The sequence below is a fragment of the Nannobrachium achirus genome (genome assembly GCF_963921795.1).
Source record: "Nannobrachium achirus genome assembly, chromosome: 17".
Taxonomy (NCBI): domain Eukaryota; kingdom Metazoa; phylum Chordata; class Actinopteri; order Myctophiformes; family Myctophidae; genus Nannobrachium; species Nannobrachium achirus.
In genome coordinates this window covers 28083652-28227830 of record NC_137824.1, presented here as the reverse complement: position 1 = coordinate 28227830, position 144179 = coordinate 28083652, and the positions used below count along the sequence as shown (strand labels likewise).

General features: G+C 42.1%; 4 protein-coding genes across 9 annotated transcripts in view; 1 reads left to right on the top strand and 3 right to left on the bottom strand.

Annotated features, from left to right (window-relative positions):
- atp8a1 (ATPase phospholipid transporting 8A1) overlaps positions 1 to 2015 on the top strand; it is a 175379-nt gene extending 173364 nt beyond the window's left edge. For both annotated transcript variants that reach the window (XM_080745990.1, XM_080745989.1), the window contains one exon: positions 1 to 2015. This exon is cut by the window's left edge and continues 917 nt beyond it. The gene's annotated coding sequence lies outside the window, so the exon portion shown is untranslated.
- A 3473-nt stretch (positions 2016 to 5488) lies between these two features.
- Positions 5489 to 9742, bottom strand: shisa3 (shisa family member 3). The gene is made up of 2 exons (XM_080745705.1): positions 9070 to 9742; positions 5489 to 6315 (listed from the first exon to the last, which is right to left on the bottom strand). Exons 1-2 carry the CDS (start codon positions 9338 to 9340, stop codon positions 5717 to 5719), a joined length of 870 nt encoding a protein of 289 aa, XP_080601831.1. The 5' UTR covers positions 9341 to 9742; the 3' UTR covers positions 5489 to 5716.
- A 21746-nt stretch (positions 9743 to 31488) lies between these two features.
- Positions 31489 to 68037, bottom strand: tbc1d9b (TBC1 domain family member 9b). 2 transcript variants are annotated; one of them, XM_080746222.1, is made up of 23 exons: positions 67730 to 68037; positions 64524 to 64634; positions 63977 to 64095; positions 60774 to 61002; positions 59900 to 60158; positions 59087 to 59294; positions 58798 to 58995; positions 57503 to 57676; positions 56564 to 56714; positions 50808 to 51022; positions 50108 to 50225; positions 49304 to 49506; positions 45736 to 45818; positions 43150 to 43279; positions 42905 to 43003; positions 42451 to 42519; positions 41259 to 41499; positions 40539 to 40604; positions 38863 to 38931; positions 38059 to 38112; positions 36570 to 36623; positions 35921 to 36018; positions 31489 to 35252 (listed from the first exon to the last, which is right to left on the bottom strand). In XM_080746222.1, exons 1-23 carry the CDS (start codon positions 67845 to 67847, stop codon positions 34614 to 34616), a joined length of 3705 nt encoding a protein of 1234 aa, XP_080602348.1. In that variant the 5' UTR covers positions 67848 to 68037; the 3' UTR covers positions 31489 to 34613. The 2 variants fall into 2 exon arrangements, with proteins under 2 accessions (XP_080602348.1, XP_080602349.1); XM_080746223.1 differs by lacking the exon at positions 38059 to 38112.
- Positions 68038 to 70875: 2838 nt separating this feature from the next.
- On the bottom strand, positions 70876 to 141028 carry rnf130 (ring finger protein 130). 4 transcript variants are annotated; one of them, XM_080745991.1, is made up of 10 exons: positions 140881 to 141028; positions 139828 to 140297; positions 120505 to 120696; positions 97997 to 98247; positions 95478 to 95549; positions 87912 to 87994; positions 80572 to 80668; positions 78118 to 78325; positions 76524 to 76617; positions 75859 to 76062 (listed from the first exon to the last, which is right to left on the bottom strand). In XM_080745991.1, exons 2-10 carry the CDS (start codon positions 140081 to 140083, stop codon positions 76044 to 76046), a joined length of 1272 nt encoding a protein of 423 aa, XP_080602117.1. In that variant the 5' UTR covers positions 140084 to 140297; positions 140881 to 141028; the 3' UTR covers positions 75859 to 76043. The 4 variants fall into 4 exon arrangements, with proteins under 4 accessions (XP_080602118.1, XP_080602117.1, XP_080602119.1 ...); XM_080745992.1 differs by lacking the exons at positions 75859 to 76062; positions 76524 to 76617 and adding an exon at positions 70876 to 72708; XM_080745993.1 differs by lacking the exons at positions 75859 to 76062; positions 76524 to 76617 and adding an exon at positions 76638 to 77606.
- Positions 141029 to 144179: the final 3151 nt, after the last annotated feature.

Sequence of the window (144179 nt, the reverse complement as noted above, 5' to 3'; positions counted from 1 at the left end):
ACAAACAAACAACGTATGTAGATATCGTGCCTGATTTCGCTTCATGGTTTTCAACTCTTGCCTCGTAAAAAAAGAAACGTAGTCCAGCTTCCCTCCATTTTCTACAGCAGTTCAGTTCAATTGCTCTCCACAAATAATTGCATTCCACACATTGCTTGACTGCGACTATCACAATGGTGCCTATGTAGACCTTTTCCCTATTAGAAAACAGGTAGCCAGGAGTAGTTTAGCCAGCTAGCATAGAACAGTGCTCCTCACACCTATTGAGAAGACAAAACCATTGTCGTTCCCTGACCACCACCACATTATTGTACAATGTGAAACATACACAGTGTCTTATGGCACAGGTAAAAGCAAGGTCTCTTGGTTTTAGAGGGGGAGGAGCAGAGTGTCGACCAGCTTGTTTGAACGTCTGTATGCTTCAGAGTGGTGGCTTTTATTTCACAATACTTTGTTTCCCCTTATAAATGGAGATTTTAACTTTCTAACATAAGTGCCATTAGCTTAAGGGAGAGAGAAATATTAGCCAGGATGCTCCACAACTCTATCGAATCTACTTTGTCTCTATAGTTATTTTGTGAATTTGTATTTTTATATTGGAGATGTATGAATTTTGCATTGACCGGCTTTGTAATGAACTGTCGTCTGTAAGTTCTCTTTCTGTTTTCTTTTCTCTGATACACTGACAGAATGCTCAAAAGATAGAATGAGGAAACCGAGCTTTGTTAAATGTCCTGTTATTAGTATTAATATTAACATTGTTATGGCTTTGTTTATTTATAATTGATTGACTACTTGTGTCTGTGTGATTGCTTTTTTTCTCCCTATGGGAGATCTGTTTTCTGATTGTATGTGTGTGTCTGTGCGTGCGAGACTGTGAGCGTGTCTGTGTGCGAGAGCGAGCGTGCAAGTGATTTGTTGTCTGCATGTGCATGTGTGTGTATGTGTGCGTGTATGTGTGTAACCTGTGGATAACTTATATGTATGCATTGCATGTGTGTCCTATATGTGAGACTGAGAGCTCTCAGCCCTTTAGTTCTCTTGTCGCTTTCTTTTAGTGTGCGCGTGTGTGTGTGCGCGCGGCGTGTGTGTGTACAGTATGTATGGTAATACTTGCTCTAATTGTCTGTTTGCACGACTCCAGGTATAGCAAGCAACGGTGTACTACTGTGAGCTGATGCATGGCCCACTTCAGGGTGTTTGCGTATATTGTGTGAGTGTGGTTGTGTGTGTATGGGTCTAATTGTGTGTGTGTGTGTGTGTGTGTGTGTGTGTGTGTGTGTGTGTGTGTGTGTGTGTGTGTGTGTGTGTGTGTGTGTGTGTGTGTGTGTGTGTGTGTGTGTGTGTGTGTGTGTGTGTGTGTGTGTGTGTGTGTGTGTGCGTGCTCTGGAGGTTCTTTGCTCCTCCCATGCTCAGCTAGCTTTGACAGGTGCTGTTGCACTCAGTGTATCTCCTATAGTCTAGTTATTGGTTTTGGAATAAAACATTTCTGGGTGTATATGTTTTTACTTGTGTTCTTCATGCAGTGTACCTCTACTTGACATAAAAAAGTGTTTCTCTTTTGTGTTTATCTTCTTGGTTCGGTGAGGGTATATTGATTTATGCTATTTCAGTTTTTCTTTTCTTTTCTTTTTTTATAAATGTAATTGATCGGTTGTCATCTGCTGTCAAAACTTTCCAAAAATGCTGAATGTGGATCTTTCATTGTGGAAGGCTTGGACTGTTGCTTTTCCGGAAAATACAACACGTGGTCGTCTGTGAAAGTCGTGGGCTGCATGAATGGATAACTAAAACTGTTCTTTGGTTAAGTGTTCTAATCGTACTACTTTGATTCTCCTTCAAGTGTTGGTCACTTTACAGAAGAAAAATGCACTTTTAATCTTTTCTTTTCGAGTATGTGTTACTTTTCACGTCATTTTGTTCAAACGATTGTTCTGCATGTTGGGACTGCAAATTTTAAGTGTCGTCTTCTACTGCCATGAAGGACTACTGAAATAAACTTTACAAACAAATAAGATGCCATGTTGTCATCATTATACAAACCTCGCTACCTCAACTACTACTTCGGCTCCACTACATGTCAGAGACAAATATTTTACTTTTACTCTACTATTATTTGAAAATCTAATTTGTAGAGTTTGATTATAATTACTTAAACATACATTAACCACTTCAACCCTATACTACAGTATGTTGGATATTGCGATGCATTGTGAGCTTGTAGATCTGCTATTTTCAAAAGATGTGTATACAGTTTGACATGAAAACTTGAAATGGGACATTCTGCATAATGAGTACTTGCTACTTTTGTTATTTTAAGTATGTTTTATACCAATACTTTTGTACTTTTACTCAAGTTTTGAATTCTGGATTATTTCTACATTGCAGTATTGATACTTTTTGATACTAACGTGAGTACTTTTTCCACCACTACAAACTATCAAAGGAACGCCCTCACCCAGCCCTCATGTGCAGTACAAATCATTTACATCAAATGTTTTGACACCAGTTAATGTATAATTCGTAAGCGATGAAGATAAATCTCAAAACTGCGCTCATTATGCAGGGAGAAGAAAGCATTTACCCATGTAAACACTTAAACCCTCTATATTTAGTCATCTTGAACTGGGTTGGGTCTGTACTTTCTACTATTATAGACATACAAGGTTTCCACCCGACAGCATTTTGTTAATATGTTTGGGCATGGCTGACCCTCCACTTGGGTGGTTACAATAAAGTGTACCTGTAATTGAAGTTAATTACTTCGTATACATTTGACCCATATTAAGAGTCTTTGCTCTATGTCCATGGAGATACAATTATGTGACTCAGAGATCTGATTGTTGTTTTGTTTTGTTTTTATTAAGGATGTTTTAAACGTACAGCTCCCATCATACATTTCATATGGTAAAACTGCTAATTACTACTGCATCTTTACTGCCTTAACGGCAGAATAAAAAGAGCTAGATGTCGATACATTTAGATGATCACCCAGGCATTCTGTCCTTGCACAACCATATCCAGAGGGCAATGGGATCCTGTGTGAGAAAGTGTTGTCATATACAGTACTCATAGGCTTAATTGTTCAGAAACTACAAAACAGCCATTTGATCAACAAGTTCAATTAATAAATTAACATTTCTGTCAAGAGGAACTGCCGCAGCAAATGGAATGATATAATTCCACTTAGTGAGGGAAAGATGTTGGTTCAGAACACCTCACCTACCATCCTCTGCAACCGTGTTGTGGCAGAGTCTCATCCATGGTGAGTCCTTAAGCCATTGTTCTTCAAAGTGGGGTTCAGGGACCGCCAAGGGTCCTTGGGGGTGTTCCAGGGGGTCCCCAGATACATTTGTTAACACAGCATCACCATCTTAACCACATTATATGTTTATATGTTGGCTATGCAAAAATAGCAGTTCTACAAACTCTGCATGTACATCTGCTACTTTTGAAAAGCCTTGAAAATGTAGGAAAAAGGAAGATTTCGAACAAATATTCTCTTCTGGGGTCACTGGCACCACTTATTTTCAGATTGGTGGTCCGTGGCCAAATACATATCATTTTGGGGGTCCTTGACATGAAGAAGTTTGAGAACCACTGCCTTAAGCAGTTAGGTCCTTTGCATTAAGGGCTGGGTGATATGGACAAAATCAAATATCGCAATATCAAATATCTCAATATTGATATTATGGTATTTTATCAAACAACAGGTCTACAAGCTCACAAAACATCACACTGACATATGATGAGCTTGTTGATCTGGTTGATATTCATGACATTACAATATCCAAAATCTCAGCTGATGTGATATTGGCCTCCTTTTCTTACAGCTAACCAATCAATGCAAGCTGCTTGTGTATTTTCTGTTATGCATGTGCTTTTTTGAGTATCCAAAAGACAATCTGTTTATTCCTGTGGGGATAAAACCAATTTAGCGTAGTTGGGGAATAATGACCACTGACCAGTCTTCCAATGACAATGTAAATAGAAATTGCTCAATTCTAAAATAAACACAGTGTTGGAAAATTACTAGGTCAAAAGCCATATAAATGTATTCCAGATTTGTCAAAAAAGAATAGGAATATGTTCAATCTTTTCTCACAACCTAAAATGGTGTTGATAATAGAACTAGTTAACTCTGAAGAAATAATAATACCAAGTGACATTTCCACGAGTCCCAACTTGCTGTGGCCACTGGAAGATAATACTAGTACACACATAATCAAAGAAAAGGTGGCATTTGAACATAAGACACTCAACTATATTATAAGTTGCACTATACGACATGGTACAGCCATTGAGGATTGGTATCAAAGATCTCCATGCTACCTGAATGTGGCAGCGAGAGAGACAGACAAAACTATATGGGACATTCATGAGACAGTTACTGCCAAGTCTATTTCACACTCCGATAACCGGAGAACAGAGGGACTCTTTGTGAGGTTTTTGCTATACCTGTTGGTGCAACCCAAACCTCTATTTCTGGGGCGAGTTGTTTTTAACACTGTGACCATGCCATGCTCATTGAACACTGACAATGACAGACCTCAGCTCTGCATTCCTGCTGTGAAGTGTGGCGCGAGAATGAGCGACAGGTAGGGAACTGTTGTGCTATACACTCCGGTTTCCTGTTCTGAGATAACGATGGAGGCTTCCCTTCTTTTAACTTTTTGCTAAAACTGTAAGCACAATGTTATACTTGTATAATAGTGTCACCGTTGCAGAAATAGCGAAAATGGCAGATACTACTGTAAATGTCACGATGTGACACGAAAGCACAGGTCTGCTATTTTTGCTCTTTTTGAAGCTTTCATAACAGTCGTATGCCCAAAATAGGGACGCCATGTTGAAAGTGGTTAAAATTTCATTGAGCTGCATTTACTGAACATCATGGCAAACATTTAGTCATTCACAGTGTCGGGATGCTTTCTATCATTCATTTGTGTGGTGTGGGCGAGCACTTCTGTAGGAACTTGGCTCAGAGGCTAAGTTTCTGTAGCTTGAGAAAGAATAACATAATTATAACAGCCACAATCTGGCCTTGGTTGACCTGTTAACGTCCTGTATGGATCCTCCTGTAGCTCCACAAAGTACGCTTAATTTATTCTACCAGTTATTCTTTACCCTTCTTTTAGAGGGCTTGGCGATAGTCAAAATAACACATTTTAATCTCCTGGTGTCCAATGACCATCAAGATGATTTAAAACGGTCTGCACTGCTTCCAAAAAAGATGGCCCAGTCCACCTCAACTGTTGTGAGAAATATCCAACATACAGTAAAAAAGAAAAAAAAAACTCTTTGCACAAGGGTAGCTTATAATGCAAGCTGCCACTAGCAAAGGCATGTAAGAGCAATATAGCAGAGGACAGAGAACTTTGTCTACGATATGCATGAATATAAAAAGTGCATAAGACTCAAATCCATCGTGTCCCCTAATAGTAAAGGGTAATTTTTATTATTTCATTATTAAAAACGATGACCTGCGATGCATCTCAGTGGGACAGTACAACCAAGCATAGCGACCGATCAGGACAGCAATTTCACACTTCACTTCAAGTCACGTCTGCTTCTATGTCTCTGTTCGGAAGGCCCTTTGGTCTGGTCACAGCACTCTGCCCTTACTCCACAGAGAGTCGTCTAACACGTGAGTGTCTACATGACCACACCAAGCTTTCCATTAGGAGGATTCCCCCCCTGGATGAGTCCAACCCTATCAGCTCTGGCCAAAGTCTGCAAAGCTCTTGGTGGTCGTGAAGGCCTCCGGCTGCAGGGGGAAGAAGTACTGCTGAGGCAGGAGGAAGCCCGCGCTCTGGGAAGGATGGGAGTGCATGGAAGGAGGCAGCTGTGTGTGCGTGTGGGTATGACTGGAGGTGCTCGGGTGCGGGTGCGGGAAGCCTCCCTGCATTCCAGAGGCCGCCGGGGACATGTACGGAGGAGGAGGTGGTGGGGGGAGGGCCTGTGGGACGGGGGCCGAGGCCGCCGAGGAGATGGTGGCCGACACCAAGCAGCCGTGCTGCTGCGTCCCCTGGCCGCCCAGGGAGAAGCGGCGCACAGAGCCGCCGCCCCCCGCCGAGCTGGAACTGGTGGTGGCTGTGCTGGACTGCCGTGAGGGCGTGCGCAGGCTGGGGGGCGCCGTGGTGAGGATCATGGGGATGGTCTCGCCCTGGCAGCTGCGCAGCGAGAAGCGGATGGGCTGCTGCGTGGGCTGCTTGGGTCGAAGGCAGGTGCAGCAGTACACGGCCACCAGGGAGCCCACCACCACAAATGCTACGAAGATGCTCCCCACCATCAGGAAGGGCACGTAGATGGGCTCTGGGGGAAAGAGTTGGGTAAGTAACACATTGAGTAAGTAAGTTAATTATAGTGAATTTGTCTTGTAGTGCCCGCAGCCTTCTAACATTTTGTTTTCCATTGTTCTTCAGGCACTACAATTATGAAGTCAAGACAAGTTGAGAAGCAGCAGAGGACATCAACATTGTGATACTTGATCAATGCAGTGTGCTATCTCTATCCATGATGTGTAACAATCTTGTACCCTGAAGAAGGCAGCTGTGCTGCGAAACGTTGGTTTGTTACTATGTCCTGATAAAACTTTTGGCACTTGGCTATAGTGTGTGCGGCCACTTCTGTCTTTTTTAGACATCTCCTGAATGATTTCACTGTTGTGAGCCTGCACCACCACAAGGACGTGGTGTGCATAGTATTCCTGTGCTTAGTGTAACAATCTTGTAACACTCAACATTTTAGAGAAAATACTATGCACATACTACTGCCAGGCCTACAAATGTGTACCTCATGAGATTTCTACATTTATCCTGTAACACTAAGGCAATTCATATTAAACCCCTTTACACCAATAGGCCAACAAACTAACACAGAAGCTTGACTGCCTTAAGAAAATGTCCCCTATTTAGATAAAGAGCTCTGATTACGTGTTACAAAGGACGTTTTCATTGCAGAGGGAAATGAATTTAAGTTTATTTATTTTCATAGGTGAAACTGTTTTGACACTGCACAAGTCAATTTAAACGCTTATCCATTCAGGAAATTGAAAGAAAAACAATAAAAGCTAGAGGAGAAAATATGATTAACTATCTAAATATTAATATTATTTAAATGTATTTCAATTATTGACAGCTAATAAAAATGCATGGCACCAATGGGAATGAGTTTAATCTCTTATAGGGTTAGGGTTAGGGTTAGTTAAAAGCAATTAGCCTACTTACTATAACTCTAAACTTACTAAACTGGCTGTGCAGGGAATTCAGTAAGCCAGCTAGCCTACACAGAGAGAGAAAGAAAGAAGGAAAGTTAAGTGTACTTTCTTTCTTTCCCTCTTTCTTTCATTTTTTTTCTTCTATTGTTATAGCCTATACACTACATCTTTTCCAAGGGATAGAAAAATTAATTTGTGCAACCACAAATGAGTTTCTTGGGTGTGCGAACATATCCAATTGTTTTCGAATTTGTATCCCAGGGCCATTTCATTGTACATTTGTGCAGTACACTTGTGTACTACACAAATGTACAATGTCAGTGGAGGACATTCTCCAGGTGTCGTCTGTCGACCATCGGATCCACTTCGTTTCCTTTTTGTATGTTGATAACAATCCGTCTAACCTGGGGTCAAATAGACACAATAGCAACGCAAGGGCAGGTGCTATGCACACCTGCAATTAGATTGTGTTCTGTGTAAGATAAATAAATGTATGTGTGTGTGTGTGTGTGTGTGTGTGTGTGTGTGTGTGTGTGTGTGTGTCACTCACACACACACACACACACACACACACACACACACACACACACACACACACACACACACACACACACATATGCCTCGATATGTTAAATTAATGCAAATAAATAAATAAAACAGACATGTGAGCATCAGCATAGCCTATCATAATTTAGTGTAGCCTACATTTGTTTGACTATTAAATGCATATAAGCTACTCCTGCATTAACTTTTATGATACTTTTCTCCTTCCTCGTTGACTGAATAATGGACTCAAACTGCCTTGTAACCACTTAGTAAACCCACTATTCTTGTCAAATGGACCAGAGTTGCAACTGTTCTGTCTGCTGTTGTTTCCTAAATCATTGGTTCTCAAAGTTTGTTACGGGGACCCCCAGGGGTCTTTGAGGGAGTTCCAGGGGGTCCTCAGCTAAATAATAATTAGGAACCAAAGAGAGTAAGTCTTTAGAGATTATAAAGATAGATTTCTATCCATTTATTTTCAAAAGTCCAGACCACAAAGTCAGAATATGACTGTAGTTGTGTCCATTTCAATAAATTGTTTATCCAGTTGTTCTAATCTAAGAGATATCTGAGCACATTTTGACACTTGCTTTGGCAACATAAACATGTTTCCTCATGCCAATAAAGCTCCTTTGATTTGAATTAACCCAATTTTTTTTTTTACCTTTTTGATTCAAGATTGAATATTGATTGATTGATTGATTGAAGAATTTATTAAGGCCTCCTCACAGTAGATAGACAACAAATGGACCCAATTAACATTGATTTTACAATATAAATTGGGGACTCAAGAGGTAGAAATGCCATTAAATGGGGGTCCGTATCCAAGTAATAATGCATGTCAAACTGGGGGTCCTTGAAATTAAAATGGTTGAGAATCACTGGGATATAGAGGCGTATCGGTAACATGTCATTAGGTCGAAAATCTTCTCTTTTATGGGGGTCCCTGCATGGCTTATCTTTTCAAATGGGGGGTCCGCGGTCTAATAAGTGTCAAATTCGGGGTCCTTGCGTGAAAAAAGTTTGAGAACCACTGTCCTAAATAACAGATCTGCAAGCTCACAACAACTCAGTGATTCTCAAAGTGGATTGACAAGTCTGTAACTCTAACAGTATACAAATAGAAACTAACGGGTCCATTTGTTTCCACTTGTATAGGCCTACTGGCAGAGTTAAGGGGAGACCCTGACATTTTAAAGTTTGAGAAACACTGTCACAACTCATCACAATGCCACGCTGTGAGTGAGCTGACAGATCTGCTATTTTGGGTTGTTGTTCCCCAGCTCCCAAACTAGTGCTCAACTCACGCGCGGTGAACTCCGTGTTGTCCATCTCCCTGTCATTGGTACAGGTTCCCTGGTCCAGGCGTGCGTCCACGGCCGCGCAGCAGTAGCGCAGGGCGCAGGACCCGCAGCACACGGTGGCGTCCATGGTGTCAAAGTCCTCCGGACACTGGAAGCCCTCGTGGTAATTCCCATTACTGTCCAGCCACCCGTGGCAGTACTCGCCTTGTGCGTCTGATATCCGTAGATTCCAGGTCAGATACCCGAACAACAGGCAGTTCAACAGGCGCACCATCCCGGCGTGCAGCAGAAGCCCCCGGCCCCACTATTCACTCTGCCCCTAATACCGCCCCGGCGTGCGAGAAACACTCCTCATCCTTATTCATTTAGTGTGAAAGAACCCCCGCACAGCTTGATCCAATAGCTATGTTTCATGATTTATTTTAATTGCAGGCTGTGCGATTGCGTCCATTAGCCTTTGTATACCCATCCATTTAAACGACCTGTTGATGTTAAAAAGATGAGGAGAATCCTCACGTTGTCCGAAATGAACGAGGGGTTCGGGGTTCGGGCTCTCCTCAAAATAAGGCTCTGGGACCAAGATTGCTAAAATAATTCGGGGAGCATCACCAACGCAATACGCAATCAGTCCTGCCGAAATGAAAGTTCAGACTGTGGCTAATAATCCACTGGCGTGTAGCTGATCTCCGTGGAGAAGTTGTATGCGGACTGCCACGGTCCTCTCTCTGGTGTCTGCACCTCATTTGAAATCTGTTGCTTTTGTGAGTTGTGTGACTGGCTCCTCCGTAGGCGCGCACGCAGCCCATTGACCAGACGTGCGCATTCACGATACCATGCTGTTATTATATTATTAAGCAGACTTGTTTTCAGCGTGCCAATATCAGAATGCCACTTTCAGATATTCACTGTATTATGGAAGTTTGCATAATAGCCTCCAATGCATGTACATGTATTATGATATAGACCTATGGGGCTTTTAAGCCGTGACATCATTTTGTAGGCAGAGGAGAACTCTGCCCCCAGAGCATTTTCTGTCCCTCGCTATTTCAACAGATCCGAGACAAAAATAACGACTAAAGTATAATTCTAACACTTTCCTTTCAACAACAAAGAGAAGAAAAATGTGTAAATAGTAAAAATAGTAAAAAGATTCACGGAAACTGGGGGCAGAAATTCTCCTCTGCCTACAAAATGATGTCATACTTAACAGCCCCATAGACCTACATGTATAGGCCTATATACCTATATTCTTTGCACTGTTTTTTTATTTCCCTTTTTTTCCTGACTATATCTACTAGGGGTGTAACGATACATTTTAATAGCGATTCGATACATCACGATACATGGTTGCCGATACGATACATCATACATGGACGATATTGGTTAATTCATGGCGATACGATTCGATTCAATGATTTAAAATCGATATAGTAACTATTGAACAAAGAAATTAAATCTGTGTGAAAGGTGTGGATAGTGCAGGTTTTTAAGGGAAACATGTATTATTATGGATATAAATAACACTGTGATTATCTGACAAATACATGGACATTGTATTGATAAACCTGCACATTGACATGAACACAGAGATTACACAGATTCATCAATAGACCAGTGTAGCTATATGGAAAGGAAAAGTAATTAAACTCCTCCTTTTCATTTTCTTCTTAAAAATGCTAAATAGGCCTACAATGCACAAGTACCGGTAGGTAGTATCGATGCAATCGATTCTTTGCACTGCCGATTTGATACGATACAAAATCACACGATACGATTCGATTTTAGCTGTTTTCATTTCGATATAGGCCTACTTCGATTTTTCAAGTTAAAAACGATATTTCGATGCAGTTACAATATCGTTACACCCCTAATATCTACTGCATAGTAGACCTACTGTGTTCTATCCGTCTTTCATTCAATGTTATATGAGATACTTCAATGGTTTCCTGTGTAAATAAGCCAAGTGCGTTATAGGATCTCCTTTTAGTTGACCTTGTACCAGTGAACTGTACCGTCATGAAACTCTACCTTTTCATATGCAAACTTCTAATAAAGTCTTCAATCAATCAATTATGATCTCTTTAAACAAACTAAACAGTTACCCAATAAACAGATAGGCCTGCACAATTTGTGGATATCACTATTAAACTGGCCAATTGAAACACTTCAAAATTGTAATCATTTTAATTATTTGTGTAAATTGTGTAGTTACTGCACTTTGCTTTTGTACTGTTTAAGATGGGCAAGGAGTAGTTCACCCCCAAAATGACTTTTTTTCTATTGATTACTCAGGCCATGGAGAGTAAAGTTCAATAATATTTTTTGGTTTTTGTCACATTCCTAAGACAAAAATGTGATAACAATAAATTTCCCCCATTGATTCCGGATGGTGACCCGTTTCGAAACGGGTCACCATCCGGAATCAATGGGGGTAAATTTACTCGAATCAAAATGTTGTCTTAGGAATGTGACAAAAACCAAAAAATATTATTGAACTCTACTCTCCATGGCCTGAGTAATCAATAGAAAAAAAGTCATTTTGGGGGTGAACTACTCCTTTAAGAGTAATTCTCATTTCAGCCCCAGCCCTTTCCCAGATGCATGGTGAGGTGGTAGGACAGAACAGCAGTAGATTTAGAGAGCTAGTTTAAAGCTAAAGAAAATACCTTGTTATGGCCCCTTAAAAACATCAAATAAAACTTGACCAAATATGTTGCAGGAGAGATGCCAAAATCGAGACTCCAAAATTCAGCAACCTGTGTGCTCCCCAAGCTATGGTATGTTGCTATGTTAAAACATCAACAGGAAATCTATTTCAACACAATGTGCAGTATCTACAAGGAATACATAGGACCACAATGAAAACAAGTCCTCTGGGCTTTTTGTGTTATCCTTTTTAGCATTATTGTATAACCTCTGTACTTTTTGCAAACTGTTAATAGAGCTTTGCTGTCTTCTGACCCACATAACTGTAAGTGAACCCATTTCACATTGTTCTTGTGATCACCTAGCTGGCATCATGCATGCAACAGAAGACAACACTAAAGCCCTCACAACTTGCAAGGAATGGAATTGGTCACAATTACAAATATTTATAGCATGAGTCATGACCTGACCTGTGTGTACAATTTCTAGTATGTGTGAACTTGATCTGCATTGTACGGTTGTAGATCTGTTTACTGGCACCGATGGCAACTACCAGCAATCTCCACTTGAATGGAGTTCATAATGGTGAGTGGCCAAATATTTTTCAACAGTCACATAACATAATATCTTGTTTTAAACATTTGTTGTTGTGTCATGTGTTTTATCACATTATCTTTATGACATTTCTGATGTAAGTGAAAATTGACCCAGGGATAAAAGAAAGGGATGTATTAAACTAAATGCACTGCCCCAGCAATGCATTAAATCAAGGGACCCATTTGAATCTAGGGAGCAAGGATAGGATATTGTACATTTCCTCACATGGGAGGTTACAATAACATTTTACAGTATGCTAATAACATCACATTGTGCATTTCTTACTGTGTGTTTCAGCTGGGATGTCAGGATCTGGTAGTGCCAATTACCACCAGTTGCAGGCCCCTCAGCGAGCAAATACTGGTATGACTTTCAGCAACACCAACTTTTTGAGAGACAGGGACTCCTCAATGAACACCGTTTTACTATTAGATGACTTGCAATTCAGAACTTGTGTTCTGACATCCTGGGTGGTAAACTATACTATGCAAGATACATATCTACTCAGTGTGGTACATGTTGATAAAAAGCAGTGGAATAGTATAATATGGAATAATTGCGACCGTAGGTCGCATTTACTATCAAACCCTGCACAAAGTGTAAGTCCGTCCGTCAGTCCGTCAGTCAGTCTGTCTGTCACACCTCACACGTCACACTCTTGCCCTGCTCATATCTCCGCAACCGTTGCCCCGATCCATGCCAAATTTTGCACACACGTTCCTTACCTGCCAAACTACAACCTCCAAGGACCCCCGGAGCTCCAGGGACCCCCAGGTCCCTGGGGGACCCCCAGATGTAAAAAATGACCAAATGTGCTAAACTGACCAAATGACCACCCCAACGGGGCTGCTCACGGGGAATTCCCGGGGACCACCGACTCCTGGTGCTCCAGAACGGATGCAAAAGTGGTGGCGCCCCCAGTGGAGGACCCCCTACACTGCAGCTCACATAAAATGCCGTAACTCCGGCTAGGAGCGACCGGGACAGCCGGGGCCGGTACCTATTCGTCCGCCTTGCCGGCGCGGAGACCCCACCCCTCATTTCTCACATGGCCCTCTTCTAGCGCCACCATGAGGCCGATTCTTGCAAAACACATTTTTGGACACTGCTCCTACAATTTTTGCCCTAAAATCACGCAAATCGGTACACAGTATGTCTACACTCATCCCATCAACATGAATCTCTCCCATATAGCGCCACCTCCAGGCCGATTTTTAAAAACACATTTTTGGACACTGCTCCTACAGATTTTGCCCTAAAATCACCAAAATCACTACACAGTATGTCTACACTCATGTCATCAACATGGATCAGGAAGATTTTGGCAAAACACATTTTTGCCCTATTTGTGGAGATAAGTGACCTACGGTCGCTTATCTCCCGATTAGGGAGTCTTACTGGTCTTTATTGCGACCGGAGGTCGCATTTACTACCAAAACCTCCACAGGCTGTCTGTCCGTCCGTCCGTCTGTCTGTCAGTCACACTTTTGCCCTGCTCATATCTCCACAACCGTTGCCCCCATCCATGCCAAATTTTGCACACATACTCCTTACCTGCCAAACTACAACCTCCAAGGACCCCCAGAGCTCCAGGGACCCCCAGGTCCCTGGGGGACCCCCAGGTGTAAAAAAAATGTCCCTCCGTGAGTGACACGTCACACGTCACACTTTTGCCCTGCTCATATCTCCACAACCGTTGCCCCCATCCATGCCACATTTTGCACACACACTCCTTACCTGGCAAACTACAACCTCCAAGGACCCCTGGAGCTCCAGGGACCCCCAGGTCCCTGGGGGACCCCCAGGTGTAAAAAATGACCACATGTGCAAAAATGACCAAATGACCACCCCAACGGGGCTGCTCACGGGGAATTCCTGGGGACCACCCACTCCTGGTGCTCCAGAACGGATGCAAAAGTGGTGGCGCCCCCAGTGGAGGACCCCCTCCACTGCAGCTCACATAAAATGCCGTAACTCGGGCTAGGAGCGTCCGGGAGAGCCGGGGCCGGTACCTATTCGTCCGCCAAGGCAACGCGGAGACCCCACCCCTCATTTCTCACACGGCCCTCTTCTAGCGCCACCTGCAGGCCGATTTTTAAAACACATTTTTGGACACTGCTCCTACAGTTTTTGCCCTAAAATCACGCAAATCGCTACACAGTATGTCTACACTCATCCCATCAACATGAATCTGTCCCATATAGCGCCACCTTCAGGCCGATTTTTAAAAACACATTTTTGGACACTGCTCCTACAGATTTTGCCCTAAAATCACGGAAATCACTACACAGCATGTCTACACTCATGTCATCAACATGGATCGGGAAGATTTTGGAAAAAAACATTTTTGCCCTATTTGTGGAGATAAGTGACCTACGGTCGCTTATCTCCCGATTAGGGAGTCTTACTGGTATTACTGAAGTGAAAAGATGTTGAATGACGCAACACAGAGAAAATATCAATGGTTTATGAGTTTATTTTGGATCCCCATTAGCTGTTACCTGTTCTTCCTGGGGTCCACAGAAAATAATATACATACAAAAAAATCAAAAGAATATGTTTACAAAACAACGCCTATCCTTACCTCCCTCCTGACCTGTCTACTTTAAATACCATTCATTTTTAAGAAGAATATTATTGTATCAAAATGAATTAACTATACTATAAAAACTCGTCAAACATTGGCCAAATTGTCAAATAATATAAGAAAGAGGCAAACATTTTGAAAATAGACGATCTACAAGCTCACAACCCCTCGCAGCGTTATAATCTGCTATTTTTCACAATATTTAATATGATATCTGTGGAACCGAGTCAAACTAAATGTAATTCCTCAACTCCTACAATCCCAAGTGCTTGTCAGGGTGGGGGGTCCCCAGTTCAAATGTGATTATTTTGGGGCTTGCGGTTGAGAACGACTGGACTAACAAACTAGCCTGGAGGAGAAGAGAGCGTGTCCCTTCCACATTGTGCTCAATTGATGTTAGTGACTGACGTAGATATGACGATCATGCAGATGTACATGTATGCTGGTCATTCTTGTTTTTGTTACTTAAGGCCCTTTTCCACCGGCAGCGATAACGATAAAATATCACAGCGATAATTATGCCTTCACATTGATGTCCGATAAAGTTATCGGACATCAATGTGAAGAGGCGCCAATTAACAGCCGCTCGCGCAGAGCACATCGCGAGCTGTTTGTCAGAGACCCAGTTCCATATCACTGTGCTCTTAACCACATCGTAGTTGTCGGCTATCGTTGTCTTTATCGGTGTTGGGTGGATGCTGCCGATCCACTTCAATTGAAAACCCACTTTTTTAAATCGTTATCGCCATCGTTATCGCTGCCGGTGGAAAAGAGCCTTTAGGCTTGTTTTTCTTGACCACAATGTTAAACTTGTAATTGAGAAAGCATATATTTAGACTGATGCTAGGTTCCTTGTTTACCTGCTATCTCATAGTTTCAGTGTACAGATCAAACCTTCTGATGGATTTCATAGACTTGTTTGACAGCACTGTCATCGTTGTTGTGTAGGATTCATGTTAATATGTATTTTCAGACATTTAACATGACCTTTGGCTACTGACATTGGTTTTCCCCTCTTCACCAAAATGTTGTGAGCTTGTAAATCGGCTATTGTTGGCGAATGTTCTCACCAGAATAGGGATGCTATTGGGTTCAGGTGGTTAATGTAAAAACAAAAACAAAAAGAAGTTCCTATCACACAAAGATATTGTGGCTCCCTTAAGGTCCCGGACCCCCTGTTGAAGACCCATGGTTTAGCACTACACTGTCTCTACTGTATGTGATCCTACTTTACTGACACATGACTACAATGTCTCTATGTGATCCGAGTTTACTGAGACACTACACTTCTATGTGTGTATGTATGTGTTTACTTTGCTAAATGTAAGTCGCTCTGGATAATAGTATCCTGGAAGGAGCTAAGCTCCAACATCTGGCTTTGTCCGGGCTCTGAAGCGTGGCCTACATCTTGGCACAAATCGCTCAAAGTTTGTTGTACTCTCAGGGTCACATTGTTGGTCCAGCTTTGCGGGACGCTTGATGAACTTAACTACTGGATGGCACTGTGCGCGTGTGCAGCTCAAACTTTGCACGCACATTCCCAGTAGGTCAAGGAAGAACCTCTGCCCCAAATTGAGCATAATTTTGTTCTTATCAGACTATTTTACTAACACAAAGTAAAACCATGGCTGTGAGCAGGCCAGGAATTTCGCCGCGGCAGGTGCCGGTGCCGGAAAGTGTATTGGCTCTTTATGTGGCCGCCATTGTCCCTCAGTTTGGCCTTTTGTCCCTCAAACCAATGGGAGTGTGTAGAGTAGACAGTAGACACCGGTGTCTCTTTTTTTGTCATGAAGACACCAGCGTCTTTTGTTGAGATTCTGAAATCTTAACTCCCCCGAGTCCCCATCTTTAAACCAATCCAGTGACTTTGATTGGTGCAGGGCTGAGCATGGATCAGATTTTAAATATCATTTATCTATTTCATTGCAGATTAGGTTATCAAAAACAGGTTCTATACCCCCAGGTTATTTTAATTCAATGGTTAATTGGAAATGTTATTAATTAAATGAGCTATAGTCAACTTTTTCATTGTAGGGCCGACACTTTCTTTACATCCTAGTCTATAGACTAGAATGTAAACAAAGTGTTGATCTGACAATGGCCAAAATGATTGTTTTAACATTATTTTACGCTTTTTGTGGTCATTTTTGAATGACCACACATATATGAAGCTTATTTTTTTATAAAATATTTTCGAAACATTATTTTTATTTTAGCATCCGTTTTTCAAGAAAAAGTTGACTATAGCTCCTTTAATGTATTATTGATTTAGTTTTCCTGTAATAATTATATCTGTTCTCCTCCCAACAGATGCACACACACACACACACACACACACACACACACACACACACACACACACACACACACACACACACACACACACACACTTAATGGAAATCCTTTTGACAGGCGTTTATTAATATACATTTGTGTCAATAAATAAATTAAATCAAAACCCACTTTGTCGTGTTTTTTGACGACATAGGGTTAGTTAGGTTCATGTTTTTGACAGTATTATTGGTTCATGTTTTTGATAGTATATATAGTTTGTTGTCATAGGATATGTTGTGTTGTGTTGTGTGATATGTTGTGTGATATGAGTTATTTTACTATATGGAGGTTATGTGCGTGACATCATCATCATACCCGTAAGTTATGCGGGAACACCTATTGAGTGGCAAAAAACTACTTTATAGCCTTGACAGCCCATACATCCGAACAGAAAGGTCCTATCTGATTGCATTAAATGATGTTAAACTCACTTTGCCACTCAATTTGACATTTACTTTATGCATGTGCATAGCCTTTATTAATGTTTGTATTGAAAATGGTAGATTATGACTGAGATTTTTATGTTGTAACAAAGACATGGAATAGAAGTGGTTGGAATCTATTTTATGTAGGTTTCAAGTCAAGCAGGCAGAATGCTGTCTAGAATCAGTAAAAAAAAACAAGATGCTGTCTAAAATATGTTAAAAAACTGAATGCAGTTGATAACTATGTGGCTCAGCTCATAATTGTTCATTAATGTGATATGCTGCATGCCATGACTGATATTTCTTTCAGTTAAACATTTACGTTTTGGACGTAGTACGACACCGTCTGAAACCTTATAGCCATTAATTATTTTAATATAAAGACCAACATGTATGTAAAAACCCAAGAGCTAATCTGTTTGATTAGAAAATGTTTCTATTTTGCATTACTTATCCTACACTCATGTCATTAACATGGATCAGGAAGATTTTGGAAAAACACATTTTTGCCCTATTTGTGGAGATAAGCCACCTACGGTCGCTTATCTCCCGATTAGGGAGTCTTACTGGTCAAATTACTTATATATAAATGGTAAATGGTGCGTTTATATACAGCACCTTTCTCCAATGAGCTTTATGATGGAAAAAACAGAACACCTAATTAAATATGTGAATATTCAAATATTTTAACCCCTAACCCTCTCTTGCTTTAACTTTAAATATGACCTAAAATATTGTTTTAGTATTAAAGACCTGGTGGTGGAAAGGTAAAGCACAGGACTCATGAGCAGTAGGTTGGGGGTTTGAATCCAGGCTAAAGCAGTTTGAAATTTTTGTCCATAAGATGAGTTGGATGGATTCAGCCCGCCTCCCTCAGGTGGTAAAATTAAAAAAAATAAAATAAAATTGTTTTTGCTTTTCCCCTTCTTCTCTGCCTTCTCTCGTCTTCTTCCCTACCTTCTTTTGTCTCCTCCCATCTTGAGCAGTTTGCTTTTGGAATCTCGTTAGTGTCGTATAGCTTCCATTCTGATGTTTATCATCTTTTGGGGATTGTTAGCTTTTCATTTAGCATTTTTTCGGGTTTGTCCTTTGGACATTTACCATCTTTCGGGGTTTCACTTTGGACGATTGTCCCCTTTTGCCATCTTTTGGGTTTTTCGCTTGCACGAATATGCCTTCCACCATCTTTCAGTGTTTTGCCTTGAACCGCCTTTGGACTTTTCCTTCACCATTGGTGAGGTTTGAACTCTCTCTCTTTGAACTCTGAGGCAATGATCTTAACCACTGCACTACTGTGGTTCTTACTTAATCTGTTCTCTTGCAAGCTTTTAAGATATAGACTTTCAATGTAGAAAGTTCTAAGTTCAAGACTAGTGAAGAATATTCTCCAACTTTCACCTGGATCTTTTACATTTATCTAATCTTACACTGAAGAACACACAAGAGAACAATATAAGTACAAACTAGTTGGTGCAGTGGTAAAGACAGAATTTGCAAAACTTTAAAGTTCTTGGTTCAAACACAGCATAGATATCTGCCATCTTTTACATCACTTGTGCACCTTTATCTAATCTTTTTGTGAAAGACATGCAAGAGCAATGTATAGCATTAACCTTAATGGAGTAGTGGTTATGAAAAGGGCCTTGATACAAGGAGGTTGTTTGTTCAATCCCTGCAGGGGTCTTTCAATTAGATTTATCTTTGGGTTCAGCATAACCATTTGTAGTTGTTTTGCCTGGCTCTGGTAACTTAATCTTTCATTAAATACTGCAAAATTGAAAGGATCATTGTTAAATGGAACAGCCTGGTGGTTAAGCTGTTGCCCTTCTATGTAGAAGGTTATGGGATCAAAACCAGCATGACATTTTCTCCTTCTTTTATCAAGTTATTTTAGTGAAAAACATGCAAGAGCATTGTAAAGTGTAAACCTTGATGGGGTAGTGGTAATGAGATGGGCCTTGATACCGGGAAGTTGTGGGCTCAATCCCTGCAGGGGCCTTTAATTTAGTTATACCATTGGGTTCAGCATAACCATTTGTTGTTGTTTCTTTATTTCCTCTTTTTACCTGGATTTGAACAGTTCCCATGTTTTGCCTGGCTTGAGTAACTTAATCTTTAAATAAATACTGCAAAATTGAAAGGATCACTGTTAAATGGAACAGCCTAGTGGTTAAGCTGCTGCCCTTCTGTGTAGAAGGTTATGGGTTCGAAATCAGCATGGAATTCTCTCCTTCATTTATCAAGTTATTTAAGTGAAAAACATGGAAGAGGGTTGTAAAGTATACAGTAAACCTTGATGGGGTAGTGGTTATGAAATGGGCCTTAATACCAGGAGGTTGTTGGTTCAATCCTTGCAGTTTTACCTTTGGGTTCAGCATAACCATTTGTTGTTGTTTCTTTATTTCCTCTTATTACCTCAATTTGAACAGTTCCCATGATGGGGTAGTGGTTATGAAAAGGGTCTTAATACCAGGAGGTTCTTAGTTCAATCCCTGCAGGGATCTTTCATTTAGTTTTACCTTTGGGTTCAGCATAACCATTTGTTGTTGTTTCTTTATTTACTCTTTTTACCTGGATTTGAACAGTTCCCATGTTTTGCCTGGCTCTAGTAACTTAATCTTTTATTAAAAACTGCAAAATTGAAAAGACCACATGTTAAATACAGTAGACCAGTGGTTAAACTGCTGCCCTTATATGTAGAAGGTTATGAGTTCAAATCCAGCATAGAATTTTCTCCATCTTTTTTCTAGTTCTTTTACCTTAATGTAATCTTGAAAGAAAGGATATTATTAATTCCAGTGGTGCAGTGGTAAGATCCCTGACTGGTAACGCATAAGGTTCTGGTTCGACTCCAGCAAAGGATTCCTTTATCTCACTCGTGCACCAGCTAATCTTTTAGTGAAGATGTGCAAGAGGACAGAGCCAGAGCAAACCCTCATGGAGTAGTGGTTAAGGCGAGGACCTTATGGCCAGAAGGTTACTAGTTCAAGCCTAGCAAGGGTGATGCTCAAAGTTTTAACCTACACCTTTAACTAATCTTCACTTGAAATTGTGCAAGAGAACAACTTTTAAATGAGCCATGGTAGTGCAGTGGAACTGATGTAGTGCTAATGAGCAGAAGGTCCCTGGTTCAAACCCAGTATAGGGACTTTTCAAAGTTTTACCTGCCTCTTGTACCTTTACCTATGATCTTTCACTTAAAAGCTTGCAAGAGAACAGATTAAGTAAGAACCACAGTAGTACAGTGGTTAAGATCATCGCCTCAGAGTTCAAAGAGAGAGGTTCAAACCTCACCAATGGTGAAGGAAAAATCCAAAGGCGGTTCAAGGCAAAACACCGAAAGATGGTGGAAGGCACATTCGTGCAAGCGAAAACCCGAAAGATGGCAAAAGGGGACAATCGTCCAAAGTGAAACCCCGAAATATGGTAAACGTCCAAAGTACAAACCCAAAAAAATGTTAAATGAAAAACTAACAATCCCCCGAAAGATGATAAACATCAGAATGAAACCCCGAAAGATGGTAAACGTCCAAAGTACAAACCCCAAAGAAATGCTAAATGAAAAACTAACAATCCCCCGAAAGATGATAAACATCAGAATGGAAGATATACAACACTAACGAGATTCCGAAAGCAAACGGCTCAAGATGGGTGGAGACGAAAGAAGGCAGGGAAGAAGGCGAGCGGAGACAAGAGCAGGCGGGGAAAAGCAAACAAAACTAATATTTTTTTAATTTTATTTAAATTTTAAGCCCCTCCCCTCTACCCCTGAGGGAGGCGGGCTAAATCCATCCAACTCATCTTATGGACAAAAACTTGAAACTGCTATAGCCTGGATTCAAACCCCCAACCTTCTGCTTACGAGTCCTGTGCTTTACCTTTCCACCACCAGGACTTACACACTAAAGCAATATTTTAGGTCATATTTAAAGTCGAAGCAGGAGACGGCAGTCGAAACATACAAATATTTAAATATTCGCATATTTAATAAAGCTCATTGGAGAAAGGTGCTATATAAATGCACCATTTACCATTTATATATAAGTAATTTACCAAAAATAGAAAAGTTATTTTCTAATCAAACAGATTAGCTCTTGGGTTTTTACATACATTTTGGTCTTTACATTAAAATAATGAATGTCTAAGGTTTCAGACGGTGTCGTACTACACCCAAACGTAAATGTTTAACTGAAAAAAATATCAGTCATGGCATGCAGCATATCACATTAATGAACAATTATAAGCTGAGCCACATAGTTATCAACTGCATTCAGTTTTTTAACAGATTTTAGACAGCATCTTGTTTTTTTAACTGATTCTAGACAGCATTCTGCCTGTTAGACTTAAAACCTACATAAAATAGATTTCAACCACTTCCATTCCTTGTTTTTGTTACAACATAAAAACCTCACCTCAACCATTGATAAAGGCTATGCGCATGCATAAAGTGAATTTCAAATTGAGTGGCAAAGCAAGTGTCAATGTGAGTGGCAAAGTGAGTTTAACATTGTTTAACGTCGTTTAATGCAATCAGATAGGACCTTTCTGTTTGGATGTATGGGCTGTCAAGGCCAGAAAGTAGTTGTTTCCACTCAATAGGCGTTCCTGCATAAATTCCGGGTATGATGATGATGTCACGCACATACCCTCTATATCAGGGGTGTCGAACTCATTTTGGGGTGAGGGCCGCATTGGATGAAAGGCGACTTGATGAGGGCCGCAACCAGTCGCGGATCGGATGGCATGCACACTCGCGCACATGTTCGCTCTGTTTTTCTTCCTGTCGTCTCAGCCACTGCTATAGCTAGCAGTATAGCAGTATATAATTTTACAAATTTTGGTCATTATTAAGCTTTCATTATTGGTACTAGAAATTCGCGGCCGCTGACGCGGCCGCTCATATCTAGAAATCGCGCCCTAACGGGCGCTCACATTTGATCATAGTCATTGAAGACACAGAACTGTTTTATTCCAGCAGTAGTCGGTCGTCCCTTTTACTTTTGGCAGGGACTACACTGTCCCTGCCACCAGGGGACACAGTAGGCCTACTACGGCCTACTACACTCATAAGTACACTGCACCGTGGAACTATTTGTAAGACTGTGTTTCGGCCGGAAGGTTTATAATGGACGTACTATGATGTAATTCGCGTCATAGCATTAAATTATTGTTTTGTTTAATTGTACATCGTGCAAGTACAATACGTTCAGGGAAAGCAGCTAGGAATGTAGGGGGGAAATGCAGCGATGTATGTGTGAAAGGAGGAATCTGTAGAAGCAGTGGTGTGAGAGTCTATCAATGACATGCTTAAACAACACCAGGAGCTGGCCTGTCAATTAGTAGTAGAGATTACAGTTGCAGTTAGGTACGAGAGATGCTATTTGTTTAAAGGAGTAGTTCATCCCCAAAATGACTTTTTTTTTCTTTGATTACTCACGCCATGGAGACTTGAGTTCAATAATATATTTTTATTTTATTTGTCGCATTACTAAGACAAAAATGTGATAATAGTACACTTCCCCCCATTGATTCCAGATGGGGACCCAAATGCATTTGGGTCCCCATCCGGAATCAATAGGCATGCATTTATTGTAATCAAATTTCTGTTTTAGGAATCTCCATTGGCTCCATGGCATTTTGGGGGTGAACTACTCCTTTAAGAAGAGCCAATAAGAATAAACCATTTGATAATAGAATAATTCAATTCCTGATAGTCTCTGCTATAATTTGTAAATGGCAAAAAAAATATTATTGATGCAGGACAATAATTTTTTTTATTGTATTGTATTGTATTGTATTGTATTTTATAATAAAAAGAATAAAAGTAATGAACAATAATGGCATATTCAGAAAATATCTGAATAATAAAACTTTTACATTTTATTATTATTATATTTTTTAAATAAGAATTGAATCATCTCCGGCCCGCGGGCCGTATGTTTGACATCCCTGCTCTATATAGTAAAAAATAAATCATATCATACGACACAACACATCCTCTGACAATATACTGTAATAATACTGTCAAACACTGATGAACCTGTCAAAAACATGAACCTAACTAAACCTATGTCGTCAAAAAACACGACAAGGTGGGTTTTGATTTAATTTCTTTATTGACACAAATGTATATTAATAAACGCCTGTCAAAAGGATTTAGTAGTGTGTGTGTGTGTGTGTGTGTGTGTGTGTGTGTGTGTGTGTGTGTGTGTGTGTGTGTGTCTGTTGGGAGGAGAGCAGATATAATTATTACAGGAAAACAAAATCAATAATACATTAATTAATAACATTTCCAATTAACCATTCAATTAAAATAACATTAATAATATGGGTGTATAGAACCCATTTTCAATGTCCCAAATAGTGTTGTTTTGTGGTGTTAAGGGCAGTTCACACTGAGCACTATGAAATACAGTGAACCATATAGTCATATACCCGTAATTGCCGGACTATAAGCCGCAGCTTTTTTCCCATGTTTTGAACCCTGCTGCTTATACAAAGGTGCGGCTTATATAACGATTTTTACAGCTAACGGCCAGTTTGTTCGTTTTACAATGGTCTTTAACAAGGATTTATATATTGATTTATACAGCTAACGTCCACCAGGGGCGCTCTAGCAGGAAGCAAGAAGTACCCCTGCGGCTTATAGTCAGGTGCGGCTTATATATGTAAAGATTTGTTTTCTTTTCTAAATTTAGCTGGTGCGGCTTATATTCAGGTGCGGCTTATAGTCCAGCAATTACGGTAGTTATAGTGTGAATGGCCCTTTGATGTTAGGGTAAGTTATTGTGGTGTTAGGGTATATTTGTGTGGTGTGTGGGTTGAATTCATACCCTCTGGCAACACTCTAACATGGTGTGGTCTAGTAGAGAAGGTGGGCATCAGGATCCTGATCCACTCCCTCAACAGTGGATCCACCCTGAAGGTCAAACACAAAGGCCATAGGTCACAAACTGATGCACAGTGCAGTGATATGTCTTATCTATTCATTTCAACAGTAGAATAATGACCAGATCCTATGGCTATAGACAGTTATATCTATACTCCATCTGAGGACAAATGTTATATGGCCCGCGGCTTCATTCCTAAATTGTACTATAAACAGCCCATCAACACCGTCAAACAAAAATATTTTATAGTATAATTACTCAGGATTCCTTGTTCCCTGTTGTCTCAATCTGAAGGGGTAAAACAAAGGCTACTTTGTTGATTTTCTTTTACCTTGCACCTTGGGATAATAAAGGTATCTATCTATCTGGTTACATTTGGTAATGTGAGTTATTTGTGTTTTGGTCAGAGCACACACCTAACATGTGATATTGAATATTGAGGATGATAGTTAAATCAAATTAAGAAATTGACTTTGTTATGGTCCGACCAAAAGTACATTTTGTCAGGAGATATAGTCGGCTCTTGGGTGTTTTAATATTTTCTAATGTGGCCCCTTTGAAAACGGTTTGGACACCAGTGATTTAAGAGGTCTAAATCAGCTGCAAATCTTAATGGGGAGCGAGGAGGAGAACTTTGTGTTAGTAAAATAGTCTGATAACAACAAAAGTATGCTCAATTTGGGGCAGAGGTTCTTCCTTGACCTACTGGGAGTGTGCGTGCGAAGTTTGAGCTGCACGCACACACGCACACAGTGTGAAGTGAGCGGTGCCATTCACGAGTAAATTTCATCAAGCGTCCCACAAAGCTTGGCCAATGTGACCCTGGGCGTACAACAAACATTGAGCGCTCTGTGCCAAGATGTAGGCCAGATGTAGGCCACGCTTCAGAGCCCGGACAAAGCCAGATGTTGGAGCTTAGCTCCTTCCAGGAGCACTGCTCAAGAGCTACATCTGCCACATCTGCTACATCTGATAAATAACAACACAATCAAACAATAGATGAAAACCTGGACAGGCATTTAGCAGATACTCTTATCCAGAGCGACTTACATTAAGCAACGTAAACACATACACACATAGAAGTGTAGTGTCTCAGTAAACTCGGATCACATAGAGACAGCGTAGTCATGTGTCAGTAAACTAGGATCACATACAGTAGAGACAGTGTAGTGCTAAACCATGGGTCTTCAACAGGGGGTCCGGGACCGTAAGGGGGCCACAAAATCTCTTTGTGTGATTCTTTTTGTTTTTGTTTTTACATCAACCCCCTGAACCCAATAGCATAACCCTATTCTGGTGGGAACATTCGTCAAAGTGAAGAGGGGAAAACCAATGTCAGAACCAATACAAGTAGCCAAAGGTCATGTTAAATGTCTGAACATGAATACACATGAACATGAATCCTACACAACAACAATGACAGTGCTGTCAAACAAGTCTATGAAATCCATCAGAATGGATCCATGCCAGGATAGCAGGCAAACAATGAACCTACAGTAGCATCAGTCTAAATTAACATGCCTTCTAAATTACAGTGTTAACATTGTGGTCAAGAAAAACAAGCCTAAGTAACAAAAACACAAAAATGACCAGCATACATGTACATCTGCATGGTCGTCATATCTAGATAAGTCACTAACATCAATCGATCACAATGTGGAAGGGACACGCTCTCTTCTCCTCCCCCTTCAAAATCATGTGGGCACCCCCCCCCCCCCCCCCTGGGTGGTCCCGACCCACAGGTTGAGAACCACTGTGTTAGTGGAGCAGCCACAGCCCACTCTGTAGTCACTAATGTCAGCTGTTATGGTGGAAACACTGAGTGAAGGTTTACGGGGAGAGTGAAGTGTTAAGGGCTGAGGCTGGAGTCTGAAGAGGTGAGCCTGAAGATTACGATGGAAAGTCAGGAGTGAGTCTGCGGTTCTAACTGCAATGGGGAGTTACCGTAGTTCCACAGTTTGTGAGCAGGACAGGGAGAAGAGTCTGGGACTTGTGGAGCGTTGTCCCGGATGTTGTCCTAGAGTGAAAGCTTTGACTGGTTGAAGACCAGGCATGCTGCATTTGCTGGGGTTTCAGTGCACAAACATGCTGGGAGGGCCAGTGAGGAGAGAGTTACACTAGCAGTAGTTTTGATAAGACTGAGGTCTGGATAAGGAGCTGGTCAGCTGTAGCCTAGCACAGCCAGACAATCCACCCATGTTAAAACAAGGTGGGGATGTACTGTATATACTGCAGTTTGTTAGCTGCATTAGTATCTAGTCTGGCCAAGCCAGGCTAGGTCAGCTGGGCTGACTCCTGGGTGAGGAAGGGTCTGAATCTTACAATGTTACTGAGCAGTGTTTCCCAAACTGGCCGTCAGATTATTGGTTACACCCCGCCATTCCGAAACACCGCTATTCCGAACGTTGACTTCTAACCCTAACCCTACCCCTAACCCTAACCCTAACCCTTACCCTAACCCTAACCCCTAACCCTAACTAACCCTAACCCTACCCCTAACCCTACCCCTGCCCTAACCCTAACCCTAACCCTAAACCTAACCCTAACCCTGCTTCGGAATAGCGGTGTTTCGGAATGGCGGACTGTTGCCAGATTATTTTGGGGGGTGTCTTCAGATGATTAGCTTAATGTGAAACACTGTTTTCCCACTCAACAGTAAAACAAACCAACATACAGTATAGGTGTATACAGCACATTTCTCAAGTTACAATTCAATGACTTTTTAATGCCAAATTGGCCAAATATTACATGAGAAAGAGGCAAACATCTGAACACAACTGGCCTGTGTTCAGGGAAGAGAAGCCGGGCGGGGAGGAGGGTGATAATCGTCAATGCATGTACTCCTACGGGATGGGGGGGGGGGCTTGAATGACAGCTGACTGTCCAAGACAACACCAAGGATCTGAATGAATGAATGAGTGTCCAGGACAACACCACGGCTCTGAATGAATGAATGACTGTCCAGGACAACACCAAGGCTCTTGGCTGTTGGAACCAAAGTCACCAGAGATGGAAACAGTGAGATCCAGCATGGGGCAGGACTTACCTGGGAAGAAGAGAAGCTCAGTCTTGTCTGGGTTCAGCTTGAGGCGGCGAGAAGAAAACATCCACTGTGAGATGTCAGCCAGACATGCAGTGATGCCCGCTTCAACCTGAGTGGCAGAAGAGTGGAGAGAGAAATACTGTTGAGTTACAATCAACTAATTGCGAGGTCGCATTTAATTTGCAGCCGAAGGTCACAGTTTAGTTTACAATGAGAAATGTCACAGCTTGTCTCCGTGTCTGTCTGTCTGTGTGTGTCAGTGTGTGTGCACACATTTTTACAGTCTATGGGTTACAATGGCTACTGTCTATGATGACGGTAGTCCCATATGAAATGATGGACTGGACTATCTCCATATATAGTGTTCTCCAATCTCCACATCTCCATGTTTAGGCCCTATCGCTCACACCCTGGTGGGGTTGGCGATAGGGCCTTTCTGTGTGGAGTTTGCATGTTCTCTTCTCCCCGTGTCTCCTAGGGTTGATACCCTCACAAAAACATGAACAAACTAACCCCAGAATGACAACAACTAGAATCGTCAGAGAAACGCTGTGGTTGGCCAGATAGTCAAGAATTGGCGCGGCGAGGTCGCATGTCACCCTGAGGTCGCATTCCACCCTCAGGTGTCTTACTAGTTTAATGTATTCCATATAGGCCTACAGTATAAAGCCCTCCTGTGTTGGTGACATTGTGAAATGTAAGTGATATCATCACAGCCATTCTACGGCTGAATTATCAGATAGCGTCCATACTCACAGAAACCTGTTGAAATGTGTCCCACACTCTCTTCTCCTCCAGGCTAGTGTGTGTGTTAGTTGACCAGCCACAGTCCATCTAGTAGTTATTAATGTCAGCTGGTTATGGTAGAAATAAATACTGAGTGAAACCCAGCTCCAAACACACAGACATGCTGATATATCCAGTCTGGTTTATTATCCCTGGCCCGCTTCTTTTGGTGACAACATTTACCAGATTATTTAATGAATTCATAAACATCTGTTTTCAACACGTGGCTACACTGTCAGATTGTTTTCCTTCCTGCTTATTTTAGTCCCACCCCCTCTTGTAACTGTCTAGAGTTGATTGACACCTGAATACCCAATGACATTGCAGCGGGGAGGCGGGGCGGGGGGCAAATCTAACATATCTGACCAAGAAGATGCATGTCTGCCCCCTAGTGGACATAGTGCTTTAGTGCAGCTGTTGAAATGATGATCTCAAGGTTAAGAGATCAAACATCACTCTCTGACAACATTTAAAGTGTAATTAAAATGATGATGATGATGATGATGGTAATGATGATGATAATAATAGGGGTAACAATAAAACTGCTGTGAGTTTCTATAGAAAATCCTGTGGCCCGTTTATAATGAAGGCTGATCAACCGCTGGCAACTTCCACAGGGTGTCCAGTAAAAACATCACAAAACTGACGTCAATGTAGGGTGACCAGATCCAAACTGTTCATTTGAGGGACAGAAGTACCACTTGTGTGGGACAATGTGGGACGGGCGGGCGGGGGGGTTAATAGCAAATTATTAAGTTGCTAATAAATGCTTTTATGTCATATTCGACCATAGTCCTAATACTGCATATTAATTTGTTATTTACCACCATATAGGGGATATTTCTCATGTTATTTTATTAACAGGCTTAAAAACATATCTTGCAGGGAAAAGAGACAATGAGAGAGATTTACAATGGAATACTCTGCCATATAATGTATTCCAGTAGTCCAGTGTGGTCCAGTCTAGCTTGCTGTGAGCTCACGTTAAGAGCTTCAGCAACAATCAGCGCACCTATATCAACACCTGCCAGTCACAATGTGGGACAGAGTCTCAATTTGGGGGACACCTGAAAAGTCATGGAAATGTGGGACTGTCCCTCGCAAAGGGGGACATCTGGTCACCCTACGTCAATGAGATTTTCTTTTCTTGTTCACCAAACAAACATACCTGGGGTGCCCAGCCCAGTGCATTTTCAAATACATTTTGGGTTACTCATGCATATCTTTAAAGATGCATTTGTTATATTGTTGTTAATGTACTGACATATTATCTTATTATAGTGATGTGTATATTACTACCTGCTTATTGTAAATCGCTTTGGATTAAAAGCGTCTGCTAAATGCCTAAACTGTAAACTGTAAGAACATTCCAAAGTAGCCTACTCCATCATCAAACTACAGGTAGACTAGGGTTTGAATGGAACCGCTCTGCTGAAAGTCAGATCATTAGACCACTCAGGGACGGATTAACCTCAGCAATGGCCCCTGGTGGATAATTTAATTTTTTGGTTGCATCTCTGTGCAAAAGGCTGAAGTGGTCAGAGTGACCTTCTCATGATTCCCTCACCAACGGGCGTCAGTTGTGCCTAAATGGGTATCGGGTCACTTTGCCAAAAAATCCAATTTACCAAATTGTCCAACATTGGCAGGCTTGCCAATGCTCCTGGATTTGCCAGGATGATTGGCATTTCTCCTGGACTTGGTATCAAACTCCCAAAATTCACCAGAACACAGGATATTACATCTACTATGTTATTTTTTTTTTTTCTGGGGGAGGATCCCCAGACCCCCGCTTTAAGGGTGGGGGCAATGCATGCAAGATCATATCATAGATATTCACTTATAGTCCACTTGCCAGAATCTGAACCTGGACATATTGAGTACAGTAAGGTTTTATGTTAGAAATGTTGAGTATGGGTCCCCAGCATGTAGAAACTACCGGATGCTAACTTGCATATGTTGAGCAATTTTCATAATTTGCATAATTCGATTTATTTAGCATAATCCCCCATAATAATGGATAATATGTCAAAAACTGATTGGCCGATTTGAACAATATTAGAGTGGTTTTGGGGGTTATTGAGGATGCTGAATCCATTTTTGACATTTTCTAAATTCAAAATGGCCGTTTTAAACCGGAAATGGCCATATACCAACTGGAAAATCAACAAAAAAGTATCAAAATCACCCACTTTAAGTTGGTATAAGGCCATTTCCGGTTTAAAACGGCCATTTTGAATTTAGAAAATGGATTCAGCATCCTCAATAACCCCCAAAACCACTCTAATATTGTTCAAATCGGCCAATCAGTTTTTGACATATTATCCATTATTATGGGGGATTATGCTAAATAAATCGAATTATGCAAATTATGAAAATTGCTCAACATATGCAAGTTAGCATCCGGTAGTTTCTACATGCTGGGGACCCATACTCAACATTTCTAACATAAAACCTTACTGTACTCAATATGTCCAGGTTCACAATGGGGCTCTATGGGCTGGCAAGTAGACTATTAAGTAATGACTTAAAAGATGAGAAGTCATTATTAAGGATGTCTTGCTTTGCTTCAATCATCAAATCTGTACACCTACATTTGTCATTTTAAGGCTGAAATTGTACCCATGCTAGTAAAGCAAGCATGATAAAAGTATCAAACATGCACAACATTCACCAGAACACAGATGAAAAATAGTGGATTCAACCACAGACCTTGTGATGAAAAATGCTCTCATGCTATATAAAGTAGAGTGAAAAAGTTCCAAAAGACCGATTTGACCCAACCACGTGTTTATGAAACAGACAATAAAAAACATGGCTCTGATTTAGATATAGGTTATACATACTATACACACACATACTGTACATACAGAATTGTCAGTCTTCATGGGGTTCTTAACATGAAACCGTTTTTGTTTTGTTTAAAACAGGCAGTCATAGCTGAATGAGACTAAGAGACTGCATGTGAAGCAGGTCACTGGTTCGATTCCCAGACCTGACATTTGTATACATGTATACTTTGCATACTTGTATACAGGGTGGATTTTAGAGCATTATATAGCATGACCATTGCTTATGACCGTATAAAAAACAAATCTTAAGCAGATGCACATGTAACTTTCTTTAAGTATTTATTACACAATATAGTACAGTCCTGATAATAACAATTTAAAAAGCTGATTTGTGAATAAATAAATCTGTTACATGGATACAGTGTGGACAACATAGTTAGAGATGGAACATACTGTACGTATAAGTGTCATTGGCTAATGGAAGAAACAAAACAAAAGACAGCTTACATTCTTTTCACATTTAGTAAGCAGTCTGGAAGTAAACAAGTCATTTTCATGAGCATCCATGTTACATGACAGGTGCAAAGCAAATTGCATACAATGAGTGAGAAGGCTTAAATCCCATTACATTACAATCTACTACTGTATATAGAGACTTAAAGAGTTAGAGTGCTTTACCAAACAATACTGTGAAAATCTAACTTTGATATAAAACTAAATTAGACTCATTCTTTAAAGTAGGACATACTTGTTATAGCATTGATTGAATTCAAATGGTTTATGTAGCTATACTTTACTGTACAACAATACAAAGCGAAAGAGCAGTAACTCTAGCAGTGGGAGAAGAAAAAAAACATCAGTAGGGTGAATTTCCTGTTCTGTATCATTGGATGGTAAGTAACTTAGTTCTGCTAAAAATGTGGATGAAATGTAATCCTAGAACTTTGAATTGCACAAAAACGAGTTGATGCCATTTGCCTTTTTAAACCTTTGGTCACAATACTGTTGCATCTGATTTATACGTAGTTGTGCAAATCACAATGTGCAATAAATCAGGCTTCAGGCTGCTTACTAATGGACAAAGTACCAGTAGACCTGTAAGGAATAAACTAATAAGGTCAGAAATTAGATCAACAGACAACAGCGCCAGCACCTCATCTACTGATCCTCAGTCCTGTCTCACAACTCCTGTCGTTTCAGTCATAATGAGTTAAACCAGGGGTCTTCAATGTTTTCACGCAAGAGAGATGAAGCAGGGACCCCCACAACATGTTCAGATTCCATATAGTTTCATCGTTTGACAGCACAATCAGTGTATTTTGGATTCATGTCAATTTGTGTTTTCAGATATTTAACCACTTGAACCGTCAATACTTAATAAACTTGACCTTTCACTCCGTACCTAGTCTGCTCTTTTTCTCTCTACACTAAACCCCTTTGCCTAAAATAGCCGATCTACAAGCTCTTGTAGATCTGCTATTTTTGGCTAAAGTTCTCAGGGGGAAAAGTTTCTATCACACAAAGATTTGGAGGACCCTTTAGTAACTTTAAGTACCCCCTAGGGGTCCCGGACCCGCTGTTGAAGACCTTTGAGTTAAACTGTAAATTATCAGTTAAATCTACACATTGAGGTGGGCATAAGCTAAAGTTTTCTGGCTATAATAATTAAACAGTCACTGGGAGCGTTGGGTAATTCAGAGGAGGTGGTTGTGCAAAAACACTGTATTTACGAATATATTTAAAAGGAACAAAATGGCCATGTGTGTAAAACCTGACTCTGCATCACACTTCGTTACAGTTTTCAAATGCCGCCAGGTAAGTCTAGGCTATATAATCCACACTGCCCAAACAGTTAAAGTTTAAAACAGAATAAAAGAAAGTACAAAAGTATGATATGCCATAATAACAATAAACAGGTGTACATTGAACCAATGTCTCCAAATAGTTGTGAAATGGCAATGGAATGAGCCTGTGTAAAAAAATCAAACCTCGGTTCGAAGTGGAGCTGTGCATTTGAGCAGTTCCAGGTCTATGTTTTTGATTCTATGTTCAATAACTAAAGTAACTAAAATGACTCTTTTGAACGGTTCTTTGAAATGAACGGATCCCAGAGAACCGGCTCACTTCAAAGAGCCATAAATCCCATCCCAGAGAACCGGCTCACTTCAAAGAGCCATAAATCCCATACTGACTAAGACAATTTCTCACACTAGCCTGGACACACAAAGCCACTTAAAGGGAGCGTGCTAGCACAGCTCCAAAAACTCTGTCTTGTAGGATATTCCATTCACTACCAGGCAATGAAAAATGTAGGACACTTGTTGACACAGATTAACGGCCATTCACCATAGTATTTGTTATAGTTGTGGCCATTCACGTTATATGTTTTATAGTTGCAGTGCCCAGTGTGAATGCCCTAAACGGTGGTGACCACTGTCGAATGATATTTAATTTAGTATCTGGGAGAAGATGGCATATTTACCTCAGCCAGGGTGTGGCATCATTAGACCAGTTGGCGTGGCCTAGTGTAAGAATGCGTTAGAATATCATTATATACTGTATCATTAGAGCACAATTTATGCTTCTGTGAAAGTGCCATGTCTTCTAGCATAAATTGGGTGTAATCAGATTAAGTTCGGCTTAAACCAAATATACAAGTCATCTTTCATATTTAGTTCATCAAGCATTACTAAAACATCCTTATGTTAGAAAAAGAAAGAGAGACGAATCATGCTTATCCATTGGCTGTAGAATTGGTGACCGCTCAGCACGGTGAGGGCAACACTCACATTGAAGAGTTGTCTGCAAAAAACAGAGGCGGTTACATTGTTATACTGGCTAATGAGAGGTAGTGCCTGTAACAGAACTGGATTTTTTAAGGACTGGCCACAATTAAGATTACCTCCCTACAAAGCAAGCCAAAATGGATTCCCTCCCAAAACAAACACTGAGTTAGTCTACTTCTAAACTCTAGTATAAGGGCTGGGTGTTTTGTTCTTCTGAGAATGATGTTTATTATAATTATACACATAACCAGACTCATATCAATGGCTTTTTCCTCCCATTGTCTGAATTCTGGTCCGCAGAGTGCTGTAGACGCAAGAGAACAAGCAAGCTGACATAAAGATACATCAAAACATAAAACTCTCATCACATAGTGACAAGATGAGCAACTTTGAATCCATTTTATGGAGGTTTAAAAGGATGTCACAAAATTGCTGAAAGGCCAGTGTAGCTTTCTGCACGTGTATAATATAGATCTATATGTCCTATAGGAACATTGTGTTGGATAAAGCCAAGAGAACAGAGGGGCAGGTTCACAGCGCCCCATGAAATAGAGGGTGAAGCAAAGTTTGAAGGATTGATGCATGTGATGACAAGGGAAATGATGACAAGGTGCAGCCCACCTATCACACGTACACAGCTGAAAAGGTTACTGGGCATCTCTCAGACAGAATGTTGGGCGAGCTCATGGTCACTGGAGGAGCTGGTCTGCCTCTCCACGCCTCGCTGGGCCTTACAGGCGGCCATCTTAACTTGAATATCCCCCTTCTTCTCAAAGTATTCCACCAGGTCCGGTTCGGTCAGCAGCGAGGCCAGCACCTGCTCAAAGGTTATCGACCAGTCGCCGTCCATCACGCTTCCCCGCCTCTGCTCGCCACAGCCAATCAGCACCGTGTCGTCGGTAAGGTCTTCGCACTGCAGTGAGCCGGCGCTTACCATGGAGTAGGAGGAGACGGACGTGTCGTCCTTGGCGTCCTCGTCGGACGTCTGCTGGGGCGAGGTCTCCAGCTGAGCTTCTGCCAGGGCCTTACAGACCTGAGACTGTCCTGATGCTCCTTCCCCGGTCCAGCCCTCTTTTTCAGGCTCGGCGTCAGACGGGAGCGGGGCCGGAGCTGGGGCTTGGGTGGGAGCCTGACCGTTGGTGTCCGTTTTCTTGGAACCGTTGTTGGTAAACTTCTTGCCGACCTCTCCTATGCGGAGTAGCAGGCTGGCCACGGTTGCAATGGCGTGGTACAACTCCTGCTCCAGGGGGTCTTGGCTGAACATGTTGTACAGAGTTTTACACAACTCGATGAACTGCTCCTGGAAGGAGAGACCAATCAAATACATTATGTTAATGTATTTATTAATTGTACAAAAAAAGGGTGTTTTTTTGTTGTTGTTAGGCTTCTGGGCAGGTGATGATAGGTGAACATTGAGAAACAAATGGTTTGGTCAAAATATCTACACAAGCTCATACATGTCGCAGCACAAAGTTTGAGCTCGTAGATCACCTTCTGCAATTGGACATACAAAAAAGTAAAGAGTGCTTAAGAAAGACTAAAACCCCAGTCACACGTGTGCATCAGATGCATGAGCTTCCTGTTCATTCTATCATAAAGGAGAACCATTGAGGAGCATCCTGTTGCGGTGTGTTGTAGCGTGTGTTGTAATGCCAACTGTACAAAATAATATTGTCATTTTAATCACTTTCATTGAATAATAATACAAATACCATTGTAAGGCAAAGTAACCTAGCATTTGACTAGCAAAAGAAAAGAAAACAAATATTCACATTAAAATCGATTAATCACTTACTGTAAACCCTATATACTTCGACATACAACAAATAGCGAAAATGGCTGATCTACAAGCTCACGACACATTGCAACTCATTCCGAGTGTGTCAATCTGCTATTCAAACATAGATTTTTAGATTTTGTGCTGATAATGACATGCTCACAATACAGCTGTTTGACTCTGGTTTGTACCTGGTTCATCCTGGGAAGGTCTTTGATGGTTTCCTTCTTTGGTTCGTTCTCCTTGGCCCACATCCTCAGATAGTACTTGTAGTCTTTCACCTTTTCCTCTGAAAACCACACATGCACAGTGTGGTTGGAAGAAGGTGGTTTGCACAACCATACAAGGGATCTTGGGGGCAATGTTAAATTCATCCACCAGAGAGTGCAATTTGCCAATAAATCATTTACCAATAAATGCCAGCAGAAGCTATGGGCAAAGATTGGAGCCACTAGAGACAACATGGAAAACAAATCCTACAAATAGTCTCCTAAGTGGCAAAATATTGTGTGGCTTGTGACGATCGGGTCCAATATCCAGTGACCATGGGGCTAAAGAATCACTCAGAAGCTGTGTAAACATTCATTCTTCCATTAGAGAAAACACCAACCTGCTTCCAGTCTCCTAAAAATGTGGCCACCTACTTCACAGTGGTGGCCATTTTGTGGCAGTTTATATACAGTATACAGATGATTCACCAGGAGCCTGGATGGCTTTGTTTCTGGGCTTACAATAATGTATATAAATATGTATTCATTATTATTATTAATATAAGCTACATTAATTCCAGTTATATTAAGAATATACAACATGTGAGCATGCTGAGAAATCCTGTTTTACCTTTCTTGTCCTCCCCATCTCCATTGTCATCACCGGCATCTTTGTCCTCCTCTCCTGCAGATGAAAGAGGACATCACCTTCATCATCAAAAACATCACTGCTGCCACAGCAGATTACTGTACATGTTGAGAAAACAGCTCACATCTCCAAAGTCGAGAGAATTAACAATTTCATTATGAATTATGACTTGTGTATTAAATAGAATTGTGGTATATGAAATATAGCTTTAGTGTATGAAGTATGACTGTAATACAGTGGTTTATAAACAATCCAATGAACTGAAGTGAATGGAGAAGTGTAGATTATGTACTAGTCAAACTATTGTATAGCGGATGGATTTAATCATCTGTTCCCTTAAGAGTGTCTGCTGCTAAACTTCATGGAGTACCTCAAGTCTGCAAGATAAATACGAAAGGCTCAGAGTTTCTGAACAGAGAGACGTGACATGAAACAGAGACACGGAACCAGATCACACAGCAGAAAATAACAAGGTATGAAACGAGAGGTGTGTCCACTGCACTGAAACCACAGTGTCATACCACAATGCATCAGAGAGGAAATGAGAGGGTGACTTCAAAGAATAATTTGATCAAGCTCTTTCAGTGCTCTGCGTGTAGGATATTAGCCAAAGAGGTCTTAGTAGGAAGTTGGTTATTTAACTCAGTTGTAGCCCCTTCTTATTTATTTCAGTTGTAGCCTTTTCAGCACCTGAGGGTTACTACCAATGAATGCCCTATTCAAATGTTGATCAAGACAAGGTAAATAACTATATGCCTCAAGTGAAAAATGAAAATGTCATGTCAATGTCCGTAATGGACTTTTAATCATCGTCATTCAAACATTAACCCATTCAGAACGGGTACACTATATTGTGTATCATTATTTTATGCTTTAACTATTGAAAAATAGCAGATATACAAGCTCACAGCGCGGCACCGAGTGCCACACTGCAAGCTTGTAGATCTGCTATTTTTGAAAAATCGTGAAAATTAGAATTTTGACACAAATCTATAAGTGTCTTTTGAATCCTTCTAAGATTTTTTTTAAAAACCTGTGTTTCTATGTCAGCAATCTGGCCAGCCATCGTCAAGGAAAAGCTCCTTTTCACTTCAACTGGAGCTCAGTTAGTCTGTTCTTGGGAGACTACTGTGTCAGTGGTTCTCAAACCTTTTCATGTGAAGGACCCCCAAAATGATATGTATTTGGCCACAGACCCCCATCTCAAAATATTTAGTTCCAGGGACCGCCCCCAGAAGCAAATTTTGAGTTACAAACGTTCGCTTTGAAAATACAGTATATTCAAAGATTTTCACACATTTTCACGACTTAAAAAGATCTACAAGCTCGCAGCGCACGCTGCGAGCTTGTAGATCTGCTATTCTTCACTGGTTAAAGCATTCAATAAGTTGCTAACCTAACCCCACCAATCCTTTACACGGAGAGAGCACTGTGCTGACCAAAAGCATCTCTGTGTCACAAAGACACAAACCTGAGGTCACTTCCTGCTGCGCCAGGAAGTCCAAATCAGACAGGAAGGGAGATTCTGGAGTTGCAGGAGAAATGGAACGGAAACAAAGTATGGACAGAGAGAGAGAGAGAACATTTATGCAGTGTGAGTGTAAAGGAAAGGAGAGAACAGGATGGGCAGATGAGACATGGTTCTGTTATTAAGGAGGATGACTCCAGGAGATTTGTCATGCACAGCAACATGCCAAGAAATTGGGACACCATCAGGTGGAAAGCAATCAAGTCAGGCAAGGGAAAATGTACAGAAATGTAAGATTAACATGAAAGGAAAAGTCGTTTTGTTGTCAAGCCATCTAGGATTTGGAGTGCTCCACCAGGAGAATGTAGGAGGGAAAAATCTTCTCAAAACTATGTATATAGTTAATTCCCATAACACTTGTCTTAAACTGTTACTGATACATGTCTGGCATTTATTCATTCTTTATATGTCTTGTTAAGCAAAACTTCTTTGCTTTGCTGCTCCTGTTAAAGGAGCCAGTAACAAAACATAGCAATGTGACTAAATAACACTTTTGTTCCTCCTGAGTGAGGCTTAACTGTGTCAAATGCTTCAAATTAGGGCTTCCTGAATTGGAGTAAAATTATAATCCTGTTTATTTTTGCTTTATTCACAATTATTAATCACAACTATTAGCAGGCACCCTGTGGACAAAACATCTAAAGTACAAATAAGATTTTGCCCAAACATGTTTCACTATGTGTCACAAAACAACGTGCCGTTTGTTACTGAGATAACACACAACAGTGCATGTGTATGTGTGTATACCCTGTGGAGTGTCATCAGTAAAGAACTGTGCTGCCTCCAGGGCAGATTCCGCTTCTTCAGGACATAATGCTGAAAGATAAAGGCAAGCTCTGTTAATCCATACATTCATAGACAAACACAAGGCCTGTAGTTAAAGCAGTCTGGATTCACACATCCATGACTGTTTCTATGATCAATGAACATGGCCTCTACGTCCAATCTGTATCCATCGATATTAAGTTACTAAGTGTGCAGTTTGTGTACAGAGCTGCACAAAATCACATATAGTGTTCAGTGGTGAACTGTGCAGGCAGGGTGCAAATGAGGTCTATGCCTCATTTAGCTAAATGGAGATAGTGATCTTTAAAAACAGTTACAAAAACATTTTTTTGTGTACAAATGTGCGATAACCTAAAAACCTAAATTATATTTTTTGTTTTTGCTTCACCAGGGATTTGCTGGTGCACATTGTTTGTGCCATTTTCGTTCATGGTTTGAGGTCAATTTCATGATGTCATGACATAGATACAGACTGACATATGGATAAACCCCGTTATGCTGACATTTTATAAGCAAATGTATTATTCTTTTTTTTGGGGGGGGGGGGGGCTTTTTCTGCCTTTATTGATAGGTGCACAGTAGGCTGACAGGAAACTGGGAGAGAGATGGGGGGGTGACACGCAGCAAAGGTAGTCAGGATCGGGACTCGAACCCGCAACGCTGCAAGGGCTGGATTACCAGCCTAGGAGCCTGGACCACTACCCTGTGGCCCAGGCCACAAATGTATTTTCTTAATTGCTTTCAAAGAAACGCCTTACCGTCTATATTACTTAGACAGATGGCACTACATTGGATTCTGGCACTATTGACCGCTTACCCTGTTGCTGGACAACTAGCGTTCATGCTGCTTTGGTTGCTCTGGTAAATGGCAAAATGGTAACTGTACTATCCAAGCAGTGGTCACATTCTGCACAGAACATACATGTGTGTGTGTGTGTGTGTGTGTGTGTGTGTGTGTGTGTGTGTGTGTGTGTGTGTGTGTGTGTGTGTATATATATATATATATATATATATATATATATATATATATATATATATATATATATATTCTTTTTTTTTTCTTTTTTTTCCAGTCTTCAGTTACATGCTCTCTCTCTCTCACACACTGTACGTGTACATGCACACACTAACACGTTGTAGTGTTGGCAAACTGCTAACTCATTTCCTTTGCGTTTACAGATATTTCCTGTGCTGTTGCTGTGTTCATTCTAACAACCCGGTCAGAGGAAGGACAAGTGACCGAGATAAAATGTACTGTATGTGGACAGACCAGAGTAAATGTAAAACAGTTTATGGAAGGTGTGGTCAGGACACTAACTTTAACCAAAATGTCAACCATCTTATATTTAATTAATAATTATTAATGTGTTACCTCCAAAATGGCCAACAATTTGGCTGATGCCTGGTGACTTGTCTTAATGAAATCTAATCTATTTTAATTAAATAAACAATACATCTTATTTGTATTACTATCATTGTTATTACTATTTCAATAGTACGCGCACACACACACACACACACACACACACACACACACACACACACACACACACACACACACACACACACACACACACACACACACACACACACACACACACACACACACACACACACACAGTATTCTCAGAGCCTACCTGGTGGTAAGTGAAGCTTGTACAACAGTTTTAGTTTCTCCGTCATGTCTCCATGGTACATCCCACCTGCAGGGGGGACAATGGAGGACAGAAAATCATCATAACACTTGAACGAGACTCAAATTGTATAGTTGTTGACTTTTGGGAGGAGTACTGTGGTATTCTTTCCCTTCCTTTTCAACTACTGCTAAGATGCCTTTGACTGAGGCCCCTGACTCTGCACCACATGAACGTGTTGATTAATGGCCAATAGTGGAAGAAGAGCAGTTATATCGGGTAGCTTCCAGATCGAAATGAATGTAATCCAACTGACAACCAAATAACCCCAAGTGAATACAGCAAATAACAATGTGTTCTTTATCAAGTAGCCTGGTAAACCTATGAAATCATGTCCTGTCCTGTCCTGTCCTGTCCTGTCCTGTCCTGTCCTGTCCTGTCCTGTACCGTCCCTATCAGGGGGAAAGGGGAATGTCCCAACCATTCAGTAAACACAGCTGGGCTGTTTATTAATCATTCCCCCCAACAGTTCTTCCTGTAAATTAATACACAGTTTAGGGCTGAGCCATCTTGTCTCCATCCGGATGGAGAGACAAATGCATTCGCTTCTCCAACTGGAATCAATGGGGGTTTATTATAATCAAATTATTGTCTTAGGAATGTGAATGTGTGAAAAAAAAGTCATTTTGGGAGTGAACTATTCATTCATCACTCTTTACTCACTCAGCCCAGTGACAAACTCCTTGAAGTTGATGAGGCCATCTTTGTTCTTGTCCAACAGGCGGAAGAGACGCGCAGCCAAGGTGACGGTGTGAACACCACACTCCCAGGTGCCCAGGGCTCCAAAGAGCTGGCAGAACTGGCCCAGGTCAATGCGGTACTGTTCCAGGTAAGGCAGGCTAGGGTCGTGGCGCTCCGCGGCCGTGGTACTCGCCCCCCAGTAGCAGCTTCTGATGTGTTTGGCCTGCAGGAACAGGAGAAAAGGCACATTAATGATATTCTCATACATCTTAAGCCTTGGTATTGAAAAATATTCACACATTTACAGACCATATACTGATAATGCATGTAGTAATTATTGCGTTATTTCTCAAAATAGTCTCCAGTCTACTACCCTTGACATTTCTCCACAACTTCTCCTTAACACATTGACCGCCATTTTAACATACCTCCGTACTCCCACCTGCCATTCGTCTCCATAGACTTCCATGTAATTGGGTGTGCACGGATCATGCACACCCATGCCTAGATAATGCACCACGTGTGTCCACATTGCTCACAGCTTTCAAACAAAAAAATCCGAATGGAAATCCGTTCAGGCATTCATGAGATAACAGCCACTATGTTTAACAAAGATGGCTGCCAAAATGGCTGCCATGCTTGAAAGATGGGGTTGCTATGGGGGTTAAACATGCAATTTCGCGATTGCTATCATGCCTACTCCATTTTTTGGGGTCCAAAAATTTTTTTGAAAAAAAATTTTTTTTTGAAAAAAAAAAGTTTTTTTTTTTTTTTTAATTCTCGGGACTATCGGGCCTGGCGGGGAAAGACATTGGAATAATCTCGGGACTATCGGGCCTGGCAGGGAATGAGTTAATTACCAGATATGAAACTTAGCTTCTCTAACAAAAGGTGTCAGTATAGATGTGTTGATCTGCCGCCAAAACAAGAATAAAGGGGGCATAGTTATCACAACCATCCTGGAACAAAACAGTCTCTATTGAGTGTTCAAACTGAATTTTCTTATTTATTCTACAACGGATGTGTTAATTATCCAGGTAGCGTTATGAATTTTTATTAATGTCTGTGATCATATTTATAGTCAAATTAATGCAACAGAACCAGATTTCCTTACAAACGAACAGCAGCCACAAGTTAATACTAAAAACGTCTTTGAACATGTTTTTTCCCACACCTTAAAGAGACAGTAGAGATCCTCCAGTTCCTCGATACTGAAGGCAGACTCAGTCATGATGGCTCTAACCTGTGGAGAAACACAGTTATAAATCCCTGAAACGTCTTAGTAGGGGTGCACAACTGATCATGTATAATGTATTTATCATAGTTTTTCACAATTAATTATCATAGAAATTCAAAGTCCTTTTTGCACTCTCAACCCCTCCTTTCTTAAGAAAATACCTGAGATTAACTGACTGAGGCAAAACTACAACTGTAACTAACATGCTTTATGACAATTCCAATAAAGAATTTTCAACATCATTCAGAGGATCTAAGATCAATAAACAGTATCAATATTCCTAGATTTTTGTATCGAGGCACCATTTTCATAAACAGCTGCCAAAGTACAGCAGCAAATGATCGTCATCTGAATCTTGTGCCAAGAGCAAATTGCTGACGCAGGAACGCACCACACTCCTCTTAGCCGTGTCCTCCAATGACTGGATCACTTTTAACCTCTGCTTGAACCTCATCTGCTCAATGACGTCAGACCGCAGGCTGCCAAACCTCTGCTCCGGGAAAGACAGAGATAGAGGACAACATTAACCAAGTAGAACAAGAAACTGTTTGGACTCTTACCTCTTTACAAAAAAAAGAAAAGGAGCAAATCTACAAACTATATGATTTGATGTTGTGACCAAATATGAAGTCTGACCTCATAGGAGGACTTGATGAGCTCAAAGACGTCAATCTCAGGAGGCGGCTCGTCGCCACTGGTCAGCAAGGCGTGTAGGTGGGGGATGGGTGGGGAAACCGTTTGCTTATTTACAACATTATCCAGATAGCTGAGAGGCACAGAAAAGACACTCAATTAGCTAATTATTAGCTGAGAGAGGCACAAACAGAGACACTCAATTAGCAAATTATTAAACAGTCACTGAGTGAGTGCCCTATACTTCCTTAATGTCTGTCCTCTCCAAACAATGGCAAATGGCAGATGAGACTTTACAGTATAACAGGCGTCATCACAAAGGGAGTATTTTCTGTTCCCCAGGGAGGGGGAATTTACTTATACTGCTTCACCTTGCAGATGGCTGCTAAAATGGCTCAGATGAGTGCACATGGAGTAAGAGGCTAAATTCCTCTCTCCGGTACATTGATTCTTCAACTGGGATGAGCAGAGGGTCAAACCAGTGACAGCCTCTTTACCCACGCTTCAACATATTTTACTTGGTCAAATCCAGTACTTATTGTATGTCTTTAAATATCTAGATGAATTGAATACACAGGACCACAACAGAAAGCGCTTCTTTTTTTGTGTTATTTTTTTAGCACCATTCTATAATTGTACCACTACACTATTTGCAAACTGTTCCAAGAATTCAAACAAATCTATTAAACTCTGTGAGTGTACAAGTGGAACCAACAGGATCCGTAAGGATGGGTCCTCTCTGAGTTAAATGAACATAGAGGATCTTACTGTATACATGTTTCCAATGATTATTACATGTTTGACATGACCTGACGAAGATGTAATCTGACATTGAAACGTTGTCGTTCTTCTTGGCTTGCAACCCGTTCTATATTAAAGTGATAGTTCGCCTATTTTGTAACCACAGCTGTATGGAGTACTCACCTATAATGGACTTGTTTCGAGGGCATTATTTAGTCAACTGAATGCAGTGGTCAGAGATGTGGTCAGTTTTCTGCTGAATTAAAAGTAGTTCCATTGAGTTGCCCGACCCATTTTTTTGTAATAAACTAATCCACAAAACCGCCGTCATTATTATTGTTGACATATTTCTACTTCTACGAGTAATGCTCGTTCAACTTTGACCCCTCTGTAACATGGTACTATTTCTTCTCTTGAGTAGATCACTGCGCCGCACTATAACTCTATGGCGCCGCATCACTCACAGCGTACATGCTGTGCTGCTGCAAGCTGCTGCAGCACACGCTGTTTATTTGTTGTGTGGTCGCTGCTGATCGCTCCTACTAGCCTTGAATAGCAGCTTAGCTAACCTTATCTGCCATTGCTAACACAAGGGAGATATATCCACGCATTTCTGGGTAAAAGAAAAAACGTCTTCACCGTTTCCCCAAGGATAAAGACAGCCAGCGAGCTTTCCCCTCTGGTCCCGTATCTAACACTACACTATGTCACTGGTGAGCACTTGCGCTCAGAGCCACGGCAGCCCAGGCTGCTCAGCCTCTCGTCTGTAGTAAAAATAAAATATACACTTTCACTACTCACCAAAACAAAGACGGTTCTAAGATGTCGAAAGCCTACTGTCCTTAGTGGCAACACTCGTAGCCCCCCACCTCACGTCTAAAATACACATTTGGTCCAGAAAAGAAAATATTTCACTGGAAGTTTTAGCTACTCCACACCGCCCTCTACAGATCTTGTCAATAGAAAAGTCCATTGACCAGATTTTGCCTTCGGATGAAATAGTTTTTCTTTTATGGCAAAAAGTGCATTTTAGACATGAAATTTAGACAGATTGCCCCCACTTCTGAAAGCAGGCTTTTTACTCTATGGAGATGTCTTTGTTTTGGTGAGAAGCGAAACTGTACTTTGTATTTTTACTACAGAGGAAAGGGTGCGCAGGCTTTCCTAAAGCGTAAGGGCTCATCGGTGACATAGCGCTACGCTATGGACCAGAGCTACCGATTGCCGAGCGTAAAACAACACTGGACTAATAAAATATATCGTCTGTACCATTGGTTCTCAAAGTGGGATCCGGGGACCCCCAGGGCAGGGTCTTTGAGGGAATATAAGGGGGTCCACAGCTAATAGTTAGGACCGAAGGCAAGATTTCAGCTTTCAGGAGCGACCAGGCGGATATCAGTGCAGACTGTTTTGGGGGCGTGTGCTGCGGCTGCCGCGGGACGCGCCCGTTGAGTTGAATGCGGCGCAGTGATCTACTCAAGAGAATAAATAGTACCATGTTACAGAGGGGTCAAAGTTGAACGAGCATTACTCGTAGAAGTAGAAATATGTCAACAATAATAATGACGGCGGTTTTGTGGATTAGTTTATTACAAAAAAATGGGTCGGGCAACTCAATGGAACTACTTTTAATTCAGCAGAAAACTGACCACATCTCTGACCACTGCATTCAGTTGACTAAATAATGCCCTCGAAACAAGTCCATTATAGGTGAGTACTCCATACAGCTGTGGTTACAAAATAGGCGAACTATCACTTTAAAGTAAAAGGCTTCAGTTGCTCCAGCACCTTCTTTATACAGAAGATGGGTTTTACCAATAGTCGTCACCAAAGTTCCCCCACACGTACCGTCCAAGGATGGTCATGGCCTCGCCCTCATCGTTGCACCCCAGAAGGGTGTCCATGTTGTCATGAAGCACGGCTAGCGCCACCTGGAGATAAGAGGTAGGACATTTGATTGATCGGAACAATTCTACCAAATCATTTCCTTTCCATCACATCTCCAGATAGGACATGTAAAGACCAAGTTAAGGCATGTTTTAATTGCAGTTACGTTTTTTTCCAGCAAAATAAATAATTATAATTAGCATAACTTGCCGGGAGTTTCGTTTTTTGGGTGTTTTCACATGCCCTCATCGGCAGCAAAAATGCTGGTATCGCTCGTTTTCATTAAACCATTGTAGCGGCATGAAAACCAGCGTTGCCAGATTTTGCGAGAGAAATAAGCAACCAGGTGTACGAAAATAAGCCCCAAAAAGTGATATTATCTAAGCCACACTAGCACTTTAAAACTATACGCATCGCCACATCAGCTACCTGAAAATTGCCGATCTACAAGTTCACAACAAATAAAACACAACCAGCAACTTATAAGTCTACAAGCAACTTTACGGAAATCAAGCCCAGAGTCGCTTATAATTAGTAGACATGGCAACACTCGGACTGAAAGACCTGCAAAAAACACTCTCCCCAGTTCGGTTCGGTGCGGTAGCATCGGTGCCTGTCTCGTCTTCTCTCTTCTCTCTCTCACTCTGAAGTCTGAACGCTACAAATGGATTTACTAAAACAAAATATTCTTCATGCTCAACAACAACACATAAGGTCCGTTCAGAAAGGATCTAATGCAACGTGTTGCACCTGTGGGTTTTAGATTAGCTGTGGACTTTTAATCATCACACAACGACGATAAACTAATGATGCACCTTGTTGAGAACAGCTTGTTTATTTCTGAACCTCTCCAGTCCCTCCGCAGTCCGCAGATAGCGGAGGAAGAGGTTCCAAAAGGAGCTGCCGTTGAGAGATCATTGCACTTACAGGCAGCCAGCCATGGTTAAAATTAGGGGTGCCACAATACTGAACCGAACCGGTATACCGAACCGAATGGCCTGTACCGAACCGAACAGCCCATACCGAATGAACCGAATTTCTTAATTTTTTAGGGTGTGGCCACATAAAAACATAATTTTAACTCTTTCTGTACACTTTTTTGGAGAAAATCTTCCTCCTAGTATAATCATAATAACTGATTATCATGTTTTAGGGGGGAAACAAATGATTGCACCCCATCTTTAAAATTAAGTGAACATTTTGGATTCTTTATTTCTTCATTTTAATTTTTTACTGTACCGAAACCGTGAGCCAAAAACCGAGATACGAACCGAACCGTGGGCTGACTGAACCGTGGCACCCCTAGTTACAATGCGACTCTACTCTTACTCTATCTATAGCCTAAATAATTATATCCCTAATGCAAGGTGAAGCTGTATTTTATTTCTACTGTATATCCCCATTCACATTCACATCGTTTTCAATCCCAAATACAATGCTTTAACTGTTATTATTGGCTCCGTACGCACCTGCTTGTCAAAAAAACTTCAAAAATCACGGTGAAGGGAAATTTGTATTCTCACGGTACTTTCAGCAAAAATTACTAGGTATTTTGCCGTCAAATTTCGGACTCCAAAACTCCCTGAACACAAAATAAGTGTCCGTTTTCACATGGCGTGAATTTCAAAATTGCCGTCATTTTTGAAAAAACTTCCAGAAGTTTTGCTCAATGAAAACGGGGCATTATACACACATTCCACCAACTGGGAGCAGCACTCCAAAGATAGTATGTTAACGGTGTCTTTATTCACGGTCACGAGAAATGTCTGTTGGCCTGTAAATATTTATGGCTCTATAGGAATGTTTACTGTGAAAGCTGAATCAACAGCCGATTTATTTTTAGCATGCTGCTGGCAATTTCCTCCTGTCTATTCCACTTAGCTTAAACTTTGAACCCCAATTCATGCCTGCACTTGGAGCTGAGGGCTACAATCATGATGCATGTGTACATATCAGTTTAAGAGAAATAGAAGCTTTTGGAGTAAACTCCAAGTCTGCTTGATCCTCTCCTGGTAGTGGATTGCAATATTCATCGTTTTATGGCATGGCTCTTAACCCTTAAGTTCTGTTCAGATTCACTACACCTTCGTTCTGTTCGGGTCATTTTGACCCGGTGGATATTTGGTTTAAAAAAAACAACACTAATATAATTTTTAACTTAACAAATCACCATGATACATTGACTTTGACTCAATGCCAAACAATTCATATGATATATTTGGTAAATGTTTGCATTTCTGCTTTGCTATATCACATTAAACACTGAAAGAGCTAGGCGTTTTTACTAATTTAGCTGAAATCCATGTAAAAAAAACTACTTCATTTAATACTGGGCAATATTGCTCATGCTTATAGGAAGGGGGGGAGGGTTCGGAATGGGGCTTCGGAAGGGGGGTGTTAGAAGTGGGGGTGACTGTGTATCTGTGTTTTGGCATAATACTGTGTATTTCTGTGCTTCCGGGTCAAAATGACCCGAACAGCACTTAAGGTTCAAAAAATATGAGGGGGGTGTAGCATGGGTGTAGTGCAAAAACTTTTTTTTTACATGTTCATCTCAGAAGAATCTTTAAGGCCAGTGAGTTTCAGGTGGAAACATTTTTAACTTCTACCTTTTTTTTCCAAATGAAAATGTAAAACGGGTCAAAATGACCCGAACAGCACTTAAGGGTTAAAGAGGGTAGCCATCTATGTGTGTGTGTGTGTGTGTGTGTGTGTGTGTGTGTGTGTGTGTGTGTGTGTGTGTGTGTGTGTGTGTGTGTGTGTGTGTGTGTGTGTGTGTGTGTGTCTGTTCAGAACAAATCTTGCAAACCACTTGGTGCGTCCCCCAAAGACCAGCGGACAGACAGACATGCCAAGTTTTAAGTCAAATGGACAGTGCCTGAGTTATAACCTGGGCAGGCATACACTTCCACACGCACACACAAGTACTGAATTGAGTCAGACTCGTAACCAGGATGGCTGCAGACTCCACTATAATTCTCTGTCCCCATAATACACTTTGGCACTTGTGCTGCCACTTTGATGTCTGTTGGATTGGATCCTTTGCCGTGGGTTGGCACCACTACAAGTAGCATTTCTGTGCACAATAAATATAGTACATAAAAACTGAGCTGAACTCCTACACACTTTTAAGAGGTGATACAAAATAATGCAAAAAATGTTGAGGTATCATGAAAATACAGCAATATTTTAAATGGACAGCACAACAATAATACATACAGCAGAAAACACACATGACCTAGTAACATCCTTTAACCCAGTGGGTTCTAGGAAGTCCCCAGCTAAATGATTGGCAACTCAGAGTGTACAAATGGAACCAATATCAGCGTTGGGGGGGGGGGGGGGGGGGGGGGGTGTCAACTAATGCAGAGTCAACTGGGGATCATTGAAATGAAAAGGTTTGATAATCACTGCTTTATGCCACAGTAATCTTGAGCTTCAATGTTCTTCACTGAGAGTACGTATGCCTCGTACCATTTAGTATTCCCATCACAGTTGAAACTCTTGCCATCATTAATCAACCACTGACCTGGAAGATGACCTTAATGCCCTCGTAGAAGAAGCAGTCGACCAGCAGCACAGCGCTGTCAAAGGGCATGACAGACAGAAACAGGGTGAGGAACCAGGACAGGGAGATGGTGGAGATGACGCCCAGGTCCTGCATGTGCTCGTACAGCAAGGGGAGACACTCTCTGGTCAGCTCCTCAAACACACCCTGGTCCACCAGTGCACCTGCACACACAGACAAGAGAGAAAACATTCACACTGAATGTTATCGCTGTCGGGCGCAAAAGCGTGCATTTCTTGTTACTTTCAGGAACAGAAACAAAAGTGAAGAAAATGTGTTCAAATGGACCCAACATAGTTATTATTTAGTCACAAGATCTTGTTAATATTTTTCTTTGTTCAAGTATTTATAAAATCCATAGACAGCATCGGAGCATCCCTATTTTTTGGCCATGTCATTATAGGTGAAGGTTTTCTAAAATAGGGTGGTGCATTGTGTCGTTTCGTTAGTATTGTATATCAGCTATTTTTGCTACTTTTTCACAACACGGTCATAAAAAGCTTAAAAACAGAGAATTCATTGTATTAAATCGTGAAAAAAGTAGGATTGATACAATAATCAATTGATATCTTATACCTGTATTCAGCAATACATTTTAGACTGCAAGAGCATAATAAACAGTAACCAACAGTAAATAACAGAAGACTCAAATTCCCAGAACCTGGACCGTAGACGTTACAAACCTAAAAGCAGTTGATACATCCTGATTTATGCCAGGCATTGAGGTTCACAGGTAGGTACATTCATGCACAGCCACAAACTGACCTACAACCCTGGTGTTGTAGTAGTCTGGCAGCATCCTTTCACAAAGCGCAACCAGCAGCCAGAAGGCCTCTTCTTCAGTACAGTACAACAGCAGCACAGACGTCACAATGTTCATCGCCTTGACGGAAAGAGAGACCCAAACAGAGAGAGGGACAGATCTCAATTATATGAATTATTTTCCTAAGAGGTTTCTTTTTTAATAAAAACAACTGAATTGTTTTTTTGTATCGGGAGGAGATTTAGTTTTGCATAGCCAGACGATTGGAGATCTCCGCCTACCGATGAATGTGGTCACATCTAAATTCAATGCAGGGGCTAGAAAAGCAGTGAAAATGGCCACAGATAAACATACTACTGCTTTGAAAACAAAGCATACTGTATCACCATCCTAATGGCTGGCTACACAAGACAAGGGGAGATTACACTAAAGTAAAAGTATTCATTTTAATTAGCCACCTGCTAGTAGCAGGTGGCAGAGCTAGTACACAGTAATCCATTATCCATTTGTAACCCCAAGAGTGTACAAATTGTACACCGTTAAATTATCAGGATTTTCAGTGTATTGATCATATTCTCAATGCGTCCATTTTGCCCCAACATCACGCTTGACTATGATACGATATGAAGAGCAATTGGGCTGCAGTGTGAATTTGGTGGGTTGTTGCTGTGGTGAGACAGTGCGGGCCGGGGCGGTGTGTACCTGGCAGTAGCCGATGCCGGGGTTACGGTGGGCATAGGCGGTGAGCACACGGCGCAGGGCGGCGATGCCCATCTCGTTTTGGAAGGCGCGGTGCTCGGGCATGGAGCGATGCAGGTCCCTCTCGATCTCCTCTGTAGCCAGGGAGCAGCGACCCATGGCCTGCTCCACCAGGTCGCCGTAGTAACCTGGGTGGGTGGCCATCTCATTCTGAGCTCCTGTAGGGACCATGCACATGGGAAACTGTTTCTGACTGCTGCCTTTGATCATCAATCACTTCTTAAAAAAACATTCTTACCCAGGTTCTTCTTATAATCTTTTTTCATTATACAACTGTTTTTACTCAGATCTCGGCATTTTGCCTGTGTTACTGAGTTACATTATAATTTATTTCATTATTGTTATCATACCAGTATTTAGTCCTGCACAAATATAGCTGACTCATTACATAAGCCTGTAATAAATCCTCTAGACATACTTTTGTAGATGCTTCGTTGTTTTCAAAATGTCACACAATGAATTCATTCCAAGAATAGATTAGCTCCATATTTCTTCAGAGAAGTCCAAGGCATTAAAAAGAAAAACATAGTGTAGAACACATTTCTTTTTTTTACTCCCCTAATGAAGGCCATGGGGCCTGAAAACACTGGCCATGTTTTAATGTAGTAAGCCAAAGGCTTTTAAAACACTTTTAGATATTTTATATATATTGTTTTAGTGCCTTGTAATTTTCTGGGGGGAAAAAAAGAAGAAGCTAGAAGAAGCACCCTTCATCCAAAGAGAATATATTTCTTGGATACTAGAAGCTCTAGCTCGGATTCCAGCCCCTGTGTTTTCCTACAATTATTTCTGTTCCATTATAAAGAGATTTACACTAATCAATGAGACCTTTCAAAACTTACTTAAAGGGGAATACCACTCATTTTCAACATTGAACCAAGTTTACTATGAAATCCGGCACATCTTGTCCGTGTATCTCTGTCTGTAGGTCACGCCTGACACTGTGGTTCCCCTGACACATCACTGTGACATCACAGGTGACATCACCTATGTAAAATTCCATATAATTATGGGTATTCCCCAGGATCCCTTTTATGCCCATATATGAAGATCCCTGATGTCATCAATATACATCACTGGCCAGATGGCCAAGACATGGCCCATATCTGTGTGGCTGGTTCAGATAGGGATCTCCATGTATGGGCATAAAAGGGATTGTATGTTGTGATGTCATGGGAACCACTCTAACAGAATCCCTTTTATGCCCATATCTGGAGATCCCTGATGTCATCAATATTAAGCCCATATCAAACAGGACTTCATTTGGGAATGCCCATATATGGAGGAAGACAGCCCATATCTGTGTGGCTGGTTCAGACAGGGATCTCCATGTATGGGCATAAAAGGGATGTACCATATAGTACATGGCACATGGATCCCCCTATATGGGTACCAGGGGTCTCCATATATGGGTAACTGGTTAATATACCTTAGAGTTTGGAAGTTTGGAGTGTGGAAATAAGAAAACAAAGTCCCACCCCCCCTTCTGTGTTGCCTAAAATTGGAGGATTGGTTGTGGGGTCATCATGTGATCAGTGACATCATGAAGATGTACTCTTTGGCTTGCAGAGTACATCGTCATGATGTCACTGATCACATGACCCCACAATCAATCCTCTAGTTCTAGTCAACACTTATTTACACACAACAACTCTAAGGTATATTAATGACATAGTTCAAAGTTGAAAATGAGTGGTATTTCCCTTTAGTTTAAGCTGACTTTATATTGTCTCTCCATTAGCTACACCAGGGGTTCCCAAACTTTTTTGTCTCAAGGCACCCCATAAATATTTTTTTTTAATCCGAGGCACCCCTACATTATAATTTTCACTCCCAGCACCTTATATTAATAGCATATCGTCGTTGTCGGGTGGAGACCTTGTCTTTTTTTGTTGTTTTGTATTTATCATCTATAAAATGTACTAAACTAGTGAAAACAGCAGATCCTGCTTGTAGATCGGCTGTTTTCACTAGTTTTGTGCGACAGTCTTATATGATGAAGCAGGGCTTTTGCTTCACCAAAAAACGTTAGAACTGACGGAAAATAACTTTGTACTTCAAGTTTAAAATTATACTAAATATTTTTTCAAGTGTCCAAATAAATGCCAAATATTATCAAATGATCTCACGGCACCCCTGGACTGCCGTCACGGCACCCCGGGGTGCCCTGTCACCCACTTTGAAAACCCCTGAGCTACACTATTACAGGCCGTGTTGCTGTGACATTACATCATGCTGCCTGAGTTGATGGTTTTGTTTTCCTCAGGTTCAGCCACATGACTCAGTCAGGGGCTGTCAGCTGACAGGCCAGAAGTCAGGCAATGAGAAGTAAACAAAAGAAACATGACAACTGAAGAGGTGAGGAGTAACGCTGCAGTGTTTAGTTCCACATATTAGCAGTTTTAAAGTCACTCCATAGATAGCACGAACCAATCCTCGAAACAGAATAATAAGGTGAAAAGTCTAAAGTCTTTACCCAGACAATGTCATTCAGAAACAGGCTTAAAGGCTCCAGCTTATAAATCCTCGAGTGACACATGAAGGTGAGGGTCCACATTATACACCATGAGATGAAAAGACTGCTCATTTGCTACAGCAACCAGGGAATTGTGTTTGGGTCATTAGTTATGCATTTTTGCTTCGGTGTTTTTGTGGACTGACTTATCCCATGGACTATTGGACAGGGCAGTCGAGATGGGATTTATGGTTTTTTGAAGTGATCCGGATCTTTGGGATCCGTTCCTTTCAAAGAGCCGTTCAAAAGACTGGCTCATTTCAACCCTATATACATTTCGGCCATATATACATTTCCGCCATTTGAAAATAGCCGATCTACAAGCTCACAATGCGTCGCAACGCAACGCATTGTGAGCTTGTAGATCTGCTATTTTCAAATGATTTTTCTACATTTTATTCATGGGAAAACTTGTGAAATGGGACATTCTACATAATGTGTACTTTCTACTATTGGTACTTTAAGTACATTTTGATACCAATACACTTTTACTTTTACTCAAGTACATTTTAATTCCGAACTTTGACTTGTGGCAGAGTATTTCTACGTTGCAGTATTGATACTTTTACTCAAGCAAAGAATGTACTCCCCCTCATCAAAAAAGGAACGGCTCCCTACTGCGAACCGGATCCCATCGTTCATTTCAAAGAAACACAAATCAACAATAGCTCTAATATATTGATTCCCATTGTGTTACCAAAACTCTAAGAGTGCTTTCTTCAGCTCTTCACAGAATAGACACTGACGCACACAAGTTCACATCTAGTGACTAACACTCCAATTCACACACAGTGACTCTAAAAACAAAGAGGGCTTCACTTGTCTCCTTTATAACATTCAAGCCTTTGTCTAATCTCTCCACTTCCAGGCTTGATTTCAGTTCAGCTTTTCAGCCTTCACTGTGGTCCAACAAAAATCAAATGTCCGCAAAAGGCAAGGGAAGTTTATTTGTACACAATGTACAGTGTACACATGTAAGTGCTTTACTGTACTGTACATAAGGCAATAAGGCATACACATGCATTTACAGAGATAAAAGATAACCCCACACCACCAGGGAAACTGCTTGTACAAAAAATGGGACAGATTTGGCGGGTTCAAATACCAGAACATATTATGGTCACTTGAACCCACACAATATTAAAATCTATTCTAATGACAGCTCTTGAGAGGAATTACTGTACAAGACTTGAAACAACACCACCAGTGGACTCTACCCGACTAATCTAGGATTATGGTACTCAGCCACTGAAATTGATTAAAATATTCTTAAGAATTATTGTATTCAATTTTACATCACTATGTAATTGTAATACCACAAAACTAGGATTACCAGAGAAAACCCACATGCCAGGGGGACTTTAGCCACCAGATAAACTCCAAAAGGCTGATCAGGAATGACTATACAGGGGCGCCCGCTGGCCTACTGGTCCAGGCGCATACCACTTAGGCATTGCCACATAGGCATGGATGCCTGGCGGAATCGCCGGTTCGATTCCCGATCCGGAGGACCTTTTGCCGCATGTCACTCCCCATCTCTCCCCCCATTTCCTGTCAGTCTACTGTCCTATCAATAAAGGCATAAAAGCCAAAAACAAATCTTAAAAAAAAAAAAAAAAAAAAGGAACACAATGTAGACTCATGTCATGTCACAGTTCCTGTGAGTGAGGAAGTAAGAAGATATTGAATATACAGCATCTACTTGACATCTTTCTCTGGTGGTAAGGGTTAATTCTTACAATCTCAGTTAAATGAACTCTCCAAATGTTACTGTTACAAAGAAAAGTTTTGATAAAGAATGATAAAGGCAGGCAAAACAGGTCGATGAGGCAGACTTGAACCTATGATGTAATGAGTGGGCCTATATCCATGTGTTGCACTCACCAACTGACCAAGAGAGCATACCACATGGATAAACAATACACAGTGCAATCTGGGGTGTTAATTTAATTCAGAGAATGCACTTTCTGCCCTAGCACTGTTATCGATGGGTGACAGAGACTTAAGCTTGTCCAGTCGGGTGAGCGATGGTGAGTGACACCTCACCACCATCGACGGCTTCCACACACCACATACACTACAACAGATGTTCAGCCACAGATGCTTATCAACACTTATCAGCTTATCAGCCTTTAGTGACAGTTACATTAGTGTGTGGCTGTTTGCCACATACATGTATAGCCAGGTTGGTGGCGTTAAAACAGTCCTGGAGTGCAGGGGTGGTACATTCAGGCTTTTTAGGAATCTTGCAACACAACACATGTAGTCTTTAGAGACATTTATACAACTCACACCAACAGGTTTTCCACTGCATCTGTGGAAATCCTGGTTTCCATTTTAACCAGTGCCATACAGCAAAACTGTATCTGGTCCTTCCTTTCCACACACAAATGCACACATACAGACCGCTCCTGCTGATTATCTCTACACCAGCTATGTAAACAGGGAAACGATCGATCCCCAGTCTGACACAGAGAAGTACAATGACCTTGTTTTGTTATGAATTAATCTTGTTCCAAATGGCAATAGAATCATATCCCTAGTTAATGCAATATATAATAAGTAAGTGCATGGTAAATCTTTAAATATTGCCAACGGGTACATTTTGTAAGGTAATTATTAGTTGTGGATTGGGCTGTCACAATTATTACATAATCGTCTATTCGCAAGTATTTGACATAATCGCAATTATTTTGTGATAATCGTCACAATCATTTACATGTTGAAAATGTTTTATATTTGTTCAAACATTAAAAACATTTTGGAAATAGACGATCTACAAGCTCACAACGCGTCGCATCCACTATCAATGTTCTTTTTAAAGTGTAAAGTTGTCAAATGTTGTCCTTCATTTCTTTGTATATTATTTAGGTTATGTGTCATAATATGTGCAACTTCAAAGCCTAAAAGCCAAACAGAAATGTAATACAACAATTAAATCATTAATCGCAATTATTTGAGTGACAATTAATCGGCATGTAAAATGTCATAACCGTGACAGCCCTAACAATGACCTTGATGTTTTGTTTTGAATTAAGCTCGTTCCAAATGGCAATAGAATCATATATCCCTAATTAATGCAATATATAGTAAGTGCATGATAAATCTTTAAATATTGCCAACGGGTACATTTTGTAAGGTGATTATTAGTTGTGGAGTCGTGTGTACAGTGAATGGCTGGTACCTGAGAAGAGCAGCCACAGCTCTCCCCTGAGGCTCTCTGGGATTCCGTTTAGAACCAGCTCTCTGGTCTTGGATGTACGGTACATACACACGCCACGGCCAAACTCAAAGAAATGGATTTTCCATGATTCCTCTTTCATCTTCTCCTTTGTCTGTGGAAGGGAGTGTAAAAGTGACAGGAGAGGAAGGAGAACAAAAGGTAAGAGGGAAGGGTGACGATGATGGAGGGAAGGAGTGACAAGAAGAAGGTGAGAAGAAGGGAAATGGGAACATACCGTACCAACACAGTACAGTATGTCTGCATGACCTTTCCATCTGCGGCAAATGGGAAATCAAAACAAATTCCCAAGTGTCAGATGGTATTAATGCACTTTAAATCTGGAGAAATACGTCCCTGCTGCAGGCATTTTAACTGCTCATTTTTAGTGATCGGAATGACATTCTGCAAAAACAATAAAGTCTGCATACTGGATCATGCTCCCAAGTTCAGCATTTATAGGTTCCTTTACACCATTGGAGGTGAGGTTTGGAGCCTCACCGACTCGTCATACATCTGATGAAGAGCAGGTGAGGCTCGAAGCATCACGTCCAGTGGTGTAAAGGAACCAATACATTTTAAACTTTGGAGCATGATCCAGTGTGCAGACTTTATCCTTTTTGGATTATGACCACTGCCCGGCACTGGTTTTTAGTAGATGTGCATGCTTTATTGTTTGTTTCACAACCCCAGTATGGTCAGCATGTGTTGTAAAAGCTTATATCTCAGGCTAGCCAATAATCAAAATTGAACAACTGTGTTAGCCGAAGACAACAAGGTACGCAAGGATAACACACAGGTTTGGTGTGTTATAAAAACAGCAATAAAACCACATGAAGATCAGAAATGGATAGTTAATGTGTGCGGGTTAAGAGAGGTGAGTGGAGCCTTGGAAAGACTCACAGCTTTGGGGCCCAGGTCCTCAGGGGCGTCTGTCTGGTAGATTTTGAGGAGGCCTTGTGAGGCAGTTGGGAGGCCGGGGTGGTAGTGTCGCCCCCCCTGGCAGGGGTCACGTGCTGTCAGGGGGGAAGAGGAGGTGAGGTGGGACGGGATAGAGGAGCTGAGGCCAGAACAGCCCTGGGACACATTGGAAAACAAAAAGCAAAAGAAGATAATTAACTCATTGAATAGTGTTACAAATTACACTATAGATACAATAAGAGAATATGAATGCAATTATGAATATAGATGTAGTATAACACATCTATATTCACACACATTATCTCTCTCACACACCTAAATTAATGACCAGTTATGAGGCTAACTGGCTTGAATTCCCCTACATAGCCCACCCTGTAGACAATATGCCTTCCGGTGTGTTCCTAGATTTCTAGCGGAAGTCTGCGTTTAACGGACGTTACGTCATGCGGTGCGGGTCTGTTTACATTCCCCAGCGAAAAAACTAAAATAGATTGTAGCTCTTAACTCGCTCTTCATAGGTGTAACATTGCTTGAATCAATGTTTTTGTTTGTATATTGTTTATTGCGAGCGCAACCGACGGAGCAGGAGACGTAGACCAGAGTTAATTTCGTGCAGGGAATACGTTTGCAGAAACACCGCACCGTGAAAAAAATACAGCTTCCGGTGAAATTCTCACGGCGGAAGCTGAACGCTTTCTGCCTTCTATTGTCACCAGGCTTTTCTCTTCGGAGATGAGTAAGCCTGGCTACGCGAGGCTATACATAGCCTAAGCTACGTCTTAAAATGTCAATTGAAAGCTTTTCTTCAGTCTTACTGTAGGGGGATTGTTTTCCTCATGGGAAATGTGAATATATATTGAACAAATTCCTTCACATCACCAATGGCGAGCAACTGTAACATGCTAATCTGAGCAGCATCTGCTGAGTGCTGATGTTGTTGAGCTGTGATTGGTGTTGCAGTATCAGCTTGCTTGAGTGCTGACACTGCCGATATGTGATTTACGCAAAGGCGTCAGCTGTGCTGCGTGGATCGATCCATTGATAGAATACTTTATTAACAGTTTGCAAATAATACAGTGGTATGATTCGATTATACAATGGTCCTAAAAGGATAACAAATAACCCTAAGGGCTTGTTTCCATTGTGGTCTTGGAATGCATGTGACAGTACGAGCTGATGGTCTACCTTTGTGGGGACATAGAGATGCTCTACGTTTGTGGGTACGTTGCAAAAATATAGCAAAAATAATCTGGTCGTTGAAAGAGTGACTGACTCACCGAGGGGCTAATCGGAGGCAAGTGATTGCTGTCACTCCACAGCCTGTCTGGGGTGCGCTGCAGGAAGTCAGAGATTCTCTGAACCAGGAAGTCTCTGTCTTTGAGGTTGGCGAAGAGGAAGTTCATCTTGTTCTTTGTACTGATGGAGACAGGACACGGCAGGACGCTGCTGCTGTCTGCCTTCTCTACTATGGACACCTAGAGGAGGGGACGGACAGAGCCAGAAGGTTACAGAAGCAGAGACTGGAAGGTCTCTGGGTCGAAGCGTATTAATGTATGTCCTTTGTACCTCTCGGAGGGGTATGATGAGCTGACAAAGATCTTCCTCGCGGCTGGCGAAGCAGATGTAGTTGTTGGACACAAAGAGCTGGCCTACGATGTGCATCTTGGCAAAGGGCGTCCACAGGGTGCAGTCTGTGTGTCCGTCCAGACGCTCGTCCTGCGTCAGGCGGAACAGAGCCCGGTAGCGCTCGTTCTTAGCACGCGCATCCAAATCCCTGGAGTCAATATTATTATCCGGTTTGTATTAGTGTGATAAAATGATAAATGCACAGTAAGCTGTTTTGTATTTTGTGCAAAAAGACGAAACTCCTACTTCTCAGTGTGTCAGAGTTACTAGTCAAGCAACCATTTAACTCATTTACTGCCCCGACGCGAGAATCTCAGGAAAAAGCTGTTGGTCTGGGCCGTTGCGCGCGAGAAACCAGAGAATTTGGTTTCATTTATAAAAAAAATATCCAAAATCGGATAGCCAATCGGTGCCCCAGTATTTCCCAGTTTGTTTACTTCCGGGTTTGGCCGGTAACCCGGAACCGGAAGTCGTAACCGGAAGAAGCCGTTTCTCTGAAGCTCTGTTTCTTTCGTTTGTTTACATTGTAAGCAGTGCTGAGGCTAACTGGAGAACGGAGAATCTGATTGACATGCGTTTTTTTGTGTTCACGAACGGCGTAGAAACGCGTCGTGCACGATCCATGCATCGTCGTGCACGAAGCACACGCACACGTTAAAAGGTAAGAAAATGGTGGCAGGCAACCCCTATAAACGCTGTTTTTCTAATACCGATAAATTAGTTAAACACATTTTTAAATTAATTTAATCATACCTCTTGAGTGTCGATACGTTCTTCAGTGTCTTGCAGGGCTTAGGCAGAGAACGGTCGACAGCAAAGCCCTCATTGTCCAGTAGTTGCCTCATGGCCATGTTAGCTAGCTGTTCCATTAGCTTGAAGGTATCATTGATGTTGAGGAACATGGAGAAGTAGTGTTCTGTGTTGCGAGTGCTAACCCGCACGCTCTCTGGAAATAGCAGCGTTGCATTTTTCTCAAGTTGGGTCACATCTGTCCACTGTATCACCAGGGTGACTGGGGGAGGGGAGGGGGGTCAAAGGGGCATGATGTATTAAAAAAAGGGAAGCATATGAAGTTAAAAATAGACCAGATAAACCAGAAAGGGAGGTTAGCTATGATACAGATGGAAAGTGACTGATATGGCTAAATGTTGTGTATATTGACATTAAACTTTGAATCGTGGATATACATCTGTACATTTTCAAAAGATCATAGAGGCCAGGGGAGACATTATTCAAAGTGAGGTGGACATACTGAAACATAGTAGATAGCCAATTGCTAGTTGGAGGCTACAGGGGCTTTTCACAGAACCATGAAGTGATGAGTCAATTTAAGGAAAGGCGGTAAATATTGCAATACATTCACTCTACAAGTGCATCATTGTTCATAAGGCTAATTAGGACCGAGCGAGACAGAATTAAATTAGCAGAAGAATTTCACAGGGTGATATGCCGGATATGCCAGAGTCAAACACACATTCTACAACACAATGGCCATCTCAATACACACACTCAGACACACACAAAGTTTTTCATCATCACATATGAGATCACCCTGCACTGAATCTCATGCAGAATCACCTATTAACACATGCACGCAAACATTATGCGCAAACAAGCACACACTTACCCTCTTTTCCAAGCAGGAAGGAATAGAAGCAGAGGTGGTTGATGCTGAGGTAGACCCATCCCTGGCGTGGTACACGGCCTTTCCAGTAGCTGCAGGAGTAGTAGTTGACCAGTTTCTCTTCATCAGGCATACCAAACAGCTTACGCATCTTCAGCTCCGCTTCACGGAACTTACTGGAGTCTTCATCTTCCTGGGATTGTTTGCCTTTATTCTCCTCAGCAATAATGCCCTGTGTACAGTTAAGAGGTTGTGTTACTAACACAGTATTAGGTTGCACTATTAGGTTGTGTTAGTAGTATTGAGTATTTTGCTTGTGTTTGACATGGTGGTGAGATACTTGTAGCACTGACTAGCATTGACTGTTATGAACACTTTTGTTTGGGCACTGTATTGTAGTATACCGTAGTTGTGCTTAAGGTTTGCTTTTTTTGTTCAAGTTGACTGTTTCACGTTGAGCATTGACAGTTTTTTTTGACAATTATGTATATATATATATATTCTTTGTTCCCTTTCTTTGTTGTACCTTTCTCTTTACTGTATTCTTTTCATACTTCTCTGTAACTTTGTAAATATCCTTATACTGCTGTGCTGCCTCTGGGCGACTGATTTTCCCCCTTGGAATAATAAAGGTATCTATCTATCTATCTAAGAGGAGGGAGAGGTAGAAAAGTGATCTTGTTATATGGCGTCTAGTGCGACCCTCACATCCCAGACTGCATCTTGCTCCCACTGATGCTCCTGTGTGGTTACCCTTTCCACTGTCAACCATGGCTGTGTCTTCAACTGATCTGTGACAGACAGCACCATTATTTTATGGCAAACTCTCTGTTGACTTCATTGACCATTTGATACCTATCACTGTTTTTGTTTTTATTTTGTACAATTTTAATATATGACTACCATATATATATAATTTTACCAGCATGGATTGACTAATAGTTTTGCTCTTTTTGCACTTGTATATTTCCCACTCGACACCTATGCACAGCTGTCCCCTCTTTTATGATCATTACTCATGTTTCTTGCTTGTCTTTTTCCTTGCCTGATTGAGGCTCTAAAGACAAGGGGGTTGCTTTTTGAGTGGTGGTCTCCGCCACTCCTGTAATTCGCTTTCACAATGTTACTGGCTGGCTGGCCGTGTATGTCTGTCGCCTGCCATACCTCTCCTGACCACACACACAGACCACAAACACACACACGTTAAAGGAGGGGCGCTATTGAGCAGGCAGACTCAACACTCTCTCTCTCTCACACACACACTGTAGACACACACACGTAGCAAGGAGGGCACGCGCGCGCCGCGCGCACACACACACACACACACACACACACACACACACACACACACACACACACACACACACACACACACACACACACACACACACACACACACACACACACACACACACACACACACACACACACACACACACACACACACACACAATAACACACATATGTCCACGACTGTTGTGTTGGCGAAAACTATAGCCTATCTTATAGTTATAGCAGGTCGACTCGAGTGCTTTCAATCATTAGTCTTTATACGAGTTTCTTTAGACTGGTCGAGTGTTTCACGTGTTGTCTATAGGTGATGTAGGCCTAATAATCTGTTACAACAAGTAGAAGTTTTCATATCAAAATAAAAATAAACAAATAATCGAAAATAGCGGATCTACAAGCTCACAATGCGTCCACCCGTCCATCATTACCCGAGTTTCTTAACGCAGGTCAAAATAATAATAAACAAATAATAGTTGGAAAAAAGCGGATTTAAGCTCACAATGCGTCCGTCCGTCCGTCCGTCCGTCTCCAGCCACTGTTGAGCATGAGCAACCTTGCAATCCATGTATTTGACTCTTTTTATTTGATTATTTTTATTTGACCACCACTCAGTTCACAAGGTGTGATTTTTAAATGTAGCCCTGCCCCTGTGTAAGCCCTTTGATACTGTAACCGTGATTAAGAGCTTTAATATACATGTACTTGAATTAATGGTACTTCTTGTCATACGGACACTCCAGTAGTAAAGACAGCGTAAGCCCAAACCACACCAATCTTTCACCACCCACCATGCAACTCCTTGCAACCAAATGATTGCATGCAACTACTTCCAACTATTATCCCCAATGGCAGTTGCAAGGAGTCAAGACTAGTTGCATTGGTGTGGTTTGGGCTTTACAGGCTGATAGATGGAAAAGAAATTCAGTTTACAGAACAACAGAAACCTTGTCTGAGACACACCGCTGTCATGCTCTCAGAAATCTAGGTTATTTTGACATCATGGTAGTTTATTACAGAACAATGTTGTGTTTTCTGCTGCGGCAAAGATGATGCAACGTATGACAAATGGTCATATGGTGGCCCTCCCCTGGACCTTATGTGCACTGCCGAAGGCCAAATCTTTTGCGCAACTTCACTGTTATCAACCACTCATCTCAACTGTTGTTTGTCATGAGTACATTCAGACAGAATGCTAATATTACACTGCAATAAACATGATTTTTTTATTCAGAACAAGGTGGGGTTTTGAGAGTGAATAAAGGCATCAAGAGCACTGAACTGTATTAATGAGCCATTCATTGTCTCCACCAGGCCGAAGGCATGGGGAGACTGTTTTCGCCCCTGTCCGTCTGTAATATGTGTCCACCCTGTCCGTCTGTAAACTGTGCACACACACTCCTGGGATGCAAATTCAGAACCTCTGCCCCACATTCTTCACATGGGCCTGTTCTAGCGCCACCATCAGGCCGATTTTTGAAAAACTAATTTTTGGACAGTACTCTTACATTCATGTGATCAACATGAATCCGTTTGATTTATCCTATTCCATCCTCATTGGCTAAGATTGACTTTTTACATCGGGCTGTTATGGCGCCACCAGCAGGTCAACTTTTGCAAAACACAAAACAAACAAAATGCCTCAAATCGTGCATGCAGCGTCCGTGAAAGGCCCAAGAAGACATGGCACCCTTTTCACATTGGCCTATTATAGCGCCACCAGGAGGCCACAATAACCTACCTGACCTTGCAGAGACCTGTGCTTGGAAGAGCATTGCTTCTAGTAATTATCATATTCTTATACTAAATAATAGCCAGCATTTTTTGTATTGTTTATTTGTAACTTTCAATGAGGAAAAGCGTGTGCAACTCGCTAAAGCTTTTAAGAGAAATGTGCATCACAATTAATGTCTACATACCGATATCTTTCCCTTGACAAAGGTGGTGATGTCATCATCGTTGTCAAATATGGAGAGGGTCTGGAGCAGGTTGGCTTCCAACCACTCCCAGTGCTCTGTGATCTCCTTCCTGGAGGAGCCTGGGGACAGTCAACAAGGACAATCTGGGACATGCCACACACACTACATAGCACCTAAACCTTTCATGTACAGTACAATCAACTACATTCTTATTATTTTATCTCATTTTATTTATATCTACACTGATGAGGAAAGCTTGGCATACAAGAATTAGTCAGGTTAACTGTATCAATCAAACAAACAGCCGAGAAATATTTGCTGTCCACAAGTGTAAGGCTAAGGCTGTAGTCTGTTGTGGTGACCCCTAATGGGAATTAGGGAAAGGAAAAGAAGAGGTAACCGTTTAAGATTCTGTTCCATGTGTAATTTTTCTTCTTCTATATTCACTGCAAATGGATAACAATACTAAACAGATATACTGTATTATGTACAGCAGTGGTGTGCAGCCTAGCATCAACGTAAGTGTGTGTATTGCAGCACAACGCACCACAGGCAATGCTCCAAAAGATCTGAGAGTCTCCAGTCTGGTGCAGGATCCTATACGGAGCCACTCTGGCACTGGAGTCCAGGACCACATCTAGGGTGCCCACCAACAAGCCTGACGGAAGAAAGTCAGACATCCATAAATTTGCCTTTATTTCATCATCCCTTTGCCCCATACACCCACATCCACTTACAAGCCATAAAGTTGGATGGGTCATAAGACCTTAATATAATCATAAACTGTAAAATCTTAGAGAAACCAGTGTTTCTCAACCAGAGGTTCTTGGTCCAAAAGCAGTCTATGTTGGGACACTGTTTCAGGATCATGGACATAAATATGTGAGCAATGTGTTATTTAGTCCACTGGGTCATGGGCAATGCCCTTATAAATGAGGTCAAATGGGCATCTTAAAAACCAATTTAAAGTTAAAGATTAAGACAACAAATCTGACCTGCTCTGTGTTCACCTTTACAAGTTCAACTGTGATTATCCCAATTTGGGTAGACAACAGTAACATGTAAAAGAACAGTTTAATGTGCTTTTAAAGTCAGTGGTTTTGAAAAACAACAACAAAAGGCAGCGAGAATACTGTGGTCTTAAAAAATAAAGATAAAGATGATTATAAATATGTCATTAAACCAACTTCTAAGAGTAATTTGCAGAAATTTCCCAATAAGAACAACTGCAGTCCAATGCCATGTTAATGTGTAGTGAAGCTTAACATCTATACTATAATTTTGCGAATGTCTGAGTGAGTGTCTGTCTGTCTGTCTGTCTGTCTGTCTGTCTGTCTGTCTGTCTGTCTGTCTGTCTGTCTGTCTGAGTGAGTGAGTGAGTGAGTGAGTGAGTGAGTGACTGTCTGTCTGTCTGTCTGTCTGTCTGTCTGTCTGTCTGTCTGTCTGTCTGTCTGAAACAGCGTTTCTCCTCAGTGGCTGGAGCAATTGATCTGAAATCGCATCACCATTAGCATATGAACACACCTGACATAACTGTGAAGCCCGTTTGTCACTTTCACAAATCATATGCTGTATTTTCGCATTTTTATGGTGTATTCTATTTAGCCTACAGTACCTTTTGTGACCACACATGTTAAGGGAGGGGCGCTGTTGTTCAGGCCATGCACAATCACACACAAACCCACACACACACACACACACACACACACACGGGGGGGGGGGGGGGGGGGGGGGGGGGGGGTTCTGGCCCTGTTACAGATGTTGTCCAAAAATCATGCAGATCGGTACACAGTATCTCTGTAGCTGTTAAATGGAACGGGTATTTCTTACATTGATGCTCCTACATATTAGCATGCAAGCACCTCATATACTGTGTGCACAGTGCACATCCCATAACCCACACACTGCACATCATTTCGGAGCTCATATCTTTGAACGGGTAAGGGCTAGTCAGAGCAGAATGCAATGAAAGAAAAACAAAATGCAGTTGCACACTACTTCTCTTATAGTAAGCAAATCTAATTTGGCTGAACGAGAGGCCTGCCAAATTTCATGTCAATAAAAGACATTAGTAACAGGACGAATGGCCCTCAACTCACTGATGTAGGCAAGTTCCTCTAGTCTTTCAGAAATAGCTTTGGGAGTAATTCAAGAAAATCTAATCAAGAGCTACACAGTCAAAAAAATAGTTAATTTATTCATGTGTAACTCAAGAGAGTGTACAAATGGAACCAAATGTAATTGGTACACTCTCTGAGTTCTCAAAACCTTTTCGTGTCGAGGACCCCCAAATTGACACTTATTAGCCCGTAGACCCCCCATTTGAAAATATATGCCAGGGACCCCCCTAAGAGAAGATTATTACGGCTCAAGCAGTGATTCTCAACCATTTTAATTTCAAGGAACCCCAGTTTGACATGCATTAGGCTACCGACCCCCATTTAATGACATTTCTATCTCTGGGACCCCAATTTATATTGTCAAATCAATTTAACTCTGAGACAGAGAGAGTACAAATGTGTACACTCAGAGTTACATACCCATAAGGGTCCATTTGGTTCCTAACTATCAATTAACTGGGGAAACCCAGGAACTCCCCGGACCCCACTTTGAGAACCACTGGTGTTGACCATAGAGTATAAGGATGTTGACACAGGCAACTTTCACAGTTGTCTTTTTGGTGCAATTAGGTCAGCTAGGCTGGGCCCTATCCCACAACTCCCAGTATGACCACTGTTGTTTTGATGCAAACAACAGACAAAATAGCATTTAGCCTTCAATTCCTACCTTAACTAATAGTTATCATAAGCACCCAGATACATACACTTTAGATAGCGATAGATAAGAGTTTCCTCTGAATAATGTGTTTGTTGACAAAACAAACGAAAATCGTTGACAATGATTAGCCTTCATGCTAACTTAACGTTCGGGTTGCATACGCTTGAAGGAAATACACATTCCGTTTGCTTTCGATGAGATGTCTGATGGTGCAGTGCAAAAAGGAACAGAAATCTGAACACTTTTCACCAGTAATGTTGTTATAAGCGTCCCCTATCATATGTAAACAACAAAGCATTATAGACAGCTTCAGTGGTGGAAAAAGTACTCAAATGTTTTACTTAAGTAAAAGTATCAATACTGCAATTTAGAAGTACTCTGTTACAAGTCTGAAATTCAATATTTACTTGAGTAAAAGTACAAAAGTAATTTGGCATAAAAATGTACTTAAAGTAACAAAAGTAAAAGTACTCATTATGAAGAATGTGCCATTCCGAGTTTTCAAATGTATAAAGATCCTGTGAAAATAGCAGATCTACAAGCTCACAATGCATCTGCTATTTTCAAATGGCCGAAATATAATGAAATATAATGGCTGTAGTGTTTAGTGCGTTTTGAAATAATCAAAATCTAACTATAACTAAAGTTTGCATATACTTGTAGTGGAGTAAAAGCACAATATTTGCCTCTGAGCTGTATAGTGAAGTAGAAGTAAAGGTACCTCAAATTTGTACTCAAGTACAGTACTTACGTACATGTACTTAGTTACTTTCCACCACTGTCTATCAGACGTAAACAACACAGCATTTAGACAGCTTGGCCCGAATGCGAGGCTGCGAGATGCTGCACAAAAATGACAAGATATGCTTTGATTTCGATTGTTTTTTACACCTTCAATGCAACACCTCTAGGGCCGATATTATGCCATGTAATGAGTGATGGTGGTGCTGATTAAAAAGCAGCTCCGTGGTGTACCTGTGATGCCTCCTCCCTTGCCGTGGCCCTTCCTCCGCTGGAGGATGAAGAACGGGTTCGCTCTCTCGCTCACCCACAGCGCGTTGGCGAGCAGCACCTCCTCCGGAGTTATCCACATTGTTATTGACACTTTGGACAACCGTACGCTACGTGACAACAAACGATGGGAATGCGTTTATGTTCAAATTAATGATATTTCTCTGCCGGCCGTTCTGAAAGCGCGCTGTCCGCTGTAGTTTTTTGGGTTCATGTCCACGGGTCAGTCGGTCCGTCGGCCCTGCAGCTGCATCGCTCGCTCTGTCTCTCTGTTCTGTTGTTTTCTGGCTGCTGGCTGCTGCAATTCTGACTGTCACTTCCGCGTTGGGCATCAAACTCCGCCCCTTGTGCTCTACGCAGCGTGCGTCGTTGCGTCACGCTCCAGAACAGGGCTACTCATGGCTCAGGGTTATTATTATAGCTCTATGCTCAGGGGTAACCTCGCCTCACCAGGCTTTCCCCTGAGAGAAAGCCTGGTCTTCGTTTACTAAACGGGCCGTTTGATCCGGTCGGGAGCGGAAGAGCTCCTACGTTTTTCTGTAGTCCAAAACGGACTACACTTTGGCCGGAAACAACGACCGGAAACAGTTTCAACCCAGTTTAGCGCATGCGCAAGTAGTTAGCGCATGCGCAAGTACGGGTTAAAACTGTTTCCGGTCGTTGTTTCCGGCCAAAGTGTAGTCCGTTTTGGACTACAGAAAAACGTAGGAGCTCTTCCGCTCCCGACCGGATCAAAAGCCCGAAATTGGAAGCCAGCCCAGGCTAGCTCAGGGGCCACTCAGCAAAATACCAAAGGGCCTCAAGCTAAGAATGACAGTCCTATTTTGGACGTTTAGACAATGATTTTGTAACACATTACATACACTACATGACTAATCTAAAAAAGCCAAATTTCCAAAGATTGTCATGGAATGATTAATAAGGAAATGACGAAGTTACAATTTTCGGAACAAACAAAATAGTACGAAAAAAGCGAAAAAGGTCTTGTATAATATTTTGGAGAAAAACTGAAAAATGACATTATAAATGATTTGTCTACACTGAAAGTATAGACACAATGTATTTTTATTGGTAGGCTATGACCATGAAGGGCCGCACAGACATGCCGCAGATTGAATAGCGCTGCTCTAGAATATTCTTTTGAGCGGTGCCAACCGCTCCAACCGAGTGTGTGTGTGTACTGTCTGTCTGTCTGTACGTATGTCTGTCTGTAGCCATGGGATCAGTAGCTTGTCGGGTTTCTGATCCGGTGGGGTGCGGAAACAACCTACACCATGTTGAGAACATAGTTATAAAAGGTTGAGAACCAGATGGACTCCACTTTGACCGGTGTCCCATTTTTGCTCGTCTACCTTTCTGGCACGGGGGTCCTGCGCTTGCAACTGACGTCACACAATATGATGTTGTGATTGGCTTTTAGCTTTGAATTCCAATTCAAACCTTTATTGATCACGGAAACTAACATTCCCAAAAAATAAAAAGTTTCTTAATAATGAAAAATAACTTAATAAATATCAGTATTGCATTCATTCTTATTGCAGAAAATTCCTCTTCAAACCTTTATTGAACACTGGAAAACAACATTCCGAAAAAAGAAAACGTTTCTTAATAATGAAAAATAACTTTTAATAATAAATATCAGCAGTGAGGGACCCCCCGAGGAGCGACGGCCCGCGGACCCCTCCCCGGCCGAGCTAGGGCCAGAGGACCCCAGCAGGGCGGCAAAGCAAAAAGCCAAATTGTGTGACGTCAGTTGCAAGCGCAGGACCCCCGGCCGCGCCAGAAAGGTAGACGAGCAAAAATGGTACTGACACCGGAACTACCAAACAGTTTTAACCCAAAATAATTCCCCTCGCTCAAGGGAATAATTTTAGGGCCTACCCAATACAACTCTTGATGTGGTGTAGTTTTGCTAATTTTGGAAAGTTTGTTTGGTATAGCCTAATGCCATCTTTTAGTCCAACTTGTAGCGCTACACTTCTCAAGCACAACAGCCCGTTTAAATCGAATACCAGGCTTTCCTTTTGTGGAAAGCCTGGTGATGCGAGCTGTCTGTACTATGTATGCAGGGTGACCTACCTTTAAGTGGCACTGTTGAGCAGTCTTGAAGTGAAGTGATACTGCGTACTACATGGTATTCACACACACACACACACACACACACACACACACACACACACACACACACACACACACACACACACACACACACACACACACACACACACACACACACACACACACACACACACACACACACACACACACACACACACACACACACAGGGAGAGGTAGCCACCTGGACAACTGGGCACCAAAACCATTCTGGGCACTAGTGACATGTGGGCACCTGGATGAGTGGGCACCAAAAGGCACCACTCAATTCACACTCCTTATTCTAGGGGTCAGGAAGATAGGATAGGTGTAGCCGCAACTTGCAACTCTAGATTTTTAACCAATTGGGCACTAGGGACATGTGGGCACCTGGACAACTGGGCACCACACGCACACACACACGCACACACATACACTGGGCACCGTTTCACACTGGTTGTTCTAGGGGTCAAGAAGATAGAATATCAGCAACCTGAAACAGGAGCTTTGTCCAACATCTGGCTTTGTCCGGTCAAGTGTTTGAATCTTGTGTATATTTAAATAAGCATAAAGTATAGGCCTATGAAAAATACGGAATCCAGGTTTTTGAACCTGTGTGCAGAGGTACAGTACATATGAGATACCAAGTTTTTAGTGTTAAATCACTCACTGTTAAATTCTGCATAAATGTAAACAAGGTAAATCATCATAAAATGGATTAGGTTTTGTGTAATCATTTTACAATTTCTCTCCCACAACAACACTGCAAATTTATTTTTCTAACTTTGGAAAAAGAAGGGTCTCAAACACCTTACTGCTATGAGGCCTGCTACATAATTATATCATGGACTGTATTCAAAAGTATGTGTAAATTAATAAATCACACCACTGTAATATGTACATCTATTTGAAATGTACCAAAATTAAAATGACACTGACAGCAAAATTCTCAGTAGCGAACTTTGAAGAAATGAGAATAACATAGATATTCAGAGTCCTTTTTTTCCCCCCCGAGACCAGGTCAAGATGAGTAAAACGGCAGGCAAGACTGAGACGAGACCAAAACCATCAACATGAAGTCTTGAGGCCGGACTTGAGACCACAGCAAGAACAAAAAACAAACAAACAAACAAAAAAAAATCACTCAATTTGTCAAAGGTTAAATAATATATACAGTATACTGTAAAGTATAAAGGAATAACAAATCCGCAGGATAGGCAATAATCACAATTTTAATGCTGAGGCAGTACTGTATGTAACACAGTGACCCAAAACCATGACAAATGTCCATCTCCGTTCACATGGTCATTATTGTCTTCACCACCATACCATATATCAGATACAAAGACTAAAACACAAAGGGACAGCAAGAACAAAAAACCAATCCCTCCACCCAAATTGCTTGTACAATAGAGAAAAAAGGGGAAAAAAACAACAACTGAAAACAGTGCTTTAATAGGCCACTTTGAGATATATCATCATGTATATAGATTGTATATACTGTATATACTGTACTAGGTCCTCTTCAGAGGGGTCTGATTAGTACACGCTGTGGGTATTTTATAAGCTTTTGGAATACACATTAATGTCTTTTTTCACTACAGAGAAACATTAGTTTTTTTTTCTTCTTTTTTTTTCTCCTCTTTTTTGGTTACAGGTGAGTAACACTGCTTGCAACGAAGTTCCTCAAGTTACAATTCACATATTCCATGGGGTTTCTCCAGTTTGTTTCTTTGCTCCATTCTGCGTGTCTTGACAGGTGAGTGTAGGCCAAATTAGGGCTTTGGGTAGTTTGCCAGTCAAAAGAGACTGGCAAACTCTCTTGCCAGTCGAAAAAGAAAAAAACAAAAACAAAAAGAATGCTGTGTGTCCTCTCCAAGGGTAGCATCAATAGAAGACACAGCTGGTCCATACAGTACCACACTTTGACCTGCAGCACAAAGTCTTTCTGACTGCACCAGATGAGAGCCAAAGGAAGTGAAGCCAGCTGCCATTTAAGTCCGGTTTATACTTTGCCATATGACAGTGTTGAGTGCCCAAAATAGCGCATCTACAATCTTTTGAGTTTGTAAATTATCTATTTTTGGCATGCGACACTGTCGTACGACGGTGTATAAATTAGGCAATAGCTAGTCATACGTATATACATATTTGGGATGCTGAAAAGTAGGCTACAGTAGGAACACAGAATGGAGACTTCTTACGGACATTTGTGATTTGTTGCTAGCTTCTGTTGACAATGAAAGACACACTGGAATACTGCAAAGAAAGCCTTACAGTAGGTCTAACTTACACTCCGGCACACAATGGTGTTGCTCACTGAAAAGTAACCAACAACAAAAGAAAAACTTTCCGGCAAGCAACACTGTCGCGTGACAAATTTTAAGTTAGGCTTAAGACGAATAACCTCCCAACCACCAAGACCACTGGATCCACAGTTTTGAAGAGATCTCTGTTGAGAGCAAATGATGGCAAAATGAAACGGGGACCAGGGACTGTAGATCTAACAGATAAACTAAGAGAAATGTCGCACTCCATCAGGTAATATGACATTCTGCGGTAGAAGGCAGTCTTGTAGATGGAAGTATGGATGTTCCGAAGGTTTCTCCAGGTTGTCCCCCTCCAACTCACCAACCCTCCAACTCACACACACCTCACAAATACTCCAAGGTCCACCGGTGTGCATAAAGGCCACCTGTACATCAGCGGGAAGGGCGGGGTAACCATGACAATGGACCTCATGACTTGTTTTCATCGTAAAGGTCGAGTGAGGCTTGAATATCAGGTAGCTCCATCTCACACACCACACTACGGGGAGACATCGAGTTCCTATTGAAGAAATGGCCACCTGTGGAGGAGAAAAAAAAGCAACTGATTTACTTTAGTGTCATGAAGACGACCACAAATAGTACATTAATATAAATCAAACTAGAAAAAGTGCTCATCAGAGAACAACTCTGCCAGGTCGGGTAGGTTATTATGGGTCAGCAATGTTTGGAATGCACCAATCAGGATGGAATATGTAAAATCAATGTGATCACTTGGCTATAGAGATAATGCTACCAATTATCGTGATGTTTGGCAAAAATGTGTAGGAGTAATATTAAAACAATGTTAAAAGGGTGGCATTTGTTCCTCAACATAGTGCGAATGTGCGTTCAAAGGTTTGCCGCAATCGGACGCTGCATTCATGATTTTCAGCATTTTGTTTCAAACGGCAAACTTTAGATGTCAATCCTAGCCAATCAGGATGGAATATGAAAAATCTGATTTGTCTTGATCACATGACTATAGAGAAGATCATTTGTGTGAAATTTGGATTAAGAGAAGGAGTATAATATAATAATATAATTATTTATTTATTTATTTTTACATAAAATGTGCTCTATAAAAGGTAGATGTGAGAAATGCAGGGCAAAGGTTTGTCCTTGGCCTCTAGGGATTGCACAATCTATAAGATTTACGCAGATCGATACAGTTATAGGTAAAAACAAATTATAGCGCTACCATGAGGCATTTCATTCTCGCACTAATGTGCCTGCAAAATTTCATGGAGTACTCCTGCAAACTTTGGAAGCCAATCTTAGCCAATCAGGATGGAATATGAAAAATCTGAAAGACTCGTTTCATTTCATGACAATAGAGATACTGTGTACCGATTTGTGTGATGTTTGGACAGAATCTGTAGGAGTACAGTCAAAAGAATTGTTTAGCGGCCTGGGCCACAGGGTAGTGGTCCAGGCACCTAGGCTGGTAATCCAGCCCTTGCAGTGTTGCAGGTTCGAGTCCCAATCCGTTGCCGCATGTTTACTGAGGTTAGGGTTAGGATTAGGTTTAGGCATAGTTTTACTGAGGTTAGGGTTAGGTTTGGGGTTAGGGTTAGGGTTAGGCATAGTAGCATTCACCAGGTTAGCATTCACCAGCGTGGGACTAATGCAGTCAAATGCTCTACCACTGGGACATGAGCTTCTTCCACTGGTAAATGAGCTTCTTCCACATCCAGGTGAACAAAAACAAGCGCTCCTACCCCAATCTAACTGAGTTACACAAACTAACTGTAACATACACATATCTTGGTGGACATAACATACAGATTTTATATTGGAGACTTCACATATACACTTAAAAAAAAATCTCCACATCAGCCAGTTTACTCAGGGCCAAAATATTACCTTCTCGATGAAGTCACGACCCACTGAACTAGATAGCACAGTGTTCACATAACTACAGTAAAGCTGTTCTTAATTGTCTGTGATGCTGTGAAACTAGAACTTGAACTAGGCTTTAAAATGTGTTCTAGCAGCACTTCAAAAGAGTTACACAGTCAAATCCAACATTTTTACACTCAGTTAAATTAACTACCAGTATGACGCCCTAAGGGCGAGGTCGCGCTGAAACATCAGAGCTTCTTATACGGCACAGTTATGAAGCAGGAGTTAAAGGGGTACCGTAGTTCAACCCCAAAATGACTCACTGCATGCATTTGGGTCCCCATCCAGGGCCTTGTATTCGGGTCCCATCCAGGCCCATGCATTTGGGTCCCCATTCAGAATCAATGGGGGTAAATGTACTAAAATCATTTTTTTGGTCTTAGGAATGTGATACATACAACAAAATATCAATGAACTCAAGTCTCCATGGCATGACAAATAAATAGAAACTACTTCTTGAAACTATAAACCTTTCGGCTCAAGTCATCATTGTAATGTCAGAACAACTATATCCATATCTGGAGTCCGTTAGGTCAGATCTAGAGGTATTGGCCAGCTCCATATATGGAAATGTCTCGGCCATATATGGAGTGTGACATGAGAAGTCTGTGAGGTCAGATGTAGAGGTATTGGCTAACCTCGCATCACCAGTCTTTCCACCTTGGAGGAAAGCCTGGTATTTGTTTACAACAGGCCGTTTGATCCGGTCTAGGCGTGGCCTAAACTTGAAACAAGAAGAAGAAGCGGCGTCCCCCATGTTTGTTTGCCCAATCCCTAATTAAATGCTTGTGAAGTGTAGTCTTGCCAGTCGCTACGAGTTGGACTAAAAGATGGATACACCAAACTAACTTTTTCCAAAATAAGCAAAACTATGCCGCATCAAGGGGTTTATTGGGTAGGCCCTAAAATTAAGCCCTTTAGCGCTGGGAATTATTTTGGGTTAAAACTGTTTCCGGTTTGATCTTTCCAGCCAAAGTGTAGTCCTTTGAGGACTACAACAGGACACAACAATTTCCACTCCCGAGTCCCGACCGGATCAAAAGCCATAAATTGGAAGCGATCCCAGGCTAGGTATTGGCCAGCTCCATACATGGAGATGTCATGGCCGTATATGGAGCGTGACATGAGGCGTGACCCGCGGACGGACATGATCTGCAAGTTTTCATACTAAATGAGACCTACGGTCGCAATGAATATTTTATCGTGTATGAAGAAGATATGCTGCTGTGAATGTAAATGTCCATGTGTGTAAGTTTGTGTGGACCAATGGATCCTTGGATGAACATTTCCTCCCAAATAAAAAATGATTATAAAACCCAGAGAGCTCGTTGCAAAGTCTCCATTCTCTCTTGCCACTGTATTATACAAATTATCATTACAAAACAGCATTCATAATGGATGTTGGAGACTAGTTTTCAGTGTGGGGTTGTAGGGTTCAGAATTACACTGCTGTGCTGGTGATGATAAATTGTGCCATCTAGTGGGAAAACTAACCCACTGCAGACAAATATAGTAATGCAAGGTCATGACAGGACCTCTTACATTATCTCAAAGCTTGTATGGATTCTTTTAAAACCCAAAGAAGATGGATTTCCCTTATAACATAAAACAAATGTATCGCCCTCAATCTCACTAAGTGTACATGCTGCAAGACCTTTATGGATCTATATTGATAGAATTGGCAAACCCCATGAAAAACTATACTGTATATTAGAAAGACAGTTACCTTGGCAACTTATTTGCAATTGCATTAGGATCAACAAGGAAATAAAAGAGTCAAAAACAGGTAGATTTAGTGATTTAATGGCTCAAAAAGGGTTTCATCCTAGTCTATCGAAAAAGAATACTGTACACATAAGCAGGTTATAAAAGGCTTTACAAATGCAAAACAGAAACGTATGGCACACGAGGGAGGTATGGCTGTGGGCTTCCAGCAGAACAGTTGTCCACAGAGTAAGAAAGACCAATGCCTTCACTCCAACCATTGAAGTCTGGAAAAGAGAAGGCCAGAAGGACAGATTGTTCTGTGTTACTTGCGTGTCTGGTAAAGCTTACATATAGAGTTATCAAGATTCCTGTGCACTTGTTTTTCTTGCTGTTAATGTATATTGTTGTCTTGGATCCGAGGAAGACAAGCGCGTCACTTTGGCCGGCAGCTAAAGGGAATCCATTTTAATCAACAAATAAACCTGCGTTGCTGTCAATTTGTGCCAGCACAACAGACAAGCTCAAAGCTGGTCTTAAGTTAGAGCGCAAAGTCTTTGGGTAAGATAGCTTTACACTCTTATTGCGCAATGCGCTGCACATCATTTTAAGATCAACACACTTCTAAGCGCAAACTCTGTGCAAAGCACAGCGTTGTGTGCAAAGACATGCAATCAAGATATTCTCAAAAAACTAAGTATGTTTACAGATACATGCTTGGTATACATGTTTCAACAGCAGTACTCACTCGGCACTAGTGAAGCTGGCAGTGGCTTTGATGATCATGTAGCACAGTGTTAGAGCACTGAGGAGTCCAAAGCTGGCGATAATAAACCACTCCTCTGTCAAACAAAGGAGAGGAAGCAGGGTGTCACTGCAGCCACCGAGGAAGCCAATAACAACCAGAGGAAGCCCACGAGCCAATAAAAGAGGAGAGCGAAAGTCTTGCTTCTGATTTGGAAGCCAATAGGCAGTGCGGAGAGAGGTGAGAAGGCGAGAGAGGGACCAATAGGAGACAGGATTTCAGAGAATCCGTGAAAAGAGATCCAAAGTAGATGAGTCAGGTAACTAGATAAGAAGCGAAACAGAAGCAATGTGGTGGGCTGGAAATTCATAGCGTGGGGCTGAAGAGAAAGGGCCTGTGAACACGGCAAAACACTTTCACACACACAGTCACACACACACAGTCACACACACACACACACACACACACAAGCACGCGCACACACAGTGGTCATAGTACATACTCAATCATGTACGTGCAGAAAGGCAGAAACACACATACACACACATACACACTTGAAAGTCAGTCAAAAGTCCAATGTATATTGAAGAAGTCAAGAAGCTGTTAGTGAACATCCAAGCAGAGATATTTTAGTGCATTGTTAAATGTCTGATCCCAAATACCCCTCTGTGTTTGATTGACAGTAATGCCTTGGCCTGGGACATCTCTGCTAAGTCTGAATCTGGGCTCAGCTGTACTTTTTATACTTTGTCAGGGACAGCATTTAGAATTGGAATGGCAAATGCTGAAGTGAGAACAGTGCTGTAAGCACAAACTAAAGCCCAGTGTTATTATAGGATTATGACATTGCAGAGATACAGAGTGACAAGGGCAGACAGGGTTAGTGTGTGTGTGTGTGTGTGTGTGTGTGTGTGTGTGTGTGTGTGTGTGTGTGTGTGTGTGTGTGTGTGTGTGTGTGTGTGTGTGTGTGTGTGTGTGTGTGTGTGTGTGTGTGCATCTACTGGACCTTTGTGAGTTTTTGCATGAACAGACGAAGAGGAAGAGGAGTAAAGAGAGTGGCAGAAAGTCAAGATTGCAGAGGAACCACTGGAGATGGGGGGGGGGGGGGGTGCATATATAGAGTTGAGAGAGACAGTGCATTTGCGTGAAAGAGAGGCAGATGAGAGAGAGTGTCAATGTTACCAATTTGGTTGTTTAAACAGTAGATTTGTTTTAAACTTTATTATATTTGCATTTTAGTTCATTTTGCTCAATATAACAATCTCCCTTTGCAGTTGAATTAAATCAGGATGAGGAAGGCAGGACTTATTTCTGACATCAGTTACCCTACCAGTGGAAGGAGATTCATAAACTGGCTACATTGACAGTATTATTGGTTAAATTTAAGTGTTAAATGGATTCGAGTTAGAAACACGTTTCTCCTGCTGATTCCTGCTGGCTTGTTACCGGACACCTTACGAATGCTGGGACAAGCCAACAGGCCCAAACTGATTCATTAAATAATCATCAAGAAAGAAAGGACAAACAAAACAAACAAAAAAAATCAAAAACACAAAGCAAACCCGTAAAAAGCAACGATAAGAGTGTGAGGGCTTACTGGTCACAGCGATGTTGATTTCCCCAGTGCGAGGGGTCATCTCTCCATCAGAAGGGATCTGGGGGGCCCCAGGGTGTCGCAGAGGCTCTATGCTGATGGAAGCTTCGCCCGTTAGGTCCACCAGGGCTGTCCTCTGGCTGCCGGACGTCTGACTACGTCCTATCCTGTCCATGTCGAACGCCCCGTTGTCCACGCACGGCAGGTTGGGCTGCACAGAACAGACGGACAGTGGTGGGAAAAGTTTTTTTTTTAGCATTTTTTAGTAAAAGTACCAATACTGGAATGTAGAAACACTCTGTTACAAGTCTGGAATTCAAAATGTACTTGAGTGAAAGTACAAAAGTATTGGTATCAAAATGTACTTAAAGTACCAAAAGTACAAAGTACTCATTGTGCAGAATGTCCCGTTTCACGTGTTTTCAAAAGTATACAATTTATACAAAATATTTTGAAAATAGCAGATCTACATGCTCACAATGCGTCACCTGTGAGCTTGTAGATCGTTTATTTTCAAATGGACGGACTGTATATAGGACTGAAGTGGTTAATGTATGTTTTGTAATAATAATCAAAATCTACAAGTAACTAGTAACTACATTTTCAAATAATTGTAGTGGAGTAAAAGTAAAATATTTGCCTCTGAGATGTAGTGGAGTAGAAGTAAAAGTATTGGAAATACTCCAGTAAAGTTAAAAATCCTCAAAAGTGTTTTTTTAAGTACAGTACTGAGAAAATGTACTTAGTTACTTTACACCACTGGATACAGACCACCCTGTGCGGAATTGAAATTTTGCACTGGCCAAATAACTACAAAACTGTGATGCATTTATGAACTGTCTTTTTGTGGATATGTGTATAGTTGTGGACAGTGCAATAACAGTCCCTTAGCTAGGGTTGCCACCCGTTCCGTATAATACGGAATCGTTCCGTATTGGACAATTAAAAGATGCGTTCCGTATTGAACCAATACGGAACGTGGTTTGTTCCGTATTTAACCAAATGCCCCATAAAGGTCTGTCACACAAACCTCAACACAGAATTTAACAATAATGAATGAAATAAAACACAGGAAAAGACAGCAAAAGGAGGGAGAGGCACGAAGGACCTTCTGTGAGGCGGCTCGCTGCGGCTCGCTGCGGCTGTGGTGCGCTCTACGTCTACGCTCTGCCTATAGTGGGGTTCCGTGTACATGTAATTTTTGGTTTTCATTTTAAATTTGTGTTAAAGTTTATTTTTCACTTCCAATTTGTAGATTATGATCGATAGAAAAGTTTTGGTTCGAGTGTCAAGACAGTAGATTGTAGACAGTAGACACTTTATAAAATAGGCTATGCTCAGGTTTAGGCTAGTGAAGCCTATTCAGCCTAAAGTAACAATGTTCAATGTTCATAAAATAGGCTATGCTCAGGTTTAGGCTAGTGAAGCCTATTCAGCCTAAAGTAAAAATGTTCAATGTTCATTGCTAATAAAACACTTTAAACTAGGCTATGCTCAGGTTCAGGCTAGTGAAGCCTATTCAGCCTAAAGTAAAAAATGTTTAATCTTCGTTGCTAATAAAGCACTTTAAACTTTAAGTATATGACTTAATGGTTTCTTGACTACCTTCTCTTTACTGACCACCAAGTGACCCAAGAGCCAGGTTCAAATCATTCATACATTGCTTTATTTCATACAAAATTAACTTATTCATATTTTAGAAACAATTGGCCACTTCAAACGGCAAAACAATATAGGTTATACCATGTTGTGTGTTATAGTTATAACTATTCTATGCATTTCATGGGTTTGGGACTGCATTTCTTCGCCCGCCGGCGGCTGTGCCACGCACACGGAACGCACGCACCGCGTGCCCGGAAGAGGTGTTCCTTATTTCAATTTCTGAAAGGTGGCAACCCTACCCTTAGCAAACGCCTCTGGTTTATTTGCTGCAACACTTAATTTGAACTATCCAAGTGTCCTTGGCCAAGACATTGGATCCAGACCTGCTCCCCCATGGCGAGTCACTCTGCATGGAAGTGTCAGCAAAATGACTTTAATATGAATTGTTATGCTGGTCCACTTGGCCAGCAGGTGGCAGGTTCTGCCATAGAATGGTGGCGCCACACACATACTGTAGGGTGAAATAGTTATGCAATCATTCAGACAGAAAAACAAGATGTATGTCAAGAAGAAGAACAGAGCCATGCAAAGAACACAGAAAACATGCACGCTTTGGTCTTGTACAGGAAGTCTAGTGTACATTGTTCAGCCGAGTGAGCTCAGCTCAATGTTATGTTGTTTGAATATTTACACAGCAAACCTCAACCAAGATCTGTGTACGCGTGTGTACGTACGTGCGTGCATGCATGATGTGGCATAATTACGCCAAGACATGATGCTAACGTGGATACAGCAGCGTGTGTTCTCTTCCATTTGATGACACTGTACTGTCTGTATCAGTGAAGAGTGACTCACCATGATGCCCAGTGCTTTGAGGATGTTGAGTTTACACATGGGACAGGTGCAGTGCTCGTTCAGCCAGGGGTCCACACACATCTTATGGAAGACATGTCTGTGGGGAGGGGGGGAGAGAGAGAGAAAGAGAAAGAGAGAGAGAGAGAGAGAGAGAGACAGAGACAGAGACAGAGAGAGAAAGAGAGAGAGAGAGAGAGAGAGAGAGAGAGAGAGAGATAAATAAATATGTAAATATACAGAGCAACAAAGTGCATAGTTAAAGTCCATAAAGTATTCAATGTTTGCATTCTCCAAATGTCTGAACAAACATCAAAGGGAGCTCAGCTCCTCCTTGCCCCCTTTAAATCCAGAAACTACACAACGATGTCTCTGTTGGATGCTGTATTAAGGCCCTTGTCTGTCTCTAACAGCTACAAAAACAGAGTGAAAAAGGAAACAAGTTGATCTTCTGAAGACAAGGTAGCCAACATGGTGCACAACACATGGCCTCCATTGTGAATGTGAAGGAGAGAGATGATAAGGGTTGATATACTGTTTCAAATCAGGGTGAGAAATTATTGAGGGCTCTGAAAATGGCCCCAGAAATGTAAAATAAATGAAAATAAAAGCATTAGAATCAATTCTGTTCTAACAGCAGAGAAAACCTGACACAATGAGGACACTCCATCTCTTAACACCTGAAGACATGAAAGATGAACTGACTGAACACTGCTACCCAAAACCCATGTCATATCTTATAGACAAAAACGAATAGTAATATACGTATACAAATATAGTAGTGAAATAAATAAATAATTAAGTGAAAAAGTTACGCAGTATGACTTTATGACTTGTTATGACTGGATTACTTTGTCTAATGCGGTCTCTTGTAAGGTTAAAGACACAAATACACTGATCCCAATGCACAAGACGGAATGAGATCTGAAATGTTGCAAGTATATACACAGTACTTCATAACTCACTTACCAGGAAAGCTATTAAGTTCAGCTATTAGGTAATGATTTATGAAGTAACCCATTAGTACTTAATAAAATCTCTCTAAAGCATAATAGGCCTACACTTAACAAGGGTAAGTGAACAATGCAAGCACAATGCACGCTTGTAATCGTTTGTGCTTACATTGCATTTTTACACTTTTGTTGAGCACATTTTATGTTATAGCAGTTTCTTAAATGGTAGACAGTATTTTTCTGTACATAAAATGCCTTTTCATATTATAAATGTAAACAAAATATGAGCATCCATGAAAAATGTGCTTGCTAATATTGCATGAAATAAATCTCCTTAAGTGCAACTGCAGCAAAGTATGACATGCATATTTAGCTGGCAATATTGTTAAGTGCCTGGATAACGTGGTATTTCCTGGGCAGTAAGCCTCACTGACGATAAAGTGCTATTCAGACCTGGGCCCTGAGTCTCATAGAGTTTATTGCTTTCAAGGCGTGCTTTGAAATAACGGCTATATGAATTAATAATAAGCCTGTTTACAATACAATGTCTGGGAAAGCAGGATAAGCAGAAATAGAAAAATAGAGGGAGAGAGAATTGGGAGAATCCTGTTTAAATAGTTGGGAGACTGTGTGTTAACAGACAGACCCGTTTATGAATGTATGATATTTCAAAGGGAGACATTCATTATTGCCTCTAGGCAAAACATTTAGACATGCATATTTTTCACAACTCCTAACTTATAAACACTTGACATACATTATACAACTGGTGCGTTCTCTCAATTACCTATCAAAATCTGAAAGGGCAACACTTTTCCAAGAGAAAACAGAAATAAATGTATTCGATCCAGTAAATCATCCTATTAACAATGTCAGCAGTGGGGTGACTGTATTTTAACAGCGGGCACCAGACTGCAGCTACAGATCAGTTACAGCCTTTAAACGAACAAAGAACAGGAACGCACAGATATCATGCTCTGTGTGCTAAACAGGATATGCTATGACCTTGACTTCCTGTTGCCAGAGCTTCAGGGACAGCTTCGTTCCGCCAAGGGTTAGATTGGTTGTGTGAAGAGACAGAGTGAAAGACAAATAATCGGTGGCAATGTGCCAAGGCCCAGTACCACTCTCAATTCTGGCACATGTTGATTTCTCTAATATCTGATCTCTGCAGAACTGGATTGAAATGCATCGTGCTGGTCCGGACTAAGCTACGATAGGCCTGGGGCCAAATAAAGACTCAGACGAATTAAAGAGAAATCTACAGGCCACCGTAATATTTGAAGTGTATCTCAATGTCAAGTCTTTTGTCTTAGAGATATAGGCAAAAAGACAACCTGCATAGAATGAATCTGCATAGACTGAAGGCTCACTAGGCCTATCTTCTTTGTTTTTATAGCATGGCGGGCCTGATGGCGCCGAACAAGCCAGGCAGCAGTCTAGAACATGGTTTATCTGTATCTCTGTCTGTCCCAATCTCTGTATCTCTGTCCCAGACCCCTAGAGAGAGAGAGTTATGACACTTACGTCGACTCCCATTGTAAGCGTAGAAAGCTAGCTTAGCCTAGCTTACTGGAGCCTGTTCTCATTCTTAGGGAGCCTTTGCTGCTCTTCAGCCCCGTCCGCCCCCATTATAACCGAGGCATTTTCAATCGCTGGTAAGTAGACTAAATCAAGGCTTTTTCCCCCTTTTAATAATGTTGTCTACCTTGGAGAGGCCCGTGAATGCGTTAAAAGGGGGAAAAAGACGCGATTTAGTCTACTTACCAGCGAGTGAAAATGCCTCTGTTATAATGGGGCGGATGGGGCTGAAGAGCAACAGAGGCTCGCTAAGAATGAGAACAGGCTCCATGCTTAGCCACTTTCGGTCTGCGCCGAGATCAAAGCGTGACGCCACTCTCCTCTAAACCACGCTGCTCTGTCCCAAATAGTAGACCAAACACAGCTCAGCTCACCGTGCTACGCCAATCACAGCTCAGCGTACACTACTACAGTGCTACATGCATACAATTAATTATTTCTTTATATTATGTATTTTTTATTTTATTTTACTTTTTCTCTGTTAAGCACTTGTGCTTCATTTTATGCTCTGTAAAGCACTTTGAGCTGCATTTCATGTCATGAAAGGTGCTATACAAATAAAGTTTTATTATTATTACAGCAAACCTCACATGCAGCCCACTATAGTCTTCAGTGTTGGTACTAACACAATACAAAGTAATACATTACTGTAAAGCAACAATTTATTTTACGCCAATGCCCATTTGATTAATGATTATAACTACTTTACTCTTCTGTGAAACACTTTGTAGCTTTTAAAAGTGCTATAATGATGGCATGTTGCTGCTTGAGATTCTTCCTGTTTGACATACTGTAGCATGTTTTGTCGTGCTGGTGTAGTTAGTTAACCTCTATCCAACAGGTGGGCAGAACACCTTGGAGGCCACCTAGGAGATGACTGATGTTATGACCTCAGCAGTGGGCCGGCCCTAGCCCTCCTGTTTTAAAATGCAAGGCTAGAGAGGACGCGACAGATGGTGCTCGGCTCTGTCGGACAAGGGCAGAGAAGTTAAAGTGTGTCTGAGTGTGTGTGCACTGTGCAGGCATGTGTAACATAAAGTTCTGGTTGCGCCTGAAGGTCGGTGGCAGCTCTGGGTCTAAAATGAGCCTCTTACTTTGCGAGGTCATGCCCCCCCCCCTCCCTCCCTCCCTCCTGTGAGATGAACTGGCCCTCACATGTCTGTGTCTCCAGAACCAGAACCCATCTGTCTGGGTCTCCAGAACCCAAAAGTCTGTCTGAGGCTGAGTTATATTACAAACAGCACACACTCCCTGCACTTTCAGATTTTGCCTTTGGCTTCCCATTTTCATATACCCTTTAGCCAAAATCAACATATACTGTATACTCCTAGCCTCAGGCATTTGACTACTGAACTCTATGAGATGAGGAAAAGGCCTCATAAGCTTGACCACCCAACCCCCCCAAAAATTGTACTTTTTATATCATACATATTTAATTTTAATAGTATGAATTATAAAGACAATTGTATACGTTGCGTTCTATAATTGTCTCGGTTGTTTTCACGTTACAATTTTCACTGTGAAATTGCTGCACAACCAATTGCTGTTCTGGGTACAGATCTCAATAAACAATGAAAAAATAACGTGTGGACTTTTACTTTTATCTTTAGACAAATAACATTCTACTTTAGCTTCATGTAGACATGTACTGTACTGTTGGATATGTCTCCCCTTCATAACTAAAGTGGATTTAATAGGACAGCTTTCATATGGATTTAAATGAAAAAAGCTGATAGGCCATAATATTTTGGTTACTGTATACTGTACCTCTACTCTCTGGCCAGCACTAGACTCTATATGTCACAGACAACCTTTTTCCACATCCTTTCTGCAGCCAAGAGATGTATGTTTTTCTATTTATGATTATCATCTATATAGGGTTAACTTCTCATCCCCCTTCAACAGATCAAAACTGGTCAAAAATACTGAAATACAGATAAATATAATCTGACATCGGTTGACATTTTAACTCGAGGACATTGCTGTGCTAGCAAATCATGTTCCCCATTTCCAGGTTGGGGTGGGGGTTGGGGTAGATCTAGTTTGATAGGCTGGCAAAAAAGATCTGGCCCTGTGGAGAGCTATTTTCACTATAGAGACCATTACTGTTGAGGAAGAAATGCATTATGGGATGCATATGGTCATTTAGAATCCGTCTCAGCCATTAACAGTGCAGAGTCAGACAACACTAGGGAAGGGACGTTACAAGATTCCAAGAATCCGACACCAGGGACAGACTTTCTGTTATCAATTATCTACAATCCAGCCAAATTCACGTTTATTATTAGAATCACTGCATATCAAGTGTTTTTCCACTGTGACTCAGTGACACCACAAGGAAGAGCAGCAGGAGAGGAGACAACCTGATCTCCTGCACGCTGGCTCACAGCAAGGAGGACCGGAGGAGAACAGGGAGGGTGCACTGAGGTGACAGATGAGTGTGGACATGTCTTCAGACAGAACGCGTCAAGTAGGGACACATCAGAACAGCAGAGAGAGACCATTCATGACAGAGAAGGAGAGGGAAGGGCGGAGGCAGGGGCACAGCAGAGGGAGTGAAACAGGGGGATGGAGCAAGGGGAGGAGAGAAGGTGTGGATGTGGGAGTGAGAGAAGAGCGGAGGGAGGGAAGGTCAGAGCGAGAGTGCTAAGTGTTGACCTTAGATGGATGGAGGGAGAGGTTACTAGTCTGAGTGGAAAATAAAAATGAAATATTGGAAATGGCCACTATTTGTCTCATGACTGAAGGGATTCAACGAAAGGGAGTATTTCTGAAAGACAAGCATAAGCTTAAATTATTACAACTTGCTCAAATATCTTTGGAGCGGCAAATAATGATTAAGTTAGGCTATCCGTTTATTTGTGAAACAGGTTCTTTCTGGGTTATTCAATGTGTAAATCTGTAATGTGCCGTGTGACACACTCACTCCCGAGCACACACACACAGCTGGAGTCACCCACGTGTCTTGAGAGGTTGTTCGTTTGAACTGACTACACAGAGGAATACACCATCAACGCAGTAAAACAACCACATTTATGCTCATACGCAGCATGTACTGTACACTGTCACCAGTGAATTAAGAATGAGACCTCATGTCTCTGTGAGATTACTCTCGGTGAGGATAAAAAAATAATAAAATACATGCTCCATTACTCCATCTAGCATGAGAATCTCCTTACGTTACAACTGTATGTTGATTATTCTTCCACAAGACTAACCTGAAATATGCAGTATGAATGAAAAAAAACAAACCTCGGTTCGAAGTGGAGCGGTGAATCTGAGCAGCTATACCCTGTGTGTGTGTGTGTGTGTAGTCTGCACAATAGTGCCCTAGAAGCGCTATGTGTTCTAGATCTGTTTTTGATTCTGTTTTAGATCTGTTTTTGATTCTATGTGTTCTAGATCTATGTTTTTGATTCTATGTGTTCTAGATCTATGTTATTGATTCTGTGTTCTAGATCTATGTTTTTGATTCTATGCGTTCTAGATCTATGTTGTTGATTCTATATGTTCTAGATCTGTGTTTTTGATTCTATGTGTTCTAGATCTATGTTGTTGATTCTATGTTCTAGATCTGTGTTTTTGATTCTATGTGGTCTAGATCTATGTTTTTGATTGATTCCGTGTTCTAGATCTATGTTTTTGATTCTGTGTTCTAGATCTATGTTTTTGATTCTGTGTTCTAGATCTATGTTTTTGATTCTATGTGTTCTAGATCTATGTTTTTGATTCCGTGTTCTAGATCTATGTTTTTACATTCTGTGTGTTCTAGATCTGTGTGCATGCGTGTGCGTGTGTGTGTGTGTGTGTGTGTGTGTGTGTGTGTGTGTGTGTGTGTGTGTGTGTGTGTGTGTGTGTGTGCCTGCACAACAGCGCCCCTCCTTTAACTTGTGTGTTGTGTGTGGCCACTCAACACCAGCCAGCCAGCCACATAGCCAGCCAGCCACATAGCCAGCCAAAAAACACACACACACTTGTTTCCTGCTCATAAATTAATTCACTTACAAACCATGTAAATCATCAAGGAATCAAATTAGAGTGCCCATTTTATTGCCACTGTCGGTCTGAAACCTTGTATCTCCATATTTTAACTTTTTATGTTTTTCTAGTAAATTAATGCCTTAACAGGTGCTTTTTTCCATTTCCTGAAAAGTAACTGTTTTGGACATGGCCAAACCAACGATATGTGCTTGCCATATCCACTGTGTTGACTTTTACAATAGGTGTCAACTTAGAACTTACTAATGCTAACAGCCGTACAGAGAAACTGATAGATCTGATGGAACAGATTTTAAGAATCGCATACCCGTTTCCAGTTCATTTATCCAGTAGCTCTGCTTGGTTGGCGGTCGTGAACAGGAAACACATATGACACCTTTAGCCTTGTAAACCACCAACTTCCGAAAATCGCATTGGCATTTGAAGTTGGCGGTTTACAAGGCTATGACACCTTCACATACTGTATGTGTTCCCATTTCAAATCTGCTGCCAAGTCAAGTAAACAAAGTTATCTGATCAAAGAACTGGAATAACAAAAGGATGCACCACCAAAATCTGGGACTACAATTGTGCACACAGCCGATTGCGAATGAGACGACTCACTTGAAGGTCTATGTAGATCACACATGTTGAAGATATACAGTATTTTGATGAATATCCTAAGCTGTATCCTAAGCCCCCAACAACAATTCATACAGGACTAAAATGGGTTTGAATATGAAATAAATATACTGCTCAAAAAAATGAAGGGAACAAAATGTTCCCTTCATTTCTTTGAGCAGTGGTACAGTACATATATTGTAGCCTTACTTGCAGGGCAGGATGCGGACCACATCATTAAGCTGGTAGCCCTCAATACAGACCGCACAGTGGTTGAAGTCAGGGTCGGTCTCCTATAAGAAAAACACACACACAAAAGAGGGGAAGAGACCATGAGTTGCCACAGTCACAAGGCTTGACCCTATGTTACCCCATTAAAACGAGGAAAGCCTATAAGTTGTCGTTGTCATATCTTTAAATCTGGGAAAGCATCCGTTACATTTTAGTTGTTACTATACGTCGTTGCTGCCGGGCAGAAACCACTCATCTCCATACGCCCTACTTGATCATACTACAGCATCACACAAAAGTATCAAAAGTACTGTTGCTCTTTTTTTTTTGTTTCAGAAAGTTTATCAGAAAACGCAGGTATTTAGAATAGGCCTCAGGTCTAAATGGGTTAAATGCTGAGCTCTGACAAGGTTATCATCCAAATACACCTGTAAAGTACGAGCAGAGCAGGGTTTAAGTTTGTGGTTCTGATAACAGATGGAGATGTGAAATATCTTTCTGAGACACCTGTGTCTCCTCACCTTGTCAAAGATAACAAGCAGTTATTGCAAACTGACAAGCCGCAAAGCCTGTGTCTAACTGTTTATGAGAAAACTGAAAGAACAACCCTTTCTCGTTTCCACTTTAATAAAACGTATACAGGTTCCAACCATTCAGACTGTCTGTGTGTCAGGAGCAACAGATCAGTGTCACATTTCTTGTTCAAACTGCCAGTAGGCCACTGAAGTAACTCCACTAATTATAGTTTATTACATGCGTGTGCTTTATACTTTTTGGAAACATTTGACTTTAATTTCATAATGGTAGTCAATGGGGCTTTGGGGGCTGAAACCTTGCCCTTATTTGAAGTCATACATCATGGCTATGTCCTAGACAACTGACGTCATAACTGACTGATGTCACAGGCTGGTCACATCACAGGCTGGTCACATTAAGTCGGAGATCCACATTGGAGAAACAAAATTCCCATGTGGATCCAAATATCCACCAGAACAATTCATTTTGTTTTCTAACACAGTTCTTAAATATTTTTTGGTATGAAATATGTTATGTGAAAATTGGAAAACAAATTCATGTGGATCTCGGGGACCACATGGGAACAGCGTGGCTCCAATGTGGGTTCAGACATCATGTGGCCAGCCTGCGATTTCAGTCATCTATAACGTCAGTCGTCGTCTCTATGACATATCTATCACGTATGATGCATGCATGACTATGCATGATCACAGCTGTGTTGACTTGACTGGAATATTTCAAAATTAATAAATCATATTGAGTGGATAAACCATAAACGGGTGGCAGTGGTTCAGGGGTAGAGTGGCCACTTGGGAACCGGAAGGTTCCCAGTTTGATCCTGGGCTCCCCCAGAGTTAGTGCTGAAGTGTCCTTTGCTTTGTCGCAAGACGCTACACCCTGCAATTGCTCCCAATGAGCAGATCGGTGTATGTGTGTGTGTGACTGTGAATGGGTGAATGTAATGCACAATCTCTGTAAAGCGCCTATTAGATAAAGGCGCTATATAAATGCACTATTTACCATAAACTTCTGTGGCCTATTGGAGGTGTACATACAAAATTTGGAGCTGATCAGTCCAGCGGTTTGCGAGATTAGCTCCAGATATAAACAGACAGACACACTCGCCTCTGATAAGCCACACTGTAAAAAAACAAACAGTCAATGGGATTTTTGAATGGGGACATTTCTTCATGACACAGGGGGTGTGGTTTTGACGTCAGGACTTCAGTACTATATAACCTGTCTCCTTCCCTTCCTCGATATTTGCCTTAGTTTCTATGACCTGGGCATCGATTACATTACAGAATGAAGTTCATTGATAAGACAGATAGATGCCTGGTTGTGTTCGGTGCCGAGAGTGGGAACTTCTGGGCGTCAGCAGCCTTCACTGTGGCATGCGTCACAGCAGGAGGTGGCGTGTGGCCAAGACTAGGCTGTACATCATGTCAGCAACAAGACAAGCACACTGCGGGGGGGCGCAGGGAGGGAGGGATTGATGGAGGTAAGGCAGAGGACGAGAGAGAGGACAACAGAGACATAGAGAAACAAAGAGGGAGACAGAGTGGTGGGGAGACAGAGAGAGAGAAAGTCAGAGAGATGAGAGTAATGGTGAGAGAATAGTTGGCAAGAGAGAGACTCGGAAAGAGAGAATGACTAAGATGTGGTTGAGGGCACTGTAGGTGGCCGGATGGAGAGATGTGAGGAAGCAGGAAAACAGAGGGGGAGGACTCAGAGAGAAGGTACAGTGTGTTACATATCCACTTCGTGCCTTCTGGCACATAAGGTACAGTGTGAGAGATGGGATAAAGAAAATAAGAGAGAAAGAGGCTAACAGGACTAGGGAGAACTTGAGAGATCAAAGGACGGAGGAAGAGAGCGAAACAAAATAATGTGGATACAGCAACACCATGCAAGGAGTGAAAGTGGCAAGTGAGCGAGTGATTTTGGACATAAAGAAAGAAACCGGGAAAGAGGGGTGGGTGAAGGGATAGAAGGATGCAGGGAATCAATGTGGAGTTATTTATGGATGCTGGCTATCCGTCTCTCCTGACAGAGGAGAAGCTACCTCAGAGGCAAGGACATACCAGCACCCGCTGCACTCCCACCCCCCGCCAGGGGACTGAATTAGCTGGCTCCCCGTGGCGGGCGGCACGATCAATACTTCAGGACCACCCCCTGCTGCAGGACACACAACCAATCTCCTGCGCACTTCCTCTGCCCCCCATTCATTACACCAAGTGACATATTACACCTTGGGACGAGTCCCTTTAAGACCCTGAGTGAGATCAGGGCCTTGGGTTGGGCTGGGCAGTGGGGGTGGCTGTGACTCAGTTTCCTGTCCCCGCTGGGTTACTGCAAATGGCTGCCTTATTAAATATGAATGTTGCTCCCCACGATACAGAGTGAGGACAGGGATTTCAGCAAGCAGAGTGAATCCAGGGATGGAATAAAAGCGAATGTGTGTAGCACTGTAGCGCACATCTGAACAAGGAGAGTGTTAACCCTGCTCTCTATAGCAGCGGTTTTCGACCGGTGGTGACCGAGTAAGCATGTCTGAGGTTTAACAGCACACGGTTAGTTCTACAGACTCCAACTTTTGCACACAGATAGCTCAGATTTTTGCCTATGTTCTTAGCTTCTTCCCCTGCCGTTACTGTACGTGCACAATGTATCAAACACAATGAATTTGGTCCTGTGCGACCTGCGCAACCTCGCCCTTAGGCGTCTTACTGGTTATATTCACTGTAAGACTGACTGTACATATTTATTCAAACTCTTACAGTGTAGCTGGCTAACACTATATCAGCCTCCTGTCATATGTTCTTCGTGATAGATTATACAATGATACTCATGCCTATGATACATTTATATCTCTTGATAGTTCATACATTATGCTAATCACGGGAAGTCCAAGTGCAGATGGCCAAGCCAGACTTCTATTTGGTATTTTTAATCTTATTTCCTTTCTTTTTAATGTTATTACATTTTTTTCATTGACTACTAGTATCTCTGTCCTGCCTTTCATGCCTACGGCTGAATTTTCCCCACAGGATCAATAAAGTTTCATCCATCTATATGTATGCCAATACAATGATGATAGGAAATGGTAGAAACTGAAATCATACTATATGATCGCTCCTCTGATTTTTTCACTCTACCTTCCTGAGATCGAACCTCGCCTTCAGCTCTGACAGTGGTGGAAAAGGTACTAAAATGTTTTACTCAAGTAAAACTATCAATACTGCACTGTAGAAATACTCCAGTCCAGAATTCAAAATGTACTTGAGTAAAAGTACAAAAGTATGGGCATCAAAATGTACTTAAAGGTCCAAAAGTAAAAGTACTCGACATGCAGAATGTCCCATTTCAAGTTTTCAAATGTACAAACATCTTTTGAAAATAGCCGATCTACAAGCTCAGTGAGCTTGTAGATCGGCTATTTTCAAATGGCCGAAACGTATAACAGGCTGGAGTGGTTAATGTATGTTATGTATTAATAATCAAAATCTACAAAGTAACTAGTAAGTGTTCAAAACAATTTAGTGGAGTAAAGTACAATATTTGGATCCAATCAAACTTGTACTTAAGTACAGTACTTAAGTACATCTACTTGGTTACTTTACACCACTGAGCTCTGTGTGGTCAATCACTCCCAACAGACCTCCTCTAGATGGAAGGGTTCAATTTCTGTGGCGCTCTCCGAGGCCCATGTTTTATTCATGGCCGGAGATGCTGTGACCTTGACCGGCCTCCACTTGACGGATGGACTGGTGGTGGTGATCAGAGCAGGACCCTGCTTTTCTGTCTGCACTCCTAACAACAAATAAACTAATAAACCAGGGGTCTTCAACGTGTTCAGGCCAAGGACCCATTAGTTGAGAGATGAAGCAGGGTCCCCCACAACCTTTTCATAGATTCCATATGCAGTAGTTTCATCGTTTGACAGCACAATCATCAGTGTGTTTTGGATTCATGGCAATTTGTGTTTTCAGATATTTAACCACTTGAACAGTCATACCTAATAAACTTTACCTTTTACTCTGTACTTAGTCTGCTCTTTTCCCCCTCTACACCAAACCTCTTTGAGGCGTTGTGAGCTTGTAGATCTGCTGTTTTTGGCTACAATTCTCAGAATATGGACACTAGGGTTCAAGTTGTTAATGTAAAAAGGATTGGAAGATTTGGAGGACCCCTTGTAGTAACTCTGAGGTCCCCCTAGGGGTCCCGGACCCCCTGTTGAAGACCCTTGTAATAAACTAATACTCACTGGTAGCTACAGCTGTAGTACTATAGGCTGGAAACCAGACGAATCTGCCTGTGCGATTTTCTCTTTTTGCCAGTGATACTGGCCACGCGAGGCTAGTTTCATTATGCAGACCCCTACTGAGTATGTAGAATAATTTACCCAGCAGGGTATTAATAGATAATAATAAATGATCACTGTTGGATGTTGCCCACAGTTGATCCATTCTCGGGTTTAGCCTCTGGCACACACCCCCCATGGAATATCTAAATAATTCTATGTGCACACAGATGTGCTTGATCAATACGGCCATTCGGGTCATTACAAACCGTTCCCTTTAGACACACTCGGGGTCACCTCCCATGACCTCTCAAGCACTTCAATCAATCCTCTGGTACAGTAAATGACAGCGTTTAGGACGCCATCTGTGGATATAGTTCGCAAGCTCCCTCGTCTATCATGTTGATGGCCTCATCTGGAGCCCTAAGCCTGCTGGTTGCCCGAAGGTGACAACCATAAACAACAAATAATAAAGCATTCTGCAGTAAATCGAATGAAAAAATGACATCTTCCACATGTCATTTCCGTCATGGTCACACACTGCTGTGGGAGGGCAGCTGGCCCAGTGAGAGATGTGTTGCTGCTACTGTCCGATTCAACCACCAATAATTGGATGGCAACATCGGAAGGGTAAATGTAGAGTACGGAAGCAGGTTGATGACCAGAAAGTCTAAGGTTTGAATCCCCAAACTGACTCTGATAATCTGGGTGGTAGAAAAAGAATAAGCAACAATTAACAGCTACCATTAAAGTGCCCCTGAGTGAGACACTCCCAACCAGAGGTGGAATTAGCTACGTTTCAACCATTATAAAAGCCTTTTAGTGCAACTGTAGCTATGTCTGAGGCATACAAACCAGAGTGTTACAAAGTGCTTTGTCGCAGGTGGGAGCCCTAACATAAAGCATATACACATGTAAGAATCAAGCCCGTAGTAATAACTACCAAGACCGGACAGGACATGAATATTAAATATAGATAATTAATATTTAAATTAATTATGAATACTAATATTACACGTTTATATAATATGATAACATCATATTACATAACACTATTGCTTGATCAATGGCGGAGGGGGTTTAGAGAGACACCCACACAGAGTCTAACCAGATTGCATGTATATAGTTATGCAATTTTGGGGAATGGTTTGAGGGCATCCTGCAGCATTGTCATTACACACACATTCACATAAAAACAGAAACAACTTAAAATAAGTCAAGAATTGCAAACAGAGTCATAAGGCAAGAGAAATAATAGCACACTAGGAATACACAATAAAAATAAATTAGGTAGGAAAGCAGGTGCACTGTCTGGTAGAGTGTGCCATCAGATCAGACAGTACACCTTTAAAAGGCCTAAGCTTGATCAAGTCCTTAAGCTTCAGATCAGTCTGCAAGTGATTCCAAATTGCTGGGTCAGTGCACATGAAGGCTCGTTTGCCAAGTTCAGTCGAGCTATAGGGACAGTAAATAACAGGGAGTCGCTTGAATGTACACTGTAGTTACTGGTTTTGTGTGTAATATACTGACAGAGGGTATCTCACACACACACCAAGCAAACCAAGGAATCCATGGCTGGATTTGTAGAAGTACCAGTGAGTGAGCCTGCGTGAGGTCCATGAAGACCATCTAACTCTGTCATACAAGGTACAACGGTGAGTGAGGAACATGCAATGTAGGGGTCGACCGAAATGGGATTTTCATGTTCGATTTCGATAAGTCGTGATCAAAGAGGCCGATAACCGAAATTATGAATCGATATGCATTTTAAGTAAAAAAAAAACAAAAAACTAATATATCCCCCAATTTGAAATAGTGGTTAAGTGGTTAATTCATTTATATATTTTTCCCATCCTAAATGTTCTAGAGGCTCACATCTAGTCGCCACATACTAGAATATAGGCTATAGTATATATTTGTCATTATTTAACACATTTATTATTATTGTTATTTTTTATAGCAGCTGGTGACATTGGCAAAGATCTATCTATATCTATCATCTATAATCTATCTATCTATTTATCATCCATCTATCTATTTGCTACTGGGTAATGCAATGGGTTTTGTACCGATTCATGGATTGGTGCTGCTGTTTGTGTAATATGTCTTCTAAATTCAGCGTTAAAAACGTGTTCCGCAGCAGGAACTCAGTGAAAATCAGTAACCAAGATGCAAAAAATAAATAAAATAAATATCGATTTTTTTTTTTACACTTTTTTTCCCCGATATCGATATTTTGCGATATTAATAAATGTTATGAATATCAACTTCGATTATCGCCCGCTTCGATAATCGGTCGATCCCTAATGCAATGTACTGTATCTATCTATTCTAGCCAGTGCAAGCATTTGGCAGTGGCATGCATGTACCGTACATCGTCCAATAATGGTTGAAGGAAAAGCAGTATTCATTTCTAAAATAGAAACCTAGCTTGAGCTTGAGACCAGGTTTATAGTTGGTTTGCACAATGTGTCTCACACTGAAAATAGGTGTCGCACTCAAGACACATTGTGAGCTTGTAGATCGGCTATTTTCGGTGTGTGACACCGGCCCGCAGCCAAGTGCAGCATCCTTTAGCGGCTCAGGGGCAACTTGCATGTGTGAATGAATATCCTTCTCCCTCCCACCCTCCTTTAGCAGACCTCACAATATTGTTTGCTGTATTGTTAGAAAGGTAAAATTATATGTGTTCATTTAACTCTGAGAATGCATATTGTTTTTTTTACCTTATCCCCTTTCTTCACTGTCCTCGTTGTTAACTTTCCAATGGCTTTCTTAGCTGCATCACCAAGCCGGCGCTAAAACAGGGAGAGATCGGAGAGAAAGAGACAATGAGAGAAAGTGAGAGATAATTGGAGAGAGAGGTGGGGACAGAGAAATTAGGAGAGAGACACTATAATACAGTAGGTGAGTGTGAAGAACAAACCACTAAGGCCTGAATTAGCAAAAGAAACACAGAAATATCACTTGCCATAAAGAAACTTTCCCCTTAAAACTCAATCTAATCCCTGACCGCACTCCCTCGGGTCCTCTGCGATGCACGGCGTGTTTGAAGTCGATCGGTCAGACTGTTCTTGAGATACGCATACTACAGGCACGCACACACACATACGCCTGAGTCCTGTGTGAGTCCTGCTTGTCCTGGTGTCCTGACAACCGCAGCCCTGGGTGGGCAACCCGGCCTGGTGGGGATCTACACTCCAAGAAGAGCACTATTCTAGTTTTTTATTTATACTCTGTTTGCTTCACCATTTCCCCTGGTGTTTGTTGACTAGGGTTCATACCATTTACTCTGATCATGCATTTTGCAAGTCGCTGTGGGTAAAAGTGTCTACTAAATGCCTAATTGTAAATCCATTATAAATTGATGCTGTCTATGGCTGTAAAGCAGTGTCTGAATAACCAGAAACTTTTGAACCATTAAAACATGGCACGGCATTGCTTTTACAGTAATCCTACATAATGACTAAGGTAGGATTAGTCAAATTAATTCTATTACTAATACGCCACACTCTGAATGTTCCAGCCAAATCTACAGTATAATCTACATAATTGTTAGTTTACGTTGTTTTTTCAGGTGCCATATTTGACAACCAGACTGATAACTGGACCTTGACTGTGATTTATGTCACATGTCATTTCCTGTACTTTCCTTTGACTAACTAATATTTCACTTCGCTGCTACTAGTGTAGCTATTAGCTATTCTTAAAAATAATACAGTAGTCCATTCACTTCATTCAGCTTAATATCAAAGCTGTTATGTGTAAGCCCACCTCTATGACTTGAGCACCTTGAATGAGCTCCATACAAGGATACAAACATAATCCCAAATATTGTAATGGAACTGAGCAATTGTAACTGCATTACAGTCATAGCAACTCTGTGCAGAACATTGTAACTGTATTCATAGGAACTGTAATGTCCAGCAACACCTTCCCAGACAGGCATAATGAATCAATTCACAAGTCCCACCACCTTTACATTGTACCTTTACATCAGCATTCAGCACAAATCCCACTGAATTAAATCAGCCAATCCTTGACCACAAGTCAAGTAGTTTATTGATGTTGCAACCATATATACTGTGTGTGCAGTATTTTCCCTATGCTCTTGAGGTGTTCCAGGCTGCGTACTTAGTGTATATTAGCTGGCTATGTTAAATAGTGTGGTATCCATTGGCTGTATACAAACACGTTACAATATCATTGACTTCCATTGTCCAGTTCTGAAGGTAAAGAAGGCATTTTTGGACGACTATATGGATCTGTTGCCTGCATAGTAGAATATGTTTAGAAAACGGCACCTGCATAGTAGAATAGCTAAGCAGAGACTGGTGAGCAGGAAAGACCAGCTATATGGTCTTACATGGACACAGTATGAACTTGAAGCATGCTCACATCTCACAGACCTAAGGATACTACCTGTCAACATTATGGCACAATGCTAAAAAAATATTGTATCCGGCATATTCCATTAAAGGTTCATGAAACCCTGCATCTTTAATTATTTTATCAGAATTCAGAATATGAAAATAACTCTAAAATGTAGGTGTGGTTATCTGTTGTTGTGGGGAGAGTTGCAGAGTTGAGCATGCATATCATTATATTCTGAAACACTAGATTTTAAGAAACTACCCTAAAATCTAAAGAACTGTCCGACTTGTGAGAGAGTTAAGAAAACCAGGAAACACTACACAGTGTAACCGTGGTTCAATGAAACCACGCCCTCTGATACAAATCTATATAGAACAAACATAAATATTAATTAGATATGTCTACGTCACCTCGCAGAAATCGAACAGAGTGAGCAAATATGTAATGAGTGGCGCCAAATATTTGTCTACCCAGAAACTGGAAGTACACAGAAATAGCTACACAAACAGCAGCTCTGAATCCACAAGCCTATGGGCAAATTGAACCATATAATATTGATACAATATATATTTAATTATTTATAGGAAAGGTGATTTTGGGTTTCATGTCCCTTTAATGCCTCTATTCTTGTTAACATGCATATGGCTAGGTAAGCATGCTGGCATTAACTAATTAGAAATTATTGTGTCTGTTTGTCCCGGGCATAACTCAATAGCACCTTGCTGTGTGTCGCAGATGACCCGGGCCAATTTTTGCTGTGGTCGCACAGGAGGCCTAGTCCTAGTTCTAGTACTAGATACCCCTGGATGTTACAGAACCTGGCTACATTAACAATCTTTTCCCCGGTTGTTTTGTATGGTTTGCATGGTACCTGGCTGCGGTCACGTGCACTGGTGTAGCGGATCTTTTGGATGAAGTAGAAGATAAGCCAGGCTGACGAAATGATCATCAGAACGATGAAGGAGATGGACACGAAGACCAGAGAGCCACGGTTGTTGTTCTTGGTCGGCCCACGTTGACCCACCACCACACTGACCAGCACTGTAAGGTTATGGTCCAGGTGGGCCAAGATTTCCTTCCCGTATGTTTCTGTTATCATCACAGCAACTGTGTTGCCAGTACCTAGAAGGGGAAAGAGAAAGAGCACAGTACATACAGTGATTTAGTTTTGACAATGACTAAAACTTTCGGGAAGAGCACAGTACATACTGTACAGTGATTTTGTTGTAACATTCAATAAACCTTTGGAGAAAGGCTCAGTATATAGGTCTACAGTGATTCAGATGTGACAACGTGTAGATGCTACAATACAAAAGGCATAACATAGAAATGGAGAATATATCTCCCAAACTGGATTTATGCCACATTTTGATTCTGAACTGGACAGGGACCAGTTAATGATGCAGCACTGCAGGGAGATGTAATTTCCATGATCTCTGAAATAATTTCTCAGCTCGGGGGAAATGAGTGGCATTTGTAACGTGGCATTTATTTGAAGGGGAGGAGACAGAGAGAGGCCTTTGTTATTCCTGTAGGGGAAATTCACTTTTTGGTTTCAACCAGCTGATGATTTCCCAGATGGTCATGATGGCTCAGGGACACTTTGACACATAGTCATGGGTAGGCTGGGAGGCCAACCGGTGACCTTCTGATTACCAGACGGGCCTCTATACCCACAAAGCTACGGCGGCTAAATATTAAAGTGTTGAATTGAAGCAGAGTGATCGTTCTCGTCAGATGCGGCTGATAACTCTATGGCCAACAGAGTCAAAAATATCAGATCTGTAGCACCTATGAATGACTATAAACACATTGAACAAATTCTCTTCCGCAAAAGTGCCTGTTGGCCTGGCGTTACTGTACAAACACATTCCTCTTCTAATTTAGATCATGGGCCATGGGAGCTGAGAGGAGCTGTTCGATAGGCTTACTGTACCTCCTCACAGTGACATGTGAGGAGTCTCATTGATCGATGGATGGAAGGATGGATGTGTCTCTGTCTGTCTGTCTATCTATCTATCTACTGTATCTAAAAACAGCTACTTTTATGGGGGAAAAGAGAACAGTAGTAATTTAAGGTATGGTACAGTAACAAATGACAACACTGACACACAAGATTCTATTTATTTTGTGATAATGAATTCTGAACTCAAGATAACGTTTCTGTTCAGTCAACATGAACACTGTTCTCCACCTGGGGCTATATTCAAATGGGTACGCCATGCTGAGAATGTCTGACATCTATCAGCATGCTCCAAGCTGCCTGTCTCAACAGGAAACACACCAACGCCGCCCGTACAATAATTCAAGTTTCTCTGTCGTGACCCAGAGAACATGGAAGGAGAAGCATCATGTAATCCAATGTCAAGAAAGACAAACTAGCATACACCAAAATACTTATTATTTTTAGATCCATTTTGCATGGGTGTAAACACAATATACTGTATACGCATGTACAATGTGTACAGGCATCATGTATTAATTAACAGATGCACTATTGCATGGACAAAATAGAAAGGTCCCTGTCAGACCGGGTTGCCCAGGGCTGTGTTGCAACCTGTTATAGCGCCACCATGAGGCTGATTTGAAATATTTGGGGTGGCAGATCTTCCTTGGCCTACTTGGAGTGTTCATGCAAAGTTTCACACAGGGTAGTGATAGTAGGCCCTAGTAGAAGGAAAGGTCATCTGGCTGGTTTCTGCTTCCTGTATCTCACATTACTGCAGTAGCACATCACTGACCCTCAAACCACTTTAGCATGGGCTGCTGCTTAGCATGGGCTGCTGTATTTTAGGATGGCATGTCTGTAATGCACTACTATGTCTACAACTGTATTAGTGTCTCTGGTTTACATACATCTACTGGTATATGTCTACTACCATATCCATCCGAGAGTGCCAACATCCTGACCTAGGGAGCCACCGAGCCAGGTATTATTATGTTCTGTCTCTGCAAAGCATAAGCCTCTATGTCAGCAGCAGTGTTGCATTGCTGATTCAATGTTTGGGGGCACGCGATTTTCATGACGTCACGGGCACGGCGCTTAACACCTACTCGACAGGAGTTAACAGGTCAGACAATGGTGTATTGATATGCATACAGGCTCGTCCCTTTGTTAAATCACCCTGTTGTGACACTAAAGCGTTGGTAAACGTTGTCGAGGTGTGAACTTGGGGGTTATTTTGCATCAATGCCGTGTCCATGCGCGTGAGAGGCGTGACACAAAAGATACGGGACGGCATGCACACGTGTGACCAGACAAATGCAACACTGGTCACAGTAGCGATCATTAGCATTGATTGATTGAATACTTTATCAACAGATTGCAGGTACAGTAACAGTTCCATACAAAAAGGATGCTAAAAGGATAAACCCAAGAAAGCACTATGGCTTGTCTCCATTGGGGTCCGGTGTATTCAATTCATTTTAGTCAACAGAGTAGACTTTGGACTACTTGTCCCTGCTATGGTGCTGATGGTTAGCTGCCTATGTCAGTTGTTTTAGTCACTCACAAAGCAGCAGCACAACATGCCAAGTACAGTTCAGGTGTGCCACGCTGTGTGTACACTACAGGCACTTACAACCCAGCATATTGTACTTGATAAGAGCATTCATATAACAATAGCAGTCCTTGGTGGAACATATTCTGTCCTTACAGCATTTTACGTTTGATTTTTTTGATTGATGATGCACTACTCATAGAATTCACCAAATGAAACAACAAACCTCATTCCCAAGATTTCTGGCAAAGAAGCCTAGAACAAACTCCATGTCAAAAAATTGGGAGCATCAGGCGAACTAAGATTGCTCGAAATGATTGAGTTGTTATCGAGTGTCAACAGAAGTCCAATGGCTATATGTGTTGAGTTCTACACGTGCAGGCTATTGATTAATTTAATATTGCCTCGTAGTCAGATGTAGAGATAGATAAGATTCCCAATCAAACCAACACAAAATTGCAATAAAGCAAGAGAGAAGAATGTGATCTATTAAAAAGAATCAATGATCAGATCGACAGTGGCAGAGATACGGTAGTAAACCCCCCACTTCTAGCCAAAACGTTAAACCTTAATCACATAAATAAAAGATATTTGACTAAACATTGTGTGTTGTCTGTCAGATTCTCTGACTATGCTGCACTGCAAGTCCACTCTGTACATGAGCTGAGACTTGACGTGAGATTTTATCATTGGCTGTGCTCACGTCAGATTGCTGACATACAGCATACTGTTACTGTACTCAAACTTTTTTCTGGAACGGGACCCATAGTTTGAGAACCGCTGCTGTAGATGAATGGCAAGCACTGCGTGGAAATGAATTTCCTGTCAAAATCTTGGTTGATAAATGAGGGCCATTGTCTTTCTGTGTTTCTGCTATCTCTGCCAAGGTGCACCCATCTTGCTCATTCTCCTGCATCACAGATACTTGAGATTATAGTCAGTCAAAGATGCTGCTTAGCGTTCCCTACCAGTGCAGGTCAGAAGTTATATTGCATCAGCAAAACATTAACACAGATGATGACAGCACTCTAGGCCAATGAGATGGCCAATGAGATGACACCTGGAGTGGCTTTCTTCCAATACAGTAAAGGCTACAGTTATTAAGAACGTAGAAGGGACTTGCACAAATCCACCGTGGTACAGCTAGCTTTGTCGAGTGTCTACACAATTTACAATTTAGGCATTTAGCAGATGCTCTTAATGCAGAGCAATTTACAATGCAGGGACAGCACAAGGTAATACATCAAATAGTAGCAATAGTAATCTAGGATCCTAAGTAAATCAAGAATAGTCAGTATAACAATATACAATACAAACACAATTAGCCTGTGTTCGGGTGAGAGAGGCCAGGCAAGGAGGGTGATAAATAATTGTCACTGCACATAATCCTACAGGCTGGGGTGGCAACTGTCAACACGGAGTGTTGGGCGAAAAGAGTAGGACGAAGGCTTTGCGTCCTCCCAGTGGGGGTCCCTCACTGGTCGGTGAGTCAGTAGGATGATGCAACACAGAAATGTGTGTGGGGAGGAAACAATTGGCATAACGACTAAATTGTGGAGAAAAAGGGGTTAGAAAAAACCCAAAGAAAAACATAATATATATGATTTTTTTTTAATTTCCCCTTTTCCCCTTAAAGCCCTTCAATGGTAGCAATTTTTCTTGTCGGAGTAAGTGCAAGGAAGACATGTCAAACCCCATCAGGGTCAAGGAACTGGAGTGCTCAGAGAAGGGCATGCCACAATTTATGCCACAATTTAAGTAATGTAACACATTAGCAACAGACCTAGCGCCTAAATTTAGAATCGGTGTGAGGCTTGATGAGGATGATGCATTACCCTTATTCTGTTGAATACATCATCTTGGTCGAGTGTAAATTAAGCGTTAGGATTATTGCTCTGCATCCCTTGGGAAGCCCAACACGAGTTGCCCTTCAGTCCTTCAGCCCTCAGTACAGGCTGACTCAGCGGGTTTGCCAGCTGGGGCCACATGGATGAGAGTGGACGGGTACAGAGGGAGGACAGCAACAAGGGCATGGTGCAGATTTGGTTATTGGTTATTCCATTGCATGCATTATCATGCTGCATCTGTACTCTCAAACTCAATACTAAGAGTATCTGGAGAGCAATGCTGTTTTGTTTTGCTGTTCATTTTTGGTTCTGACTGGCAGTTAGGAAGCACCAAGCCCTGCTGTGATTTTAGAGCGGTAGTACTGAGCTGTATTTTGGATCAAGACGAACATAGATGTATTGTATCAAGTCTGACATTTACTTTTATCTACACTATCTTGATCTCTATCTCCTTATGGTCACTGGAAATCTGTGCGCAAAGCCTGTACTTCTCTGCACAAAGTGCTGACAATGTAGCCACGGATGTTAGCCTACCAACCTCATATCCACTCCAATGTTTCTCAAACAGTACAGTAGTAAGTACTTACAGTAATAAATTTCTACTTGCAAGTAGTGGTTTTCTGTACTGAAGGTAGTGGTTTTCTTGTGTAGACCAAAGGAGAAAACCAACATATATCTGAATGCTTTTGATAGCGCCACAAAGTACACGAACGCCTGCTTTGGAATGGAAGCCACAACATTGAGGCCCAAATAGAGTATATGTCACTAAGGGTGTAACGATATAGTAACTGTATCGAAATATCGTTTTTAACTTAAAAAATCGAAGTATATCGAAATGAAAACAGCTCAAATCGAATCGTATCGTTTTATTTTGAATCGAATCGAAAGTGCAAAGAATCGATTGTATCGATACTACCTACTTGTGCATTGTATTTAGCATTTTTAAGAAGAAAAAATGAAAAGGAGGGGTTTAATTACTTTTCCATTCCATATGGCTACACTGGTCTATCGATAAATGTGTGTAATCACTCGGTTCATGTCAAGGTGCAGGTTTGTCAATATACAATGTCCATGTATTTGGCAGATAATCACTGTGTTTACTTATTTATATCCATAATAATACATGTTTTCCTTAAATATCTGCACTATCCACACCTTTCACACATATTTAATTGCTTTGCTGTAAATAGTTACTATATCGATTTTAAATAATTAAATCGAATCGTATCGTATCGCCATGAATGAACCAATATCGTCCATGTATCGTATCGTCAACCATGTATCGTGATATGAATCGAATCGCTATTAAAATGTATCGTTACACCCCTATATGTCACCCTTCATGCATTTACCCATTGATCATCATGACCATTCTATTCTTGAAAGGTTGCAGCATACTCCATGTGGATACAAGGTTTGGCGAGATAAGAACAAAATTACATAATTGGGAAGGAAACAAACAAAAGCATTGCCTTGCCAAAGTTTGTTTCGGCAGTTCTGCACCTACAAGACTTGCCAACATTGTGTGTGGTTGGTCTGACATTCAATCTGCTCGTGATTTATAATATATATTGCTTTTCATTGCTGCAATCTGCCAGCAAAGTACCATGGACAGTTTGGAATAAAGGTTGTCCGAGGAGTTTAGAAGGTACAAAACCTCTCTGAGGGACCGCAAACACAACCAGATGGCAATTAATTCATGGAGAGAGATAGTACACACACTTTGTCCACTGTGTCTGTCACCAGAAATGGTGGAATTTCCGAGCCAAACGATGTCAAAGCACGTCAAAGGTTGAAGTAAACAAACAGCAGAGATCCAGGTGTAGAGATTACCGTTCCAGCTCTGTATACAGTGGCCGAGGCCTTACGTCCAGCACTCAAAGTGGAGCTGCATTGAGTATAAAACAAATCTGTGCTCCGTGAACATGTTTGGTTTTGGCATGTCGACAAGGGTCCATCTTTGTTTTAGGTATGCTGCCAGCTTAAGCAGCAGAACCAGATTTGTATGCTATGAGTCAAAACACTGTCCTCTGTTATGAAGAAAACCAGGCATGTGCACACATAGACATCAAAGGGGGCTTGAGCCCCTGCCTTTTTATCCATCTGTAAAAAGTGCCCTCTCCAGACCATGAATACAGTTTTTACTATGGTGAAAGAAATGCAAATGACTCCTTTCCATGCCATACCTGAAGGCAGCATTCAAGAGAATTGCCTAGTCCAGACCTGGGCAATGTGCGGCCCGGGGGCCGTATGCGGCCCTTTGGTTCACTCTGACCGGCCCTTGTAGGCTTAATGGCAAATTAAAAAATGAACATTTTCTAAATCTTCCTCATTTAACCTTCTAAAAAGAGAAAAGTCGATGCTGAATGCTGGGTTTTCAACAAAAAATGGACTGCTAAGTACTTATTTACTGAAATCGGAGGTAAAGCCGTGTGTTTAGTTTGCGGGGTGCACATCTTGTGGGGAGCACTGCCTTTTGGCCCGGCCCTCCACATCATTTACTGTTGTTCACGTGGCCCCATGGAAAAAATAATTGCCCACCCCTGGCCTAGTCCATACTCTCCTGAACTTCAATGCAGCATATGATGTTAAAATCAAGAAATGTGTAGAGATCAAGCATAGAAAATAAACAACCTCCAAGCTCACACAACGCGTCACGCTGCGACGCGTTATGAGCTTAGAGGTCTGCTATTTTAGATATTTTCACCAAAAGGCCCTTTTAGAATTTTCAGCCCCTGCCTCTCTAACATTCTCTGCACGTCCCTGAACAAGACACAATACCAGACCACTCCTTTTAGTGTCAAAAGGATTGTGTAAAAAAACGTTTCCCTGCTCAAACTATTAGGAATGAAGATACAAGATTAGTCCACTAAGAAGCATAAAAAAGTGCCAATATCTATAGAAAACAGTCTGAGAAATAAGAACCACTTTCATTTGAACATATCCTTAAGAAAAACTACAGTGTGTACACTGCTGTACACATCATGACAGAGCTGTGCTCTTTCATACGCTTTTCTTGTCAAATACTGGGATTATTACATGACATCATAGCAGCAAACCTGCAAAGAAATATATATATATTTGTCAGTGTCACATGCACAGGCGCACGCACACACACAGCCATAACACAAGCAGTTGTTTTTATGAGTCACTCTATTGCCCCAAGATCAATGTCAGATCAGTCAGTCAAAGCAATGGGCCAAGGCTGCAACCCAACAGCATTAATCATTAGCTTTATGGGGGCCAGGGACAGACTGGCTGCCAACAGACAGGAGACACATGTGGACCGTTGGCTCTGGAGGCAAGCAGGTGTGACGCAGGCTGACTTATTAACTCTGCCATGGAGCGTGGAAGACATATCATGGGAGTTTGTGTGTGTGTGTGAGAGGAGACATCACCTCCGTAAGCTAAAGAGAGTGATAATACTGAGAACAAAGGCTTGCTTTGGATGGTGGCGGGTAAAAGACGGCATGAGTATTTTTATATATTTGTTGTTGTTCTTGCCAAATCCCCCTACACCCAGGAACCAATGGCACTTACAGGCCTATTTGTGTATACATGTGACCTGACAGTTGCTTGTCTCCCAATTAGGGAGTCTTACTGGTAATAATGATAATATTCATAATAATAATCTTAGCTTTTGATTTAATAACCTGGCACTTTTGTTAATATCCAACAAGAACACTTACAGTACTGTACATTACCAGTCCATGACATGCCATATAACATACTGTAGTATACAGGAAGAGTATAGTATCGTAATAATAGTCTTGGAGATTTGTTGTTGAATTGTGTTGTATTTCACCAAAACACTCGGCATGAAGGGCTGTGACAGATAAGAGTACATAAACATGTCATGTGTGTGTGTGTGTGTGTGTGTGTGTGTGTGCGTGCGTGCGTGCGTGCGTGCGTGCGTCCTATCAGAGACAGTAAAGAGTTGTCATAAACATGGGACTCATACGTGCATACCTTCCTACCAGACTGCATCGCTCTCTGTCAGATTGTTTTCCTTCTCCTTGCAAAGATCCTGCCTGTGACTCCTTAAAGGGGTATTTCGGTCAAAAACGACTTTCCTACCTTTCAAATGATGATTCGGGAAGCTTCTGGGTTGATCCAGGTGTTGTTTGACCCATAGCAGCATTTTGTTCCATTTTCGATTTTCTCCCCTGCACCCCACGGCTCCAAAACGGCACCTTTTGGGTCGTTCCGTAATCCGGTTATTATTCTCGCTCAAAATTCACTTTTCTCGCTCGGTATCAGTCCCTCATACTGTTGTTAGCATATCAGAGCTACACCAGCTCCTGGTCGCCGCCATCTTTGTTTACAAAAAGCTCAACTCTGAACTCAGGCCAACTAGAGAAACACTGGGAAATCCCGTTTTGTATCGCGTGATCGGATTTCCCAGTGTTTCGCACCGAAAAAAAAAATGTTTTTCCAAAATCTTCCTGATCCATGTTGATGACATGAGTGTAGACATGCTGTGTAGTGATTTTCGTGATTTTAGGGCAAAATCTGGAGGAGCAGTGTCCAAAAATGTGTTTTTAAAAATCGGCCTGAAGGTGGCGCTATATGGGACAGATTCATGTTGATGGGATGAGTGTAGACATACTGTGTAGCGATTTGCGTGATTTTAGGGCAAAAACTGTAGGAGCAGTGTCCAAAAATGTGTTTTGAAAATCGGCCTGAAGGTGGCGCTAGAAGAGGGCCATGTGAGAAATGAGGGGTGGGGTCTCCGCGTTGCCTTGGTGGACGAATAGGTACCGGCCCCGGCTCTCCCGGACGCTCCTAGCCCGAGTTACGGCATTTTATGTGAGCTGCAGTGGAGGGGGTCCTCCACTGGGGGCGCCACCACTTTTGCATCCGTTCTGGAGCACCAGGAGTGGGTGGTCCCCAGGAATTCCCCGTGAGCAGCCCCGTTGGGGTGGTCATTTGGTCATTTTTGCACATTTGGTCATTTTTTACACCTGGGGGTCCCCCAGGGACCTGGGGGTCCCTGGAGCTCCGGGGGTCCTTGGAGGTTGTAGTTTGCCAGGTAAGGAGTGTGTGTGCAAAATGTGGCATGGATGGGGGCAACGGTTGTGGAGATATGAGCAGGGCAAAAGTGTGACGTGTGACGTGTGACTCACGGAGGGACATTTTTTTATACCTGGGGGTCCCCCAGGGACCTGGGGGTCCCTGGAGCTCCGGGGGTCCTTGGAGGTTGTAGTTTGGCAGGTAAGGAGTGTGTGTGCAAAATTTGGCATGGATGGGGGCAACGGTTGTGGAGATATGAGCAGGGCAAAAGTGTGACGTGTGACTGACTCACTCACTCACTGACGGACGGACAGCCGGTGGAGGTTTTGGTAGTAAATGCGACCTACGGTCGCAATAAACCATTGTCTGACCTGTTAAATCCTGTAGAGTAGGTGTTAAGCGACGTGTGCGTGACGTCATTGAAATTGCGTCCCCCCCCAAACATTCAATCACCAATGCAACACTGCTCACAATGTGTAGCAGCAGGACATGTTCAGAGCTTGTAGATGTGCTATTTTTGGTGCGTGACACCGGCCTGCAGCTAAGTTCCTGTCTAGCTGCCTTTCTGTTAGGATCTCTGTTTTTCTGTCCCGGCGGAGGGGTGACCTTCACCTGTGTGTGGCACCACATGGCCCGGCCCCCTCAACACCACAGAGACACGGGCAGCGCTGCATGGATGGCCACGTGACTGCAGGGGATTGCTGACGCACTGACAACAGATGCACGATGATCAACCCTGATATCCAGCGTGCACTGTACGTGAGCAGACAATACACTCTGTGGCGGATCCAAGAGTATCTCGGATCTCCAAGGGATAGCTTAGGACTAAATGAAGATAAAGAGCTACAATCCAAAGGTTTTTTACATAGTTTAACTCCCTCCAGCAAAAGTAGTTAATGTAGCGTTGAAATCATTTTAACCACTTTATCCATATTTACTTGCGCCAGCAGAGCGCGCAAGTACTGTGTCCGTCTGTCTGTTTCCGTCCGACAGTACAAAGGCAATGAGGGAGCAGCATCCTTGGTGACGTCACCACACCAAGTGTGGGCTGATATAAATAACAAGACGCAAGATGGCACCTCGACAGAGTGATAACTTGCCCACCCACATACTTTGCTGGCGCACAAGTAGGCCATATATGGCCATGAGTGCACAAGATGCATATCATTTTGGCGGTCCTTGACATGAAAACGTTTGCGAACCAGAACCAGACCACTGATATAGCCGCATACGTTTTTCAGAGAACTAGGATGTAGAAGACGTTGAATCTGCCTCAGGTCTAAATGGGTTAATACCAGTAAGACTCCCTAATCGGGAGATAAGCGACCGTAGGTCACATGTACACACAAAGAGGGCTGTAACTGCCATTGGTTCCTAGTTGTGTGGGCAATGTGTAGACATACTGTGTACCGATGTGCGTGATTTTAGGGCAAAATCTGTAGGAGCAGTGTCCAAAAATGTGTTTTGCAAGAATCGGCCTCATGGTGGCGCTAGAAGAGGGCCATGTGAGAAATGAGGGGTGGGGTCTCCGCGTTGCCTTGGCGGACGAATAGGTACCGGCCCCGGCTCTCCCGGACGCTCCTAGCCCGAGTTACGGCATTTTATGTGAGCTGCAGTGGAGGGGGTCCTCCACTGGGGGCGCCACCACTTTGGCATCCGTTCTGGAGCACCAGGAGTCGGTGGTCCCCGGGAATTCCCCGTGAGCAGCCATGTTGGAGTGGTCATTTGGTCATTTTTGCACATTTGGTCTTTTTTTTACATCTGGGGGTCCCCCAGGGACCTGGGGGTCCCTGGAGCTCCGGGGGTCCTTGGAGGTTGTAGTTTGGCAGCCAAGGAGGGTGTGTGCAAAATTTGGCATGGATCGGGGCAACGGTTGCGGAGATATGAGCAGGGCAATAGTGTGACGTGTGAGGTGTGACAGACAGACGGACAGACTGACTGACTGACGGACTGACGGACTGACTCACAGTTTGTGCAGGTTTTGATAGTAAGTGCGACCTACGGTCGCAATGATATAACTAGCACATGGTGTTGGTCTCCCTACTCCTCCATTGGGAAATTTCAACACTGCATGGTGCCGGTAGGATGCCTACTGGATGATAATTAGCCATGCTTGAAGTTCATGATCACAATATCTCATCAAGCGGGAATTTATTGTTGGCCCAGGTCTCCCACGCAGGAGACCTGGGTTTGAATCCTGGGTGTTTTTTGCAAATACCTCTCTCCGTCAACATTACTCCAACTACATGGCTACGCGTGTGGTTAGGGTTAGAGATAGGAATGAGACATTGGAACAACACTACGCACCCCTCTGTTGAGAGGCCATAAAAAGTACAGATTCCAGCTTTAGTCAATTCATTTTGTCTAAACTTTCAAGTAAAGAAAACTAGACCAGGTCAACCTGGTTGTGCCAGACCCCCTATCTGTCATCATCATTTATGACATCATGCCTTTTGTAGGCATGTCATCATCATGTCATCATCATATATACCCTTTATATAGAAAACCCGGACAGACATTTGCTTATGTAGGCCTACCCATTTCATGGGTCTGGCAAAAATCAAACCTCGGTTCGAAGTGAAGCGGTGAATCAGAGTATAAAATTGTCTAGAGCAACAGAATTCAGAATGAATTAATGATTTTATCTGGAGGGCCGGATTGTCATGTGAAGCTTGACCAATCCTCATTTTTTGGGACATTTTTAATCATCCAATCATCAGACCGGGACAGACACTACACACATATTCTGGACGTACGGGACAGATAAAACCTGTTCATTCTGGACTGAAATGACCATATATGGACATGGGGGACACACATGGGACACATATTTACGGACAGATAAAACCTGTTCATTCTGGACTGAAATAACCATATATGGGCAGGGGACACACAAAGCCACTCCTTGGAAGCGGCTTTCACCGCTTCAAAAACACACATGAAATTGATTTACAAGAGCTTCGACTCTGTATGCACAAAGTGTTCAAGTCTAAATCATTGGTGTAAATAAAAAAAATCTGTAAAAAAAGAAACCGGAGTTGTGCATAAGTTGAGCCGTCTGGATCGTCGTTTTTTGCCATGTTTAAGCGGAACGAAAGACGATGTCAGCGTCATCTGGTGGACAACTCTGTTGAAGTGTAGAGATGCTGCTTGTCATCAGAATATCTAACCCATTGAAGCACTTCTGAGGTGTGGAAATGCTGGTTCCCTATAACACACTGAAACACTCTTCACACACATAGACAGGGACGTGCTGGCCATTGGGAAAAGCGGGACAACTCCCGAATGGCCGGTTCATTCCCGGCCGGTCCAGGCCGGCCATTAGGAAAAAATAAAAAATAAAATGTCGGCCTTCGTTCCATTTTGGGGGCTGGGCGGCCAACAAAGTAAATCGTCACTGTCGGGCAGAAACCTTGTATCTCCAAGTTTCAAATGTATAAATTCTTTCGCAAAGCAAAGCCCTGCTTCATCATACAAGGCCGTTGCACAAAAGTAGTGAAAACAGCAGATCTACAAGCACACAACGCCTCGCGGTGCGAGGCGTTGTGTGCTTGTAGACAAACAGTTTTGGACAAACAGTTTTGGACATACAAGGTTTCCACCCGACAACGACGAAATATAACTCATGTACAGTAATTGGCCCACTGGCTTGTCACTTGTCGTGATCTGAAATGGCAAATATTTGAGTAGCAGCAGCGCTATAGAGAGATCTCTCTCTATAGCGCATAATGAGGGCCTCTCCAACTATTTGTCCCGGGCTGAATCAGGGGCCCAGCACGTCCCTGCACATAGGGCATCATAGGCAGAACGGTTCATACAAGGATTAATGCACATGTGTCGTGTTTGTACCGCTGACTTCGTACAGGTGCCATTTTTAGAATCCAGGTCCCATTGACCTTCCATTAAGAGAAAAGGAAATGTTTTTCAAATGCTTTCTCCTCAAATTCTGTCTCGCGCAACGGTAGCACCGGAAACTAGAAAGGTGCATGCATTTCTGGGAAATTGCAAGTGTGTTTGCCGTGACGTGTGTCAGGAGGAATCCGCATAATATTACCCAGAAAATGTAAAAAAAAAAAAAAAAAAACAATGTCTGACCAAATACAATAGTGTATTTGCCTATATGGCAACCACACTAATAAATAAAGACAAACAACCACAAAAAGGAAGGTAACAATATTTTGAAAAGACACATGAAATTGATTGACAAGAGCGTCAACACTGTATGCACATACATGCATTTCTGCTCTCAAGTCCTGGCGCAAAACAGCCGAACCATTTCAATAAATGTTGCGTCACTCTGAGTGTCCAGCAGGGCATAAACAAGTTTCTGCATTGGCGTGTATCGAGGGTTGGTGGTTAAATGTCATTTTCAGTCATTTCTGATGGAAACAGATATTTCTCTGTGACATAGTACATCTGAGGTTGAAAGAGGTGCATATTTACATCTTATAATATGCCTTCTGTTCCTTGTCTTTTCCACCACCATGCCTTCAGCCCCACAAAGAGCGCCACGCCCCCTCCTCCCGCCACAGACAAAACGATCGCAATGATGGCGCCTATTCCCATACCTCCGGATGGCTCTTCTTTTGGTGCCGGTGAAACCGTCACAGTCACGCCGGGTCCGGTCGGAGCGACAACATCATTCCCACCAGTTGTTAGGGATCTTGTGGGGTCAGGCTGTGGGGCTGGTGTAGTGACGTCGGCTGTAGTGACGTCGGCTGTAGTGACGTCGGCAGTGACGTCGGCTGTAGTGACGTCGGCAGTGACGTCGGCAGTGACGTCGGCTGTAGTGACGTCGACAGTGACGTCGGCAGTAGTGACGTCGGCTGTAGTGACGCCAGCAGTGACGTCGGCTGTAGTGACGTCGACAGTGACGTCGGCAGTGACGTCGGCTGTAGTGACGTCGGCAGTGACGTCGGCTGTAGTGACGTCGGCTGTAGTGACGTCGGCTGTAGTGACGTCGGCAGTGACGTCGGCAGTGACGTCAGGCTGTGGGGTTGGTGTAGTTGGATTGGTGACGTCAGGCCCAGGTGGAGGGGTCGATGCAGCAACGCTGAGCGCGAACGTCATTCTGGAGAAGACGGTTCCCGTTTGGTTCTGCAGTGAACAGCGATAGGTTCCTTGATCTGCCACGCTCAAATTCTTCAGCAATATAAAGGAGTCATTGATCGTCGTCAGATTTCTAAAGTCGCTGTCTGCTGGCTGGTTCAGTTCAGAAGTCCACTCATAGAGGTACTGCGTGGACCACTCAGGAACCATCAGGCTATGCCAAACCAAAGAGCAGTTCAACATATAATTTCCACCCTCCGTGGCGTTTATGTAGAACTGCCCACAGTTTAACTGCTGAGAAGGAGACGAGCAGTTGTACGTCTCGGAGATGTGCGCACATTTTGTGTGCGCACAGTTCACCACAACTTGGTGTAAGATGCCACAATTATTTATGCATAAACCATCATTTATATTCTCATCTAGAATCTCACTGAAATTACTCATTAACTGCTTGAACCTTGTAATCACGTCTCCTTCGCGCGAAAACTTGCTTAGTGTTTCCAGGTATTCTGTGGTCACTTTGGATAGTGTGCTTCGGACGATTACGCCTCTGTGTTCATTACTGATCTCTAGGAATTCTTTTTTTGCTTTGTCAAATATTTCATACAACCCAGATTGAACATCATCAGGAAAAGTATCGATAAATCGATAAGTTGGGCCCTTAAACCTTTTGTGGTCACACTGAAGGCAGCCACTGACCCCATGGATGCAGAGGATTAGTGCCAGGAACAACCAAACATTTGGATGGACTCGCATCTTGAACAATCCTCTACTTGACCTCTGTTCCTGCTTGTTCATCAGTGTTACCAAACTAATGATGATGGACCATGGATGAAGGATGTAACGGCCACATAAATCATAATACTCTTCCATCTTTGACTTGGACATCCCCTGGGTTTGGCTGTTTGTCAGACTCTCCTCTTTCTTGGCTTCCATTCCCAAGAGGGTTTCCTTCTTGGACCCCTTCTTGCCATTGGGCCATTCTGCTCCTCCTCTCTGCTTCTTAGACTTGTCCCCTCCAGCCATCTTGTACTTTTGGCTCTTCGAGGTCGGACGAGTATTCCCCACCTCAGGTTTTAGTCTCCTCACCAGCTCACCCTGTTGACGGACCTGAGAGAAAAACATCTCCTGGGCCAGAGGAGATGAACCAGGATGGGTAAGTGTGGGAGTTGACTGGCCAGGGCTGTGTGCAGCTTGGACCTGAAGTCCAGGTTTGTAGTCTTGCCCTCTAAGCTGCTTGGATTCTGCTTGGAGAGCGAGAGACTGTTTCGCCGCCACTGTAATCAGCCCTAAGGAGGGTCCCTTAAGGCTGATTGGCGCATCACTTTCCTTCACAAAAGTTAGGCTGGGATCTCCATTGTTGTAGTCTTTGCCATCTTCATTTCTCTCCAGTAAAGGCATGGAGATGGTATGAATCTTGGTGGTTTTACAGTCCTTGTTGTCCAGGTTGAGACAAGACTCCATGGACAGCATTCCCCTCTTCTTCCCTGGACCTTACGTTGGGGAAACGTAAGGTCCCTCTGTTCAGCTGCTGCTCAGACTAGTGAACTGCTTGAAAATGCTTCACACCGATGAAAACAAACTACAGTACAAAATATCTACTGATACTAACTTAACTAGACTAATAGAACTTACTAAAATGTTACATGATGTACCACTTGAAGTGATGACATCATTACGTAGAATAAACACTGCCTTATTCAAACTGACTGGCACTCTCTACCATCACATGATTTTGAAATTATTTTCATAATTATAAAGTACTGCGTTTGGTTGCATATCTGTCGCGTATCTGTTTGTGTTTCCGCCCGTAGCCAATCAGGGACCAGCATTCCTGGTGACGTCACCATCAACAGCCAATGAGGGACCAGCACTCTTGGTGACGTCACCATCAACAAGTGCGACCTGATATAAATAACAATACACACTCTGCTGGTGCACAAGTAGGCCATACATGGTCACGAGTGTGCAAGGCACAAGTTGGCACCTCGACAGAGTGTAGTCTAGTTGTGTTTGTGTATATTGTATATGTTAGCTCTGAGGGGGCCAGTTGTCTGTCTGTCTGTCTGTCTGTCTGTATCTCAAGTCACTGTACCGACCTGTGACAGTTTTCTTATGGGCACTGTTAGCCAAGGAAGTAAATTATCCTACACTGTGTGTGTAAGTCTTCCCCATATGTGAATGGAAATTCTCAATCTTTTGCTTTGCAAAATTTTAAGCATTAGAGTTGTATTAGTGTGGTTGCAATAGGCAACCAGACTATTGTGAACTTTTATGTCACCTAATGTAAACCTGTTTTCATTTAACTTTCTTCTGTAAATGTTTATGTGTAAAGCTCTTTTCATTCAACTTTTCTGTAATCCCAAAAGTCCACTAAGTTCAATGGACATTTTGTTGTAACCTTTACTGTTACCACCTCAGTCCTGATAAAACCATGGGCATGCATGTACAAAGCTCACACAATGAGAAAGCCAAACAAAAACCTTTAAGTCTGCCCCCTCGTTATGTGTGAAAAAGGGGTTCAAGTTTAACATTGTGCACAAGTCCTTGTTAAGCTAACCACCATTTGAATGACCTCCTGAGTGACTATGCCTATTAATCCTACTCAGAGAGGAAATATGCTTTCATGTCTGTATAGGGCAGGCCATATTTAATGGACCCTAAATTTGAATGGACACCTGTGCGCATTCCATGCATGTACACACATCAAGTACCATGCATGTCAACATGGCATTGTTCTCTAAGTCTAGTTTAACTATCCCAAGCCAGGGGTTGACATGCACCCTATTGGTCCCTGGCTGGTGACATCATCACGTTACATCACAGACAGTTCTATTAACAACTCACCAAAGCCACATATTGTAGAGCTGTTGTGACAAGAGCATATATTGTAGAGCTGTTGTGACAAACGCCCGAAGACTCCGTTGCTTCTGTGATTTTGAACCAACGCTTTCTCGCTATTCGGCAATAGAAGTACGACGAGAGCTAGGAACGCAGAACAGGTACAGACAGAGTCAGAGAGACGGACAGAGTCAGAGACGCATCTAAATTTGCCCACTGTCTATTTTTCAAAAACATCATTAAATGTTACAGGTTTAAACAGGTGTGTAAAACAGTGGGTGGAATACATTTTTCTGCCATCTCCATCGTTTGGTTATTCCCTTAAAAAAGAGAAAGGGAATATAAGGGGGCAAACGCAAAGAACAGAGGGGACAAGAGGACGAGAGAGAGAGAAGAAACAGCCAGAACCTGCAACATTTGAGCCATGGCCCTCGTCGGCGTTGGCCCCAGGATCCTCAAGCGCACTGTTTTTGCCTTCAACCTACTGCTGTGTGTGTGGGGACTTGTCCTTGCATCAGTCATGGGCTTCCTTCTCTAGACAGCTTCCTCATCGGCTCCGACAGAGTGAGCGGTCCCAGCTCAGTCCTCGTCTTTCTGGTCGTCATCGCCGCGACCATGATGTTCCTGGCGGGTCTGGGCTGTTTTGGCTCCTTCTGGGAATCGGAGGCTTTGCTGCTGACCTTCGTCGCCTGTCTGCTCGTTCTGTTTGTGTGCGAGGTGACCACCTGCGGCTGGGTCTGTTGCAATGGAAGATCTCTGATAAAGGAGACGAAGGCGTTCTACGACTCTGTGTACGACATGGCCGAGGACCAGAGCGCTGTCGCTTCCCACGTGCGCTGGGTTTTCCACGAGGCGTTGAACTGCTACGGTAAAAGCCCAAGCGGTAATCTGACCAGTGCTAATCTGATCAGTGACACCTTCCCTCAAACGGGGAGCTTGCGCACCGTGAGCTGTCACGACCGCGTCAAAGGCCTTATCCACGACCCGTCACATATCCTGGTTTGTTATTCGGTCGTGTTTGGCGTCATACTCTTTGAGATGATGTGCGGCCTCCACCTGTGCTTGTTGTGCACAACGGAGGGACAGCCAGCAGTCAGACATCGTGGGGATGAGACCGGGCCTGGGCCCAGGCCCAGGGACGTTTGAGAACTGCGGTTGGTTCTGAAACCCAACAGTAAAGTACAAATTAGGGATCCTTAGATTGGTCAACATATAGCAGGTAAGTCCACACCCCTCATCGTCAACCTAGCCTGGCATTTCCAAGGGACAGATTGGTATCCCACAACTTCGGCAGCAGCAAAATCCAATCACAACTGAGCAGGGCCAGACCACAATTTTCTGTTTTTCTTTGCACTGGCAGATTCAACTGGTTTCCAGGCTACCATGGCGTGGTCTGCCTGCGCACAAGTTGGCCATGTGTGCCTACTTGCACAAGTTGGCACCTCGACAGAGTGCAGTCCTAGCATTCCTGTTCCTGCACTGTGGTGCTGTCACTGGCATCGCCATTTGTGAGTGCACCTCATGGCGCGCTCTGCTGGCACATAAGTGGGCTGTATTTTGATTGTCTTAGGTACCAGCTCTTAACAACTAATGAGGCCAGCAGGGAACACCTCGTGGCACGCTCTGCTTGCGCACAAGTTGGCCATGTGTGCATGTGTGGCCTACTTGTGTGTCAAGCACAAGTTGGAACCTCGAGATCAGTATGTTATACCAAATCTTTATAGACCAAAGTTATTCTCCTAGAAAAACTACCGACAGTACAAAGGCAGGGCCCTTAGCCAATGAGGAGCAGCGTTCTTGGTGACATCACCACCAACAAGTGTGACCTGATATACATAAAAACTAGACCAGGTCAACCTGGTTGTGCCAGACCCCCTGTCTGTCATCATCATTTATGACATCATGCCTTTTATAGGCATGTCATCATCATGTCATCATCATATATACCCTTTATATAGAAAACCCGGACAGACAGACAGACCGACATTTGCTTATGTAGGCCTACCCATTTCATGGGTCTGGCAATAACTAAAAATAACTGCACTGGAGGTAAGTGAAATTATCCCACGGCGTGGGCAGATATTTTCATTTAATTAGAAGTGATTTATACTATACAGTATGGTAGATTAAATCATGTAAGATGACCCTATTGTGAAGAATAATGCTGTTCACAGAGTTGGAGGGGGTGAGGAGGAGTCCTAGAAGGCGGCTGGCTTTGATGACAGTACAGTTTTTAAGCAGATAATACTGAGTGTTTCATCTCATCGGTCATGAAACTGGAGCATGGGAAAAAACTTGGGAGGCTCAGAAAAATGTTCACACAAACACACATTCCCACATGCCTACATAGACACACACACACAGAGCGAGAGACCACACACGCGCGCATCCAGGTTAAATTCTTGCGTTCCTGCCAGTGCACCTGCATGCTATCTGGATTTTTTCCCCCTACAGATGCTTGCATACTAGGGATGGGACGATACGAACATTTTATATCACGATTATTGTGACAAAAGAAATCTCGATTTACGATATTATCGCAATAATCAAAATCCATTATCCTGGGGTGGAACATTTGCCAAAAAATAGCAGATCAACAAGCTCACAACGTGTCGCGTTGCGGCGCGTTGTGAGCTTGTAGATCAGCTATTTTTCGGCAAAGACATTTGATATAGTGAAAAAAAAAAAGACTGTATCAAGTACGTATATTATAAGTACCTTTTAACAATTATGATATAAGTGTTTAAGTGTACCGGTCCGGATATGGAGCTCAGCAAATAAGAGGTGAATTGATCCCAGTGCATGAAGGAGGACGATATCACGATTAATTGAATCTCCACAATACGATTATCGTGAGTGTTTTTTAATCACGATAAACGATAATATCGCGTTTCGTCCCATCACCTAATGCAGACACACGCATACAAGCTATACTGTGCCTCAAACATAAAAAATGTATCTCGCAAATGGACGACAATTTCTTTTCAGGCAGATCAATAAATACTGTATGGCCCAGGCTCCAGGGAACCATCTTCTGCTCATGAAGGAAAATGACCTCATTAATTAGTCATGGATATTCTATATTTATAAAAGTTCATCGATCTCACCCAGATAGCACCCTGCCTCGCATTATGACTCATAGTTCCTTGGTCCACCTCCCTTCATCCCTTCTGCCTACCTTCCCTTTCCATCCTCCTCCTTTCCAGTCCTCTCATTGGTTGCGTGTCTGACTTCTGCCTTGGCCAATGCTGTGCAGCTGTGCACCCCCTCTCTGAGGATCTCATTAACGTTTACTGCTTCACTCACTTCACACACTTTTCGTGTGTTTTTGTCTCTCTCTCTCTCCTCCCAAATGTACACTCCTCCCAAATGTACACAGACTTTTAGACATAAAATGTACCAATCACATGAGTATATATTCCATGCATACAGTTTTCATTCAACACTACTGCAGCCCGATGTGATGTCGCTTTCTTCACACCAGAGGACGTTTTGTCCTCTTGTCAGCCAGCCAGCCACAGCTGGCCTTCCAGCCAATCGTTCAGTCACACAGCAAGTGAGTCATGCACTTGGCGTTAGTTGATGAATGACGGAACAAACACAAAAAGGTTAATGGTTCTTAATGTTCTTAAAGAACGTGTTGCTTAAGAACAACAAAACACTGAAGATGATAACATTGTGTGAGTGTGTTTGGGTTTGTAGGTGAGGGCTGCACAATGTTTTACCATCTCCGGGCTACAAGTCCAAGTCTTATTGAAGAGTCCTTGATCATGACACTAAAACAACTGTGTGTGTGTGTGTGTGTGTGTGTGTGTGTGTGTGTGTGTGTGTGTGTGTGTGTGTGTGTGTGTGTGTGTGTGTGTGTGTGTGTGTGTGTGTGTGTGTGTGTGTGTGTGTCACATATCCCATGTGTATTGCAGGGTTATGTCAGGCAACCCTTTGCCGTACTGCTGTGTTAGAGTTTGGTGGCTGAGGGCCAGCTATGCATAAAATAATGTCCTTCACACAGGAATAACTCCTCCACACTACAAAGTCACACAGCTCTCGTCTTTACAACACACTGGCATCCGTCTTCATCTGCATCTCCTACAAATACTTCCATGTACTGCATCACATTCACAATCCATCTTATAAGCAACAGCACAGCCATCTACAGTACTAGCCTTAGGAAGGGTAAGTTAGTAGTTACAACTAACTGCTTGCAAAATAACCACATAGCTTGCAAAATGCTTGCAAAATAACCACATACTGAAGCTTAACTAACTTTTGGTGTTTTGCAATTCACTCCATAAAGCTGATGTGGTAATTTTTGAATATGAGTGAGTTTCATGACCCTTGCACGAAACTTCATAAAGTTCATAAATAAAGTTTTAACCATTAACCAACAATAATTAGTTTTTACCGATTTATACTATCAGTTAAACAGTTAATTTGCTGTGTGTGTGTGTGTGTGTGTGTGTGTGTGTGTGTGTGTGTGTGTGTGTGTGTGTGTGTGTGTTTGTGTGTGCGCACGCGCGCGCGTGCGTGCGTGTGTGTGTGTGTGCATGCATGATTGCTACCATAGTCTGTACATGTAACTCAAGGAAAAAGGATTAAGGAATCTTGAGAATTTCGAGAAGTTCACAAGCCGTGACTGCTATGGGGTTTTTGTTTCAAAACAATCGATCTGAAGAATGAACATTTTCTGCAGCATTTCGTGTTTTTCTATTCCTCAGAAAAGCTTCTAGTTATTATAATTATTATGAGAAATGCACTCCTTAAAGTAAAAAAACAAAAAAAAGTTAAGAACCAATCAACCAGTGCTTGAAAAGTATGCATCTGTATAACAGCAGCCAGTTGATAGTGCAGAGACATAATTGCCTTCTCTCTGCAGTGCTCTGTGTCTGTCTCATTTCTCTCCAAAAGCCCTTGAATATGATTGAAAATAATTAAGGATGACTGTGATTATGGTAAGCGTACGTTTCATATCGCACTCACCATATCTGTAACTTTCACTATAGTCCCCCAAAATATGTTTTTGACTGGGGTTGGTGCGGGCCGGACAGAACCCCCCTGCAGTCCGCAAATGGCCCACGGGCCGTCTATTGGGGAACCCTGAAGTACAATATCTACACACATCTCCCACTAACCTTCGTGGCCCATTCGGACCGTTCTCTCGGTGGAGTTGTTGTAGATGAGGACAGCGGAGGCATTGTAGGCCGCTGCCTTTAGTATCTTCTCCTTAAAGGTGCAGTTTCCCCGCTGGAGCAGCGCCACCCAGTGGACAGTCCGCGGCGGCACGACAAAGCGAGTGTGTGGGTCACAGCCCTGTCGGTCCACCACTGGAGAAGAAAGGAGAAAAAGATTTGTTAGGTTTCAGTTTACACACTTACAGGGTCATTTATAGTTAGCCTGGCGTTGCTCATGCTAATTCCTCACTGCGTATCGGATATTAGTCTGGACAGAATTTTCATTTCCAAGGAGTGGGTTAAAAAAATTGCTCTGGATACGATTGGTTAGACCAGACCAATGCTGGGCCCTTATTGGTTCCCCCTAAATTTTGGGGGAGAGGAAATGGATTCACAATTGAGCGGGGCCAGACCCATATTCGCCAAGGGCAACCTTTTTTCCCCAGGCGGATTGGTCTGGTTCCAGGCTAATTTATAGTATGTATTCTGTTGCAAAGCCATCTTAAATATATATTCATCATATCTAGGGATGGTCCGATCAGGTTTTTTGGAAACGATCAGCGAGCACCGATCACAAAAGTTTGATCACCCGATACCGATCAATCACCGATCCGATCAAGTTATTATTTATATTTTCTAAATGTTAATGTTTAATTCATTCATTCACTCATGAATTCATTTATATATTTGCCTTATAGTTATTTAACAGCATTACTATGTATTTATTATCATAGCAGTAACTCATTATTCCTTCAGCACTGTGGAAATCAATACCCCAAAATGGCCTCAAGTGGGCATACTGAACAGCTGGTTGATCGGATGCACCGATCGGATCGGATCGGTGAATTTACCTTTTGATCTAAACCACCGATTATCGCCGATCACGCTTTGATCGGCCCGATCCGATCCATTGCCGATTGATCGGTAACATCTCTAATCATATCTAGTATCTAGACTGGGACATAAGTTCAGCCCTGACATCTTGGCCCAGACCGGCCCCAACACAACCGTCTCGAACCGAACATAGAAGATCTCCAATCCCAGAACTTGTCGAGGCAGCGGCGCGTTGTGGGCCACAGTAGCCTGTGATTGGGCTACTAGGTCGGTATTCAGAACAGATGATAGACAAGCCAGTGATAGCCAAGCCAGTGGTAGCCAATCATGTGATGTCTCTCTGCTCTGTGGGCTGGTGCTACTGAGGGATTGACCCAGCCCAAACATTATCGCAACTAAATTGTTTTAAAAACAATTGTGGCCCACTAATATAGTCGGCCCGCGTGGCATAGGCCGGGTATGCCAGATCCCCCGTCCACCCCTGTGTGCAGTGCAGCGCAGCCCCTATAATTTGGGAGTTTGATGACATGGTGGATGGCATAGTCTTCTCTTGATGCTGTAGCTGAATGGGTAGAGAGGCCCTCTGGGAATTATAAGGTCATCGGTTCCCTTGGCTTGCCCAATCTATGTGTCCCTGAGAAAGATACTTGAACCATTAAAAAAATAAAAAAAACAAAAAGAGGCTATTTTTCTCATATTTAGAAAACCCAGCATAAACAACCGCTGCTATGCGGAAGAAGCCTGCTGGTTGGTTGGTCAGAGACCAATCAGAAGGCTGACAAATGGGTGAATTGAGCTCTTATGGCCACTCTGCCAAGCCAGAGACGCACCCTGGAGGATTCTAACCCCCTACTCTCCACTGTGGTGGACAGGAACTTTACTTTACTGCTCCACAACCTTCCAGCTATAGGCAGGATCTCCATTTCCAAGCTGAACCTGGCCTGCCTGCATGTGCCGCTGTGACGCCAATGTTGCCACAACAAATGAGAATGTGCGCAGTGAGTTTTGCATATAGTCATCTAAAGAATGACGATGGACACAAAGGCATGGGGATGTAGAGTGGTTTGTTATTGCTTGGTGTTTACAATGGCAAAAGTCCAAATCCAGTGGTGGAAGTCAGTGTGGAACTCGTTTGACCGCCCCCATCAGTCCGTCCGTCTGTCCGTACGTCTGTCCGTTTGTAATTTTTCTGCCTCCCTGCATGTGTGCATGTATTAAGATTAAGATAGACCTACTGTAACTGGTTCCGATGCTGACCTACAGTAATACTAACTCTTGATTCATATTTAGTTGGGCGCGGGCATCGTCCACCAAAAATAACTGATCTACAAGCTCATAAGGCGGTGAGACGTGTTGTGGTTTATAGATTGGCAATTCTTTTTTTACTATAAATCAGGCACACATGCACCCATTGATACACACCTTCACACCACTTTGCAAGAAGATGTCCAGTAACTGTACCACAGCACACACTGATAACAAACAATATTTTGAGCCCTCTATCCTCTTCAGTTCTGTGCACATCTGTAGTCCAGTTTGGTTTCATATAATTTCAAAAGCACTACAAACAACTCCTCTCAGCTTAGCAATCACTGGTAGATATCAACAGGCCCTCTACCGTTTGTAGGCTAATTCTATTTCCCCTAAAAGTCATTTTATGCAGCTTGTAATAAATCTTGTTACGCTGTTTTCCACCATGACGTATTTTATTCTATTTATGTTGTAATCCAGTTCAGTTCGGTCTTTGCCCAATTAAACTGACCAAATGCATGCCTGATCTTTTCTTTTCAACATTTATTTTTCTTTGCGCTCATTATTTAACTTTTGTGTTATCAATGAGCAAACAAGCCATACATATCTAACCAACAAACAAAACCACCACAAGCCTCTGAATCTGACAACGCAACACTGGAATAAACAAGTGATTGGACCTTGCGGATAACGTTCGGCACGGACAAGCTGGCCAAACAAAACAGACGGAACAACCTGGTTTTTACCCCAAGTGTATGCTGGGAACGCTTGGTAGCGAAGAGAAAGAGATGGAGACTGGTGCAGACAGGACAAGGTCATAGTCATTGATTTGGTGTTGGCGGGATGGGTTGGGTTTCTGTCTATTTCAGCATCCTTCATACTTTCCGTAAACACATCATAATTCTACACTATGCTACTCTGTGGTTCTATTTAGAATTACTTGGGTGTTTCAGCTTGCATCGACTGCGCCTTGTTGGTAAACTGCACATAGATTGAGTGAGTGTGTGGGTGGTGGGTATGCATGTTTGTGTTTGTATGTGTATGATTTGTGCATAAATGGCTGTGTAAGCAGAAAGGGGAAATCATTCAGGAAATGACAGACACTACAGGGTCAGAGATACCTGGACGACTTCCTGGCTGCAATATCATGATCAGATGTGACTCAGTCAGGCAGAGATAAAAGCTCAGCAGATGTGGATAATCGTTTACGTCCTGCTGAGAATCATAAATAATTAAACAACTAGACACAGTCTAATAACAGTGTGGCACAATCATAGACTGTAGAAAAATATGGACAATGCGAAGCCATTGGTTTCTATGCAGCGCAAATGGCCCTTTCTACCCCTTGGAATGGGTGTTGCCATCATAGAATTGTAAAGGCATCAGAGATGCTATTGGCTGCCAACGGTCACGTGCAACCACAGGGATACATGGGAGAATGTGGTCGGAGCCTCCCGAAATACAGCACACGAAGAAGAACACAGCCGGCTGGTATTAGTTTAGTTGGCCACGCCCCCCCGCAACTTTATCATTTATTTTTAAAAAATTGGACCACATTTCGACAAAACGAATATGATGGTGATTGAAAGGCAATTTTTAACTAGCGATAGGAACCATACAGTATTCATGAAAATGTTAATTAAGGTTAGAAAACTAAAGGAGAAAATGAATGGGATCCAATGGAGCACAATTCTTTTTGCGATCGGCCGGGGGGGGGGGGGGGGGATCATAGCCAATCATAGGAACTTTTAGTTCCGTATTGGAGTCATTTTAAAATCAGAACTATGCCCCTGGGCACAATCTGTAGCTATGGATAGCATGTTACTAGGCCTGCAGTTTGTGAATGAAGCTCCAATGTTGTGCTAATGTGCTAACATACGCTTAGCAGTGTGAGGTGAGCTGTGTTTGACATAGTAGTGTTAACCGAGCTGTGTGGTTCACTGTGACTGGTCTACTGTTGTAGGAACTGTGAATGGTTTAGCAGCCTCCGCTGAGCTGTGCAGTTCACTGTGATTGGTCTACTGTTGTGATTGGTCTACTGTTGCAGAAGGGGCCCGGCTGGCCCCTTCTGCACCATTTGACCCCATAATACCATTATGTAAATGTATAATGAGACATTTAACGAATTTTCCTAGGAATTGCACAGCACAAGGGACAGATATATGTGTCTGCAATCAAGTTTTGCATTTTATTACACACCCTCATATACTTTCACTTCAACGGTCTGATTCCTTGTTTTTCTGTGACCCAATTCAGTTCAGATTTCTTTTGCTTGTCTTAATTACTTCTTCTTCTTTTACTTACTTCATCATTATATTATTATTATTATTATGAGTGGGTGGGACTGGGCCTCTTGGAGCATAATTTGCATTCTGTTTTATTTAACTTTTTTTAAGACTTTGCTTCTGTTTTATCATGATTGTTCAGCTAAAATAAACTATGCTTAACCACACTGCAAACCTGCAGTAACTGAGACTCCAGGGCTAAGGGGGCTGCTCGTTGTCTCCATCACTGGCCAATAAAATGAGACCACCTATTATCTGCAGACAGACAAATGGACCGATAAGATAGATAAACAGAGAGAGAGAGAGATCTTGTAACGGCTTGTAGCATATAACTGCAGTCCACAAACAAAAGCTAGGAGAATGGGTGTGGAAAGTTTGAAGACATGAAAGCAGAGCTTGAGGATCGACCAAAAATAAGATCCCATTGCTGTACAACCAAGTACAAACAAGTTCACAAAGACCTTGTATGCCCAAAACCGTTAGTTTTCAGGATATGGAAAATATCCTGTGTTCCAATGGATCCAAAGTCCTTGTCATTTAGTCACAAACTCTTGTTATTTAATAATTTCCATTGGTTAAACATTTATAAAACACACTATAAACCTAATATGCCTGGCATACAATGTGTTAAATAGGGCTTACGTTAAGTAGTTAATTTATGATGTATTTTTGTAAGTCTGGGACCCCTGGGACATCTATATTTTGGGTCTCGAGCTCATAAGTTCGGGAAATACTTGTTTACATCTCACTGACCCCTAGCCCCCAAATACAAACATCTTTGTCCCGATGATGATGGCAGAGTAGCCTCGAAAACCCAAGGCTTATTTTGGCGATAGGAAGAAAAGCCTGGGCGATCGCGTTAAAATCACTGTTGGAGGAAGTGTAGAATTTCCCTAACCAATCAGAGTGCAGAGGGGCGTCGCACCGAATTTGTTGACGTCATGACACAGCAGCGTTCTCTGCGCTGAGCAGAGGAGCAGAGGGGGAAGAGTCTCCGGCCATGCTATTGGCCAGAGACTCCCGGAGAGATTTGCCGGGTCCGCCCATCTGCCAACAGAAACTGTCCGCGTTAGCTCAGAGTGATGGCAGAGTGACCTGATGAAGCAAGTGATGCAATGCCATGGTGTAAATGACAGACCAGACCATCAATGGTGTAGTCCAACTTGTAGATGCATTTCTAATTGGCCTATGACAGTTGACTTCCCTCCATGCAGGTTCTGTAGATCCTTGCACTACACAGCAGACACTCTTCAGCTCTCAGGGGAATTTACAACAGCCAACTGGATTTGCTGGTGAAAGGCTCTAAAATATGTCTTACTTTTGTGACAACTCATTTTAAAGGACGTGGCTGTAATGACGATATTGTCATGTCACTGTATGATGACACCATTATGTAGAATACACAATGACCTTTTTGATCAGGCTAAAATAAAAATGTTCTTGTAATATCTCACTGAAAAAGGAGATTCGAAATAAACTATTTGTTCATTCATTCAATGACGCAACTCAAACTGACTGCCGTCTGGAAGATGTCAACAGAACATCAGCAAGTCGTTAAACACATTAACCTGACGACCCGACTTTGGACATGTCATTATAATATAGGCGGATAAGCTTAACAATGCTTTGTTGTGAGCTTGTAGATCTTCGACAAAAATAGTAATTCTGCAAGCTCATGTTCCCATGGATGAGCTGATGCATGGGCAGTGCATGGCCGGATTTTTAAACTATAAAAACAGGAACAGATTGAGAAGGCCACTGTTGCACAACCTAGACGCACGCACACACACACACACACACACACACACGCACACACAGGGTATGAAAGAAAGAAAGAAAGAAAGAAAGAAAGAAAGAAAGAAAGAAAGAAAGAAAGAAAGAAAGAAAGAAAGAAAGAAAGAAAGAAAGAAAGAAAGAAAGAAAGAAAGAAAGAAAGAAAGAAAGAAAGAAAGAAAGAAAGAAAGAAAGAAAGAAAGAAAAGGTATTTTAGCAGATTCTCTTACCCACCCTCTACCGAAACATACACAAATGTTAACCTTCAATTCCTCATCATCAGCATTATATAAACCAATAGTGAAGAGTACATGGGTCAAAGGATTTTGCCTCCATCACAGAGGCATTTGCAGCAATCCCAAAACGGCAGATATGAGGTCAAAGCCCTTCTTGGATAAGGAACTTTGCTCTGAGCTGAGCAGTTTTCACTGGTGATTAAATTAATTGAAAGGCACAACCGGGCCTGGTCATTGGTCTGTTTGATGATAATGACAGCCAGAGGATGTAGTCAGAGGGAGAACTGGAAATGGCAACAAACAAACACAAAACACGCACACGCACACGCACGCACACACACACACACACACACACGGCTACAGTTTTTCTTCATCTTGTTTTATGCTCATTTCAGCACAGAGTCTAGAGTGCATGCTCAGAGAAAGAGTTAGACAGAGAGACACATCAAAGCCATTGGGGACTGGACCAAATTGAATCAGAAGCTTGCAATATGACCCAGAAGAGCACAAATACATCTCTGTAATAGTCACGCTAGCACGCACAAACACACGCATGCCCACACCAGCCTGAAGAACAAGCCATTAGAACTATAATGCACGTGTCTGAGTGTGTGTCTGTGCGGGCGTGCATTGTATACACATTCAACAATATAGAAAGGAAGCTGCATCTGATTGGCTGAAAAGTCCTGTAGTTAGGCAGCATCCAAGAACACTATACTGTTATCACATAGAGTAGTAGGCACACTGGGATTCTGAAGATACGTTTTAGTTGGCTTTATTAGAAACATTAATTCAGAATATTTGGCTTTGTGTAAAACTGTGCACACTGGTGTCTTAGTCTTAGCCTGTTTAATTACTACCAAAAAACGGTAATCTCTGGCCTAGCACTCGTGCTCTAACTATAACAAAAAAGAAAATACTAGAATGGGTGCTTCACGCATCTGATATCACAGGCAGGTTGAGACAAACACTTGGTACGGCTTGTGCTTGAGTCCATCTACAAGACTGAACATGACAGGAGGCTCCTTCCTGCAATCAAGCTAACATCTGATGCCATCTTTTGCATGCCCGCAAGCATCAACATAGTTTTTGGTTAAACCCTCTTTGCTTATCACACAGCCTCAGTTTCCCAAGCTTTGAGGAGGCAGGAAAACAAATTATGTTGGTGTTGAAACGGCAGTACAAACACCTGTCCCTCACTAATCTTGTCACTGCAGTTTCACGTCTATGCCCTGCAGGATGCCTGGTATGATCCTCAACCTTAACCCTTTGTCATTTCAGAGTGTACAAATGTAACTAAATCATGGACCTGTAAAAAGGTCCAGTTGGTTCCATTTGTACACACGGAGATCTACAAGCTCACAACGTGTCTCGCTGCGACGAAAGTCCAGCCCATGAAGTACATAGTTTAAGTGGTTGACCCTTTTACAGTATAAAAACAACAGGTGTACAGAAACATTTCAAAAGGTCAACACTGAAGAAGGCTTTACGCCGAAACGCGTCCGTTTGTTTCTGCTGCTCTGCAGCTTACCCTGACCAACGAAATTTAAAATAAAAAAGTGCCTTAAAAGGACGTGTCTGTGAGTGCTGGTGTTCTCTTTGAGATGTCTTGTATAGTTACGTTTCCCGACCGTGCACCCGGTAAGAAGTTAAGCAATGTTGAAATGAGTTGGAGTCGTGCTCGCACCCCTGCTGTAACTGTACAGAAACATTTGACTATTAGATAGATAACATGCCACAAAGGACTAAAGCATTACGGTTTGTCCCCTTCCTGGATGACTATAAAACCTCAAGACCACTGGGGCTTCAATAATAAATCAGCTGTCTTAAAGGCCCTCTGGCAGACATCTTCTTCCCCGTATGAGATTTCACCCTAATGCTTTTGAAGCACAGCTAGTGTCAGGTATCAAAAAGAAATATTGAACATCGCTAAGGTCAATGAAACAGCAGAATCCTTGAGCTGCTGGCTCCCGATTGACTCACATCCCATGAGGCTGCGTTGCCCTTGTTTCAGTGTTCTCTCTCTCTGTGTGTGTGTGTGTGTGTGTGTGTGTGTGTGTGTGTGTGTGTGTGTGTGTGTGTGTGTGTGTGTGTGTGTGTGTGTGTGTGTGTGTGTGTGTGTGTGTGTGTGTGTGTGTGTGTTTAAGGAGAGAGAGATGGAGACAGACAGACACATAAACAGACAGACAGAGACAGAATACAGTGAGAGAGTGTGCATGTGCGTGGAACAGTGTCCAATATATAACCTTGTAGCAGGTAAGAGGGGTATGCCTATGGGGCCAATGAGGTACTGTAACAGCATTCTGAGACAGGAATACTGATGACATCACTGCAGCAATCGCCTAAGAACAAAGTCAAAGTTTGCTAAAATGTAGATGTGTAAACATGTTGTGCTGTGTGAACTGCAGTGCAGCTCCAGTGTGAGAGAGGACTTTGTTAATGACATTCTATTCCGTAGGAACGAGCTATGGCCCACTCACAGCATAGCAGAGGCTCATTATGCCCGATTTACACGCACAAGGTTGTGCATCGTTTCGTGCAAAACAAAAATAGCAATCCGCAAGCTCACAGTGCATCACCCTGTGACGCTTGTGAGCTTGTAGATCTGCTATTTCCGATGTGCGACACTGGCGCGCAAGTAAGTATAAATCAGGCCTTAGTGATAGCCACATACTGTCGCTGACATGCTTTGGTTTTGAAGCGCATAGAGATACAGAATGTTATGAGAGAGAGCATTGTTTCTGTCCCACGGCCAAGAGAATCGCAACAGCCCACACAAGTGATGGTGATTCTTACATTCATGAAAAAAATATATCAAAGTAGGAAGCTCGTTATATGCTACAAAATATTTGCAGTGCAGAGTTCAAAAAGCTTAAGAAGTCAGTAACAAAGTGAGCAGTGGACATGCTGTACTAGCAGCAAAAGCAGTACGTCTACAGCCTGTGTTCCTCCCTTCTTAAATGCCATTTGAACTCTGTGCACTACTTTAATGGCCCTAACAAATATTTTGTTGCACTCAAGGAGCTTTCGACTTTGATATATTTTCCATTATTTTGGAAGCCTGTGCCCCACTGTTTTTTTGTGGATGCTTACAGTACATTCATGACGTGCTTTGGGTCTACTAAATTACATTGAAAAATGATCATCAATCCGCTTCAGAACATCCACTCAAACCTTTTGTTTACACTTCCAGACAACCAACAAGAGGAAGGACAATAGAGGGCCACATTAAAAACCCCGGCACTGATGGCAACTATCTGCTGCTACCAAATCCTAAACAGATTGCTTCATGGCTGGGAATGGGAGATGATGGCTCTTTGAGCTCTCATATATATTTCCCCCTCAGTGCAGCGATCATTTAACAGACCATTTATTTTGTTAATGTCACAGAGGGACCATGATCCAATCCCCTCCTGTACCTCTCCAACCGACCTCCCACCCCCCACCCACACACACCACCTGCTCTCTCACATTCACTGAAACATTACCGTTTGCAGATAAGAGCAGACAACAATGGGAATAACAGTCTGCAGCAAAGCACTAACTTCGTTGAGACAGACCACCCATTATTTGCAGCTTTTATAGATTTAGGCAGGAATAAAAGGTCCTAACCTGTCCCCCGCTGGAATACTGTTCGGTGCCACAGTGATGTATGATGCAATTCAGGAATGGTTACGTGCACGGCTGCATCAATAGTGTGCATTTACAGTTAAAAGATACATTTTTATATTGTCGTCGTCTCCCCCACCCCAACCAGCGTTATGGTAGAGTAGGTGTAGTGTTACTGAGACAGATTCCAGGAATCGTAAAGGAAACAGTACAGTAATGTCGGCACAATGTCATTTTTAGAACACCATTAAAACGTCTGTCACTGAACAGATTCTCCAATTATGGTACCGTATCTGTGCATGATGCAGCTTCCAGATGTTCTTTTAGCGTACACTCCCATGCATGTCACAGACCACACAAGCATACACCTACAGTCTGTGTACGTGCACTTACTCCACTTCTTGTATTTAGTGATGTCATTAGTGTACTGTACTTATTTCATCAGTCCTTTGGTATTTGCAGCTTTTGTGCCACACCTCCATGAACTGTGTCTCTCCTTCATTCAAGTTCCATTTGACTGATGGCTAGCCATGGATTGTGAGGAGGCTCATTAACTAACAATCCCCACCAGGCCCAACAGAGCCAGGGTCATTTCACGCCATGTGGGCTTAGTCATCCGCCACAAATCGGCCGGCTCAAGAATCAGCCAACAACCAAATAAGGTCTCTGTTGACATCAGTTCCTTCCTGTTGGCCATAATTTAGGGTTACAACATTTGCTTGTTGACCCATCTCTAGCACTTTCACAGATGCACTCTCATCAGGTTTATGTTTGTCAGGACAGATATGAAATATGGTACGGTATATATATATAATATACTGTGTACACACACACATACGGTACATTACCATGTTTCATACAGTACATATAATGTATGTATGCCTATGAAGATTTGAGGGCAAGTCAGTCACTTAGATTCCCATTCATAACCGACCATTTCATGAGCAAATGTTGGTTTTATAGTCGTTAACTTTACAAACTGCCTGCTGCGAGAGTTTCAATATTTGGCTGTCCTTATTGTCAGCAGGCTATATGAATAAGATCATTTTGCAATGCTCACAGGAGTAAAAAGAGTGTGACAGCAATGCTAGGGCATAAGCTGTACGTTCTTTGTCCCTGGGACTGGGAGACATATATGAAGCTGATGGAGACTGCCTACTGTAGCTCCTGTTGGCTCCTGCTTTAGCTGGCGGTGAGGCCACCTGCCAGTGAAGAGATACACGTCAAGGTAAATAGACCAAGGAGCAGGAGGAATGTATCCATCCTTGGGACTTGCTCATCTTTACTGCTCACCCAAAAACCCAGAGCAGCTGGAGGCTACGAATCTATGATCGTTTGATGTCCCCACCATATGTCCACAGTCCTGAGAGACAGCTTGGTTCCTACGCTTGGACAGACAGACAGACAGACAGACACAAGCACAGATACAGGAAGCACAATGCCCTCTGGAGTAATACAATATGTAAAACAGTGGTGTATGATGCAATTCAGGAATGGTTACGTGCACGGTTGCATCAATATTGTGCATTTACAGTTAAAAGATACATTTTTATATTGTCGTCGTCTCCCCCACCCCACCCCAACCAGCGTTATGGTAGAATAGGTGTAGTGTTACCGAGACAGATTCCAGGAATTAGCGTACACTCCCATGCATGTCACAGACCACACAAGCATACACCTAACAGTCTGTGTATGTGCACTTACTCCACTTCTTGTATTTAGTGATGTCATTAGTGTACTCACTGTACTTATTTTATCAGTCCTTTGGTATTTGTAGCTTTGTGCCACACCTCCATGAACTGTGTCTCTCCTTCATTCAAGTTCCATTTGACTGATGGCTAGCCATGGATTGTGAGGAGGCTCATTAACTAACAATCCCCACCAGGCCCAACAGAGCCAGGGTCATTTCACGCCATGTGGGCTTAGTCATCCGCCACAAATCGGCCAGCTCAAGAATCAGCCAACAACCAAATAAGGTCTCTGTTGACATCAGTTCCTTCCTGTTGGCCATAATTTAGGGTTACAACATTTGCTTGTTGACCCATCTCTAGCACTTTCACAGATGCATTCTCATCAGGTTTATGTTTGTCAGGACAGATATGAAACATGGTACGGTATATGTTTAATATACTGTGTACACACACACATACGGTACATTACCATGTTTCATACAGTACATATAATGTATGTATGCCTATGAAGATTTGAGGGCAAGTCAGTCACTTAGATTCCCATTCATAACCATTTCATGAGCAAATGTTGGTTTTTATAGTCGTTAACCTTACAAACTGCCTGCTGCCAGAGTTTCAATATTTGCCTGTCCTTATTGTCAGCAGGCTATATGAATAAGATCATTTTGCAATGCTCACAGGAGTAAAAAGAGTGTGATAGCAATGCTAGGGCATAAGCTGTACGTTCTTTGTCCCTGGGACTGGGAGACGTATATGAAGCTGATGGAGACTGCCTACTGTAGCTCCTGTTGGCTCCTGCTTTAGCTGGCGGTGAGGCCACCTGCCAGTGAAGAGATACACGTCAAGGTAAATAGACCGAGGAGCAGGAGGAATGTATCCATCCTTGGGACTTGCTCATCTTTAGTGCTCACCCAAAAACCCAGAGCAGCTGGAGGCTACGAATCTATGATCGTTTGATGTCCCCACCATACGTCCACAGTCCTGAGAGACAGCTTGGTTCCTACGCTTGGACAGACAGACAGACAGACAGACAGACACAAGCAAAGATACAGGAAGCACAATGCCCTCTGGAGTAATACAATATGTAAAACAGGATGTGGTAGATCTACTGGCTTGTGACTGTATGTTTCAACAGACTTTGGGTCGAAGAATTGAATATGTAGCGTGGGTGCATGCAGCTGACAAGTGACAACAGACCCCATAGACTGGAAATGCTCATGTGAAATAGAACATACCCCCCACACACACACACACACACACACACACACACACACACACACACACACACACACACACACACACACACACACACACACACACACACACACACACACACACACACACACACACACACACACACACACACACACACACACACACACACACACACACACACACACACACACACACACACGTGTGTAATGGCTTGCTGAAGTTTTGTCAACAAAAAAAGATGAGCAGTCTGTGACTTTGCATAAGTAGAACACTGTTCGATTACAAAAGTCAAGAAGAAAAGATCAAAGTTCTAAGTCAGCTTAGAGAAACCTAGACCCATATAGAGGCCAATATTTAAATCTGAGACAAGCTTCCATCACATCAAATCTGCACGGAGGCTACTGAAACCAATAGATGGGGGGATGGGAATGACATTTAGCAAACATTGCCATGTTTGTTCTCTCCTTATCTTTAAATCGCGGGACCTTCAAGTATCCAGTGTACTGAGTGAGTTTTGTGCTGTCAAAGACAAGGCCCAAGATGAAGGCCTGCATTGTCCTTGGAATGAACTGCAACACAGTGAGCAGTGCCACTGAGTTACTGTATCAGACCTGAAAAAATACTCCAATTACCTAACCATTTTCTGTATTGTTTGTGCTATTGGTCCTAACTGCTTGTTTGTTTTAGAGTCGTTTCCACTGTGTTTTCTTTGTCTTGTAACAGTATGTGCACTGATGAAGGTCTGACATACCAAAATAAAACAAAACACTGCACTGCATACAGTAAATAGATCTTCATCTTGGCTACACATAGCTGGATATTTCAGATATCACGGTTTTTCAGATATCCACATAGAAAAATATCTATGCCCACACGGAGCTGGATATTTCATATATCCCGGTTTTTCAGATATCCACATGGAAAAATATCTAGGTCCACACGACAAAGATATCTAGGTCTAACAAGCACACACACAGTAAAGTCTTCAGAGATATCCGGGTTCCCTGTCTACACAGATCCAGTGAATCGGATATTTTTCAATCTCTCCACTTATTTATCCGGTTTAAAAAATATCCAGCTTCGCGGCCGAAATATCCAGCTTTGTGTGGCTGCAAGCCCCAACAGCACAAATAAATGTCTAGCTTCAGAAATATCCAGCTCCGTGTAGCCATGAGGTTAGTGTCAGTAAGTGTGTCTCTGTGCTGTCGATTCTTTGACCTTGACCATTGCCTTCAACCAACAAAGGGGTAATCTCTCGTCTCGAGACAGCCTCAGAGTCGCTAAAGGAAGAGAGACAGGCCGAGTGGGCGTCGCCCTTGTTTTGATGATGTGGTTCCCAGATTGACAAAGGAGTGACCTGCTACAGCCCAAACAGCAAGCTGGTAATCTCGCTGTGCTGTGCTTCACTCTCCTCTATCCTACAACTAAACTAAAGTGCCTTAAAGTGAGTGACACTGTCTGGCTTTCCAACCAAAGCTCCGACAGGCTAAGGAGGTTGATGCAATATTTACGCATCAAACTATGGGGATTTTCCCATGTAAGTGACATATAGGTCATCGTTAAAACCATCCAACATACATTCCATCTGATGAACTACTTCGATTATTTTCACAAAGAGGAATAAGCTACTGTATGCCCCCTGATGTAAAGGTTTAAGTTATTAAACTAAATTATTTTAAAATTATGACGTTTTTGCAGATATGACTTTCCTAGAGATGAGTTATGTGACTTATATACTATAGATATCTATGCTTCAAAACATAAATAACATACTTCTGGCATAACCTACAGTATATGACAATACAATAAATAAATAAATACAATATTTCTGTATATGGACATACCAGTTGGCAGTCTGGCACCACATATTTTTCCACTTTTTGGGTGACATTTTAGCTCATTGTGAGTATGCTGAACATGTACCTACTGTAAACATATTTGGTACCTGTACTACCTGGCCACATTCAAAATGTGCTGTCCGGGATACAAAGTGGATACATTACTGTCTAGCTGCTAGACTCTAGCAGTAACGGTGCAGCACAGCGCTTGTGCAATGGAAGTACACATTCTAGGTCAGTTTCTTGAACCCGTTACTGGTGCTGTTCTTGTTGGAGGCATTTAAGGGCACTGCTGATTTTCCACTTTGCTTGGCAAGGTTAGATATGCTGTCAAGCTCTCCATGACGAGGTCACAAAACTGGTCACACTTCCACCTCAGGCAGAATGCAGTCACGATCACTAGACCGTGGAAATTAGGCCAATAGCAGTCAACTCAAAACAAACTGTACTCTTACTGGGAGTGACTAGACTGTAAAATCATACAATCAATTGTCATATGAGATAAGCTTCGGGACTGTGCCGGTTGATGGCATAGACTAGAGGTTATGACTACAGTATGTGACTTCTAATTTAGCTTGTATATGTTAAAGATAGGCTAGGGATGCTATTGTATTAGTATTTACTGTTAAAAAAACAGCTTATCTACAATTATAAATTGAAGCTTCAAACTCTAATTGGTTGTCGTTATTAATCACAATAGCAACAAAGAGGCAATAATTTGATACAGATAGTAGATAAGTAGAAGCATTCTTATGATTGGCTGAACTGTAAAATATATGGACTGCTCTGTGGTTTATGAATCTACTAGCTACAATTATCTTTAAAAGCTACCTATTCGGGGTACCTTATACGATTTACTTCTCACATGACGGTTTTTCACCATTTTGTTTGTTTAAAAATCACCCTCAAAGTTTAGTTCTTAAGCAATTTTGCCATTTATACACAAACGCTCATCCGAACGCTCAACAACAAGTTTTAAGGGACCGCAGAACTTGCGACTGTTAGACAATGCTTCTCAGAAACACCTGCTTTGTAGCACAAAAGTGTCACATGCCAAAAAGAACAGATATATAAGCCAACAATGGATTGCATTGTGATTTGCAACATGTTGGGTGTAGATCTGTTATTTTCTGCAAAAAACTGCATATTAAAGGAAAAGGAAATTGCTTCTAGCAGCCCCAAGCTTCTCGGAACTCTCGTTTTAAGAAATACTATCGTACAGTAGATCATCCAAAAAACGATAAAGCTCTGAGAAGCTTTGAAAGGTTAAAACTTAAGGCATTGGGTTCACTACATCAAGAGTGGAGTGAGCTTTGACCAGTATACTTTGGCGTGAAATGTCCCAACTCATGAAATCTCTGACAAGATTGTGAGAACAGATTGATGTAAAGTGAAAAAATAGATAAGAAAATAAAATGATTCTGCTTTTCTTATAGCTAATAGCTAATGGAATGATGGCATATTGGCACCATTGGGACCATTTAGAGAACAACAGCTACGGTCAAATAGCTATGATATAAGAACATATACAATAACAAATCTATATAATGGATTATTACTTAATTATAATAAGAATGTGCAGTATTCAGATATGGGTGGAAACATTTAGCATTTTCTCTCCACATTCTACAGTAAGTCACCAACCACAACTCACTCACTCACTCACTCAACGATACAAGGAAGATGATATGGTTTCTATCTGACACATTATCGACATAATGAAACTCCCCATGTCTCAGAGCAATTTTTTAATTAAAAAGCACACAGAGGTTTAGAATTGTGATCCTGAGGACCAGAATAATGCTACATTCCACCAGGAACTTACTGTATATGTCTTCAGCGGCTGTATTTGGTTTAAATTAGTCCCTGGACTGCTAGAACGAAAACCAGCACTTTAGTACTAGTCTACATTATCCAATACCATATACAGTTTCATCATACCATTGCTATGTGGGAAACTGTACAGTGGTTTCCTTGATAATCAATATTACATGCAAGAATCAAAGACAAAGCTCCCCGCAAAATAAATTGGATGCACCAAATATTCCCATGTCCCCACCTGGTACAAAAGAGTAGGTCACAGTATACAGTGTAATTACTCTTTCCCAAAAACACTGACCAGTGTAGTCAGCCTGTTCTTTCACTCAATCTTCCCCCTTCCATTCTCTTCCCTTCCCTTCCCTCCGAGTGCCAGCTAAAGAAACAAGAGCCAAGCGGAAAAAGTATGAAAGTCAATGAATGTTTCGTACGGCTTACGTTACAGGACCCACGAGTGATTTTGTGACTGCGACAATGAAGAAGAAATGTAAAGACAAGAGGTGGAATGACGTTATTCACAACTCTGCAGCGCAGCATGAAATTATGCTCAGACGGAAACTGTAGCCTAACGCATGCCAACTGCTTGGCCCCGCATGATGCAAGCAAAGAGAGTACTACATATTGATCTTGAAAAACACACAGTATAGAATGAGGTTACAGACAGACATACAGTACAGAGCATGTCAAATCAATCCCCATCCCCTTCCCTCAGGGGACCCCATTCCTCTCACAGAGCGTTTCTTTTCTTTACTCTTGTTCAAACCCTCCTCTCTCTCCCGTCATGACGTTCCTACAGTAGCATGCTTACATAAACGACCCCTACCCCCACAACCGGGGGTTGTTCAGGGCGTCTGGTTAGTGGTAAGGCACGCCTCTGTCCAGTGTTTACTGAATCTGAGAGGGCTAACGTATGTCATATTACCCAAACAATAAACATGTGCCCCATAGCTTAAAACATGTGATGTTTGTTTGTCCCTGTATTAGATTCTCTGTTCACTGTAGAACATTTTGTACACTGTGAAAGCATTTGCAAAACAAATGTTACTTGACTTGCTCTTAATGCAGCCTCCAACCCAGTCTGTTTACTGGAGGTGATTATGGAAGCGCCTGAGACAAGGGGCTTAGGGAAAAGGAGGGTACATGTGAAAGTAGCCAACAAACCAGACCTAAAGTCCAATTAGAAGAAATGTAACAAAGAGAAAAGTAATGTTTTGGCTGTTTGCTTGGCTGTCAGATATCCTGGTTGAATGTGCAGATCATAGAATAGGCGGTGATATTTTAGTCTGCATTCACTGCATGTAAATAAAAGGAAGAGATCTACAGCAACAATTCGTTTGCCAACTCCGTCAACCACAACACATACACTGAGACAAACACAGGAAATACAAGTCTTAGCGAAATTGCAAAAGCAAAAGCTGCTTTGACAAATGCAGTAATCTCTGTAAGCCAAATGTAGTGGGCTTTCCACAGTATTGAGGACATTCTGGTTTAATTGATAGCTTGAGGAACTAGGACTCCCATCTTAACTGTCAAACATTAAAATATTGAATCTCCATTTATGAATGTGATTTCAGTGCCATGTAGGTGTCTCGTTTATCATAACTGGAAATGTCCAATAGTATTATAGCAAATAAACATAGCACCATTAGACACTTGTATAGAGAGATAATAATGATGTGACTAGCTGAAGTAAGTTAGTTATAACAACAGACAGTGCAGTCTGCAGTCAGTGTTTAGCTGTGTGGAATGCTTAGGAACATCCTTGTATATACAATTACATATGACGACACACACACACACACACACACACACACACACACACACACACACACACACACACACACACACACACACACACACACACACACACACACACACACACACACACACACTTTAAAAAGCTTATTGTGGGAACACTGCAATTATGACCTACAAAATAGTGTAGGCTATATTAAAAAATATATATGGGAAAGAGGAGAGTGGGGGTCGATGTACTTGTTTGTTGTCAGTCAAGTATGGGAAACTTCAGTAGGCCTACAAAGCCATTTCTCAGCCACTCAAGAAGATATTCAAGGACAAGGGGGGATTAAACAATATGGTTAAGTGCACTCATGCTATTCATTTTTATTATGGTTTAATAATAGACCAAAGCAAGATAGATTTGAATGATTAAACCCAGTGGTGGAAAAAGTACTCAAATTTTTTACATATGTAAAAGTATCAATACTGCAATATAGAAGTACTCTGTTACAAGTAAAAGTCCGGAATTCAAAATGTACTTGAGTAAAAGTTTGAAAGTGTTTCATTAAAATGCACTTAAAGTACCAAAAGTAAAAGTACAAAATGTTTGAAAATAGCAGATCTACAAGCTCACATCGCATGTAGATTGGCTATTTTCAAATAGTCTAGGTATAAATTAGGGCTAAAGTGGTTAATCTATGTTTTATATCTGCAAAGTAAGCCTAACTAGTAAGTAACTAAAGTTTCCAAATAAATGTAGTGCAACAATATTTGTTGTATCTGAGACAATATTTGTATCTGAGATCTAGTGGAGTATAAGTAAAAGTATTGGAAATTGGAAATACTCCAATAAAGTACAACAACTACCTCACATTTTTACTTATGTAAATACAAATGCACCTAGTATTAAACTTTACACCACTGAGCAAAGCAAACCACACGTGCAGGGGGCATAGGGCCACCAGCCCACCACACGTGCCAACCTTCGACCTACCTCCATGATAAGGCGCAGGTGCCACCACGATTCCTCTGGTATCTGCCTTGGGTGAATCCTGCCCATAGGTGCCATCGTCGTTGGTCATCATTTGAACGGGGTTGCCCTTAGAGTCCAGCACAGTGGCGTTCACCGTGGCACTGACGTGCTCGTCTCTGCTGATGGACTTGTCGGCACGGATGGACAGCACACACCTGGGCAAGGCCAGTACCAACAGAACGCTGCATGTTGATGCTGCGGTCCACCTCCTGGGCATCTTTGGAATGTCTTTATGCACGTCCCCCCTTTACATCCAAGCTGGCAGTAGAGAAACGGCACCACACACACAACGATCCCCCCAAAAAATCATAGAGGACCTCTGACGGTGGGTTTATTGCAAGCCTTCCGTGTTGTTGCGTCCCGTCGTCAAAAACATGCTGTCTTCTTCACATTGTCTTTATTTCCCCCAACATGCGTCTCTCCTAGGCGGCCTTCGAACCAACAAAAGCACATTCGTGTTATGAGAAAACTGGACTTATGATAGTAATATAATAACATGATTAAGGAGAGAGATCTGGTAAGCTGTCATCCATGTAAATACAAATAATAATAATAATGATGATAATAATAGGCTAGATAACAATACAAAAATACTAAAGCCTAACATTTCAACAACAACAACAAAAACAATAGCCTAAACATAAGATGAATTTTAGGCCAGTGGCGGAATATAAACCAGCATTACAAGCTAGTGTAGCCTATATGGTTTGATTTCTGCTTTTGCGCATTAATTTGCTGCAACACACACTAAAAACAGTTGCAATATGTTTGTCTGCATTAGCCAATAAGGTCAAATATTTGGTCGAAAATGCCATAAACGTCCTCAATTGAAACCAATGTCAAATGTTGTAATGTTAACACATTTTTATTTACCCACAACAAAGCGAACAGCTGTCTGTCTGTCACAGGAGTTGCTTTATCACCCAATATCATTCGTAATCCTCCTAGCAACCATTATATTCTTCCACGTTTGACATTGACGGTATTCCTCTAAACACAGAACACTGAGCCTACCTTAATCATTTCGTCGACTCCAAGATGCAGGTCCTATCGATATAAATCACTTGTCCCGTCCTCCTTATATTTTGATTTCACTGGCCTTTTAGCTGAATGCTGTAGAACAAGCTCTGCTCTCTCGCAGACTCGCGTCGCCTTGCCTTCCTATCCCACTCCTCTATGATCACTGCACAGCGCAAGCGCAAAGGTCCTATAGCCCGGAAGGACGGTCTGTCGCGATCTAATTGACTGGTTGGTTGTCAAGGCAACTGCTGATGGGTTTCGGGCGTGGTTTACTGGTGCCACAAAAAAAGATCTCCCATTCATTTCCCCCATAGACTTTAAAAATGTGTATTTATTAAGCCTAGAATCAAGCCATCTAGGATCCCTGGTGAATCATGACCATAAAACATTTGATACTGTGAAAAAATAAGACATGAAACTATTTGTGTGTTTTAGTTTTTTTTTTTCTTTTTTCTCACAGAATCAAAGGTTTCGTGGTCATTCACCAGGATCCTGGATGGCTTGATTCTAGGCTTAAAATAATTTATATAAATATTTTTGTAAAAGTCTATGGGAAAAATGAATGGCCCATTTCTTTGTGGCACCACCAGTAAACCACAACAACAGCTCTGCCCTTTGTGTTTAATGAAAAGGCTGTGAGTGAATCAGGTGAAAACACTCATTTAGTGTTTACAAGTCAAGACTGCTGACTATATATCATCACCTGGATCTCCATATATGAAGATCACAACACTGACCTCATCAAACCCTGGATTTCCATACATGGAGATGACTGGATCATCACCTAGATCTGACCTCATGCTCACGGACTCCATAATGGATAGGCCTATAGCTGACCTGTCCTGACATCACAGTGATGTTGTCTGTCACATGGTCACTGATCTTAACTTGTTTTGATGTGATGAACATTGATGTGATGAACATTGCACAAGAAGGGACAATGAAAATGTTGACCTTTCTATTCTGTGTCTTTTCTATTCTGCATGTGCTACTTTAACTTCTAATTTTTTGACCCTGTGGCTATCTATCTACACAAATCAGTTTTCCATCAGCAAGAAAAGTCCTGAGGTCCAGGCCACATGATGATAGATGGTCCATTGGTCCTACTGCTTGTCACTCAATCCATGGAGACAACAGGGTAAGGAGAAATGCTGACAGTGAAAAGCTCTCCAGGAGACGTGAAGGGGACCAAGAAGAGTATCTTGTCCAGACTAGGAACCATTAGGCCCTCATACTGCTCGTGCTCATAGTAAATCATGTTGTTGTGACATGATATGATAGTACTTTATTGTCAGCTCACACAGAAATTTGTCTTGCGACCCAGCAGCCCTGTATACAAAACACATATACACACATTTGACATAAGACAGAGAACAAAAAACAGGATTACATAAATAAAGATAAAGACAAGAGCAATGTCCACCGCTCAGCCTAGACCTGGCCAAACTCCTGAAGCCTCAAAGTCGACTGATGGACAAAGGACCTCTTCAGTCTGGCCTTATTGTATGCTGGAACACTGTATCTCCTTCCTGAAGGCAGCAACCTATTTTCCCCATACAACACATGGCTAGTAGTGTTTGAGGTGATAACCTTAGAATGCTGCTATCATACATATGTAGATGTACAGTATATAGCCTCTGAAGTGGTTGTCCAACAGTTGAACAAATGTCCAGTTGTTGCAGCAATTTAAGGCAGGGTTGTCAACATTGGACTGTCAGAATCCAGGAGATTTATTTTTTGGGGGGGTGCGCGGAACTCCCCAACCGGGGTCTGGGGGGTCCTCTCCCCAAAACTTATTAATAGATATATTTTCCTGAATGTTGTGCATGTTTGATACATTTATCAGGCTTACTTTACTAGCATGGGTAAAATGTCAGCCTTAAAATGCCAAATGTTGGTGTACAGATTTGATGACAGAAGCAAAGTAAGACATCTTTAATAATGATTTCTCATCTTTAAGTCATTACTTAAGTGAATATCTGTATGATCTTTCTTGCATGCATTGCCCCCACCCCTAAAGCGGGGGGTCTGGGGGTCCTCCCCCAGAACATCTTTAACATAGTTGATGTCATTTCCTGTGTTCTGGTGAATTTTGGGAGTTTGATACAAAATCCAGGAGAAATCCAGGAGATTTGCCAATCCAGGAGACTCCCAGGAGAGGGGTTCAAAATCCAGGAGACTCCTGGGGAATCCAGGAGTGTTGACAAGCCTGATTTAAGGCTGCAGACATACATCCATACCAGGTGGTAGCCTACTACAGTACAGAAGAACAGAAGTGAAAAACAAAAGAAGAATCTATCTACTAGCGCCAAAAGATCTTAGACAGCAAAGGTAATAGATTCTTTGCTTTGTTTTCTGATTCATGGGACCAGGACTTGACCAACATGTCCACCATATTACATTTTATTATAGTGCCAAATCACAAGTTGTCTCAAGACAGTTTACATTAGAGCAGAGACCCAACGTTTCCCCCCTGAGAAAGCATTTGGCGATAGTGGCAAGGGAAAAGAAAAACGGAAGCAACCTTGAGCAGAACCAGGCTTCAGGGTGAGTGGCCATCTGCCTTGACGTAGATGGACAACAATAATAACAGAAACAACAACAACAATAGTATATTATACCGTTTGCAGGAATTGCAGCCATGGAAAGCCTGATCCACTGATGGGACATGAACACACACAGATGGAGAGGGGGAGGAAAAGAAAGGATGGAGGAGGAGAGTAGGGGTAAATGGAGATGGAGAGGGATAAGGGAGGAGGATGGAGTGTGAGAGGAGAAAGGAGGAGGAGAGCTGATGGAGAGAGAGATATCCATTTCATATATGAGCTGTGGGTCACAGCCTGTGACCTCATTTAGGCCTATTGTTGTAAGTTTCACTCCAATGTGCCTTATGGCACAGATCTTCACAGACAGGATAAATGTCACGGTTTCACTTGTTTTGAGCCTTGGAAGAGGGAGATTTCCATAAAAATAAAATAAGGCTAGGCTGGGTTGTGAAAAAGCTATAATATGACTGATTGCATAAAATGAACGATTGCATAAAATGAACGATTCACCTGAAAAGGTCTAGCCTTGCATGTGGTGTAGCCTACCTGATTGTTTACAGCTTCATCCCAACCTTTATTTGGCAAGACTGACATCTAGTGGTTGAAACAAGTCAAGGTAAGTCACAGTACATTTTAAAGATGTGGTTTGAGCCTGGACCAGCAGACTGATTGATTGATTGATTGAAGAATTTATTAGAAGTTTGCAATAGAAAAAAGTACAGTTTCATGACAGTACAAATCACTGGT

Coding starts and splice junctions, on each gene's coding strand:
- shisa3 (XM_080745705.1), bottom strand. CDS start 9,340: ATGGTGCGCCTGTTGAACTGCCTGTTGTTCGGGTATCTGACCTGGAAT. Junction 6,316..9,069: donor CAACACGGAGTTCACCGCGC/GTGAGTTGAGCA, acceptor TCTTTCCCCCAG/AGCCCATCTACGTGCCCTTC.
- tbc1d9b (XM_080746222.1), bottom strand. CDS start 67,847: ATGTGGATAACTCCGGAGGAGGTGCTGCTCGCCAACGCGCTGTGGGTG. Junction 64,096..64,523: donor CTTTTGGAGCATTGCCTGTG/GTGCGTTGTGCT, acceptor GACTGTCCCCAG/GCTCCTCCAGGAAGGAGATC. Junction 49,507..50,107: donor CTACAACACCAGGGTTGTAG/GTCAGTTTGTGG, acceptor CTGTGTGTGCAG/GTGCACTGGTGGACCAGGGT.
- rnf130 (XM_080745991.1), bottom strand. CDS start 140,083: ATGCCCAGGAGGTGGACCGCAGCATCAACATGCAGCGTTCTGTTGGTA. Junction 87,995..95,477: donor CAGTGAAGAAAGGGGATAAG/GTAAAAAAAACA, acceptor TTTTTCTTATAG/GAGACCGACCCTGACTTCAA. Junction 78,326..80,571: donor TCAAAGCACTGGGCATCATG/GTGAGTCACTCT, acceptor TGTTCTGTGCAG/CCCAACCTGCCGTGCGTGGA.